The sequence below is a fragment of the Dama dama genome, chromosome 26 (genome assembly GCF_033118175.1).
Source record: "Dama dama isolate Ldn47 chromosome 26, ASM3311817v1, whole genome shotgun sequence".
Lineage (NCBI taxonomy): Eukaryota > Metazoa > Chordata > Mammalia > Artiodactyla > Cervidae > Dama > Dama dama.
In genome coordinates, this window is record NC_083706.1 from 37,281,755 (window position 1) to 37,425,933 (window position 144,179).

At 39.6% G+C, this 144,179-nt stretch overlaps 1 protein-coding gene, 1 non-coding gene and 1 pseudogene across 4 annotated transcripts; 1 reads left to right on the top strand and 2 right to left on the bottom strand.

The window, feature by feature from the left end:
• Positions 1-3,379: 3,379 nt before the first annotated feature.
• Positions 3,380-106,675, bottom strand: EPM2A (EPM2A glucan phosphatase, laforin). Of its 3 annotated transcripts, none has more exons than XM_061130548.1 (4): positions 106,375-106,675; positions 56,821-56,995; positions 14,569-14,810; positions 3,380-5,746 (listed from the first exon to the last, which is right to left on the bottom strand). In XM_061130548.1, exons 1-4 carry the CDS (start codon positions 106,673-106,675, stop codon positions 5,469-5,471), a joined length of 996 nt encoding a protein of 331 aa, XP_060986531.1. In that variant the 3' UTR covers positions 3,380-5,468. The 3 variants fall into 3 exon arrangements, with proteins under 3 accessions (XP_060986531.1, XP_060986532.1, XP_060986533.1); XM_061130549.1 differs by lacking the exon at positions 106,375-106,675 and adding an exon at positions 58,263-58,374; XM_061130550.1 differs by lacking the exon at positions 14,569-14,810.
• On the bottom strand, positions 95,109-95,473 carry LOC133047027 (ATP synthase subunit epsilon, mitochondrial-like; annotated as a pseudogene).
• Positions 106,676-133,588: 26,913 nt separating the features above from the next.
• Positions 133,589-133,661, top strand: TRNAG-CCC (transfer RNA glycine (anticodon CCC)). Its single transcript has one exon. It is a non-coding gene; the product is annotated as a tRNA-Gly (tRNA).
• The last annotated feature ends 10,518 nt before the right edge of the window (positions 133,662-144,179 follow it).

Below are 144,179 nucleotides of genomic sequence, written 5' to 3' on the forward strand. Positions count from 1 at the left end.
GAAGGCTGAGCACCGAAGGATTGATGATTTTTAACAGTGGTGCTGGAAAAGACTTGAGAGTTTTGGACTGCAAGAAGATCAAACCAGTCAATTCTAAAGGAAATCAGTCCTGAATATTCATTGGAAGGACTGCTGCTAAAGCTGAAGCTCCAATACTTTGGCCACCTGATGCAAAGAACTGACTCATTAGAAAAGACCCTGGTGCTGGAAAAGACTGTAGGCAGAAGGAGAAGCGGATGACAGAGGACGAGATGGTTGGATGGCCTCACCGACTCAATGGACATGAGTTTGGACAAACTCCAGGGAATGGTGAAGGACTGGGAAGCCTGGCATGCTGCAGTCCATGCGGTCACAAAGAGTCGGACATGACTGAGCAACAATGCTCAGTCGAAAACTAATGATATGAAGTACACAAACACATTTTTACCAAACTATGAATAATCTTACATAATTAAAAAGAGCTAAGTGTTCAACCAAAGAAAGTTCTGAATGTGTTTTGTGTTAGGGTTTTGAATAAAATACAAAATGTTTTTGGTGTTATATAAAAAAAAAAAACTTGGTCCAAGGGTCTTCCCTGATGGCTCAGAGTAAAGAGTCCTCCTGCCAATGAAGGAGACCCAGGTTCAATTGCTGGGCCAGGAAGATCCCCTGGAGAAGGAAATGGCAATCCACTCCAGTATTCTTGCCTGGGAAATCCCATGGACCAACGAGCCTAGAGGGCTACAGTCCACGGGATTGCAAAGAGTCAGACATGACTTAACAACTGAGCAGGGACACCACCAAACAGGAGTGAAACTGTCCTGCTTGCCTTAGAATAAGTCCACATTTTCTCTGTGACTCTATATTTCTTATCTGTAAAATGGGGCTAGTAATAATATTTACCTCATAGGATTTGCTGGGAAGATGAAACATGCTCATATTTGTAAAGCACTTAGAGACAAGTACACGGACCACATATGCTTTCTTTTTTTTTTTTTTTTTGAATTGTGATGTGCTTTAATTTTTTTTTTTTAATTAGTTGGAGGCTAATTACTTCACAATATTTCAGTGGGTTTTGTCGTACATTGATATGAATCAGCCATAGATAGTTACTAGCTACTCTCGGCCTTAACTCATCAAACCACACCAAGCTCCATTATAGGCACTGCAAGTACATCACCAAACAAAACGAATCCAAATTTTGGGCTTTATGGTTTTTGCATTTGTGGTAAGAGGATGCAGACAATAAAACAGATAAGCAAATGATGTGATATACCAGCCAGTAGTAAGTTCCATGAAGAAAAATGAAGCAGAGAATGAGGAGGGGGAGGGCTGGGATTGGATGTGGTGATTTTAGCAGGGTGGTGCAGAAAGGCAGTGCTGGAGGAGGGATGGGAGTGAGCTCTGTGCATACAAGGAAAAAGACCACTCCAGGCAGAGAGAAGAGTAAGTGCAAGCACCCCGAAGTAGGAGTCTATACAGAATAATCAAGGAGCAAGACGGCCAATGTGGGTAGAGCAGAGTAAGGCAGAAAGCAGTAGGAGGCTAGGTCAGAGACATAACAGGGGACCAGCTTGTGGAGGTCCTTTTATTCTGAGTGACATGGCAAGACACTGGAGGTTGTGAGCACGGGAGTGTTATGATCTGACATACATTTTATAGGATCGCCCTGGCCACGGAGAGGCAAGGTGAGACACGGGGATGGAGATCAGGTAGGAGGCTGTTTCTGAAGTCCAGTCTACAGATCATGATGGCTCTATCTAGGGTTGTTTGAGGGAGAAGGTAAAACATAGTCAGGCTATATAGATATTTCCACAGGAGAGGTGACAGGTTTTCCTGATGGATTAAATGTGAGGTTTGAAAGAAAGAATGGGGTGAAAAATGACTTAATATCACCAAGGTTTCTCAGCAATCAGATCAATAAAAATGGAAACCTGGAATAGAAAAAAAGAAAACAAAAAACAAGAATGACTTAATTCAACTGAGGTCTGAACCTGAGACTCTGCAAGCTTATTTATATTAACCGGATTAGGGAAGACTTGAGTAATGGTTTGGGGAAGGAAGGAAAAAAGTTGTCGCTGTTGTTTTTCCTCTTCCCTTTATTATTATTGCCATTATTTTTGTTGTAATGAGAGGTAGTTTCACCAGCCCTTCTCTTTTTATTCTTAATCCATCTCCTATCAGATTTTCTCTTTTTTCCCAGCAGGTAATAAGCCACTGTGCATCCCACCCCTCTATGTGGTCAACACACTACAGCAAGCTGATCCTTTTTCCTGCTGTCATCTAGTCTCATAGAGAAGTAGATCGATACTTGGCATGACTCTCTATCCAGGGAATATAACCTTGACCCTAGCCACACACACCCCCCATTTCTACATTCACATCTTCCTTCTCAATCTCCCCAGTAGTGTTGTTATAAAAGGAAACACCTGCTTTTTCTTCTTTTGGACATTTTGCTGTTCTTTGCTTTTTCTCATTTTAGCCATTTCTCTTCCACTTACTCCAGGTTCCATTTATCCTCCCACCAATTTTTCCCCACTAATAACAATGTCTGCTTTCACTCCCATGAACTCTCCTACAACCCATCAACACGGCAATAAATCTCCTGACCTATCTCCCTAGCTCATCCCTTTCCACCGGTCCTCAATTAATATTTTTTGCTGCAGGAAGAGTCATTTGAGGTCTCTGAGTTCGATCCTCTGTAAAATAAAGGAATTAAACTAGATTATCTCCAAAGATATTTTCAGTTCTAACTTCTGATCAAACTGACTCTGTTTATTCAGTATTTTTTCATGTGTGGCAATTTCTCATTTCCTAGTGAGCTCATCCTCAATTTTTCCCCCTTCATTACTTCCTATAGTTTCCAAAATCGTAACCACATTTTTCTTAAAATGGTCAAACCAAATGGTTTTCACCCATACCTTAATGTTAATCAAAAGAGTGTGTTTCTTTTTTTTAATTTTTCCTAACATTAGCACACAAAATAATTAAAGGAAAATGTTTTGAAAATAAACTTATTTGGACATTTCTTTACCCTGGGTGAGATGTTATGATTTTCTTTGAAAAATGTGTGACTGAAAAGTGTTGTTAATGCTAGTGACAAGCAGCTAATGGCACAACATCACTTTGATTTTCTGACACACCCCTGAGCTCTCCATCTTCACATCTTTGTGGTGTCCTCATCTTTGACTTTCTTTTGTCCTGTAACTGCCCATTTTGATCAGCTAATGAGAAAGTGAGAATGATAAGAAGAAAACAATTTAGCTCAGCCAACTGCCTCTTTTTCAAATAAGGAAACAGTTTGTTCTTCAAGATTTCAGACTAAGTTAGAAACATTTTAAAAATCCTGTACACAGAGGTCATTTTTAATGCTTTTATTTAGCAAAAGTTCCAGGTGATTTTTAAATACATTGGACATCCCATTCATTGAAGAAGGAAAGTTGTTCCAAAACATTTTTTAATAGTCCTAAGCTGATTTTGTCTATCAAAGCAAAAAAGGGAAAAATCTACCCAAAAAATGTCTTTCTCTAGTGGAAGTTACATAGCTGGACTTCCTAGACATTAAAGAAATTCACTCACACACACACACACACACACATTTATATAATTAGAAATATTCCATTTTTAAGATTAAATTTTACCAAACACATTGTGACTATAAATGGGTTACTTGAACACAGTAGTTATTTCTACTTGTTTTTAGCAAGAGAGCTGGTCTTCACATTATATAATCCTAGCTTATAAATTTTACTCTCAAAATCATAGGATACATTTGTCCTGCCGAGCCTTCTCTGCTCAAATGAAACCATTTCCTCTGAGTCCCAGTTACAGGACACCTCTCCCTCCTCTGAATTCCACTGGAACTCACCTTTCGTCCTTCTTGCCCCCATACTTCCTAAATCAGACTCTCTCACAACTATCAATAAATATTTATAGAAGAAAAGAAGGAGCAGAAAAATAAATAAGCATTGTAGGTTAACAGAAAAAAGTACGGCTCTGAGTCAAACAAACCTTATCATATTTCATCTATTTATTCACCACATGACTGAAGACAGTTGATTTCATCTCTGTGAGTCTTAGTTTCGTCATCTCTATAACAGATAATAAAAACCTTCCACATGGGGTACCATGAAGATCACATTACATAAGACTGTAAAGCATCCCGCACATAAGAGGCACCCAATAAAAGTTATTTCCCCTTTCCCATATCAGCCAATCATTACTAGTTCAACCCTGTAGGGCACCTGATTGAACACAGGGATGCTTCTAGGCTGTGAGCTTTTTGAAGGCAAAATCTTATTAATCTTTGAATTTCTTATAGAGTCCCAGATAGTGAATTGTACTGTTGGGAGGCACAGTAACTGTTTTGCATTAAACTGAGGGTAAACCAGGATCCCCCCTAATCTGTGAAACAATTAACTATGGACTTTGGCACTTGGGGCTCTTCTGGGAACACAGCTCCTCTTGTGAGCAACCTATGGCTCGGGCCACACCCACCTGGACATGGCCCACTGTGGTTTAAACGAGGATAACTAACTTTCCTGAATTCTATGGTGACTGTTAGAACACTGCTCCATTTCCCACTCTAGAAACTGCTGCGGACAAACTGACCTTCCCCTGGGAGAGGCTGAACTCACCAAAGTGTGCCGGCAACACCACAGGTGTTGTGCTTTTCACAACCCTGAGTCAAATAAACCTGGGTGATAAGCTCCAGCTCATCCCTGACCAGCCTTGAGACCCGGGCACCTGCTCACAGAGCCTCAGCGAAAACACATAAAGATAGTAACATTACTGAGGTCATCACACTGGGCTGTGCATACAGGAGGAAGGTGAGGCTTTGGAACATGTTTTAACAACTCCAAAGTAGGATGCAACCACAAAGACTAGAAAGTCATTGCTTTGGATCATATGGGGCTCTCCCTTATGGGAGATGCGAGTCCAGGCTCTCATCCACTCTATTCTCTTCTTTGGCCAACTGACCAATTCTTTTATAATCCAGTTCAGCAGAAAAGCTGTGTGTGTGTGTGTGTGTGTGTGTGTGAGATCACACAGTGACAACATCTAGGTTAACTCCCGAACTCTTCTTCCACCTGCCAAGTCACAAGCCAGAGCAGCGGTGCGTTCACAGGCCAGCAAGCACTGACCGTGCATTAGGGGCCATCTGCCCGCCGGCGCAGACCTGGGCCCGTCCCCTTTCCGTCTGATGCTGGAACCGCACTGCACAGCCCAACGGCTCGTGGATTTTTCTCGGCGTTAGTCACGGCACCCTTTGCAAAATATTTCAAAGAAGATCCAGTTCAACCAAAGCAGAGCCGAAAGTCAGCCCCAGACTAAAGAAGGCGGGTCGGGCTTGGGATGGGTGGGGAGAGTGGGGCGGGCAGGACCCGGGTTTCCAGCCGAGGAAGAATCTTGGCTTCTAGGTCAGTAACTAGCATCAGGCCAGGCTTCCTAAGGAAACCCGGAGGGAGGGAGGCGGATCCATCATCACCCTACACACCGCACACAGAAGACCGAATCTTCCCGAATTTCTGATAAAAGTCTTCCTCTGCGCGGGCCAGGGCTTCTTCGTCAATGTACACCGCCGGCCTCTTGGCCACGAGGAAATACTGCACCTTCCTGCGGCTCCAGCCCAGCACGTACTGAAGCCAGCCGCACACGGCGGCGGTGGAGCGCCCCACGCCGGCGTTGCAGTGAACGTACACCGTGTGTCCCTTCTCGAGCAGCGCGTGCAGCAGACACACCGCCTGCGGCAGCATCTGGACACGGCCTGCGGGAGAGAGAGCATAGCGCAGCCGGGTGAGACCGGAGCCAGCCCGGGCCGCCCCGAACAGGCACTCCTGCGGCGGGAGAGGCGGGCGCGGCGGAGCTAGCCTCCCTCCTTTGTGTAGAAGGAAAAGGTGAGCCGATCGCAGAACCTGCTCATCACCAAGTGGAAAGAGCAGCCGGGAGGCAGTAGGTCAGATCTGAATTGTCCCTGGGTTTTGCTGTTCTTTTGAGTGAGCCTGCATCCCTGCAAACCTCCCTTCAAAGGGAATTTCACTAGCGCCCAGCCTGAGAAGCATGGGTCCTTTCATCTATCAGAGGGGTCTGGGCAGAGGTTTAAAGGATTTCAAAGAGAAGTTCACAGATCCCATCACCTGAATTTCCTTTAATCCAATAGGCTCTTCCAGGTAAATGCAAAACAGAATTAGTCTGTATTGGTTAAAGGAGTCCATCTGCCTCATCTAGGACATAGGCTAATTTTGATTTGTCTAAGGGAATGGCTAACTTGTTAATTGACACAGGTGGGACAGCCAATCATTCATGTATTTCCCTCCTGATAACTGTGTGTATTGGGGCTTCCCTGGTAGCTCAGCAGTCAAGAATCCGCTTGCAACACAGGAGACCTGGCTTGGATCCCTGGGTCAGGAAGATCACTGGGAGAAATGACAACCCACTCCAGTATTCTTGCCTGAGAATTCCCACGGACAGAGGAGCCTGGTGGGCTATGGGCCATGGGGTTGTGAAGAGTCAGACACGACTTCGTGACTAAAGCACCACCACCATCACGGTGGGTATTAAAACTGACTCAGTTTCCCTTTACTGGGCAATTATGATTACAGGTGTTGCTGCCCTGGGGCTCCTGTCCTGATGATTAGATGTCCAGTGTCTTGCCCTCAGCACACTGAGACATATATATATATATAATATATATATATATATATTATATATATATAGATATATAATGCTCTGCTGAGGCCCATTGGACCCACGCCCTCTCTATCATCCCTGGGACAGAGGGCCCCCCTGAAGCCAGCAAACTCTTAGATGCCTGGAGTTTCTTCTGCTCTCAGATTCTCAGAGCAAAATGAATCTGGTGGATTTTTTTTTGGAAGGTAGAGGATGGTCATTGTAAATTACTTCGAGAATGGGTGGAAGAGGGAAACGATACAGAGACCTGGGTGAAAACTATGTGCTCTGACCTCACATCCCCCAGCTGCTCTATGTCCTCAACCACACGGAGACACCACAGCCCTGGGGGGCGGCGGGGGGGGGAGAGGGGCGTCTTTCGAGGGTCACAGAGAAGGCCTGTCCAGCCTTCACACTACCATCCCATTGGATGACTGCAGAGATGGGAAATGCCCCCCTGCAAATAACCTCACACCAGATCTTCACTGAGGCCTGCAATTCTCCCATGAGAGCTGCTCAGGTAAGTTTAAACTTTCCTTAGATGCCCTCTTTTTTTTAAATGCAAGTGCCTTGAAGGGGCCAACACAACAGATTGCAGTCAGGCCTCAGCACCTTAGAAGGAGAGAGTTACCAACCCCCTCCCTCCCCGTGGCCTGAAGACCCTCCCAGTGACCACTCTACTGTGTCAGGAGGGGGCTTAGCTTCAGGCCCACCCTGCTATGATATCTATCAGAGCCAGAGATCTCTATGAAGCCAAAAAGGATTTTAGTAGCTCCCGGTGTTCTGTTACTCCCTCTGACTAAGGAATTTAAAGGCCCCACATGGCAGTTGAGAGGTGGTTTTAACAGGAATGATTTAAGCAGAGCACACTTCACAGTTCTCTCCCCAGTGCCTGTTGCCACACTTTCATGTCCCCTGCCTGGTCCCTGAGGGCATCTGAATTAAAGTCACACCAGCCCCTAGGCCTTGCTAGACTTCTGAGTCCAAACTGTGCCATAAACTTTAACTGATCTATGCCTCTGTGCTTGGTTGCAGGGTGCTCTGAGGACAGAGCTTGGGGGGCCTGCCATACAGTCACTCTCCTAGAGGCAGTGAAGTAACACCCGAGATGTAACAAGGTACAAGACACCATATGTATCAGAGAGCGGTCTCGCTGGATGTCTCAGGGAGAGAACTGTGTCTTTGGTCCACTATTTAAGTTCGGAAATCAGATGAGGCAAAACCTCCAAGGTGTGTACGAGTGACCATGCTGATAACCGTGAGGCCTGTTCGAATGCAGACTTCTCTTGCTTAGAGGGGGGTATTAGAAGTTTAAGGACTGTTGGCCAGAAAAGGAACTCCCAACGACGGATCCAGGAAGCTTGTGCTCGTCCTGCTCCTGGCTCAGCTGGCATCACTTCTCAAGTTCCCCAGTTTCCATGTTCATTGCCAGGGAATTAACAGAAACATTTTTAATGGGAGTTTTCAGCAAATGCCCAATACACAAGTAGACCACAGCAGCCATTGGCAGGAGGAGCTGCTGAAGTCAGAGACCCAGAGTTAATGCTCAGCTTCTGTGGCATCAGGACCAGCCTGCCCTGGCCAGGTCTACATGGACCCATCAGAATCCCCTCCCTTTTCCTTCTCTCTGGCCAAAAGTACCCCCAAGGAAGGATCTGCACCAAACGGCCAAAATGATCTAATATTTCCCTCTTTCCTTTTTATCTGTAAAAGATTCTTCAACAGGTATTTTAGAAGTTGAGAATGGATTTGTGTTAGTTTAAGGTTCTGTGAGCTCAGACACATAATCCTGGAATGTAAATGTCAGCTGCCAGTCGGAAACTCCGGAAGGCTCCCAGTTCAAACACAGGTCTCACCCACCAGAGGTCCTCTCCTAGAATCACTCAGCCATCCCACTTCATAACTGCTGAACACTTCTTTAAATAACATGAAGAAAGAATAAAAAGGGGCACCAGCCTATCTAGGATGCCACCCATCTCAGCCTGGCCTCAGCTGGAGCCCTCCTTTATTTTGACTCTGCTTTGATTGGTGGCTCAGACGATAAACAATCAGCCTGCAATGCGGGAGACTCAAGCCCAATTCCTGGATTGGGAAGATCCCCTGGAGAAGGGAAGGGCTACCCACTCCAGTATTCTTGCCTGGAGAATTTCATGGGCAAAGGAACCTGGTGGGCTACAGTCCATGGGGTCGCAAAGAGTTGGACACGACCGAATGACTCTCATTTCACTTCGCTTTGATGGACGACAGGGAACATGTACTGGGCTGTTTCTGTCTGCTGACGCTGTTCTCAGCTCTGCATGCGACAGCCTTTGCAGCCACCTCTCAACAAATGTGGGGCTGGCACTATTATCACCCTCAGTTGCATCAGAAATTTGTGCAAGGTTATTCCTTAATGGCCACTCCAACCCAGCCGTCCAAATTCTGAAGTCTCTGGCTTTAACCTCTGTACTACCACCTTCCCTAACCTACCTGGTCCATGGTTGGCTTGCTGGCCCCCATGCAGTCAATGCGAAGCCCCAGTGAGTCCCTGCCCCCCACTTCCCGAGTCACGCAGCAGCTGTCACCGCAGTGGGACAGCAGCATCCTCCCTGGAGCTCAGCATCTCTGTCCCTACCCAGATGGCTGTCTGTGTCCTACAAGTGCATGTCTTCTTGCTTGAAAACCCATTCTAGGGAGCCAGAGCAAATGCGTGTCATCTTGAAAAAATCACCACAACCTAAAAGTTGGCTGTTATGTTTTATTTGGTGGGAATTTTTAGGACTTCAAGCCTGGGAGACAGAATCTCAAGTCACCCTGACAGAACTGCTCCAAGGAGGTGAGCGGATGAGCCAGGGAGGGCAGGGAGTCTGAACATCAAAAGATTATTGTTAAGTAAAGGAAACCAGATGTCCCCAGTTAAGGAATGTATCTTTTCTATGTAGGGGAAGATGCAAGAGTCTGAGCTCACTGGAACCATTCCTTTCATATGCATCTGAGCTTTCATCTGAGCTATCCTGGGGCCAGTATCCTGTGGTCATCACATCCTGAGCTCCCGTGGGCTCACCCATAGGGAGTGACTGCAGTCTGAGGGTTGTGGATTATGGGTATTCTTCTTCCTCAGTGTCCTTTGACCTCACCAGCTCAGATCAGAGGGGTGGAATCACTGATGACTTGACATCCTTGTTTACTGATATGGCAGGAAATATTCCACTTCTCATACATAACCCACCAAGGAATCACACAAGGGTCCCCAGGATCAGGGCTCACCCAATAAAGCCAGTGTCAACCAGAGCCCCTAAGGTGAATGTTTCATATGTTTAGCCTCCAGATGGAATTTAATTCAATAAAATGCTAGCATTTTTAAAAACAATAATACCCCCAAGGCAAGAGAGAACCACTGATTTTTTTTTTTTTTTAATGTAAAACATTCCAAATTTTAAATGTTGGCAAGTAAGTTGAAAATTTTAAAGCCAGTGCAGGTCCAACAAAACACTCCACCATCTGTGATTTTTACTTTGAAATCTAAAACAGGGCTTGACTCCCCATAGATGCTCAATAAACATTCACTGAATACATGAATTAAAACAAAGTAATGCCGATTTGATCTGAGACAGTCCAAGACCCTTCTTATCTAATTTCTGGTCCACATCTCCTCCAAGTTAATCCAACTCTGGAATGGCTTTTGGGGGTCCCTGAAGATATCTGAGGTTGACGTAAGGCTGGCCCTGAAAGAAATTGTTCCTGGCACAAGTTTCAGCCTTTCCAACACACACACACAGGTCTTTCCTTTCTTAATCCAGAGGCAGATTAATGCTGAATATATTACAATTTTATTTGAGCACATCTTCTTTTCTTTAATTTAGATAAGGTCCCTGTTATCTATAACACCCTTTAATAGAAACGGAAGAATTTGGCACTGATAATATGGCCCCAACTTTGGAATTTTCAAAGCTCTTCCATATCAATTATCTTATTCTACTGTTATAATCCTGTAAGGCAGATATTATTGCTCCTCATTTTCCAAGTCTGCCCGTAGCACACAGCTGCTCCACGGTGATGAGGCTCACGCCCAGGTGCCGTGGCTCCAAGGTCAGTGTCTCTGCCTCGTGGCAACACTGCCTTTAGTGTGTTGAGTCAGAGAAAAGACTCAGACCGTGACAACAAAAGGGTGGGCAAGGACTCTGAAGAGCATATTAACCCATTTGGGAGGCAAGGTTAGACCGTCTGATATAAATGGCGCTGCGCTGACAGAGGTCAAAACACAGTCTGAGTACTTCCTGTGGGAAGGATAACTTATTTTCTAATGAACATTTTTTATGTGTTCAGGTGAGTGCTACATTTGGGAGCTTTTTGTTTCTCAGGTGAAAGACACAAACAAAACAAAACAAAAATCTTTTTCTTTTTTTTTTAAAGAAAAGAAAAAAAAACCTAAACAATCCCAACCCTTCTGCATGACAAAAAGTACAAGAGTGAGAATCGATGGCACAATTGATTATAACAGGTCTGTGACAACCAGTGGTGACAGTCAGGCCTAACAAACTCTCTTCCTTCTCAGACTTTATCTGACAGCATTATGCTGCGGCTCAAAACACTTCCAGATGGATTTTTCTCTGGAGTTCTAAAAATATTCAGCTGAATTAATCTCTGTGTTCATTGTGCTAATGTTGTGAGCCATGGAGATTGATCTATTGGTCAAAAATTCCTCTGCAATTCAGGGGGGTTGTTAACCCTTTGATTACTCCCCCAGGTTTTGCTGAACCACAGAAACTCTTTACTCTTGGGTTTTGGCTTTTTTCAAGTGGGAGCCTTAATTTTGCTGCCATTTCTCTGGTTTCCAAACTGCCTCAGTGTGAAAGATGGTCCATTGTATGCGCGGGTCCTGGTGATTCCAGGACCCCCACAAGATTTTAATATAATTACAGTGGCTCCTTGGGGATAGCATTTTCCCTCAGGCTTCTGCATATTCCCAAACTATCAAGCAAATTGCCTACCAGTTAGCAGGGTTTTGGGGTAATCAGTGCATGGGGGTAGGGCAGGCCATATTTATCTCAGCTTCTCTGAGCCTAGTCTCACATCCTATTCCGATGGGATAACGAAGCTAGAAGATGACAACCAGAGTAGTGAGAATCAAACCCTCCCTGGAAGCTATGGGCACGCGATCCTCACAACCTCCTCAGTTTTGAAGCCAGAGAAGCAAACTGGACGGGGCAAATATGACCCAGGTTCACTGGGCTTTTCTGTGCAAATCATGTTTTGTTTTGCTTTTTCATTCCTTGAAAAAAGACAGAGCTCTTGAAGCTAAATCAAGCTTCTTTGGATCAGCATTCATTACCAAGAAGAGTAACCAACCAACCAAACCTTCAGAGAAAAATAATGCCTCATCCCCAGCGATAGTTCAGTTCAGATGGACCCACTGAGGGGCCCAGCCTGGCCAGCAGGACCATAAATATTCATCAAGAGTCAAGATGGCCAAGGCCCTAAGACCGTCAGAGTCCCCCATCCCCACCTACATCTTGGAGTATTGACTGGGGAGACAAGCTATCTCCCTAAAAACTCATGAAGTGCAAGTGAAGATCGCTCGGTCATGTCCGACTCTTTGTGACCCCGTGGACTATAGCCTGCCAGGATCCTCAGTCCGTGGAATTCTCCAGGCCAGAATACTGAAGTGGGTAGCTGTTCCCTTCTCCAGGGGATCTTCCCAACCAAAGAATCAAACCCAGGTCTCCCGTGTTGGAGGCGGATTCATTACCCTTTGAGCCACCAGGAAAGACCAAGAAACTCATGTCTTTGTCTAAATCCAGCTGATAATGAACATGGCAGGTTGAAAGTGTGGGTGGTGGTCCGTATAAAGTGCATGAAGAGTCCCTGTGAGCGTGTAGAGAAGCTTCATTGCACGGTGGCAGGCGCAGTGTTCTGGGTCTGACTGCATGTGTTGAAATCCAGGCTGTGTCTCTGCTGTATGACACCAGCCAGGTCACTTAACTTCTGTGTCCCTCATTCTCTTTCTCAGCAAAATGGAGATAACAACCCCTGCCTGGACTCTTGTTGTGAGAATTAAATGAGTTAACGTTCAAAATTGTTCAAAACAGAGTTTGATACATAATGTATTTGGGGGGGAAGACGACTGATGATAGAAACATTTCCTTGCTGGACATCACTGTCTTCCTTCTTTCCTCCAGAATAGCAGTTCACCAAATGCCTTCAGAAGGACTGATGCTGAAGCTGAAACTCCAATACTTTGGTCACCTGATGCGAAGAACTGACTCATTGGAAAAGACCCTGATGCTGGGAAAGGTTGAAGGCAGGAGGAGAAGGGGATAACAGAGGATGAGATAGTTGGATGGTATCACTGACTCGATGGACATGCATTTGAGCAAGCTCCCGGAGTTGGTGATGGACAGGGAAGCCTGGCCTGCTGCAGTCCATGGGGTCGCAGAGTCGGACGGGACTGAGCCACTCAACTGAACTGAAACGCCCTGATTCTGCGCCAGTCCATAGCTCTCTGCTGCCCTCTGCTGGCATCTGATTGATATTATTCGAGTAGCTTGTTCTCGTGGATTCAGAGATCTCCACTCCTTTCCTTCAAGAACCATATTCCCCAACCAGGCTGAAATACAGATTATTCCTCTAAAATCCCACGCCTCTGTGCCTTGGTTGTTTCTCCCACCGCCATGCCCTTTCTCCCTCTATGTTGACCTGCCACGCCCACCTCAAATCCCAGGACACTTACATCGCCTCCCCGTGCTTCTCTGCAGAAATTCTCCTCCCACACTATAACCCTCCTAGCGCGCGTGACTCATCCTTCTCATCACCTTCTTCTTTGCACTTTAATTAGCTTTGAACTTGCCTTACTGCCTCTTACCGTGAGATCAAACTGTTCCTTATTTGTCTCCGATCCTTGGCAGCACCCGTGTCACACCCTAATTCCCTCTTCACGAAGACAGGTTCCGCCAGTGTTTGTGCGGTAAATGGAAGCATCACAATTGCCGCCCTGCCCCGAGCTGCAGTTCTCTCTCCTTACCTCTCACCTTAGCTGCTGCAGTAACTTCCTAACTGGCCTCCCCAGACCCGCTGTGGGCCTATCCCCATGTTCTCCACCCTGCAATCAAAGGATGCTTTTGGGGGGTGGCGGGGAGAAAGGTTATCTTGGCATCTCTCAGCCTCCCTCCCTTTCAACTGCTTCTCACTGCATGAGGATAGAGTCTCAAGTTTTCTTTGTGTCCCAAGTCCTGCAGGACTTCGTTCCCTTCTTCCCAGACCTGCAGCCACACTGACCGTCTTTCAGTTCCTACAATACCTGTGCTCTCCTGCAAGGAGGACTCTTTCCACGCTACTCCCTCTGTCTGGAAGCCTCCTGCCCACCTCACTTTTGCCCAGCTCCCGCTTCGGATCTCAGTTCAAGCACACCCAAGAAAACCTTCCCTGGCCCTTTTTCCTAGGTCTGATTTGCCTGTGCGTGCTCTCATTGCAGGATCCGTGTAACTTTCTAATCAGAAAACTGACCAGAGCTTTACATTTCTATTTGCAGTCATTTGATTAATGCTTATCTTCCCTATTGGACTATAGCTTCATGAGGACGGGAGTTGTGCCTGCTTTTCTTCACCTTTGAATTCCCAGCCACCAGCCTAGGGCCCCACACACATAGCAGATACACAATAAGTATGTTTGATGAATAAATAAATTAAAAGAACTAATGTGAAACAGAATCTTAGCCAAGGTGTCAAAAGATATATATATCTTATATATGCCATATATGTATATATATATATATATATGTATAATATATTAACTCCAAAACCTTATATATATTCCATATCTATCATTCACATACAGGTTTTCAGTTATAGACAGGTAGGTAGGTAGATAGGCAGACAGACAGACAGGCAGAAACCACCAAGGGCTTCTCTGAACCACATTCCACAAGCCCCCTCGGACGCTTACCCTCCGTGCTCATGTCTGGGGTGGGCATCCAGATGTAGGCCAAGCCTTCCTCCTTGTACAGCTTAATCATGGTGTCTGGGGTCATGGGTTCTGGGTAGCGGTTACAGCCTGAGGAATTCTGTACAATATCCCATTCCGTCTGGAAATTCATTACAGCTGTGACCCCGAGTTCATGCTTCAGTTTGATGGTTACGTGTTCCACTTGGCGAGGGCAGCTACCCAGCCAGATATTTGGTAGGATCCTAAGAAGGACACATGGAGTCAACCATAACTATTGGTGTTATAGCAGCTGCATAAAACATGCAGTATTAAAATGCAATTAACCTTCAACACTGGCACAGGAAAAGCTGTATTAAGAACATGAGAACCAATATTATTATTAAAAGACAAAAATACTTGCAGTGGCGTTTTGAGGGAAACAAATAATTCAATTAACTAGAAGGTCAGGGTATAAGCATTAGGAAACCAAATCTAGCAATATATTAAAATAAGTCCACCATGTTACACTTATTCCATGAATGTATATATGGTTCAATATTAGGAAATCCATCAACATATTTCAAAATACTAACAAATTAAGGGCAAAATTCCTATGATTATATCATAAATTCTGGAAAATATGTGCTAGAATTCAGCAATCATTCCTGTTTAAAGCTCTGTATAAAAATTTCAAATAGTATGAGATTAAGAGAAACTAATAACAACCTTCTTTTAAATAAAATCAAAGTAAAGATTATTTACATTAGTATTCAACATTATTCCATATGCTTCATCTGAAGCTATAATGTAGAAGAATAAATCTCTATCAAAAAAAGATTCAACTACAAGAGCTATGAACAATATTAAAAGTATTAAGATTAAATTATCTGGATGAAGGAAAATACACAAAAATCAAATAACCATTTTCTGTACTACTAATAGCCAGGTAGAAATAGATTGGGAGGAGGAGGGGAAGTCTTATTCAAAAATAATGACAAAATTATAAAATATCTAGGAACGTCTTTAACCCAGAAAAAACTATAAAATTTTATTAGAGGACATTATAAAAACAATAACAACAAATAAGTAGACATACTGTGATGCTGTGATTTATTATAAGAAACACATATTTGTTCTTCATCCCCATATCTGACACAGAGTTCCTAAATCCATTGAAATTTCCTAAGTGATGACAGCCATAAAGGTGTCTTTTCTTAATGAGGTAATTTTTAAAATGCAGCTAAGGGTGGGGCTGGTTGCCAGGGTTTCCAACCCTGTGATTAGAGGGTTGGAATTTTCATCCCACCCCGTGATCTCCTGGGAGGGGAGAGGGACTAGAGGTGGAATCAGTCACCTTTGACCAGTGATTCCATTGACCAGGCCTATGAAATGAAGCCTCCATAAAAAGTCAAACAACAAACTTTGGGGAGCCTCCAAGTTAGTGAATACAGAATAATGGGACAGCAGAGGGTGTGGAAGTTCTGCTCCCTTCCCATGCCTTCCCCTAGGCATCTCTGATATCTGACTGTCCCTGAGTTACATCCTTTTATAATAAACTGCTGATCTAGTAAGTAAAGTGTTTCTTTGAGTTCTGTGACCTCCTCTAGAAAATTAATCAAATGCAAGTCTAAGCAGGGGCATGGGGAACCCCCAGTGTGTAGCCAGTCAGTCAGAAACACAGGTAACAACCTGGGCTTTCAACTGACCTCTGAGGGCAGGTTGGGGGGATGGGGGTGTCTTATAGGACTGAACCATTAGCCTGTGGAATCTGATGCCATCTGGGGGAAGGAATTTCCTGGTGGATATTGAAGATTATTATGGAAAAAATAAAAGGATAAAATTTTAAACAAACAGAAACGTTGGAACCCAGAAAAGACTTACGGTGCCCTGAACAGGGGAAAAGTGAAAGTGTTAGTTACTCAGTCATGTCAAACTCTTTGCAACCCAATGGACTATAGCCCACTAGCCTCCTCTGTCCATGGAATTCTCCAGGCATTCCTGGAGTGGGTAGCCATTCCCTTCTCCAGTTCAGTTCAGTTCAGTTCAGTTCAGTTGCTCAGTCGTGTCCGACTCTTTGCAACCCCATGAACTGCAGCACGCCAGGCCTCCCTGTCCATCACCAACTCCCAGAGTTTACCCAAATTCATGTTCATTGAGTCGGTGATGCCATCTAACCATCTCATCCTCTGTTGTCCCTGTCTCCTCCTGCCTTCAATCTTTCCCAACATCAGGTTCTTTTCCAGTGAGTCAGTTCTTGGCATCAGGTGACCAAAGTATTGGCGTTTCAGCTTCAGCATCAGTCCTTCCAATGAATATTCAGGAATGATTTTCTTTAGGATTGATTGGTTTGATCTCCTTGCTGTCCCAGGGACTCTCAAGAGTCTTCTCCAACACCACAGTTCAAAAGCATCAATTCTTCGGGGATCAGCTTTCTTTATGGTCCAACTCTCACATCCATACATGACCACTGGAAAAACCATACCATTGACTCGACACACCTTTGTTGGCAAAGTAATGTCTCTGCTTTTTAATATGCTGTCTAGGTTGGTCATAACTTTCCTTCCAAGGAGTAAGCGTCTTTTAATTTTATGGCTGCAATCACCATCTGCAATGATTTTGGAGCCCAAGAAAATAAAGTCAGCCACTGTTTCCACTGTTTCCCCATCTATTTGCCATGAAGTGATGGGATCAGATGCCATGATCTTAGTTTTCTGAATGTTGAGCTTTAAGCCAACTTTTTCACTCTCCTCTTTCACTTTCATCAAGAGGCTCTTTAGTTCTTCACTTTCTGCCATAAGGTGGTGTCATCTGCATATCTGAGGTTATTGATATTTCTCCCGGCAATCTTGATTCCAGTTTGTGCTTCCTCCAGCCCAGCCTTTCTCATGATGTACTCTGCATATAAGTTAAATAAGCAGGGTGACAGTATACAGCCTTGACATACTCCTTTTCCCATTTGGGACCAGTCTGTTGTTCCACGTCCAGTTCTAACTGTTGCTTCCTGACCTGCATATAGGTTTCTCAGGAGGCAGGTCAGGTAGTCTGACATTCCCATCTCTTTCAGAATTTTCCACAGTTTATTGTGATCCACACACTCAAAGTCTTTGGCATAGTCAATAAAGCAGAAATAGATGTTTTTCTAGAACTCTCTTGCTTTTTCGATGATCCAGCGGATGTTGGCAATTTGATCTCTTGTTCCTCTGCCTTTTCTAAAACCAGTTTGATCTGGAAGTTCATGGTTCATGTATTGCTGAAGCCTGGCTTGGAGAATTTTAAGCATTATTTTACTAGCATGTGAGATGACTACAATTGTGCAATAGTTTGAGCATTCCTTGGCATTGCCTTTCTTAGGGACTGGAATAAAAACTGACCTTTTCCAGTCCTGTGACCACTGCTGAGTTTTCCAAATTTGCTGACATATTGAGTGCAGCACTTTCACAGCATCATCTTTCAGGATTTGAAATAGCTCATCTGGAATTCCATCACCTCCACTAGCTTTGTTCGTAGTGATGCTTCCTAAGGCCCACTTGACTTCCCATTCCAGGATGTCTGGCTCTAGATGAGTGATCACACCATCATGATTATCTGGGTCATGAAGAGCTTTTTTGTACAGTTCTTCTGTGTATTCTTGCCACCTCTTCTTAATATCTTCTGCTTCTGTTAGGTCCATACCATTTCTGTCCTTTATCGAACCCATCTTTGCCTGAAATGTTCCCTTGATATCTCTAATTTTCTTGAAGAGATCTCTAGTATTTCCCATTCTGTTGTTTTCCTCTATTTCTTTGCATTGATCACTGAGGAAGGCTTTCTTATCTCTCCTTGCTATTCTTTGGAACTCTGCATTCAAATGGGCATATCTTTCCTTTTCTCCTTTGCTTTTCGCTTCTCTTCTTTTCACAGCTATTTGAAAGGCCTCCTCAGACAGCCATTTTGGTTTTTTGAATTTCTTTTTCTTGGGGATGGTCTTGACTCCTGTCTCCTGTATAATGTCACGAACCTCCATCCATAGTTCATCAGGCACTCTGGCTATCAGATCTAGTCCCTTAAACCTATTGCTCACTTCCATTGTATAATCATAAGGGATTTGATTTAGGTCATACCTGAGTGGTCTAGTGGTTTTCCCTACTTTCTTCAATTTCAGTCTCAATCAATAAGGAGTTCATGATCTGAGCCACAATCAGCTCCAGGTCTTGTTTTTGCTGACTGTATACAGCTTCTCCATCTTTGGCTACAAAGAATATAATCAATCTGATTTCAGTGTTGACCATCTGGTGATGTCCATGTGTAGAGTCTTTTCTTGTGTTGTTAGAAGAAGGTGTTTGCTCTGACCAGTGCATTCTCTTGGCAAAATTATATTAGCCTTTGCCCTGCTTCATTCTGTACTCCAAGGCCAAATTTGCTTGTTACTCCAGGTATTTCTTGACTTCCTACTTTTGTATTCAAGTTCCCTATAATGAAAAGGACATCTTTTTTGGGTGTTAGTTCTAAAAGGTCTTGTAGGTCTTCATAGAACCATTCAACTTCAGTTTCTTCAGCATTACTGGTCGGCGCATAGACTTGGATTACCGTGATATTGAATGGTTTGCCTTGGAAACGAACAGAGATCATTCTGTCGTTTTTGAGATTGCACCCAACTACTGCATTTCAGACTCTTTTGTCGACCATGATGGCTACTCCATTTCTTCTAAGGGATTCATGCCCACAGCAGTAGATATAATACTCATCTGAATAAAATTCACCCATTCCAGTCCATCTTAGTTCGCTGATTCCTAGAATGTTGACGTTCACTCTTGCCATCACCTGTTTGACAACTGCCAATTTGCCTTGATTCATGAACCTAACATTCCAGGTTCCTATGCAATATTTCTCTTTACAGCATTGGACCTTGTTTCTATCACCCTTCTCCAGAGGAACTTCCAATCCCAGGGATCGAACCCAGGACTCCTGCATTGCAGGCAGATTCCTTACAGTCTGAGCCACCAGAGAACCCCATGTGAAGAGGGGCACAGGATCCTGAGGTTTTTTTACTTTATTACTGACTCCAAAGAATTCTCAGACACTCCACTGGGCCTAATGGGCTGAGAGAAAGGCCACCAGCAGGGACACATTTAAAGCACCGTAGAGCTATGCTTGACCGGGACTCTGTGAGTTGAGTACTCAGTCTTTGCCGGAGTAGAAACGTCACACCCATGGGTAAGTGCCTCTTCTCTCTGGCTGTTATAATGAGAACAGAAACCTTCCTCTATCTGGACATTCCCTCCCTTCTTTCAAGCTACCCCATAAAGACTCCTCCTGCAGCAACCTGCTGGGTGCCAAGCAGGTAATAGTGTTGGGTCACCATACCTCTACTTTGGAGTTTAACGGAGCATACTTAAGTACACTCAACCGGAAAAGAGGCAAGAGGACAGCTCAGTTATACAGCCTTCTGAACAATCATGTACTTTTACTGGCAAAATCTTGAAGTGAACTGGTTACATATTAAAATGAATATTCAGGACAGCCAAGCTAAATTCCAAATGTTACCTGGAGGTCTCTTAAATACTGTACTCTTTGAGTAGGAGTGTTTAGTATTCGCTAGTAAATAAATGCCAAAATAAAGTGACTAGCATGTGACAATTGCATAAATACCAAAGAGTTCATAAGTGAAAAAGTGAAGTCGCTCAGTCGTGTCCGACTCTTAGCGACCCCATGGACTGCAGCCTACCAGGCTCCTCCATCCATGGGATTTTCCAGACGAGAGTACTGGAGTGGGGTGCCATTGCCTTCTCCATATACAAAGGGTAAATCAGGACATTTGAACCTATGAAATAAGAAATCAGAATCCCAAACCAGACTCAATATATAGATCATACTGAGTTGCTTAAAAAGAGAATTATTTTATCATTTCATTCAGTCCTGGTCTTCCAATGTATTTAAACTAACCAGTAACCTTAAGAAACTCAGAATAAATCAAAGATAAAGAGGCCCAAAGTTGGTACCTTCATGTACATATTTCCCACATCAAGTTTCTAATGGAAATTAGCCCTTGAAATACACACTGACAGATACACATGAATCACACCAGCTTCTATATCAGATATTTACAGCTTTCACATAGCATAATTAATTTGTCCTCTAAAAACGCTAGGAGTCAGAGTACAGATTTAAGAAATTAATATAAAATAATTCCTGATTTTTTAAAGTAAGATGTCCTGAACTAGGAGGTGCGTAACTAAAGATAAATTCTGAAAACAAGTAGCGTATTGAAGGAGAGAAAATTGAAGTTGTAAAGTAAATTATATGGAACCATTCTGTGGGATATGGAGACAAAATACTGGGCTTGTTGGAAACACATGGATCCACAGATTATGCTTAATCAGACAGCTAATATGCCCTTGATAGTCATCTTATTTCAGCTTGTTGTCTCTAATTGTAGGTGATACATCTCTAGTCACATGTGTCCTTTCTAAATAGTAATTAAACTTTTACTTCTCCACTCAAAAGAGAATGATTTGACACCATTAAAAATCAATTTTTACTCATCTCAGTTTTAATCTCCTTTTGGTGTCAATGATACTTTAGATAATAAAATCAGGATTTCTTTTTAAAGGTGAGAAACAATTTGTTGAAATATGGGATTTAGGGAATAAAAAATCTTCTGTAAGGTAGTTTTAATGGCAAGACATACCAGACTTCAAAGACTCAATAACAGAATAAAAATCATAGCTTGCAATTATATTGTAAATCACATCATAAAACTTCCAGAGAACTATTTTATGAATAACTCACTATCAATCATGAATTACATCAGAGATTTCTGGCATCTTCACTGTAGATTATTTGGAAAGGTCAAAGAGAAAGCACTGTGCCAAATGGATATTGACAGTCAACCCAGATTAGAAGTTCCCAGATGTGGCTTTGCATTCAAGTCACATGTGGTACTTTTATAAAAACTGTTAACAGGGTCTATCCCAGAGATACTCACAAAGTGGCTCTAAAGTGAGGTCTCAGATTCTGTGAATTGATTTTTATTTTATTTTTTTAGAAATTAACCATATTACGTGTATAATATATGCAGCTAGATTCCAGAACCATTAGCTAGAAGATCCCAATAAATGTGCAGGAGGAGCTGAGTATATATATCTCAACACCTTTTGGTAGCAATGAAGATTATGGAGAACCAGAGGACATGGACTTGCTTAGCTCTACACATGGACCAGGAAAGTGAAGTTCTTACTTTCTCCAACACTAGTTTCAAGACCACAAATGATTCCTAGACAGACAGTGAGGAATTGGGAACTCTCAGTTGTGAGAGAGTATGTGGAACGCAAAATCTTTAGTTGCAGCATGTGGAATCTATTTTTTTGTTGTTGGGGCATGCAGGATCTTTAGCTGTGACATGCAAACCCTTAGTTGAGCATGTGGGATCTAGTACCCTGACCAGGGATTGGACCCAGGCCCCTGGCATTGGGAGGACAGTCTTAGCACCTAGACCACCAGGGGAGTTCCAAGAATGTACCATTATTGAAAAAAAACTACTCACTTCAGTTTTGACTATTGCCACCATGATTCAACAAAGTTGAATTTAAATAAAATCCACCCTAGTAATATCACAACTAGGTTAAAGACCAAGGGAAAGACATGGATGGCTGACATTCTGGAACCTTACTTTCTTGGATTGCAAATCAAAAGCAATTGCATTCATTTGAGTGAATCTGGATTTGTGGTTCCAGGTAATTACATCACAATACTACACGATGTGCTTCACTTGTCAGGCTGGGACCTGTGGTACAACAGCTACTGAAGCATATGAATCAGAATTCACTTGCCATCTCAGCTGTCAATCAAAGGAGCCCTCACTGGCAATAATGAGTACAACAGGCAGAATGAGCGCCCAAGCACTTTGCACAAAACATCACAGGGTATTGACAGAAGGGGAGGGGGAGTGTGGAAAAGACAAGAGAGATATCAAGAAAGGAGACAGTTGTATAGGCTCCACGTCGCAAATTCCACCCTTAATGGCCATAAGAAATGGCAGAATAACCTTTTCCTGAAGGTGAAAATTAGCATTATTTTTTGTCCACAGGAAAGAAAAACTTAGGAAAACTACAGGGATGATGGCACCAATGTAGGAACATAAGCTTTTGTTTATTTCTTATCATACTAAGAGATAGAGCTCTTGAATTGTGGCACCCTATTCTTAGCCATACAGACACAGAACCATTTCAAAGACAGAGAAAACAGACTTTGCTGAGGTTCTTCACAAAATCCAGCTTAAGAATTTAGGAGCAAAAAGAAAAATGAACACATTTCCTAAGATGGATAATTGTGATACATTTACCTTATTTAATATTTTGTGGGCAATCTGATGTGAAATTAAAATGTGATCTGGCTTTTAAATAATGGGTGAAGAAAAAAGTCTATCAGTCCTATAATTTAGATCTCATTAGTGAGAAAGCAAGAGAAACATTAAAATCAACCTCCGGTAAGCTCCAAGCTTCATTAGCATGTATAGCTCCTTCCACTGAAAATTTGTTCTCTGGTGTCAGGTGTTAAGTTATTAATGCCAAATTTCTGCCCCAAAAGGGTGCTTGTAACAGATTTCAGTCAAGGCTGAATAACTGCTCAAAGACAAATTCTAATTTAGTGAGTGATGCTAATTAACTTCTTCAATAAAAAATAATTTTATTATTGCTTATGGGTCATAGACTACAGAGTATAGAGAGCATATGTGAATTTCGTGCAGTTAGTCTCTTAGACTTTTTGGATGTGCAATGTAGTTTTTAGTCACATGAAGCAAATATTTTGACATATGTTCTTTTATTTTCTACATTATAAAAATGCCATATAAGTTAATTAATTGTGAAGGTCTGTTATGGGTTGAATCGCATTTCTTCCACATTCCTGTTTTGAAGTCCTTAACCCCCGTGCACCTTAAAGTGTAATGATATTTGTAGATATGTTCTCTACAAGAGGTAATCAAGTGAAAGTGAAGCCATGAGGGAAGGCTAATTCAATAGGAATGTTGACATAAGAAGGGAAAATTTGGTCACAGACATGTATGGAGAGAAGATGATGTAAAGATAAAGAGAATGAGATTTCGATCTTACAGCCCTCCAGAACAAATCAATCTTATAGACACATTGATCCCATACTTTTAGTCTCCAGAACTGTGAGACAATATATGTTTGCTATTTAAGTCCTTTAGTTGGTGGCACTTTGTCCTTGGCAGCCGCAGGAAATGAATACAAGATCTAAAATTCAAAGGTAAAATATATACAATTAACCAGACTCTTCAAATATCCATATATCAGGTGCACATAAAGTTAAGCATTTTAATAGATATTCTTCAACTTTCATCCTGATGTTCAGAATTCTACAAATACAACTAATGTTTTACTATGGTGCCAAATTATTCTCTTACACACAACACTGCCCACCCTCCCTCCTTTATTCGGGCCCTTCAGTCCATCACTTGAGCACCTACAACATGGCAGAAGAGCTCATCAGGCCCCTGACTGTGCTTTTGTCTTTTTTCTTGATATAATGACTCAGTTCTAAAGTCCTGAGGTATTTAGTTTTGATAAATACAGAAGAATCTTGGGACCCTCTGCCTGGCTTTCAGAGAATGAATGACAGTGGGGAATTACCTGAAATGTATCAGAGCACAGTCTTTCAGATTCATAACTTCTTCAGACTCTTAGATCCCAGGGAGTTTGGCCTTCTTATTTTTGCATAGGTGTTGCCCTGGAATGTGGGTTTATATGCCATATTGACAGATCATAGCGGTAAAGAAGGCAACTAGAACACTTCACTTTCTTAAAGTCAATCACAAGGTACCACAAACTGAGACAAATAACTAGGCTAGCAGCCTCAGTTGGTTACCTTGATACAAATTTCAACCAATGTTCTATTAAACTATCCTCCTGGAATGTTAATTTTGTTTCCAGTGCTGAGCATTCCTTGAAAGAGTAAAACGTCATGTTTAATATTTCTTCACATAATAAACTTGAGAGGATTTGTTAAAAATTAATCACTTGCATAATGAATTAGGTAACACAGAAGATCAAGGAAGTAATAAAAAATTAAGCATGTGGATTTTGTATTTATTTTAAAATAATCTTGTCTATTCAACAAAAATGTAATGATGTCTGCTTTTTGCCAGGTACTCAACCATCAGTGGTGAGCAGTCAAGGTATGCCCTTATTTGAGCCTACATTCTTTGAGGAAAACAGGCAATAACCAAATAAATATTCAAAATGTATAAAAATTATAAATTATAAATTTTATAAATTAATTTGGATTGTGCTATTGATGATTTTTATATTTCTCCCAGCAATCTTGATTCCAGCCTGTGCTTCATCCAGCCTGGTATTTTTCATGATGTACTCTGCATATAGGTTAAATAAGCAGGCTGACAAAATATAACATTGACATACTCATTTCCCAATTTGTAACCAGTCATTGTTCCATGTCTAGTTCTAACTATTGCTTCTTGACCTGCATACAGATTTCTCAGGAGGCAGGTCAGGTGGTCTGGCATTCCCATCTCTTGAAGAATTTTCCACAGTTTATTGTGATCCACACACTAAAAAGCTTTGGCATAGTCAACAAAGCAGAAGTAGATGTTTTTCTGGAACTCTCTTGCTTTTTCAATGATCCAACAGATGTTGGCAATTTGATCTCTGGTTCCTCTGCCTTTTCTAAATCCAGCTTGAACATCTGCAAATTTATGGTTCACGTACTGTTGAAGCCTGCCTTGGAGAATTTTGAGCATTACTTTGCTAGTGTGTGAAATGAGTGCAATTGTGTGAAAGTGTGAACATTCTTTGGCACTGCTTTTCTTTGGGATTGGAATGAAAACTGACCCTTTCTATTACTATGGCCAATGCTGAGTTTTCCAAATTTGCTAGCATATTGAGTGCAACACTTTAAGAGTATCATAGACTTGAAATAGCTCAGCTGGTATTCCATCACCTCCACTAGCTTGTTCATAGTGATGCTTCCTAAGGCTCACTTGACTTCAGACTCCAGGATGTCTGGCTTTAGGTGAGTGATCACACTCACACCACACAACCTCACATCACACACCATCACACCACACAACCTCAGATATGCAGATGACATCACCCTTATGGAAGAAAGCAAAAAGGAACTAAAGAGCCTCTTGTTGAAAGCGAAACAGGAGAGTGAAAAAGTTGGCTCAAAACTCAACATTCAAAAAACTAAGATCATGGCATCCAGTCCCATCACTTCATGGCAAATAGATGGGGAAACAAAGCAAACAGTGTCAGACTTTATTTTTCTGGGCTCCAAAATCACTGCAGATGGTGACTGCAGCCATGAAATTAAGACACTTGCTCCTTGGAAGAAAAGCGATGACAAACCTAGACAGCATATTAAAAAGCAGAGACATTACTTTGCCAACAAAGGTCCATGTAGTCAAAGCTGTGGGTTTACCAGTAGTCATGTATGGATGTAAGAGTTGGACCATAAAGAAAGCTGAACAATGAAGAACTGATGCTTTTGAACTGTGGTGTTGGAGAAGACTCTTGGATCAAACCATTCAATTCTAAAAGAAATCAGTCCTGAATATTCACTGGAAGGACTGATGCTGAAGCTGAAGCTCCAATACTTTGGCCACCTGATGTGAAGAACTGACTCAGTGGAAAACACCTTGATGTTGGGAAAGACTAAAGGCAGGAGGAGAAGGGGACAACTGAGGATGAGATGGTTGGATGGCATCACTGACTTGACGGACATGAGTTTCAGCAAGCTCCAGGAGTTGGTGATGGACAGGGAAGCCTGGTGATGGACAGGGAAGCCTGTGTGACCATGGGGTCACTAAGAGTCAGACATGACTGAGTGACTGAACAGAACTGTGCTATAGAGGACATAAAAAGTGAGCTAAAATAGAGAACCACAGAGGAACTAGAATTTACATAAGACAATCAGGAAGGTTATTCCTGAAAAGGTGACATTATTTATTTTTTTAAATTGAAGTATAGTTGATTCACAATATTGTGTAAATTTTTGCTGCACAGTTTGTAACTGTGATTCAGTTATAACATATACATACATTCTTTTTCATATCCTTTTCTGTTATGGTTTATCACAGAATGTCAAGTATAGTTTCCTGTGCTGTACAGTAGGACCTTGTTATTTATCCATTCTAGATAAACTAGTTTGCATCTGCTAACTCCAAACTCACTCTCCATCCCTCTGCTACTCTCCTGCCCTCTTGGCAACCACAAGTCTATTCTCTATACCTGTGTCTGTTTCTGTTTCATAGATAGGTTCATTTGTGTCATATTTTAGATTCCACATATAAGTAATATCACATGGTATTTGTCTTTCTCCTTCCTACTTACTTCACTTAATACGATAACTCTACACGCCCATGATCATGCTCAGTCATTTCAGTCCAATCCTATGGACTATAGCCCTCCAGGCTCTGTCCATGGGATTTCTCAGGCAAGAATAAAGGAGTGAGTTGCCGCTTCCTTCTCCAGGGGATCTTCTCGAAGCAGGGATCAAACCCACAGCTCCTACACTGCAGGTGAATTCTTTACCCGTGAGCCACGGGGAGAAGCCCATTAACTGGTCCATCCATACTGCTGCAAATGGCATTATTTCATTCCTTGTTATAGCTGAGTATATTCCAGTGTGTATATGTGCCACATCTGCTTTGTCCATTCATTTGTCAGTGGACATTTACACTGTTTCCATGTCTTGGCTATTGTGAATATGCGGCTATGAACATAGAGGTTCATATATCTTTTTGACTCATGCTTTCGTCTGGATGCATATGGCTCAGTGAGTAAAGAATCCAGCTGCAGTGTAGGAGATACAGGAGACGTGAGTTCAATCTCTGGGTCAGGAAGATCCTCTGAAGGAAAAAATGGCAACCCACTCCAGCCAGTATTCTTGCCTGAAAAATCCCATGGACAGAGGAGCCTGGAGGGCTAAGTCCAGAGGGTTGCGAAGAGTCAGACACAACTGAGTGACTAAGTGCACACAAACACATGCCTAGGAGTAGGTTCCTGGATCGTCTGGCAACTATATTTTTAGATTTTTAGGAACCTACATACAGTTTTCCATAGAGGCTATACCAATTTACATTCCTATCAACAATGTACAAGGGTTCCCTTGAGAGGATGACATTAAAACTGAGACATGAAGTAGAAAAACGAGCGAGAGAAACATGCTGTATGGTGAGAAAGAAGGTTTATACTTTCAGTTCAGTTCAGTCACTCAGTCGTGTCCGACTCTTTGCGACCCCATGAACCACAGCACACCAGGCCTCCCTGTCTATCACCAACTCCCGGAGTTTACTCAAACTAATGTCCATCAAGTCGGTGATGCCATCCAGCCATCTCATCCTCTGTTGTCCCCCTTCTCCTCCTGCCCCCAATCCCTCCCAGCATCAGGGTCTTTTCCAATGAGTCAACTCTTCCCATGAAGAGTTGTGGCTATTTCTTGTGGCTAAAGTATTAGAGTTTCAGCTTCAACATCAGTCCTTCCAATGAACACCCAGGACTGATCTCCTTTAGGATGGACTGGTTGGATGTCCTTCCAGTCCAAGGGACTCTCAAAAGTCTTCTCCAACACCACAGTTCAAAAGCATCAATTCTTCAGTGCTCAGCTTTCTTCACAGTCCAACTCTCACATCCATACATGACCACTGGAAAAATCATAGCCTTGACTAGATGGACCTTTGTTGGCAAAGTAATGTCTCTGCTTTTTAATATGCTGTCTAGGTTGGTCATAACTTTCCTTCTAAGGAGTAAGCATCTTTTAATTTTATGGTTGCAATCACCATCTGCAGTGATTTTGGAGCCCAAAAAAATAAAGTTAGCCACTGTTTCCACTGTTTCCCCATTTATTTGCCATGACATGATGGGACCAGATGCCATGATCTTAGTTTTCTGAATGTTGAGCTTTAAGCCAACTTTTTCACTCTCCTCTTTCACTTTCATCAGGAGGCTTTTTAGTTCCTATTCACTTTCCACCATAAGGGTGGTGTCATCTGCATATCTGAGGTTATTGATATTTCTCCCAGCAATCTTGATTCCAGCTTGTGCTTCTTCCAGCCCAGCGTTTCTCATGATGTACTCTGCATATAAGTTAAATAAGCAGGGTGACAATATACAGCCTTGATGTACTCCTTTTCCTATTTGGAACCAGTCTGTTGTTCCATGTCCAGTTCTAACTGTTGCTCCCTGACCTGCATATAGGTTTCTCAAGAGGCAGGTCAGATGGTCTGGTATTCCCATCTCTTTCAGAATTTCCACAGTTTATTGTGAGGCACACAGTCAAAGTCTTTGGCATAGTCAATAAAGTAGAAATAGATGTTTTTCTGGAACTCTCTTGCTTTTTCTATGACCCAGCGGATGTTGGCAATTTGATCTCTTGTTCCTCTGCCTTTTCTAAAACCAGCTTGAACATCTGGAAGTTCATGGTTCATGTATTGCTGAAGCCTGGCTTGGAGAATTTTGAGCATTACTTTAGTAGCGTGTGAGATGACTGCAATTGTGTGGTAGTTTGAGCATTCCTTGGCATTGCCTTTCTTTGGACTGGAATGAAAACTGTATATACATATAAAGTATGAAAGTATATATTTTAGGAACCAATAATGGAGTGAAAGAAATAAGGAAGAAGTGTGGCATGAGATAGATGGAAAAGACCATGCCTGGCCTCACTGATCCATTAAAGAATTTGTACAAGAATATAAAAGCAGTGAAACTTCAATGAATGATTTTTAAGTCTAGGAGTTACATGGACTTGTTTTCTAGTTTTTAAAAGGTGACTGTGGCTGCTATGAGAAAGAGGGAAGACCTTTTGAATAATGATGGCTTGGAATAGTTAGCCACGCAGATAGAGAAGTGGATTAATTCAAGATGTACTTTAGCAGTGGAACCAACAGAACTTGCACATTAATTGGATGAAAGGACTGAGGAAAGGGAGAGATTCTAAAATGGCTCTAAGCTTCCGTGTGTGCATACGTGCTAAGTCACTTCAGTCATGTCCAGCTCTTTGTGACCCTATGGACTGCAGCCCACCAGGCTCCTCAGTTCAGGGGATTTTCCAGGCAAGAATACTGGAGTGGGTTGCCATTCCCTTCTCCAGGGGATCTTCCAGACCTAAAGATTGAACTCAAGTCTCCTGCATTGCAGGCAGATTCTTTACCATCTGAGCCACCAAGGAAGCCACTGCAGACAAAGTGGTACACAATGAAACTGATTTGATTTATTTAATCAGTTCTCTAAGGAGTTACTTTTCAAAAATTTATTCTTTGCACCTGTAGGTCTTTATTTCGGCTAGAATACAAAATGGCTGGAAAATGAAAAAAAAAAAATCACGATTGTTTTTCTTTCTGATGTTAATTCCTCATGAGTGACATTAGTCATTTGATTGAAATACAAGGAAGTTCTATTGTGAAAAGGATTCTATTAGGTACTTTGAGCCATAGCAGGTGGTTTCTTTATAATTTTCTTCATTCAGGGTATTTGTATGGTTATTATTCATCTAGACCAGCGTTTCTTAAATATTAATGTACAGAGGAATCATCTGGGATCGTGAGATGATGCAGATAGTGATTCGGTAAATCTAGGTTAGAGCCTGAGATTCTGCATTTTCACGAGCTCCCTTCTAATAGCATCAATGCTGCTGACCCTTGCAACACACTTGGGTAGCGAGAAGACCTGAGTCTCCCGCTTTGGCAGGTGGATTCTTTACCACTGAGACACTGAGACATCACAATTGATCAATACAATTCATAATGTGCAGAAGAAGGGAACAAAATAAGGTCCTCTTGCAAGTAGAAAGGGCTTCCCTGGTGGCTCAGAGGCTAAAGCATCTGCCAGTAGAAACAGAAAGACAAGCCTTTTATCTCTGTTGTTGATATTAATACTACAGACCTAATCCGTGAGCAGAGAGGCTTGCTATGTTAAAAAATTCTATTAATTACAGAAAAAAAAATTAAATCTCTTTAGCCCTTTCTTGATTTCTCACTGAAGAATCTGTAGAAAGCCAAATGGTTATATTTACATAATAACCTCCCCTGGTTCTAAAACATTCCTATTTTCTTCTTATTTACAATGCTTATTGGCCTCTAGATAGAATGAAAAATTCCCCTTTGTGTTATCTTTTTAAAATGAAACTTCAGTTTTTTTACATGTGGATGCTGAAAACTGGGAATGATACACACAAGACTTGAAATTCGTGGAACACCAGGGAATTTAAATGGTTGAGAGTTCTGATACAATTACCAGTGTTACTGTCAGGGGTGGGCTTCCCTAATAGCTCAGTTAGTAAAGAATCCGCCTGCAATGCAGGAGACCCCAGTTCAATCCCTGGGTCGGGAAGATCCACTGGACAAGGAATAGGCTAGTCACTCCAGTATTCTTGGGCTTCCCACTGGCTCAGCTGGTAAAGAATCCAGCTACAATACGGGAGACGTGGGTTTGATTCCTGGGTTGGGAAGATCCCCTGGAGAAGGAAAGGCTACCCACTCCAGAATTCTGGCCTAGAGAATTCCATGGACTGTATGGTCCATGGGGTTGAAAAGAGTCTGACTTTCACTTTTACAGTCAGGGGTATCAGAAGTTAGATAAGGTTGCAGAAATATAAACATTAAATACCTCCTCTCCCACTTGAGATGTAAGTAGTTTGGATGGCAAGTACAGAAGAGAGAAATTTGTAGCTATCAGTTCAGTTCAGTTCATTTCAGTTGCTCAGTCATGTCTAATTCTTTGCGACCCCATGGACTGCAGCACAAGGGACTCTCAAGAGTCTTCTCCAACACCAAATCAACCTTTGAGTTGATTCAAAAGCATCAATTCTTCCACGCTCAGCTTTCTTTATAGTCCAGCTCTCACATCCATACATGACTACTGGAAAAACCATAGCTTTGACTAGACGGACCTTTGTTAGCAAAGTAATGTCTCTGCTTTATAGCTATAAATATTGTAATACTGGGACCTAGAAAATCCCTATGAATTTTGCTTCTTTCATTCTGTCTGCATTCGGGGCAAGTATATTTCATGATGTCCAAAACACAGTCATGACAGTCAATTAACCTGCTTAAGGAGGTTGAATCAAAAAGCCTTCTGTTTTCTTTAAAGTTACCCACACATTCTGAGAATCCATAAATATGGGGGGAAAATCCACAGATATGCCATGTGGTCCTAAATAAACAGTCAGACATGTATCCTAATACAATTCACAAAGAGAATTAAATACAAATAATACCCAAACTAAAACTGTCACATTTAAATTGGTGAAATTTCAAACAACCCTAGTCATCACGAGATTGCATTCAGTTATGTGGTGCTCTTATATGCAGTTAATTCATTCTGGCAAGACCATCTCAATACAGTTTTATTTCAGGTCATCCATTTCACTGAGCATATTTAACTTCCATTCATTTAAGTGCTTCATTGGGAAAAACTGGCCTTACATTGTTTAAGCTAAAATTGCCTCTTCCATGTTTCATGGCCAAGGACATCAACACCCCCAGCTTATTCTGTATTTGCAACTGGGCTTAAGTGTGTGGAGGAATGTTCAGATTTCAAACTTTTGAAACATAACTGGTATCTAAATCTCTGCCTCTTAAATAATACAAATCATCCACAGGCTCCTACTAACAGAAATCAGTCCAGCAGCCAGAGACCCAACGCCTGTCAAGTCCCATCTGGCACAGTTGACATTTCACGGTTTAATGAACACTTTCTATCTCTGTCCCAAATTACCTCCCTATTACACCTAGCAAATTACCAAATTACATCCTGATTACATTATCCCAAGTTACACATATCCTATTGATCACTTCCATTTTACCACAAATGCCTATAATTCTTGCTTACGCTCCTGCTTCCTTCATAAACTGTGTCCTCTAGAAGCCTTTTAAGTGTATTTCTCAGCATTTCAGACTCTGGTCTCTCTTTGATTTATATACTCTTATCTCACTAACATATGTTTCCATCTATAACTGCCATCTACATGCTGCTAAATTTCAAATATATTGCCTGCAGCTCAGACCTCAATGCTCTATTGGAATTCTCAACTCATAGTCCCATAAGTATCACCTGAAGTCATCTCCACCATCTTCTACTCTTTGCTCCTGATCCACAAACCTGATCGCCCCAGTTGCTTTAGAGACCCATGAATTGTGCCATAAGTCACCCAGCCCCCTAAGCCAGGGAACTTTTCTTCCTTCTTTCCACGTCCCCTCCCGACAGCCACTATCTCAGTCATATAAGTCAAGCTCCTGAAGTTGTAGAATCGGTCCTCTGTTCTCCATTCCCATTGCTTTCCTTCAGATCCTCAACACTCTAGAAGTGAATTACACTAAGAGACTCTAAAATAACCTCCCAGTCTGTCTCCTTTCCACACTGTAGCTAAAGTGATCTTTCTAAAACACAAATCTGATCACGTGACTCTACTGCCTAAAATACTAAGGTGACTACCCATCACTTTCATATGAAGTCTCAAGTCTTCAGCCTGACCCTTGGGAATCTGACCCCTGCACATGTCTCTCACCCTGATTGCCCATATGAATGAACCCCACCCTCCAGTTAGGGGAGATACAAGTAATCCTCCTGAGGCACAACACACGCTCCCTTCTCTGCCACTTATCCTGCTGCTCTTCCTCTTGGGGTTCATTTCCACTGCTCATCCATCTGATTAAACCTAGTCAATCTTCCCTGGTCCCTCACAGTCTCACCTAGGTCCTCCTTCTTTGTGTTCCCATAACACACACACAGGCTTTCCCTGGTAGCTCAGCTGGTAACAAATCCACCTGAAACACAGGAGATCCCAGTTCAATTCCTGGGTCAGGAAGATCCCCTGGAGAAGGGATAGGCTACCCACGCCAGTAACCTTGGGCTTCCCTGGTGGCTCAGACAGAAAAGGATCTGCATGCACTGCGGGATACCTGGGTGGGGAAGACACCCTGGAGGAGGGCGTGGCAACCCACACCTGTATGCGGACAGAGGGGCCCGGCAGGCTACAGTCCTTGGGGTCGCAAAGAGTCGGACACAACCGAGATAAGCACAGCACAGCACGACATACACACGCCTTTATTCCAGGCTCTGACCTCTCCCACTCAAAATTTTGGTTTCTCTGAGCACTTTCCCCAGTGTACTGTGAGCCGCTTGAGAACAAGAATGACATCTTATTGATCACTGTATTTCCAGAACTTCACATTGTATCCATCATAATGTTAGCAATTAAAAGCAAACAGGCGATTGAATAAATGAATGAGTGAATGAATGACTGAACGAGTGTCTTTACTTGGCTAATTTGACTGCATGATGGTTCTTACAGCTATCAACAATTGAACAGCGTTTCTATGACTTGGGAGACTGTAGTGAAGATATTTTTTACTTGCGTTATCCCAAGGATAGAGGTGTTAAATTACTGCTTGAAATTAGTTTAAAAATAACATTTTTCTCTGCAGACAAATGCGGAAGTTGTTTTTAGCCATAATATAAAGCTATTTCACCCAACACATTTCCTTTTTTTTGCATTAACTATCAGAAAAGTTAAAGACAAACTTAGTGTTCAATAGTAGTAATTAGACCATCTCAATTTGCTAATAATTTCTATCCCATTTCCGCTCATACATTGTCAATTTCTACCTAAATTATTTTGCTACACATAATTTATTCTCTAAATTCTTCTATTATAAATTATTTTAATATCTGTAAGTAGATAGAGAATGGTGGCAAAACCTAATCCTTTAAAATATGTTTCTTCCACCTAAGTCCCAGGTATTAAAGAGTCACATCAAATTAAAGAGAGGAGGGATAAATTAGGAGGATGGGATTAACAGAAAGCAGATAGGCAATAAGAATTTACTGTATAGCACAGGGTATTATATTCAGAAACATGTAATAACCTAAAATGGAAAATAATCAGAAAAAAATAACTGAATCACTTTGTTGTACACCTGAAACTACCACAGTATTGTAAATCAACTACACTTCATTTTTTTTAAAAAGGTCAAGATCAGCCTCTGTTTGAGCCACACAGACTCCTGGCAACCTACCAGAATCCCTGAGTTTCTTGGCTAGTCTGGTTCTGCAGCTATGCATGTCAATCCAAAAGTCCTACTCACATAAAACTGATTGAATATTATAGCCACCAGTACAATTTATCTGCAATAATAAAGTTCCACTCATGCTTGGAATGTGGTCACATTTTTATTAATTATAACCCATGGACCATAGCCATAAGTTTCACTTCATGCCATGTAGTATTTTAAATGTAAGCTGTTAATGCAACTGGATAAATTTAGCAGACAATAACAAATGTGATTCACAACCCGGCTCCACATGAAAATCTCCTGGGGATAGCTTTTGAAATACACCATATCCTCAGTTAAAACGTAGTTTCTGAAGCTGTAAGGTGGGACCCAGCATCGTTTTGTCCAAGTACCCCAAGTAATTCTACCATATATTGAGGCTTGAAAATCAAGGACTCAGAACCAGGAAAGTGGTCCGAGTTAGAGATAAATATTCATCATCTTTCTCTTGAGTGGAGATTGCCTATCAGAATTTTTAAAGTGAAAATAATTCTATTTTGTAAAAACCAAACTCTTCATTTACCCCCATTGAAATGAAGCTCATTATAAAAATCTGAGTTAAAAAGGGGAAATTAGAGATGATTATTCATTCTTAAAAGGATTCCTGTCTTTATAAAGGATTAATTTAAGCATTTCTTCAAGTACCAGTTACTGACTGAATTGACTTGTAGACTGGTCTCAATCATTAATTATACTTGTGACCTTTGCCAAGTCACCTGAATCTCTCTAGATGTTGCTTTTCCAATATGTTAACAGAGAGAACTGGAAGAAAGACGTGCTTTCTCAGCTCACACTATTTCCCAGAGATGTCAAGGCATTACACAGAGGTGGAAGGGTGGCTGAGGGCACAGACCATGGAGCCAGGCCGCCTAAATTTGAGTCGGGACACCATTGATTATGCTACCTTGGGCAGATTAAGCAAACTTTCAATGCCTCAGCTTCATCAAATATAAACAGGCGTCAACAATACTATGTTGTTAGTATTCCCTGGTGGTCCAGTGGCTAAAACTCTAATCTCCCAATGCAGGGGACCTGGGTTTGATCCCCAGTCAGGGAACTATATACCACATGCTGCAACTGAGAGTTCCTGTGCCACAACTAAAACAAAATAAGAAGATCCAGTGCAGTCAAATAAGTAAGTAATTAAAAAAAAATACTACATAACTTCATAGGGTTTTGAGATTAAATGAAATAATATATGTAAAAGCATTTACAATAGTTCTGGCCAGGTAGTAACCACTGTTAAAGCATTAGTTACCATTTCTGCTACTAATATTACACCCCCCAAAAAAGTCAGGGTCCTGAGTATTGCTAGTGCATTGATGAACCTTTAAGAAGGGGCTTCATCATGTAGCATTTCAAAATATATTTGACCAGTTAACCTTTGGTTGCAGGGGGACAGCTTTCTACAGATCACACTTTGGAGAAAGCGGGCCTACCTGACTGTCATGTCCCTTTAAACACGAGTATCCTGTGATTCATCTCCATGTCTTAGAGACCCAGAAAACTATGGCCCATGGGCTAAATCCAGCCGACCATCTGTTTTTGTAAATAAAGTTTTCAGGGAACACTGCCATTCTCATTTGTTTACATACTCCTGTATCTACTTTCACACTACAACAAAAGACTTGAATAGCTGCAACAGAAACCATATGGCCCACATAGCCTAAAATATATACTGTCCGACCCTTTGCCAATGCCTATCTTAGATGTGTAATGTACCGCAAAGCCTACAGCTCTTCTCTATAGTAACTTAACCAAGACAAATTTTATTCTATGAATAGGCATGTCTATTCCATTGACTCAGTTGGCTGGAGAGAGAGAAAAAAAGTCATCAATGTGGGAGGCAAAGAGAGACTGGATATGGAGGTTCTCAACTACATGGTCTGGAAAAGATAAACAGCAAAGATCACAGAAGAACTGCTGATGAGGAAAAAATGCAAAGCAATTGGAAAAACAGAAGGTGACCCGAAGTCCTTGACCCTCTTTAAAGATGCTACGTAGGATGAACCGGTTTTCCCATCACTTTCCCAAAAGTCTACTCATCCTCCCCAAAATATTAGATTCCCTTTGTAATTACTAGGATTAATCAAGAACAATCCTAGAAAAATGCTTTCCTAGAAAAATGCTTTTGTTATGCTATTTGTTTCTTTACATATATATGTGTGATTATCCTAATGTTATAGAGGAATAAACAGCAAAGTTTATGCAACTTTCCCATAGCTGATCAAAGGTTGAGCTCTTAGTCAAAACTTGTTTTATTGGTCTCAGATTTCCTACTGTGCCTCCACTGAAGTTATCTGGCTTTAGAAATTCTCTTAAATGCAAGTAAGTGCTAGGTAAAATTCTGATGACCAGAATTTCTTATGTACTGTGCTAAATAATTGTTTGTCACTGGGCAAAGCTTTACTATTTCTACCCATATGAATAATCTATTGCTCTCCATTAGTTGACCTTTTGAGTGGGGGGTAAGGGAGGAGGGGAATGGCAAGCCAGGTGATATAAGGAATTTGACTGCATCCTGCACAGATATCAACCCTGTTGAAATGTATCTCACCAAGAAAGATAAAGAAAGGAATTCATTCAGTATGAATAGAAACACAGGAAGCTATTGAAGAATAGACAAAAATGCACTGTTTGAAATTGCAGCTGCAAACCTTATCACTTATATTCCCTTGCTACAAAGACTAGTCAGCTTTTCTCAGCCAAATGTGAATTAGAAGAAATATAATTTAGTGTTTAGAAAATATGCCTAATTTACCACCCAAGCCATACAATTTTGTCTTGAAGTAAGGAATTCTACATCAGCTTTTTAAAATGATGGTGATTAAGTAGACTACAATATACTTCCAGTGCTCTGTTCTTTTCATTATTCGTGGCACCCTGATGAAAAGTAATTATGCTTTGGTGAATTTTCCTCTTAGATGTAATTTGGACCACTTATCTGAGATTCTCAGAAGGGAGCTGACTTGACAACTAAACAAGAACACCTGTTTCTATCAATGTAAAGGAAGCTTTCCTGAGAGGCTTTTCCTCTGCTTAGCAATGCATAGCATTTCTGCAACCAGAAATATCGAGTGATGTATTAATGAATTGCCTTCTCTATTCAGCAAACAGAATCAGGAATTGAATGGTATATTTTTATATTTACATAAGGGAAGAAGGACTAATGGTCATGAATATAAAATAACCAAAAGAGGAGAGGGAGTGTGGCAGTGATTGGAAGGACTGAGCTAGGCTATCGGCCCTAGTGACTTGCCTACCTGCATTGAGACCTCTCAGTTACTCAAGTGCATAAAAAAATTCATAACCTGGGATTCTGTCACTTTATTAAATAGGCCAACGGAGATCTGCAGAAAAGGTTGGGGTATGTTTTATTGTTTCCAACACACATTACGTGTGTGAAAATTCCATCCATCCTCTTTTCATTGATACTAAAAGCAGGGAGCTGGCATGATACTAACCATTCATAAAAAGAGTATGGTCCCTCCATTTTATTGAAACACTAAATAATTCCATTTTCTGACTAGGACCAGTGGTGCTTCAAATATAAGAGGCTTTATTTGTTCCTTTTATGATCAATAAAAAGGCTATACTCCTATTACTTTAGCTTTTCCATCCTGTTTTAATGAACATCAAAAAGCACTTTTACAAATATAATCTTTTGGCCTCACTGCATTTTTGAGATGAACATCAACAAGTAAAATAAGGACAGTACCAAAGATATAAAACACAATTTAGGTGGATCTACTGAATATCAGTTAATGGTATTTAAGGAAATTTGTCTTTCTTTGCCTGTACTTTACCATTCCTTTGTGTTTGCTTCTAAGGGGAATTTCATTTCCTTCCCTTCCCTTACTGAAAGGAAATGTTGTAACAAGTTGTTTTGGTTGTTTATATTTGTAACACATTAGGAGTTTGCACCCTATCAAGTTTTTTCTAAGTGTCTGCAATACTCAGTACATGAACTTTAAAAAACTTTCCACCAAAATGTAATATACACTAAAAATACACATAAGTGTACTGCTCAATGATTTTTTTTAATAAATAATATATTCATATAGCCAGGACCCAAAATCAGAAACAGAATTTCTACCAGGCCCTAGAAGACTCTCCTCACACTCCTTTCTAGTCATTATAAAGATAACCACCATTTGGACTTCTTCTGACCCTAAAGATGTCAGTTCAATAGGGTATAAGGTAGGTACATTAAATCTTACAAATAGGAATTTCCTGGAGGTCTAGTGGTTAGGACTCCACACGCTCATTGCCACAGGCTCAGGTTCAATCCCCAGCCAGAGAACTATGATCTTACAAGCTGTGCGGCATGACCATAAATAAATAAATAAAATTAATCTTACCAATCCTCATTGATCCCCCAAACATAAGCCTGGCCTCAAAATTCTCCATAGTGATAATCAAGTCAGAAGACTAAAAACAACATCTAAATATATTTGAAAGTAATTAAAAACTCTATATCTAACCAAGTTGCCATCTATGTATAAAGATAATATGAAGGCATATTTAAATATGTAAAAGATTTAAGAAATAAACTCCCATGAATCCTTCTTGAAAAACTACCCTGTAATTTAATTTAACTAGCCCGGGGATGACTTTAAAAAGACTCAGAGCAGATAATGCCCATATATGAAAGACCTGATCATCAAGCAATTAATTTAAATATGTAATTAAATCTAAAGCATTGATTATAAGGACAAAACAATGTGCTATCACTTAAAAAATAAAGCCATACAATATTAAAAATAAAAATAAATAATTATAAAGGACAGGGGGAAAATATCAATAATACTAAGAACTGAGATTGTAGCCGAGAGAGTGGGTTCTTTATCTATCTATGTAATGACATCTACAGTCATTCAAGAGGAGGTCTCGTGGGTGCTTTCAATTGATTAAATTGAATTTGAAGTAACAGTATGTTCACATTCAAAACATAACCTAAAGGAAGACAAGAAACATTCTGTATATCTTCTAATTATCAGAAAGAAGATCATATAGAAAAGAAAGAATAGCGGGGAATATTTAGAAAGCATTAAAAACAGGAAACTTAAAATAAGATGGTATAATTAAAACTGAGCATCTTATAACACTAAATATTAACACGCTATATTTACCTATTAATGGAAAACTACTTTTCCACTGACACAAAATATATATCTAACTACATGTTAAATATAAAAGGCAAAGTAAAAACATTGTAATTTGGAAATGAGTAAAATAAGTGGATAGACAAAAATGTATCTTTTCACTATTAATTTATCATTAGATTCTAATTTGCAAAAATTAATCAAGGAACAAGATTTTAATAGCAGGCAAGATTGAATTCAAGGCAAGAATATTAAAAGATTTCATTTTATATTAAACTGAAAGATTTGACTTTTTCAAAGGAGACAACCTTTTGAGTAGAAAATTAAGATTGTATTTTATGATTCAAATAAATATAGAGTTTTTATTGTCTATAAGTGACCAAGGAAATTATTGATCTGCCCAAACTTTTATCCAGGGAGAATTTTCCTACTAAATTCTGGAAGACAAAATAAAGTTGTTGCTTGTTCACAGTGCCAGTTGCGATAATAACTAAGCATGTATTAAGCACTTTCTAAGTGTGTTAATGTTTTAACTCTTTAATCCTGGTAACAGCCTATTAAGGTTTGAGCTTATTCTTATCTTACAGATGATGCACAGCCATTAAGTAACAAAGCTCTACTGCTTAGGAAGTGGTAAAACTGAAATTTAATACCGGCAGTTCAACTCAGAGCGCATGCTTTTCATGAACATATTAAATATGATGGGAAAAAGGCCACTCACACAGATTAAGCATGCATGTCCCTTGGATTCACACCAGGGTGACCAGATACCAGTCCAAGACTAAAAGGCTACCTGCACCTCTGCTGACTGGTGGTGATGGACCTTCTGAGACCCTGCAACCCTGGCCAGGACTGGCTAAACACATTACCTAGGCTGAATACCAAAAAGTGAGTATGTCAGGGCTCCTCAAGATCACTCCAGGTTTGGTGATTTACTGGGTGGTCTCACAGGACTCAGCATATAGTTGTACTTGTGCTGAGATTTTATTACAGTAAAAAGATACAAAGAAAAATCAGCCAAAGGTACTTAGAAATCTGGATGAAACCAGGTGCAAGTTTCCAAGAGTCCCCAGAAAAACACACAGCATAATTGCATGGGCATGCTCAATTCCTCCAGCAACAAGTTGTTAAAATAAATAGGAAGAAATTTCTGCCAGGGCAGCTCATTAGAGATATCATCAGTGGTTTTTACTGGAGGCTGAGATGTTGGTATCCTCTGCCTGTGTGCAAGCTAAGTCACTTCAGTTGTGTCCAACTCTTAGCAACCCTATGAATTGTAGCCCGCCAGGCTCCTCTGTCCATGGAATTTTCCAAGCAAGAATACTGGAGTGGGTTGCCATGTCCTTCTCCAGGGGATCTTCCCCAGCCAGGAATCAAACCCACATCTCTTATGTTTCCTGCATTGGCAGGCAGGTTCTTTACCACTAGCGCCACCTAGGAAGCCCTGCCTAATATGTACCAAAATTCTAGATTCCCAAAAGGAAGGCTGGTGTTAAATATAAACACATCTTTTTGCAGTTTGGGCATAGTGAGCCACCATTATTTTTTAGGAAAAGTTTTTTGTTTTTTTTTTTTAATCAGTCTGGTGGAGGGCGAGGAGAGGGGGGTTGTTTATTAGTTAGATTCCCAGGGACCAGCAACTTGTAAGCAGGTTTTTCAAAGAATAAGCTATTTCAGACCTGCTCTGTTCCTTTTCTGCACAGTGAACATGAAGCATTCAACTACCTTGATCTAAAAATTCCCCTTTATGCTTTGTGATCAATTGACCCTCTAATATATGATTGATCCTCTACACCTACAACCATCAGTTATGTGCAAGGCATTGTTTTAAAAGCAGTGAACAGTGATGCTGAATTCAGGCATATATCCTTCACTGAAGGAGTATATAGTCTTCTTGTAGGAGTCATCGTTAATTAGCTTTTACATGGGTTACCACATGGAGACACCACAACTGGGAATGCAAGTGAATGAAATAGACAGAGTCTTTACGCTCATTGCCAGAAATGGGGTAGGTGGCCTCAGAGAAGGGGCCTGATCTATATCCACATACGTCAACGTGACGACACAGCGTCATCATCATGGAAAACAGCTGACACAGGTACAGTCCTGCTGCCAAAGGAGCCACATGAAGCTGGATGGGATAATTTCCTGATCCAGTGTGGCTATGTTCTATCTGCAGGGTGCCATGCACAGTATTTAAAGCCTCAAAATATCCTTGTTCTCCAAGGCTCTAGAACACTCCTTTGATAGGGTGGCAACATGAAATTTGCCCAACCTTATAGATAAAAATGGGAGCAACTGAATGTTGTACTTCTATGGGTAAAATAATCTGAATCTTACATTGATGAGTCAGTTTTTTTAGGAAATGCTAGAAATTTTATTTTCAGTGTTCTATGCTTTTTTTCGTTTACACTCTTTATTTCTTTTCTTCCATTAGCTCCTTCTCCTTCTGTGCTAGCTTCTCTTAACTACCTGATCCATAATCAGAAGCCTAACTTCCAATTTAAGCAGTATTTTTGTAACAGTCTGTATGGTCAGTTGGGATCTGAAGCTGCTACAGGCAAGGTTTTAATTAGAATTTTAGAAACACGAAGCAGCCTTTTGTGAAGATTTTCAAGTTCATTTTAAGGACCAATTTCATGCTCTCATCAAATGCCGGACATTTCGCTCTTAAAACAGCAAAAGATTTACAATCTTGTTCCCAGAGTCTGCTGAACTCAGACATAAGATCACTTAGGTGATGCATCTCTGAGGACTGCTTTTTAACTTTGTCCTAAACTGTTACTATAAAATTCCCTTCATCTTAGTATATCATAAGTCTATGTTTGGTCTTTCAACTTCTGGGATAAAACTTTGTTTCCTTAATTTGTCTTAGCATGCTAGCTACCTTTATGTGCATGCTACAAATGCTATTAATATTTTGATTGTCCCAGAATATCTATTTGCATTAGCAAGAGAGCAGCCTGAGACAAACATCTTTAAATACGCTGAAGAAATTGGTCAAGTCAACAAGAAAAAAATATTTTAAGCCAAAATTGGATAGCAAATACTGCCTGCATCTGTCCAAACATGCAGTCATGCTTCATCTTCTCTTTATTTTGTGTTTTATTTATAGATGTGCTCCACTAAATGACCTGTGCTGAACTACTCTATAGCATTTTTTTAAATGCATGGGCTTCTTATTTGTAATGAAGATCTGTAGTTTGGATTCACCATTTATAACACAATAGATGGGTTTTGCTCCTAGACTCATTACTTCTGTTTTTAATAATTAGACATCTGAGCCAGCTTCAGTCAGAGTTCATTGTTCCTTACTTTTGTTTCTAAAGGCTTCCCTGATAGTTCAGTTGGTAAAGAATCTGCGTGCAATGCAGGAGACTCGGGTACAATTCCTGGGTCAGGAAGATCCGGTGGAGGAGGGATAGGCTACCCACTCCAGTATTCTTGGGTTTCCCTTGTGGCTTAGCTGGTAAAGAATCCGCCTGCAATGCAGGAGACCTGGGTTCGATCCCTGGGTTGGGAAGATCCCTTTAAGAAGGGAAAGGTTACACACTCCAGTATTCTGGCCTGGAGAATCCATGGACTGTATAGGAGATCTGGGTTCAATCCCTGGGTTGGGAAGACCCCTGGAGAAGGGAAAGGATACTCACTCCAGTATTCTGGCCTGGAGGATTCCATGGACTACAGTCCATGGGGTCACAAAGAGTTGGACACGACTGAGCGACTTTCACTTTCATTTTCACTTTATGTCTAATCCTAGAAGATGCCTTTCCTATTCTTTTCATTTAAAATTCAACTTATTCTGTAACGGCATAGTTCACTGAATTCCAGATGGAAGTTACGTTGTTTTCATTAAAATTCATTTCATAATTAAGCAATAAAAGATCAACTATGGGATGACATGGCTTATAAGGCTATTTCTATTTTGAAAAGCCAGATACTAGGAAAATCTACTTTGCCTTTTCTAAGTTAAAGTAATAAAAAGCCATAACAGTCTTCTAAGTTCAAAATCCAAAAGTGGTTTGATTTTCAATTAAATTAATGTCAAGTGTTAATCTTGCCAGTGTATTAGGGGCTTTCATACAATTTTTGAATCTCCATTTTCCTAGTGTTTAGAAATATTTGTTTCTAGGTTTAGAGACTTTTCCCTATGCAAATTCCTGGAAGATTTTTCAAACTCTTGTAGAGGAGGAATAAATTTCTTTCCTACTGTCATTCTATGAGTTTCCCAGGTGGTGCAGTGGTAAAGAACCCGCCTGCCAATTCAGGAGACGAAAGAGAAGTGTGTTCGATGTGTGTTCGATCCCAGGGAAAGATACCCTGGAGGAGGAAATGGCACCCCACTCCATTATTCTGGTCTGGAAAATTCCATGGGTAGAGGAGCCTGGCAGGCTACAATCCATGGGCTGCAAAGAGTCGGGCACAACTGAGCAATAAAGCATTAGTACGGTTTTACTTGCCCAGCAGAATCCTCTGTACATTCTCTAAAATCTACTCCCCGCTTTCATTAGCCTAAATCTGAGAGTAAGGCCCCAGCAGTCCTGTTAAACACTTCCTGTAGCCTGTGGGCAGAAAACAATCCTTTCATTATAAAATGAGAGCCTGCACAAGTAGGTGTTATTAGGGTCTCTGTGTGTGTGTGTTGCTACATCCAGTGTTTTTTTCAGAGTATTTATCAACTACTTGGTGAAACACTTAGTATTTACATATGCTAATCAACTAAATTAATATTTAATCACTATTGATTTATTTATCAGGAACAATAAGTCTACAGGACCTTCAAAGCAAAAAAATTAAAGAACTTTGAGAAAGAAGGACAAGAAAGGCAATTTACAACTTATCAAAGCATAAAAATAAAGATCTTGCTTTTCAAAAAAAATCTTTGAATGTACAAGTCATAATAGGGCTTTTATGATGTAGAAATATTCAACAGCAAGACTGATTATCTTATTTAGTATGTAACATACGCATTTTCAATATTCTTTCTTCATTGATCCCTTCTCCACGGGTTTCATAATTTTGCATTCTGTTCAGCCAAAGATGAGACTATGATCTAAGAAACTAGTCATTTTCAATCTATTTAAATGATCACAATCAATGACCGGCAAAGTAATATACATATAACAACCCTCTGAAAACAGGAAAGAGCATTCCCCAGTGTGTTCACTGACTCCAATATAAGTAGGACCACTGTTCTTCTGGAAGTGGACATTCCATAATGGTCAGCATAATAATTTAGACTACTTTCTGATCTGGGTAGAGTCACACAGAAAACTTTCAAAAATATTCTGTCTTCTGTATTCATTTAAAACAAGGGAATAACTTCTTTGCTTGTCATAGCCACTATAATATTGGAATTGGGTGAGTCTTGTAAAAATTAAAATTCATGAGTCAGTACATTTACATTCCATTAGTTACCCAGCTCGTGAGTGTATGCCTGCTCAGTCGTGTCCAACTCTTTGCAACCCCATGGACTGTAGCCTGTAGCCAGCCAGGCTTCTCTGTCCATGGAATTTTCCAGGCAAGAATACTGAAGTGGGTTGCCATTTCCTCCTCCTCCAGATCTTCCCAACCTAGTGATCCAACTCACAACTTCTGCATCTCCTGCATTGGCAGGGGCATTCTTTACCAGTGCACCACCTGGGAAGTGCTTATACTGCTCACTCAAACCTAAAAGTCCTGTCTCTTCTCACTCTCATCTGATGACCTTGGTTCCTATCTCATGGAGAAAAGAGAAGCAATCCACACACCCTCACTACTTCACTGACCTGCCTACACACATACCCATTATCTGCTTCCCCCAAGACCACAGATGAACTCTTTGCTCTCATGTATTCAGATCACTCTTGTTTACAAAAAATATTTTGCCCCATGCTTCTTCCATTTCTTCTCTAAATCATTAATTTTTTCCACTTTATGGGGTCATTATCTTTAACACCAAGCATTCTGTAATAGCACCCATTTTATAAATTACCCTCTCCTACCCTATATTTCCTTGATTCTCTGTTGTGTTTTATAGCAAAATTGTCATATTTTCCCCACATAATGACTTAGAAATCCAAATTGCTTAACTTATATTATAGAATAGTCCCTTTTTCTTACTACCATTCCTATAGACACACCCTGGGATCTGAAAATCAGCTTCTCTCTTTTAATCAAGTTTCTCTCTCAGTCTCCTGAACAAGACATTTCAATCATAATTTAAATAACAATGTTGCTGACAATTAAAAAGGCAGCACAGAATCCAGCTGCTTCCTTTTATACTTGTACTTAAGCCACAACAGCACTATCAGCAGAAACTGACTTCTCCATAAACTTTAGCAGACACGTTTTCAATGACTTCTAAGGAAAAAGAATTAAGGGAAAGTTTTACAATTAGTTCATCTTACCATTAGGGTGCAAATATTTATCACTTATGTTTTTATATGATACTGAAAATAAATCATCCCAATATAATAATCTATATAACATGAGATACATAATCTATTTTAATATATTTGAAAATTTTTATAAATAAAAATATGTGTTTTAATCATTAGAAAAACAGGACATCCATCAATTTGACCTTATAAAAATATAAACAGCATTATTTATATAGGGAAAAGGAACTCTTTAAAGAAATATCACACACTCAAGTAAATTGTTGCTGTTATTGTTGTTCAGTTACTAAGTTGTGTCCAACTCTTTGCAACCCCATGGACTGTAGTGTGCTAGGCTTCCCTGTCCTTCCTACCTACCTGACTTTGTTCAAATTCAGGCCTACTGAGCCGGTGATGCTATGTAACCATCTCATCCTCTGCTGCCCTCTTTTCCTCTTGCCTTCAATCTTTCCCAGCATCAGGTTGGAAGTTTGCATCAGATGGACAAAGAACTGGAGCTTCAGCATCAGTTCTTCCAATGAATATTCAGAGTTGATTTCCTTTTAGGATTGACTGGTTTGATCTCCTTGCAGTACAAGGGACTCTCAAGATCTCTAGCACCACAGTTCGAAGGCAACAATTCTTTGATGCTCAGCCTTCTTTATGATCCAACTCTCACATCTGTATATGATTACTGGAAAAACCATAGCTTTGACTACACAGACCTTTGTAGGCAAATTAATGGATTCATTGCCCAATCAGAAGAATTCAATAAGAAGGAAGCTTATGTTGCTTTTCTATCCTAGTATGATGAACAATTACAATTTTGGCTTTTATGTTTAGAAAAATTTCAAATCATTCAATCGGATACAAATATCTATTAAATTACATTCTTCCTTTGACCAGAAATGTGTTGATTGTGAACTACAGAAGCAGCACAATGTAATTAAATTCTGTAGCACATAGAATTTGGTGAGCTATTCTCCATTTACTCCAAGAGAGATTTCTTGTCAAAATTTGATTATAAATATGAGCAATGTAAAAATATCATTATGACTGGATGAAGCACAAGCTGGAATCAAGATTGCCAGGAAACATATCAACAATCTCAGATATGCAGATGACACCACCTTTATGGCAGAAAATGAAGAACTAAAGGGCCTATTAATGAAAGTGAAAGAAGAGAGTGGAAAAGCTGGCTTAAAACTCAACATTCAAAAAACAAAGATCATGGTATATGGTCCCATCACTTGATGGCTAATAGATGGGGAAACAATGGAAACAGTGAGAGACTTTATTTTCTTGGGCTCCAAAATCACTACAGATGATGACTGCAGCAATGAAATTAAAAGACGCTTCCTCCTTGAAAGAAAAGCTATGACCAACCTAGACAGCACATTAAAAAGCAGAGACATTACTTTGCCAACAAAGGTCCATCTAGTCAAAGCTATGGTTTTTCTAGTGAGAAAAACCATATGTGAGATGTGAGAGTTAGACCATAAAGAAACTGAGTGCCGAAGAATTGATGCTTTTGAACTATGATGTTGGAGAAGACTCTTGAGAGTCCCTTGGACTGCAAGGAGATCCAACCAGTCCATCCTAAAGAAAATCAAAGAGTTGGACACGACTGAGCGACTAAAGGAAATCAGTCCTGAATATTCATTGGAAGGACTGATGCTGAAGCTAAAAATCCAATACTTTGGCCACCTGATGCAAAGGACTGACTCATTAGAAAAGACCCTGATGCTGGGAAAGATTGAAGGCAGGAGAAGGGGATGACAGAGGATGAGATGGTTGGATGGCATCACCAACTCGATGGACATGAGTTTGAGCAAGCTCAGGGCACTGGTGATGGACAGGGAAGCCTGGGGTGCTACAGTCCATGGGTTTGCAAAGAGTCACATGCAACTGAGCAACTGAACTGAACTGAATAAGAATTTACAAACTTATTAAGAATTAATTGTACACTGACTATAAAGTTGTATATTTCCAAATGTCTCTGTAGAGTGGGAATGAACGTGGGTCCTGGGCTTATAAAACTGAGGGAAAGTGCCCCTTGAAGCAGCATAAAATTACAGGCATTTGGTGGCTCCATCTGAAACCAATGTATCAGCAAAATGCTGCATAATGCTATTGTCTTTAACTGTAATCCTTGATTATTTCCAGAACTGCCTTTAGCATTCATCAAGTTCAACTAGCTCACATTGCAAATCAGGAGACTGAAATTCAGAACTGTTACAGGATTGTCCCAAGGTTGCCCTGCAGTAAATAAGAGAGCTAGGCTGGCACCAAATTCCTCACTCTTTCTCCAAAGTAATTAATGCCATTCATTTGGAAAATGTGCTAGATAGAACAGTATCCAAAATGTGTGAAATTATTATTCTACAGTGTATAAAATAATTTTGAGTTTTGAAAATTACCCAATATCTTTTCTTTATAAACCAAAGAGGCTACAAAATATAAGTGTGCTTTTATAAGACATTTTCTAAACTATAACATTTTTATAAGAGTTTAAAGTATGACTCATAAAGTCTAATTTGTGGCTTTTGAAATGTGTTTAATTGGCAATAAGCCTTTTCAAGATATAGACAGCACAGTCCCTTCCCACTAAAGTCTCATTAGGTTAGTTATCTGTGTCTTTAATGCAAACATTCATTCTTTTGCATAAAAAAATCTATTGACAAGAGAGATGTAGTTTGGTACCAAATATATGAATATGGAAGTGCATACCGATTTCTAAAATCTCATTCTGGCATGGTAGAATCTTACTTAGGTCGGAGGACAAAATACAAACTAAATGTTAGAAATGAAGAATGTACTTAATATTTATTGAGCTACTCTTTACCAAGTTTATGTCACACATTTTCAATACTTTATTTAACTTTAATTTTGTTGCAGAAAAATTGATTTCACACATCTAACTTGACTTTCACCAAATCCCTTTACAACAAGAATAAAGAGATTCTGTGGGAAATTAAACACATAAAGCCCCAAGAAAGAGATAACATGAGGAAAGACAGCAACAGGATTGTGGAAACTGGAAAGCAATTGATTGATTACTGAATAATTTAACAGACTGAGGAAAAATAAATTCTAAGGCCAACAGTGATGAAAGCTGAGAACCGACTGGAATTGAACTACAGAATCCCCAACAGGCTCAGAAACCGGATTTCCAGGTACTTCCGGGTGTTACGTGAAAAGCACAGAACTGGCAAGTCAGTTTAGGACACAGCCAGACCCTCTGCTGGAACACTTTCCCTCCATGCTCCTGATAAAGAGTGGAAATGTGTTCTCTGTGGAAGGTTAGACAAGTCTCTGAACTGGGCAACACAGATAATTAAATGAAGAGCTTCTGGAAAACAAAAAGATGATAGCAGAAATAAAAAACTAAATAGTAGTGATGGATGATTAAGTAAGTTAAGAAAATCTGTTAGAACAGAAAAAAAAATACCCAAAGATAAGCAAAATATAAAAGACTCAGACTAGGATTCCAGCATCTGAATAATAGAAGTTCAGAAAGGGAAATAAATCATCAAAGAAATAATTCAAGTAGTTTACCTAAAAAAGAATTTGGAATTTCAGAACTTACAGAATTAGGAAATCTATTCACTGAGAGCTTAGCAAAACGCATAAAACAGTGGCCACATCAAGACATTCCATCATTAAATTTCACAATACTGAAAAATGAAGATTCTGACAACATCTCCAGAGGGAGAAAAACACAGTTCAAACCAAAAGCCATGATGGTTTCAATACTAAAGAGCAAACCTAGAAGGAATACATTCTTCATAGAAAACTTAGATATGTGTGAACAGTTAGCGGTATTAAATTGCATTTACACAGGCATACGAATAAACGTGGATACTGATCTCATTAGGATGATGGTATAACTATACTGGGAGGATTAAACAAGAGAAGGATGTCACTGAGGTTTGTGGGGGAACAGGAAGAAAAAAGAGTGACAGTTTCATTTTTCGTGGTGTGAAAGCAATAGATAATACCAAAAACTAAAATCAAGAAGTAGTAATATAGTCATATTTTTTATCATTTGTTTGTGTGTGTGCTCACTCAGTCATGTCCGACTCTTTGCAATCCCATGGACTGTAGCCCACCAGGCTCCTCTGTCCATGGAATTTTCCAGGCAAGAATACTGCATTGGGGTGCCATGTCCTCCTCCAGGAAATCTTCCCAACCCAGGGTTCAAATCCACATTTCTTGTGTCTCCTGCATTGGCAGGGGGATTCTTTACCACTGCACCACCTGGGAAGCACTATTTATCATTTCTCTGAAGGTAATTAGCAAATAATCAGCTTAAAGATGTGAAGGCAGTTGCCTACAGACACACCAAATGAGTGGTGATGTGGAGTTTGGGGAGTGGCAGACTTCTCTTCATAATAAAGCCTATTGATCTACTAGATTTGTGAAACATGTGCATGTACACCTTGGTTAACATTTAAAACTACATGGTACACCCAAACCTCCTAACCATTGTCACACCATAGAGTGTGAATTTCTATAAAGGACATCCACAGTTCCTCTATTGGAGGTTATCTCTCTGGATCTGATTATGGGGACACACCAGAATCCTCTCTTCTACATGACCTGTTCTCTAGGTTGCCCTATGTTCTGGTGTCCTCAGAACAGTCCTAGTTTATACCTGTATGCAGGCTAATTATCAAAAGTACCTATTTTTGCTCTCAAAATTATCCTGATTGGGTCAACTTAATATTGCTCTCACAGTTCCATACCTTTGCACTTGCTGTTGTCTTTACCTTGACTTCCCTCCCCCAAATGTCCTCTTGGAAAAGAAAAATCCTCCCCATTTCTGTTCAAGTTCTATTCATTAAGATTTCCTTGCACTAAAGATTTCTATTCCAGTCCCTCATTCCACTGCAAATACAATTTCACTTCAGCAATTATCTTACAATATTAGAGCTGTTTATGTGTTTGTCATCCACAAGAAGATGAGTTCCTGAGGGCAGGGATCATTGTTGCTGCATCTTTGATGGTCCAGCACTGAGCCCAGAGGCTCCGCAGAGTAATCCATACAATTCTTATCAGTAGGTGAAATTGTCACACTATACAACATTCCTCTTGATGAAAGTGCAAGAGGAGAATGAAAAGGCTGGCTTAAAATTCAACATTCAAAAAACGAAGATCATGGCATCCGGTCCCATCACTTCATGGCAAATAGATGGGGAAACAATGGAAACACTGACAGACTTTATTTTCTTGGGCTCCAAAATCACTGCAGATGGTGACTGCAGTCATGAAATTAAAAGACGCTTGCTCCTTGGAAGAAAAGCTATGACAAACCTAGATAGCATATTAAAAAGCAGAGAAATTATTTTGCCAGCAAAGGTCCATCTAGTCAAAGCTATGGTTTTTCCAGTAGTTATATATGGATGTTGGACTATATATGGACCATATATGGGAGTTGGACTATAAAGAAAGCTGAGCACCGAAGAACGGATGCTTTTGAACTATGGTGTTAGAGAAGACTTTTGAGAGTCCCTTGGACTGCAAGGAGATCAACCATTCAATTCTAAAGGAAATCAGTCCTGAATATTCATTGGAAGAACTGACGCTGAAGCTGAAGCTCCAGTACTTTGGCCACATGATGCGGAGAACTGACTTATTGGAAAAGACTCTGCTCTGATGCTGGGAAAGATTGAAGACAAGAGGAGAGGGGACGACAGAGGATGCAATGGTTGGATAGTATCACCGATTCGATGGACATTCATTTGAGCAAGCTCTGGGAGTTGGTGATGGACAGGGAAGCCTGGTGTGCTGCAGTCCATGGGGTCACAAAGAGTCATACATTACTGAGCAACTGAACTGAACTAAACTGAATGTAACATTTAATTGTTAGATATTTTTAAAAATATTCAGGTCTTGACAATCTTATCATTATGAAGGGTACTGACCTCACAATTTTTTTTTACCCCAACCATAAAAATAAAACTAGGCAAAATTCCATTCCCATATCCAAACTAAAAGCTGATAATTTGTGATTATAAATTATTAGGTGAGTTTGACTATCTCTATTATTACATATACTCAACTATATAACCTATGATGGCTGCATCTCTTTCAGCAACAAAAACAAATCCACAAATTATTTTAGCACTGTGCGTCAAATGAGTACAGTAAGTAGACAGCTATTGCTGCTGCTGCTGCTAAGTCGCTTCAGTCATGTCCGATTAGATGTTTTCAATTTAACAATGAAATATATTATTGTCTTTTCAACTCATAAACTGAATTCACATTTTTATCTTGTCCAGTTTCAAGTGAGGATGAATTGTAGCTAAAATTTATATGGGGAATTAGACTGAAATAACTGATGGCACATAAGAGTCTCCCTTTTAAATTCTAAATTAGTCTTTATTCAACTAATCACAGAAGTTCTCAAATTTTTATGCCTCAAAGAATCATATGAAGAGGTTGGAAAAGAGATTCCAGGAATTGATGGGGCTCATCAATCTACATTTTTAAAAAAACAAAACACCCAATTGATTTTTATTTTTAAAAATCATACCACCAAATTGGTTTTCAAGTAGGTAATTTTGAGACTGAACTGTGAGAAACACTGGAGGTTAATGGAACTTCTTAAAAATCAGAGAGATGCCAACAGATCCACTATGAAAAATTGTTATTTATTTAAAAGTTCCCAGTTATCTCTATTATAGAAATAAATAAATAGAAGAAATACTGTTAGGCCCAAAATTCTGAGTATGAGATTTTTTCTCATTTATGTATGTATATAGGTACTGTATCTGTGTATTATATACTACATATATATATATATTATACCCCATGTGTAAATATATATATTCTATATACTATACATATTATGCATCTATCAGCTATTTTATGTACATACATTATTATATAATTTTATATAGTATGTATTTTTTCTTTTTATACCTGAGGAGGATAACAGGCTGAATTACCTGAAAATTCAGTAGGACAGAGACTTAGTGAAACTAAACTGCTTTGAAGAAAATTTTTAATGCAACCTTTCTTGCATAAACAATGAATACATGAACTATGTTTCATATTCAATCCATATACAGCCATGATACCATATGTGAAAGTGAAGAAATACCTTCTTTAAAAACTGAAACGTTTACTTGGAGAGGGAAAGTTCTCAGAGTAGGAGGTGTGCCCCACACAGATATTCCCACCTCTTCATTCTAGGAGGGGAGGTAGGAGGGCCCAGGCTGACTGTCTGCTTCTCTTCCACTCACTGAGATGTGATCTGCCCAAATGCACAACAGCCTGGGTGAACACACTCACAGGTATAAAAGCTAGTAATGGTAGATGAAACTCAATAAACAACCTACTCTTTCAAACAATAACTATGAAAAATTAAGGGTTAGCAGTTACTTTTTAAATAAACAATGAAAGAGAAGGATCAAAAGTGAACAGAGAACAACTGATTCAGGAGGAAACAAGATCACTCCAGGAACAGAAGATAACTTTAAAATAATTCTCCATAGTACTTTAAGCAAGTGCTCATTCATAAACAAGAACAAACAAATATGCAAAAAGAGAATAAAAGACTAAGGAAGAGCCCATGAAAATTAAGAAGCAAAATTAAGAGAGAAAAAAAAAAAGAGGTAAGCTGGAAAAACAATGAAGTCTTCCAAAATGTAAAGCAATAAAACCAGAAGCTGAAAAATATTTTTAAAGAGTCAAAAATAGAGTATAAATCCAAGAGGTCTAACATCCATCTAAAGAGTGTCTTCAATGACAGAACAAAGACAATGAAGGAGGAGAAATAATCCAATAGCAGAAGAAAATCCTTAGAGCCCAAGACATGACTCAACACATGAAAGGGTTCAGAAAATGCGGCTCAGCAAAAATGAAAAATAATCCATTAACACATCTTCATTAAGTGTCAGAACATCTCAATGGATGTTCCTTCTCATTCTTTTCTTTTGATCTTCTTTTTCTCCTGCATTCCTAAATTGTGTGAACCTGAGGACTCTTTCCTTTGTAACTTCTTTATTTATATTACGTCATCTATTCACTCAATGGTGTCCGACTCTTTGTGACTCTATGGGCCACCAGGCTCCTATGTCCATGGGATTCTCCAGGCAAGAGTACTGGAGTCGATTGCCAGTTCCTTCTCTTTATTTTACTTATTTGCTGCTGCTGCCAAGTCGCTTCAGTCATGCCTGACTCTGTGCGACCCCATAGATGGCAGCCACTTAGGCTCCACCTGATTCTCCATCTGCCTAGGATTCTGCAGGCAAGAACACTGGAGTGGGTCGCCATTTCCTTCTCCAATGCATGAAGGTGAAAAGTGAAAGTGAAGTCTCTCAGTCGTGTCCGACTCTTCGAGACCCCATGGACTGCAGCCGACCAGGCTCCTCCGTCCATAGAATTTTCCAGGCAAGAGTGGGTTATTTGCTACATGGTCTCAACTAGACTGATCACTTTGAATGTCACCTGTATATTGATAACCCCAAGTTTATATCTCCATTTCCAACCTATCCCTGAAACTCCAAAACTAATAAACAACCTAGTCTTTCAAATAATAACTATGAAAAATTAAGGGTTAGCAGTTACTTTTTAAACAAACAACGAAAGAGAGAAAGATCAAATGCCATACAACACATGGATTTCTTTTCTGCAATCTAGCCTACAGTTCAAAGGCAATATGTCTAAAATAAGATTTTCATCTCAGTCCCTACTCCAAATTGTTCTTCTCCTAAATCTTCCCCATCTTATTTATCCAGTTGCTCAGACCATAAAAACACAAGTCACACAGAACTCCTCTTTCCCCTGCTGTGCATCCAATCCATCAGAAAAGCCAACGTCTAACATGAATTTATAAGAAAAGTGTGTCCAAGAAGAATATTCATTTCTTAACACTATGATGAAGTTATTTTCTCCCTCTCTCCTACCCCTTATAACCCTGTTTACATTAGTTATAGCTCTCATCCAAAGCAATACAATTTTTAAGAACATGAGACTGCATCTTTGTCTATGGTACAAACACTGTGTGTCCCACAGTAAATAACATATACAGAGAATTTTAAATGTTGAATATTGGTTTTAAATTTTAAATCATCAAACTACGAAAGATTCATTTATATTTGCTAAATTAAATCCAACTTCTATAACCCTTGAAAATGTAAAAATAATGAAAAACAGAAGTGAATGGGTGGAAGTAGATGTGGCAGAGAAGGCACTGGCAACCCACTCCAATACTCTTGCCTGGAAAATCCCATGGACAGCCTGGTAGGCTGTGGTCCAAGTGGTCATGAAGAGCCGGATACGACTGAGCGACTTCACTTTCGCTTTTCACTTTCATGCATTGGAGAAGGAAATGGCAACCCACTCCAGTGTTCTTGTCTGGAGAATCCCAGGGACGGGGGAGCCTGGTGGGCTGCCGTCTATGGGATGGCACAGAGTCAGACATGACTGAAGCGACTCAGCAGCAGCAGCAGCAGTAGATGTGGAGGAAAATATAGGGACAATAAATCTCTGATCTCATACATTAAAAAATCAAGGGGCACTGTCAAAAATTTATGGGTTAAGAAATATAATTTTTATGATGTTAAATAACAAAAGAATTTTTTTAATGAGCCTGGTAGGGGTTGCAAGAGGGGAGAAAAAATAAGTGAGCTAAACTTGCTTCATGTCATAGAGGGGAGTCAAAAGCTTTTTTTTTTTTTTTTTCTGAAATATTTTAATTTTTTTAACTTTTTATTTTGCATTGGAGTATAGTCAAATAACAAACAATGTTGAGATAGTTTCAGGTGAAGAGCAAAGGGACTAAGGCATACATATACATGTATCCATTCTCCCCCAAACTCCCCTCCCATCCAGCCTGCCACATAACATTAAGCAGAGTTCCGTGTGCTATACAAAGGTCCCTGTTGGTTATCCATTTTTAAATATGGCAGTGTGTACATGTCCATGTCAAATTCCCCATATCCTTCCCCCTGGCAACCATAAGTTTGTTCTCTAAGTCAGCGAGTCTCTTTCTATTTTGTAAGTAAGTTCATCAGTTGTCATGTCTTTCAAAAGCTATTTTTAAATTGACATATTAATAAATAAAATATATGCATATTATTTAAGACTTGGATTTAAGTTTCAGAAAAACTAACAATAAAATAGTTTAAAATAATTATTTCTGGTGAGTGGGAATGAAAGGAAAGTGTATGGAACCTTACTTTCCATTTAGCATCCTCTTCAGTGTTGAATTTGTATTATGACACATACTGTTAGTATAATAATTAAATAGACAAATAAATACAAATAAATCTGTTAAAAAATAGCAAAGCAAATGACCACATCCAATCTAGTCTTATGTCTAGATCTTCACACATATTTATTTGAATCACATTTGATAAAGAGACATCAATTTTTCTTTCACTGCTGATCAGTAGCATAAAAGATACAAAAGCTGATCTAGGATATTTTTAGTCTAGTTTTTATTTTTAACCCACTCCATAAGTACAAAAATTGGTTAACTGGTGTCTGGTCAAAATATGTTGATGCCAGAATTTGTATTTAGTAAAAAAAATTCTGTAAAAAGGATCCTTCATGTCTAGAACCAGAAAAGCTCATACAGTAATTCACTGTAATTTACCTCCTCAAAGTACCACAGGCCTATATAACCCTCCAGAGGAAGACGCTGCAGTTTTGAACACAGTGACCACTTCCTTGTCCTAATGCTACCCTTGTCCTACTTCTACGCTTATAAACATGGCACTATTTTTACCTTGAATAATGCATGGCTTGGTGGCCCGCAATATTAAAATAGAAGTCCGTTGTGTGCTTCATCTCATTGGTGTGCCCACTGGCCTCAATCCAGTGTCCTATTGGGAGACAATAAACACCATCCACCAAGTTGTTTTCATTGTAAGTACAGCAACGGTCGTGGTGAGGCCCGTTGCCTGGAACAAGAAGAGATGACAAACAAAGTAATTACATCAGTGCTTTGCTTCAATGGTCATGGAGGTGCTGATGCAAAATTAATAGCAAGACAAAAATAAATACAAAGCTGCATAATCTACACATCTCACTATAAACAAAAATAGACTAAGTTGGTGAGGGACAGGGAAGTCTGGTGTGCTGCAGTCCATGGGGTAGCAAAGAGTCAGACACCACTGAGTGACGGGACTCAAGAGGGAACACAGTAAAAATATCTAAAGAATTACTTGTTAACTTCAGAGTACTATGCTCCCAATGAATACATGGATAATTACAAAAGCATATTAACTCAGAATTTCATGGGACCACTCAGGGCCTTAAGAGCCCATTGTGATTCACTCTGCAGCCTGATAAGCCGCTGAAAGGGGCTTCCCAGATGGCTCAGACGGTAAAGAATCTGCCTGCAATGCAGGAGAACTGTTTTCAATCCCTGGATCAGAAAAACCTCCTGGAGAAGGAAATGGAAAACCACTCCAGTATTCTTGCCTGGAGAATTCCATGGACAGAGGAGCCTGGTGGGCTACATCCATGAGGTCACAAAGAGTTGGACACGACTGAGCAACTAACACTTTTACTTTTCACTTTTCAAGCTGATGATAAGGGCTCTTAAGGCCATTAATGACCCTGTGCTGCATACTTTTACCTCCCTGGAATGCACATTTATGACTAAAGTCACTAATAAATTGTTTCAGTATCAGCTCAAACAACAGATAGATTTTTTTTTTAATAAATACGTTTATAAATAATAAAATAACAGGACCATATCCAATCCAGGTTGCATGTAAATCAGTGGTTAGTATTATGTTCAGATGGGAAAACTAAGCACCACAGAGATTAACCAGCTTGCCCAGGATCACAGAACAAAGAACAAAGTGATCAGTAACCTGGTATCCCTCGTTCCCCACCTTTTTCAGGCACTTGATACCTTCATGCTGTTTTCTACTGCTTACTTTACAAAAGACAGACCCTCTGCCCTCCAGGGAGTGGAGCAAAAGAGGCAGAGACAGGACAACATGCCTCTGATAACATTATTTGCTTACATCACTATTCTGCCCAGCATCAACTACATGAGTAAACAGACCCTCAATCCCTATGAAAATTATTTCTACATTATTTTTATAATCTATTCTTATGTGACCACCCCCACTTCAAATCAACCCTTTCCTTAAACTACCTAATTTTCATATAGTGTCAGTAATAAGAAAAACATATAAAGTGTTAGTTACTCACTCATGTCCACTTCTGTGCAACCCAATGGATTATAGCCCACCAGCCTCCTCTGTCCATGGAATTCTCCAGGCAAGAATACTGGAGTGGTTTGCCATTCCCTTCTCCAGGGGATCTCCCGACCCACAGATTGAACGCAGGTCTCCTGCATTGCAGGTGGATTCTTTACCATCTGAGCCACCAGGGAAGCCCAAGAAAAACATAGAATCAAAATAAAATAGGAATAAGTCACAATTATTATGAATATGAAAATTCGATTCATTCATCCCTTGCTCTGTCTTCCGAACTATTTTATCTAAGGTTATTTAGCATACAATCTATTTTTTTAAATGCTTAAGTCACTGGGCAGTTCTTTAGAACATAATTCCCCTCATCAGACAGAGGGTACAGGATGGCCCCTTTAATAAATCATCATTGATCTTCCTAGCTTAGATTCTTCTTCTTCTCTTGATGGCTACAAGGTACTACACCAATTGCCTTATTAACCTTGATATTTAATAGAGAAAACCAAACTATACTAGCAGTCTCACTTCTAGAAACATATCCAACAGAAATATAACAAAGGTAAAGAAAGATACATGGATACATGCATGTGTGTAACAATACTATTTTAATAGCAAATACTACAAACTATGTCAATTCATCTATTCATTCTCCCAAAAATACTTATTGAATGTTGACTATATGACAGGCATTGTACTAAATCTTGTTAAGGATTTAGGTCTTTCCCATAAAAGCAATTTTTAAAAATGAATTATTTTAAGCAGGCAGTTGACATGACCAAATTTTTGTTGTGAAAATATCTCTCTGGTTACAGAGTAAAAAATTAACTCAAACACAATGAGATTAGAAGCAGAAAGTCCACTTAGGAAACTTCTGCGTTAGCCCAGGTAAGAGGTGATAAAAGCCTGAAGATAGAAATTGAAAGGGATGGGACAATTCAGGAGGGAAAAGCCACAGGACTTAATGATTAACTGGATATGGGAGGTGAAGATGAAAAGAGAATCAGAAATGATTCTTAGGCTTCTGGCAAATACAACTCAATATATGGTGATACCATTTACTGAGATGTGAAAACAGACAGAGTTGGAAGAAGATGGTCAGTCTGGTTTAGGCATTTGGGACTTGGAATGCTATTTAGATACAAAAGGAGCTGTTAGGTAGAGAGCTGAAGTTATTGATTTGACACTCAGACCAGAGATCTGAACTAGAAAAATAAGTTCATGAGTCATCTAAGTATAAATGGTAACTGAGACAAGGATATAGATGACTTACAAAGAAAAACAATGTTGATTGAGGAGAAAAGGCTTCTAGAACCAAGTTTGAAAGCATCTCAACATTTTACAGCTGGACAGAGAAGGATAAGATTAGAAAGAAGGAATAGAGAGAGAATCTGTAGAGGAAAACTGGGAGTGAGTAAGTGAGGTGGGGGAGTATAATTGAAACCATAGACTAAAAACAGGGTGGATGCCTGTTTAACTAGCAACAGTAGTTATATCTGGAGAATGTAACTGGGAAGGAAGGACTATTTTACTCTAAATTATTTTGAATCTATTGGATTTGCTATAAAAAGAAGACATTACTTTTTAGCAAAGAAGAATAATATCTATGGCTCCTGCTGATCAGTATGAGACTTAACAACAATCTACATGTTATAACTTAAACATAATTATTGAGGAACTCAAATATACATAAATTGTACTGTTCAATAAAAATTATGTATGTAACATAAACTTCCTAAGAATTCTTCATTCCTAGAATTGAGGTTTTAAATTACTCATTTTTACAAAGACATCTTTTAGAAGTAACAAGACACATCTATCTCTCTCAGTCAGAAAGGTACCGTATCAGTGAAGGTGTAGTGGAGAGTGGGAGCTCCCACCACATTCAGTAGCAACAAGGAGTCTGATCCTTCAGTTGTCAATGCAAACTGGATGGGGAACATGGGTGATGAGGTGGTACCTCTCCCCTCTCACTGGAGCAGTCAGAGAACCAGAAGGTGAATCCAGATGCAGAGTCTTATCATAAAATACTCAAAATGCTGCAATTTCAATAGAAAGTCACCCATTATATGAAGAATCACAAAGATCTCAAACTGAATGAGGAAAAAATGTTCAAAAGATGCTCAACTCAAGATGACAGACACGTTAGAACTATCTGACAAAGACTTTAAGCTTCAACAATCCATTGAACACACTTGAAATGAAAAATCACAAAGTCTTAGCAAGGAAATAGAAGATGTAAATAAGAACTAAATGGCAGTTTTAGAACTGAAAAATACAACAGTTGAAATAATAACCTCAGGGGATGGGCACAAGAGCAGAATGGAGGTCAGAAAGAAAAGAAATAGCAAGCTATAAGATAGAACAGAAATTATTCAACAGAGAAAACACAGATGGAAAAAAAAATAGAGCCTTAGGGACTTGTGGGACTATAACGAAAGATGTAACATTCCTGTAAATGGAGTCTGAAGAAGAAATGAGAAAGGGGATGTAGCGGGAAAATATTTGAGAAAAAATGATATCTAAATATGTCTAAATATTTTCTAAATTTGCCAATAAACATACAGGTTCAAGAACTTGCACAAACTCCAAAAAGGATAAACAAAAAGAAATCCATGCCACAACATATCATAATTAAATTTTTGAAAACTAAACACAAAGAAAAAGTCTTGAAAGTAGCCAAAGAAAAATAACAATTTAGGAAAATAATCACTCTTATGTCAGTAGTTTTTTCAAAAAAAAAAAGGTGGGGGGGTGCTAAACAGAAGATCTCCATAAATAGAAAGGAAGTTGTTTAACATCAGAAAGGAAGAACATGATAAGAAAATGAGTAAATACAGTAGATTTTCTTTCTTCTCTTGAGTTTCTAACAAATATTACAGTGCTCTCTGATGTCCTACATGTATGTAGTGGAAATATGTAAGGCAATTATATGGAGAAGGGCAAAGAAATAAGATTCCTCCAATTCATTTAATATGGCAAAATGATGAAACCAGTCATCTATGATCAGTTATGTTTGTATAATGTAGGTAAATCAAAATGGAATTTTAAAAAAATGTTTAAGTATGAACCATATTTCCATAAGAAGGCAGAGAAAGGAAACAGAAAAAAACAAAACAGAGAAAATGACCATAAACAAATGAAAACGAAATAGCAAACTTAAGTCCTAATATACCAATAACCTCATTAAACATAAACTGTCTAAAAACACATTAAAATACAGAGATTTTCAGAGTAGTTTTGTTTTTTTTTGTTTTTTTGTTTTTTTGTTTTTTTTAGTGAACCAGCTATTTGCTGTCTAGGAAAAACTCACTTCAGATTAAACAGGCAAGTGGAAAGTAAAAGTATAGAAAAAGATACACCATGTAAGCATTAATGTTCATCACAGCACTGTTTATAATAGCCAGGACATGGAAGCAACCTAGATGCCCATCAGCAAATGAATGGATAAGGAAGCTGTGGGACATATACACCATGGAATATTACTCCGCCATTAAAAAGAATTCATTTGAATCAGTTCTAATGAGATGGATGAAACTGGAGCCCATTATACAGAGTGAAGTAAGCCAGAAAGATAAAGAACATTACAGCATACTAACACATATATATGGAATTTAGAAAGATGGTAATGATAACCCTATATGCAAAACAGAAAAAGAGACACAGATGTACAGAACAGACTTTTGGACTCTGTGGGAGAAGGCGAGGGTGGGATGTTTCGAGAGAACAGCATGTATATTATCTATAGTGAAACAGATCACCAGCCCAGGTGGGATGCATGAGACAAGTGCTCAGGCCTGGTGCACTGGGAAGACCCAGAGGAATTGGGTGGAGAGGGAGGTGGGAGGGGGGATCGGGATGGGGAATACATGTAACTCCATGGCTGATTCATGTCAATGTATGACAAAACCCACTGCAATGTTGTGAAGTAATTAGCCTTCAACTAATAAAAATAAATGGAAAAAAAAAAGAAAGTAGAAGTGGTTACATTATTATCATATAAACTAGAACCTGAAAACAAAGAAAATCACTAGAGATAAGTGAGAGAAATTATATGGTGGTCAAAGTATCAATCCAATCTGGATTGACCAGAAAGGATTATGGAAAGAGACAGACAGATACTAAATGATCTCACTTACATGTGCAATCTACAAAACAAAAATCAAAACACACAAAAAAGCAATAAAAATGTGTTTCAATGAGTGAATAACAAATGGTATGTCCACACCATGATTTGGTCAAAAAAAAAAAAAAGGAATGACCTGTTGATAATATAATAATCTGGGTGAATCTCAAAAACATTATGCTGAGTGAAAAAAATGCCAGTCCCACATATTGTATCAGTTCAGTTCAGTCACTCAGTCGTCTCCAACTCTTTGCGATCCCATGAACTGCAGCACGCCAAGCCTCCCTGTCCATCACCAACCCCAGGAGTCCACCCAAACCCATCGAGTCGGTGATACCATCCAACCGTCTCATCCTCTGTCGTCCCCTTCTCCTCCTGCCCTTAATTTTTCCCAGCATCAGGGTCTTTTCAAATGAATCAGCTCTTTGCATCAGGTGGCCAAAGGATTGGAGTTTCAGCTTCAGTATCAGTCCTTCCAATGAACACCCAGAACTGATCTCCTTTACGATGGGCTGGTTGGAACTCCTTGCAGTCCAAGGGACTCTCAAGAGTCTTCTCCAACACCACAGTTCAAAAGAATAAATTCTTCGGGGATCAGCTTTCTTTATAGTCCAACTCTCACATCCAAACATGACCACTGGAAAAACCATAGCCTTGACTAGACAGACCTTTGTTGGCAAAGTAATGTCTCTGCTTTTTAATATGCAGTCTAGGTTGGCCATAACTTTCCTTCCAAGGAGTAAGCATCTTTTAATTTCATGGCTGCAATCACCATCTGCAGTGATTTTGAAGCCCAGAAAAATAAAGTCAGCCACTGTTTCCAGTTTCCCCATCTATTCGCCATGAAGTGATGGGACCAGATGCCATCATCTTAGTTTTCCGAATGTTGAGCTCTAAGCCAACTTTTTCACTCTCCTCTTTCACTTTCATCAAGAGACTCTTTAGTTCTTCTTCACTTTCTGCCATAAGGGTGGTGTCATCTGCATATCTGAGGTTATTGATATTTCTCCCAGCAATCTTCATTCCAGCTTGTGCTTCCTCCAGCCCAGTGTTTCTCATGATGTACTCTGCATAGAAGTTAAATAAGCAGGGTGACAGTATACAGCCTTGACATACTCCTTTTCCTATTTGGAACCAGTCTGTTGTTTCCTGTCCAGTTCTAACTGTTGCTTCCTGACCTGCATACAGGTTTCTCAAGAGGCATACTATATAATACCATTTTTATAACATTCTTGAAAAAAAATTATAGAGATGGAAAACAGTTTAGTGGTTGCCAGGGGTTGGAGGGTAGAGGAGGCAGAAATCAGGTGAGGCTATAAAGAGGACAAGAGAGATCCTGGTGGTGAATATGTTACCAATGATAGAAATGGCAAAAGTTACGCAGAATCCTTCTGTATTATTTCTTACAACTGTGTGCAAATAAGCAATTACTTCAAAATAAAAAGTTTCATTTAAAAATAAATAAATCTTGGTTTGCCTGTTTTTTCCAAATAGGCTAGAGAATTTTTAGGTTTCCAATTCACTTTTTGTTCCATAGGACTGGCTTAAGAGTACAATTTTAGTTGTTCAGTCGCCCAGTTGTGTCAGACTCTCTGCGACCCCATGTACTGCAGCACACCAGGCCTCCCTGTCTTTCAACACCTGGACTTGGCCGAATTTCATGTCCATTGCACTGGCGATGCCATCCAACCATGTCATGCTATTGTTTACTAGCACTGTGATCATTGATGCCTAGAGATTTAGCTAACTTTTCCAGGTCTCTTCTACCTCATGAAGGTGTCAGTTGGCTATGCTGTATCAAGGTTAAAAGGTAGCTTTGTGGCTTCTTTGAAGTTTGGGGTAGGATGGGAAGGAAGCCTGCAGGAGTGAATTATCTGTTCCATTGGAGCCGCCCACTGTCATTCACTTATTAGCATTAATTTTGAATAAATAAATATACAAACAATGCACTAAGGCAGGATAAACTAACCTGTGTTATTGGCAGAAAAGTAGAAAAGGATTCATTTAATAAACAATAAATGCCTATTCCCTTAGAGCAGACTTAGCCATAATGTTATTTGTTCATTGAGGCAAATCACGTAAATTAAAATAAAGTGAATGAATGTAAAGGAGTAACAGGACTGCTTTCTGGCATTCCAATTAAAGCCAGAGAAGTAAGAAATCTCAAAAAATCTAAAACTCTGGACTAACACATTCTTTTAAATAGTTCTGTAAGTTTGAAAGTTCAAGTTAAAATGACTTTATTTTTTATAAAGTCAGAACGTTTGAAATATGGGACAAGAAAAATGTATTGGATAGCACTCTACTTAAAATTCTAATTATTTTGCATATGTTGTTTTATTTGAATCTATCCTCTTTGGAGTTTAATTACCTTGTAGTTTTTATTTCTAGCACATGAACATCAATTTGAACCTAACACATTAATCTCTAATTTCAGCTAGTAATTCACCCAAATCAGATCGTTCTCATGCCCATCTGTTACTTACTACTCCAGAAGTTATTGGTGCATAAAGTTGTATAAACATGGTATAATCATTACCAGCTCTGGCATTTTGATATTCTATTCCAATGGCAAAAGCAAAACAAAATAAAATGCAAAAAAAAAAAAATTTTGTTCAACCAACTGCCTCTTTGAGAGAGTGGATCTTGTTCCAATTGAGCACTTTGATAAATTGCCCAGGCAATGGTTGAAAATAGCTGAGTTTAGGAGTAGTGGTGGGAAACAGCTAAACTGCATCACAGAAGAGAGGACATGGATGCAATCAAAGAAGGAAAGGATGGGAAAAGAAATGTGAAGATTGAGAAAGAGAAGGAAAGGCGAGCTGGAGAAAGAGAAGAGAGATGGGGAGATGCAGCTAGCAGACTACGTAACGTGAAGTCGATAATCAAAACACACTGGTCATGAGACCACCAGACAGCAGGTAAAGGCAAGTGTTTTAATACCTAATTTGAAGCTGTTTGTCCTTCTATAATATTCCTCTTTACCCACCAACCCCCCACCCCAACCTTCAATATAACCTACTACATTCACACACAAATTTCTTGCATGGAGAGAGAGAGAGGATAGTTCATTAATGAAAATTCATTTTAAAACTTAATTTCTTGCCAATGTTGACTTGATGTATAACAGGGCAATATAAGCAGGGCAACAAGAAGCTATATCTGCTAAGCAGGGCAGAAGCACGGAAGCAGATGTAAGGAAGACCCAGAGGATTTAAATCTTCCCTTCTCCACAGTTATCTTAGAGAGTGTTCCATACTCCCCGATCTACAAGAACAGGGATACACACACGTATCATAAGGAGGAAGATCACAGTTAATATCTAACCTATGCAGTTATATAGTCGCTTTCAGAATCTGCGTACACACCACAAAATAAAATTTTAAGAGAGAAAACAAGAAAAGTTAATAGGAAAATAATAAATAATACAAAATTATGAAAGAATATTATTATTTACAGGATTGTTACCTCATTTGATTATAGAACGCAAAAATCTTAAATGCAAAGTGTTAAGTAGAGAACACTTCATGCTAATGGCAAAAAAAAAAAAAGAAATCTGGCTAATGAAAATTAGGAAATCAAAGACTATCTATGGGCAGGAAGAAAGTTCTATACCAATTCAGGTAGGTATGTAGATGAAAGTTCACTTCCTGTATAACAATATTGCATTAAAATAATAGGAGGTTTATATACTCAACAGTGAGTGATATGCCACAAGTTAAAGCTAAAATAACTCCAAGGAAAAATCCAATACAAAACAATTCCACAAATTCAGGAAAGAGCTCCAAGAGTTTTGGTTTAAAATTATAGTAATGACTACAAAGACACTTCACAATGTTGAAAATAGGAACTAGATTTAGAGATAATAAGGCTTTTCTACATTAGACATGAGAATATAATAATTGTTAAGGAGGCTAGAATTTGGAGGAGCAGAAAGGAAAACACTAAATGTGACAGGATTATGATAATGAATCAAACATCTGACTCCTCTGTATGTGTGTATGTGTGTGTGTGTGTGCATGCAAATGCATGCAAATGTGTATATGTGTGTGTGACTGTTTTTCAAGTTAAAAACAACTGATTATTATTGGTGATTGATATTTTTATGGCAAATGGTAAGCTGAAATGCAATATCTAAGCATCGTCCTTTCTGTAAATATGTACAGATAAATTTGTCTAACCCTTCAAAATAAGCTACTCAGCTTAAGATGGTTACTTGACAGAACCACAAGTTAGGGGGCTCCTACCTTTGTATGTAATAGGTCTGGCTTCACTTGTTCTTGTTAATAATCAGACTTAAGACCATTCACTTATGTTTCAAATTCTATGAGACAATCAACAAAAGTCTTTAGACAGTTGTTTATTAGGCAGGTGTAACGTGTTGGTCCTCTTAAGGTGTGCAGAAAACGGGAACAGCAGGAGTGATTAATAAAGCTTAGCCTTGGATTCACTCTCTGCCAGGCCTCCAGAGGGGATCTTTTAGGTAAAACTCCCCAAAGAGCCTTGATCAGTTCCAGCTAAGAATTTTAAAGAAAAACTTAATTAACACCTGCCAAACCATGCAGAGCAGAATATTAGGAGGGAAATTTTCCATGATTAAATCGAGGTTTAGATCAAGCTAGGTTGAAGAAATATAATTAAAAAATGGTTATGGGCAAAGCAAAATTCAATAGTTCTTTTCCTAAAAGATTTGCTAATAATTTAATATCTCTTCATTGAGAACAAAATTAGGTATCCCCGAAATTTAAATGTTGAAACTCTAACCCCCAAAGTGACTTTCTCTGGATACAGGGCTGTTAGGGAATTGAGGTTAAATGAGAACATAAGGGTGGAGTCCTAAACCAACAGGACTGGTGCCCTTCTAAGAAGGGAAAGAGAAACCAGAATCTCTCTCCACACAGGCACTGAGGAAAGTCTGTGTGAGGACACCCCAAGAAGCCAGCCATCTGCAAAACAGGAAGAGAGTTCTCTCCAGAAACCAAATCTGCTGGCCCTCCGATTTGGGACTTCTTTCAGAACTGTGAGAAAATAAATTTCTGTCATTTAATCCACCCAGTCGATGGTATATTGTTATAGCAGCTCGAGCAGATGAATGCACTCACATATATGAAATATTCTAGAGTTTAATTCAGTTAATGGACTATACAAGTATTATTGAGAGATAGTTGTATATCTAGTCCTGGGGTAAACTGAAGTAGACAAATGAAATTTACAACATGATTCTCACAATGAATAGATTATTATTGATTAGACAACACTTACACAAAGCAATTTGTGAATGAAACAAAACTAACCTAAATGATGAAAATAATTTTAAAACTACCTAAGACACTGATACATAAGCAGACTATTCAAGGACTGCAAATAAGCTTAATCCTCAGGAACATTTTCCATTCATTATGACTGGAATGCGATGTTGGGATGTATTCTAAAGAGCAATTGGCTCACTAGGAAAGGAAACTATGATAGCTTTGTGGTGTGTACATGGGTTTCCCTGGTGGCTCAGATGGTAAAGAACCCACCTGCAATGTGGGAGACCTGGGTTCAATCCCTGGGTTGGGAAGATCCCCTGGAGAAGGGAAAGGTTACCCACTCAGTATTCTGGCCTGGAGAATTCCAAGGACTCTATAGTCCATGGGGTCACAAAGAGTTAGACATGACTGAGAGACTTTCACTGTCACTTTTCACATGGATAGAGAAGCCTGAAAATGGAGTATCCGTGTGAGCTACATCTAGTGAGAAAGGTTTTGTGATAAAGAGGATGGATCACAAACTGTAATGACAATATCAGATGCTTTAGATACATAACATAGATGACAATACTGGATGCTTTAGATACTTAACTAGCCACAACAATGTATCAATGAGTATGATTTAAAGCAGGAAATAGATAACAAGAACAAATGTCTATTTTAGTGGGTAGAGTGAGAACAAAATATGGACTTGTAGGGGGTTCATAATACTTTCCAAATTCTAAACCAAGCAGTATAAAACAACCAGATTTCATGACTTGGAAAAGCAGAAAAGAGAATTACCAGTTTTCTAACCATTATTTAGGAAGCCAGACTTCCTTTTTTATTACAGATGATTTCTATGAATTAGTGATTCATAAGGATGCACACATCTTAAAATGAAAAGCATCACAAAGATTGAAGATTCTCTTTAAAAACATCCCCAAAATGGCATTACTAGGCAATTATGCTTCCATTTAAAATTAAATACAACAACAAAGCTCTTCATTTTATATAATTTTTGGAGAAAATCTGAAACTTAGATTGTTCTTAATAGGCTTGACTCAAGCACCAAGACTGAATATTAATAATTCATTTAATGTGATGGTAATCTAGAGAGAAGCCAAAAGATTTGACCACCTGATTTGAAGTGATCAGATCTTGTGGTAGCTAATTATGCCATGACTCAAGGGATTAAACAAGAAGATCCAAATATTAAAATGCTCCATCTCTGCATAATTGGACATATTTCTACATACTGCATTTACTTTCTATGTCACATGCAGTGATGTTTATTCATGTATTTAATATATTTTTATTTGATTGCTCTAATAATTTTTAATGTTGATTTTCCCACTGCCATTGAAACAATTTTTATAGAAGTGTCTAGACATTTGTTGTTGTTAAATTGTCAGGTCAATTTTTCTCTCCATAGCACTCAGACTTGACTAGAAATTTCATTGCCTTTCATTGTCTGAACACAAATCCAAGTTACACTATAAAAATAAAGCATTTACATTAATATTAGACTCAAAATATGAAGCAAATGCTTTCAACCGAATTTCACTACTTCCTTTGACATACCTTGAAGCCCACGACAAAAGCTCTCATGTCACCTATTTTTTGTGCGTGCGTGCTAAGTCACTTCAGTCGTGTCCGACTCTTTGAGACGCTGTGGACTGTAGCCCACCAGGCTCCTCTGTCCACGGGATTCTCCAGGCAAGAATACTGGAGCGGGTTGCCATGCCCTCCTCCAGGGGATCTTCCCAACCCAGGGAAGGAACCTGCATCTCTCACGTCTCCTGCATTGGCAAGTGGGTTCTTTACCACGGGCGCCACCTGGGAAGCCCCTATCTTTGTGAACTTTAAGTCAAACAATGCTGAGGCAGAAGGCAATACCTTCCCTAGGAACCATATCTCAAATGTCCCATGTTTAGATACAGAGAACTCAAAATAGTCATCTTCATCCCAGGAACTCTGAAAAACACTGAGGATTGTTTTACGTTTAACTCTGTCCTGACCCAGCTCACGCAGTGCACAGGCATTTCAGTAGTTTCAAAGTAAGTCAATGCTTTGGCATGAAATCTCTCTGCAATTAAGATTTTCTAGAAAGTGGACTAAATGGTTTAATGAGACAGTCCCTTGAACTGATCTAGGTCCGATGTGAAAACCACCTCTGTGGCTTCATGCTTTAGTTTCTTTCATGACAAAAATATTTTTTTTTACGTGATAGAGATACAGCTAATGTAAACATCACATAAGCACTGCTCTAGTTACTAAGAAGAAATAAGAAATAAACAGCTACTTGAAATAAAGGGTAGAGTGGCCTAATGTTTTTAAACACTAAATTGTTTCTGAAATTGATAAGCCAGATTAAAACCTTTTTTAATGAGACATTATAAGTTGTAAAAATAAGAGAATAAATTAGATTTTCTTAAAATTTACCAAAGCTATAAACTACACATGTATGAAAAATAGTCGATGAAAATTTTTGCTTCTCTGAGTCTTATGTCTGACTGTAAGCAACAGAAAAACTAACAGACTTCAATAAATACACATAGATCTCTCATGTAATAAAAGATACAAAGCCTGGCAGTGCAGAACTGGTGAAATACCAAGTACCTTCTAAATGCTTTGCCATCCCTGACACATTGACTTTGCTGTCATGCCTGTCAACTCATGTTCAAAGGGTGACGCTCTACTAGTCATGAAAAAGAGTGAAGAGCCCCTGGTTCCTTTTCATGAGAAAACTGAAAGCTTCCTGGGAGCCTCACCCAAAAGACCTCTTACATCTCATTACCTAGAACTAGGCAACATGGACATCCTTAGACCGATTGTTAACCAAGATGAATAAGAGTACCCTACTGATTAGAGCAATAATGATTGATTCCATTGCTACCAAAACAAATAAGGATTTCTGGTATCCTGAGAAAATGGGGAAAAACAAATGCTAATTAGGCCGCTGAGGGTGATGGTAATGGGTTGGAACACATCACCTTTCTCCAGCAAATCATCTCAGAAGATAGACCAAATTTCTTGTGGTATCTCATGTCTCTCCTTGATTCAATTCAAAAGTACCTAATGCATTAAATTTTTCTTTGTAAATTATTTTTAAATAAGTTGACAATAAAACTAAAAGCATTTTAATATATTTTAAAAACTTGAAAATTGCCCACAACCCACCCTTAAAAAAAATAGAAAGAATATAGGCTCTCTAATTCTTGATTGTGTTTGTCTTGTGCTAATAGAACCTCTTTGCTACAACACAGACTCTCCTCCTTCTATGCCTAGCCTTGTAAGCATGTGCTCTCAGTCGTGTCTGACTCTTTGTGACCCCACGGACTGTGGCCCACCAGACTCCTCTAACCATGGAATTTTCCAGGCAATACTGGAGCAGGTTGCCATTTCCTTCTCCAGGTTATCTTCCCGACCCAGGGTTCCACCCTGCATCTCTCGCATCTCCTGCGTTGGTAGGCAGGTTCTTTACCCCTGAGCTACCAGGGAATCTCCTAGCCTTAAACCTCCCCAAATCCCTCCTCTTCCAGTTTCCCCTTAGTCTCCACCCCACCATCATCTCTGACAACCTCATTTTCCTTCTAATTGTCCCAGTTCTCAATAAATACCCTCATTTCCCTATTCATTCTTCAGGGGCTACAGTTTGGTATCTGCCTTCAGTGGCCCACTGGGCGGGGCGGAAAAAAACAACTTTAAATGAAGTCATCATATCAGATTCATTTTTTGCTTTTCTTTACCAGCCTCCACCTTGTAACAATAGTGTGCACTCTGTTGAAACTCTCCTCTGTCGGCTCCATATTACTATTCCCCTGGACAGGAGGATATCATAGCAGTAAGATGGTGTATGGACTTTACGTTCAAACTCAGACTGCATTCCAAGTTATACTATCCACTACTTGTAAACAGTAATAAGAAGTCATTTAAGCAATCTGTGCCTCTGTGTTCTCATTTGTGGAAAAGGGAGAGTGGTACTACCTACCTCATAGGATTGTTCTGAGAGAATTCAATTAAGTGATCCATCTAAAGGATTCAGCGCAGTACCTACCATGGCGGCTGTTCAATAACAACTCGGTAGGAACACTTCATTATCACTCTTCTATCTCTTCCACCCTTAGTCTGTTTGCAAAACTGGTCACTGAGATGCAAAACAGGTATACCTCAAAAATAAGCTCAAAATTTTTTAACAACAGCTTTGTTCAGATCTACATGTTCCAAAGATAAGATGAATGATTTTTTTCCAGCACCTCAGCTGGTTTACAAACTCTGACCAATCTCTTATCAAACGATACTAACTTCTTCCTAAAGTCAGAACTAATTGGAACTCCCAAATCTTTTCACTTTGAATGGTTCTCAAGACAAATTCTCTAGGCCTCTATTATTTTTACCAAATAATTTATTAATGCACACATAAGGCTTGACTTTTATTAATTTCTTGTTGGTTTATTCCTATTTTGGGGACTTAATATTTTGAATAATGCTTCTCTCAAATGAAATAGCAACACTTTCCCCGTTTTCTCTCTTCAGCAAGTGTGACAAGCATGCTTCCTAAATTACTAATAAAGAGATTTACCAGGAAAGGACCTAGAATAAAGTGACTTGTGAAATGCCAGTTGCACTTACTCTCATGTTCCTACTGGTTTATCAATCAGAGTACTTTAGGTCAGTCGTACAACTTGCAATGAATCCATTTAACTAATCTGTTAGCCATTCAGTCACTTTCTAATCTGTGAAAATGTTAATATCTCAGTCATGTCTGACTCTTTGTGACTCCATGGACTGTAGCCCACCAGGTTCCTCTGACAATGGAATTCTCCAGGCAAGAATACCAGAGTGGGTTGCCATTTCCTTCTCTAGGGGATTTTCCTGACCCAGGAATTGAACCCAGGTCTCCCACATTTCAGGCAGATTCTTTATCATCTGAGCTACAAAATCCTTAACTAAGATACACCGTTCCTCCATTTTTTCCATTTGTATAAATGAGAATTGATATTTTATGAAGCAAAAATTCTAAAAAAATTTTAAACCTACTTTAAAATATGTAGTGATGATGAAATGCCAGAGTTTTTTTTTTAACTTTTTGGAGTCATAAATTCTTTTGAGAATCAATAAAAAAGCTATGGATTATCTTCCACAAAAAAAAGAAAAAATTGTGTGTGTTCATGCACACAGTGCAAATAGCTTATCACTATTCTTTATATAAGAGAGGAAATATGATTCATAATTATGACCATAAGATAAGGAAATGAAATTCCTTTTAGCAAATTAATTCATGTTTAAACATCTATCTTTCTATCATTGCTTTTTTCCTCATTGAAAAGAGCAAAAATTTATTTGACATAAAACAATTAAAATTTAAATTTTCTATCAAATGTCAGCCATTTAAAAATAGATTTCCCTATTTACACCATTTTACAAGCAACTTTTAAACAGCTTTTACTTTCTCTTATATAGAATGCAGTGATTAAGGCAGTTTAGAAATTGCATTGATGGTCTCCTTCCAAGTGGAAACTAGCAATCCATTATGTTGCTAAAGAATCTTGATTTTTTTTTTCATGCTACATGGATAGACAACTCAAGAAGACCTCGACCATCACTTTGTTGTTGTTGTTTAGGTGCTAAGTCGTATCTGACTCCTTTGTGACTCCATGGACTGTAACCCGCAGGGCTCGTCTGTCCATGGAATTTCCCAGGCAATAATACTGGAGTGGGTAGCCATTCCCTTCCCCAGGGGACCTCCCGGCCCAGGGATGGAACCTGTGACTCCTGCATTGCAGGCAGATTCTTTATCACTGAGCCCCCTGGGGAGCCAACCATCCCTTATATGGAAGCCTTAACATCAAAAGAAGTCAGCAAGGAATAACTTATCAAGCATTACAAGTGCACTTTTCCTATTGAACTGATCTTGTAAAATTAATTTTCTAAGAAATTCTGACACAAGGTAAACTGATTCAGAACCCTGACAGTGTGTTTCACAAACATGTCATAGACATCAAAGGATTCAGCATAACAACTTTATTACCTTAGGGTACATAGGATAAAACTAGCATCAGTGGTATTATCAGTCAAAAATGTCTACATGAATTTATTAAAAAGAAATAATTGTTAAGGCACTCACAAAAGAAGCTAACAGCAAGATATTTGTAGGTGATTTTTAACTGATTTTAATTACCTACGTCAAAGTAATTTAACTACATCTGAGCTAAGTTAAGCTATCTAAGGCTTCTTCCCAAAAGAAGCAAAGTGTTAGTCCTTCAGACATGTCCAACTCTTTTCAACCCCAGGGACTGTAGCTCGCCAGGCTCCTCTGTCCATGAGATTCTCCAGGAGAGAATCCTGGAGTGGGTAGCCATTCCCTTCAGGGGATCTTCTCAACCCAGGGATCAAACCAGGGTTCCAAAAGCTCTGGATAAATTGCTATGTTTTAGTGATTGTCCTCACATTTATGTCATTCAACCACTTTTAAACAAATGGTAACAGATTCTCAGAATTATTTTGGAAGGGAGTGCATGGGATGAGAAAGGGTAGAAATAAGGTTGAGAGAAAATGAAATGGTGATTATATTCTTTTCTATGAGATTACATACAAACTGTAAAATTATAGTAGCGTGCAAGTGAAATACTGCCACCCAGTGGAATTAAAATAGAAATAAAATCTTCGAATTTGAAAAGAATGCAAGAATTTCCTACCACTTTTTAACTGGAACAATAGAGCTTAATAATTTTAAAAGTACTTTCAAATATATTATTTCTCAAAAAAAAAAAAAAAAAACCTAGTGGGATAGACAACAAACATACGAGTGCCTCTTCTCCTGAGTCTGAGGTTCCAGCAGATTACGTGACTTGACAGAGTCCGATATTTATCCGGCAGCCAAGCAAACACCAGAGCTCAGGGCTGCTGGTCCTCAGTCCTCTGGTGCTGATACCACGCAGTTCCTTCTGAAAAAAGCCTCTGTCTCCACCCTTGACCAACACCTGCACTTCACAGAGGAGAAAAGTGAGGCTCAGAGATTATCTGGTCTTCTCAAACATTTCCAAGGGATTTCAGGAATATAGATTAAAGTAGAACCCTACTGGGGTTTCCCTGGTGGCTCAGGGCTAAAGAATCCGCCTGCAATGCAGGAGCCGCAGGAGATGCAGGTTTGATCCCTGGGTCGGGAAGATCCCCAGGAGGAGGGTATGGCAACCCACCCCAGTATAATTGCCTGGAGAATCCCATGGACAGAGGAGCCTGGTGGGCTACAGCCCATGGGGTCGCAACAGTCACACATGACTGAAGGGACAGCACGCACACACACGCGCGCGCGCGCGCACACACACACACACACACACACACACACGTTCACACACTGTGATAACGGGCAACTCCAAGTTTTCAGTGGCATAGAAAAGCAAAGGTCTGCCTCTCTCCTGTGCTAGAGCTCATTATAGATTGGCTAAGCAAGGACTCCGCTTCATGTTGTCGTCATCTCTGCGCTGGGACCTTCAGAAAGAGGAACCATTTTTTGGAATATCGATAGTAATCTCTTGTCAGACAGAAAAAAAGTAAGGCAAAGCAACAGGAAGTGACACACATCATTTCTTCTTACACTTCATTGCCCAAAGCAAGCCACATAACAAAGGTATACATCTTCAACAGGGCAAAGAAGAACAATCTCCCACATGGAAAGGATGTAGATATTGGTAAACAATAATCATCTACCATACCCCCAACTGTTTCAAATAAGCTGAGAAAAAGTGGTTCTCGGTTACACAGAGGAAAGAGGTCAGATCCCTCAGTATGTGGGATGGGGATTCAAGCAACTTTACTTAAATATCAAAAAGAAAGGTTAGGCACTTCCCAGGTAGTCCTGTGGCTAAGATGCTCCCAGTGCAGGGGACCTGGGTTTGATCCCTGGTCAGAGAACTAAATCCCATGTGCCACAACGAAGAGTTTGCATGACCCAACTAAGACCCAGCACAGCTAAATAAATAAAAGGAAAATCTATCAGAGAAGGCTAGAGGGCTTGAAATATGTATGTTTCATAAATGGGAAATAAAAATGAGTATGTATTAAACAAGTAGACCAAGAAAAGATACTTAGAATGTTTGTAAGTATGAGTGATGACTCTAAGTCCTACTTCTGGATATAGCACTTCATCAGTAGAAACTCACAGAAGCTGCCTGTGTTCAGGGAAGGGTACCACATCTCATTAGATATGGCAGCGTTACTCTCATCACACGGCAGGGTTACTTAATCTACATATACACAAAACTATAACTATGTGGGTGGGGCTACCAGAGCTAGATAAATGCAAATTATATCCATTATCAATCATCATTGCTGCCTTACTTACACATACGTCAAACCTACAACAAGTTGAGTGGGGGTAACAGAACCAGCATATGCACTAATTGCATATATGATGAACATGTTGTTGTTCAGCTGCTAAGTCACATCAACTCTTTGCGACCCCAAGGACTACAGCATGCCAGGCTTCCCTGTCCTTCACAAGCTCATGGAGTTTGCTCAAACTCATGTCCATTGAGTAAGTGATGCCATCCAGCCATCTCGTCCTCTGTCGTCCTCTTCTCTTTTTGCCCTCAATCTTTCCCAGCACCAGGGACTTTTCCAATGAGTCAACTTTTCGCATCAGGTGGCCAAAGTGTTGGAGTTTCAATTTCAGCATCAGACCTTCCAATGAATATTCAGGATTGATTTCCTTTAGAATTGACCTGTTTGATCTCCTTGCAATCCAAGGGACTCTCAAGAGTCTTCTCCAGCATCTCAGTTAAAAAGCATTGACTCTTCAGTGCTCAGCCTTCTTTATGGTCCAACTCTCATATCCTTATACGACTACTGAAAAAATTACAGCTTTGACTATACAGACCATTGTCAACAAAGTGATATCTCTGTTTTTTTTTTTAATATGCTCTCTAGTTTTGCCATAGCTTTCTTTCAAGGAACAAGCACCTTTTAATTTCATGGCTTCAGTCACCATCTGCAGTGATTCTGGAGCCCAAGAAAATAAAATCTGCCACTGTTTCCATTTTTCCCCCATCTATTTGCCATGAAGTGATGGGATTAGATGCCATGATCTTTGTTTTTTGAATGTTGAGTTTTAAGGCAGGTTTTTCACTCTCCTTTTCACCCTCATCAAGAGGCTCTTCACTTTCTGCCATTAAAGTAGTATCATCTGCATATTTGAGGTTGTTATTTTTCCTGAAAATCTTGATTCAAGCTTGTGATTTATCCAGCCTGGCATTTTACATGATGTACTCTGCATAGAGGTTAAATAAGTAGGGTGATCAAGATATATGAGTTCACTAAACCATGCTATTTTCATAGCTCAGTAACACTTGCTCTAGCAGGAGAGATGTGTATGGTTTGTTCCCTCTGCCTATGCTAATGTTAAGTCTCTGATCAGAAGCTCTAAAATGAAAACCTTTCTACTGAATCTAATCAACACTGATGACCTAGCCAGTTGCCAGAGAAAAAGAAAGCAAGCTCACCTAGAAATGTCATCAATGGACCACGACAGACACCCCTTAGCGAGTAAGATAATAATCCCCTATGTTCCTAACCCAAAGAAGTATGTATATGTAGGTGTGTGTGTTCTGCATGAATCAGAAGGTTTTTTTAGATAGATTCAACAATTTTATATTATATAGTCATTTGTTGCACTAATAATTTTATAATAAATATAAATTATTGAAAGAAGTTAAGTCTAAATTTATATCTCTTGCCATCTCCTGTTTGACCACTTCCAATTTACCTTGATTCATGGACCTAAAATTCCCAGTTCCTATACAATATTGTTCTTTACAGCATCAGACTTTACTTTCACCACCAGACACATCCACAACTGGGTGTTGTTTCTGCTTTGTCTCAGCCTCTTCATTCCTTCTGGAGCTATTTTTCTGCTCTTCAGCAGCATATTGGGCACCTACTGGCCTGAGGAGTTCATCTTTCAGTGTCACATCGTTTTGCCTTTTTATACTGTTCCTGGGATTCTCAAGGCAAGAATACTGAAGTGGTTTGCCATTCCCTTTTCCTTAAAGAAGTTACCTCTAACTGGTTTTCATATTATTTCCCCAAAGCCAATGGAATATTGCAGCATGGTTTGTTACAGATCTGAGACTGCTATGGTTTAAACAGAAATCCAAAAAAAAAAGGATACAGCACTAACAAAGAGGTGCATAAAATATTGGGAGAAAATGAGCATCTAGGTGGACTGAAACTTAGATTGTTCTTAGGAAATAGCAGGAAAGTACAGGCAGAGTAAATTTTTTAAAGTAAATAATTGCCAGATTTTGAGGAAACTGAAAGGCCATACTAGAAGTTTAGACTCATTTTATAGGAAATAAGAAATTGTCAAAGAATATTCAATCACATATGGGACATTATCGAATCTGTGCTTTAGGAAGACAGCAGCATGGAGGAAAGAATGAATTGAGAAGGGATGCAGTGGAGTTAGACCTGTGGAAGCCACCGAAATGCCAAGGAACCAAACTGACTGCAGAGGCAGGAAGATGAACATAAAACGGGATGCACGTACAGTTTGAAATTATGTCACCTGCAGAATCTCTTACAGTGGTCTTCCAAGTCAGCTGCTTATCAAAAGCACTTGTGGGGGGAAGGAGCCAAGATGGCGGAGGAGTAGGACGGGGAGACCACTTTCTCTCCTACAAATTCATCAAAAGAATAATTGAACGCAGAGCAAACTTCACAAGATAACTTCTGATCGCTAGCTGAGGTCATCAGGCGCCCAGAAAAGCAGCCCATTGTCTTCGAAAGGAGGTAGGACAAAATATAACAGATAAAAAGAGAGACAAAAGAGCCAAGGACGGAGATCCATCCGGGGAAGGGAGTCTTAATAGAGGAAGTTTCCAAACACCAGGAAACCCTCGCACTGGCGGGTCTGGGGGAAGTTTTTGAATCTCGGAGGGCAACCTGACTGGGAGGGGAAGAATAAATAAAGCCCACAGATTACGAGCCTAAAAGCAACTCCCAGCAGAAAAGTGCCCCAGACACCCGCATCCGCCACCAGCAAGTGGGGGCGGAACGGAGAGGAGCGGACGGCATTGCTGAGGGTAAGGACCGGGCCTGAGTGCCCTGAGGACAATCGGAGGAAGCTTTTGTGAGTTACCATCTTAAACTGTGGGAGAGCAAGAGAGAGAGAGATAATTAACCGGCCCGAACACACTGCCTGCCGTTCGCAGAACAAAGGGACCGAGCAAGTCCAGAGAAGAGCTCGCAGGCTACAGACCGGCCCAGCCCCGCCGGAGGCAGGAGGCCGGGGGGAGGGGAAAGGGGCAGGCTCGGCCCCAAGGATCACATCCCCTGCCGCACTGCAAACAGGTTCCAGTTTCTAATCAAAGACCTCCTGAGATTCCGCCGGGAGGGTCGCGGCGAGACAGGGCGCAGGCACCCGACCGGCGCGGGCGGGGATAGGGGCTGGGGACGCGGAGGGCAGGAGGCGCACGCACCTGACTGGCGCGGGCGGAAACTGAGGCTGGGACCGCGGAGGGGAAAAGGCGCGCCGCACCCGGGGACAGTGCGCCCGTCAAGCTCCTGGCTGCCTGAGCCGCTCAGACGGAGAAGGCACAAAAAGCAGGCGCAGCTTTTTGCTCCCCGCGCTTTTGTGGAACACCGGAGGGCTGGAACCGCGCACAGCGCCGGGCGCGCTCCATATAGAGCAGCCGGGAGCCTGAGCAGCGCAGATGGAGAAAGCAGCGCCAGCCCCTCCCCGCAGCGCAACGGAACTAGCAACCTGAGTAAGAGGCCACCTCCACCCGCCTGGGTCAGGGCGGAAATTAGGCATTGAAGAGACCGGCAAACAGAAGCCAAATAAACAAAGGGAACCGCTTCAGAAGGGACCGGTGCAACAGATTAAAATCTCTGTAGAAAACACCGACTACACCGGAAGGGGCCTGTAGATATCAAGAAGTGTAAGCTGGAACGAGGAGCTATGTGAAACTGAACCGAACCCACACTGACCGCAACAGCTCCAGAGAATTTCCTAGATATATTTTTACTTTTTTATTCTTTATTCTTTTTTCTCTTTTATTTTCTTTTAAAATTCCCTATTACTCCCCCATTACTCCTTAACTTTCATTTTCATAGATTTTTATGATTTTTTTAATTAGGAAAAATTTTTTTTCTTGTTTTTTCTTTCTTTTTCTCATCTATTTTCTATTTTTCTTTTTCTCTTATTTCCTTTTAAAGTCCTCTATTACTCCTCTACTACTCCTTAATTTTCATTTTCATTACACTATAACCTTACAAAAAAAAAAAGAGAAGCCCTATTTTTAAACCGAACTTCATATATATTTCTAAAATTTTTTTGTGTGTTTCGGTTTTTGTTTTTAATATTGTATTTTTAAGAGCCTAACCTCTACTCTAGATTTTTAATCTTTGGTTTTCAGTAAATGATATAAATTGTGCACATTTAAAAATACAATATTCAGTTCCCATTTTTATTCAGGAGTGTGTTGATTACTCTCTCCCAATCTTGACTCTCTGTATTCTACCTCAGAACACCTCTATTTCCTCCTTTCCCCTTCTCTTCCCAATCCAATTCTGTGAATCTCTGTGGGTGTCTGGGCTACGGAGAACACTCTGGGAACAGACAGCTGCATAGATCTGTCTCTCTCCTCTTGAGTCCCCCTTTTTCTCCTCCTGCTCATCTCTATCTCCCTCCTCCTTCTCCTCCTCTTCATATAACTCTGTGAACCTCTCTGGGTGTCCCTCACGGGGGAGAATCTTTTTGCCATTAACCTAGTTTTATTATCAGTGCTGTATAGTTGGAGAAGTCTTGAGACTACTAGAAGAATAAAACTGAAATCCAGAGGCAGGAGACTTAAGCCCAAAACCTGAGAACACCAGAAAACTCCCAACTACATGGAACTTTAAGTAATAAGAGACCGTCCAAAAGCCTCCATACCTACACTCGAAACCAACCACCACCCAAGAGCCAGTAAGTTTTAGAGCAAGACATACCACGCAAATTCTCCAGCAACACAGGAACATAGCCCTGAACATCAACATACAGGCTGCCCAAGGTCACACCTAACACATAGACCCATCTCAAAACTCATTACTGGGCACTCCATTGCACTCCAGAGAGAAGAAATCTAGTTCCGTGCACCAGAACACCAACGCAAGCTTCCCTAACCAGGAAACCTTGACAAGCCAATCATCCAATGCCACCCACTGGGTAAAACCTCCACAATAAAAAGGAACCACAGACCTCCAGAATACAGAAAGCCCACTCCAGACACAGCAATCTAAACAAGATGAAAAGGCAGAGAAATACCCAACAGGTAAAGGAACATGAAAAATGCCCACCAAGTCAAACAAAAGAGGAGGAGATAGGGAATCTACCTGAAAAAGAATTTAGAATAATGATAATAAAAATGATCCAAAATCTTGAAAACAAAATGGAGTTACAGATAATTAGCCTGGAGACAAAGATTGAGAAGATGCAAGAAATGTTTAATAAAGACCTAGAAGAAATAAAAAAGAGTCAATTAAAAATGAATAATGCAATAAATGAGATCAAAAACACTCTGGAGGGAAGAAAGAGTAGAATAACAGAGACAGAAGATAGGATAACTGAGGTAGAAGATAAAATGGTGGAAATAAATGAAGCAGAGAGGAAAAAAGAAAAAAGAATCAAAAGAAATGAGGACAACCTCAGGGACCTCTGGGACACTGTGAAACGCCTCAACATTCGAATCATAGGAGTCCCAGAAGAAGAAGACAAAAAGAAAGGCCATGAGAAAATACTCGAGGAGATAATAGCTGAAAACGTCCCTAAAATGGGGAAGGAAATAGCCACCCAAATCCAAGAAACCCAGAGAGTCCCAAACAGGATAAACCCAAGGTGAAACACCCCAAGACACATATTAATCAAATTAACAAAGATCAAACACAAAGAACAAATACTAAAAGCAGCAAGGGAGAAACAACAAATAACACACAAAGGGATTCCCATAAGGATAACAGCTGATCTATCAATAGAAACCCTCCAGGCCAGAAGGGAATGGCAGGACATACTGAAAGTAATGAAAGAGAATAACCTACAACCTAGATTACTGTACCCAGCAAGGATCTCATTCAGATATGAAGGAGAATTCAAAAGCTTTACAGACAAGCAAAAGCTGAGAGAATTCAGCACCACCAAACCAGCTCTTCAACAAATGCTCAAGGATCTTCTCTAGACAGGAAATGCAGAAAGGTTGTATAAACGTGAACCCAAAACAACAAAGTAAATGGCAACGGGACCACACCTATCAATAATTACCTTACATGTAAATGGGTTGAATGCCCCAACCAAAAGACAAAGATTGGCTGAATGGATACAAAAACAAGACCCCTATATATGCTGTCTACAAGAGACCCACCTCAAAACAAGAGACACATACAGACTAAAAGTGAAGGGCTGGAAAAAAATATTTCACGCAAACGGAGACCAAAAGAAAGCAGGAGTCGCAATACTCATATCAGATAAAATAGACTTTCAAATAAAGGATGTGAAAAGAGACAAAGAAGGACACTACATAATGATCAAAGGATCAATCCAAGAAGAAGATATAACAATTATAAATATATATGCACCCAACATAGAAGCACCGCAATATGAACGGCAAACACTAACGAGTATGAAAGAGGAAATTAATAGTAACAAAATAATAGTGGGAGACTTTAATACCCCACTCACAACTATGGATAGATCAACTAAACAGAAAATTAACAAGGAAACACAAACCTTAAATGACACAATGGACCAGCTAGACCTAATTGATATCTATAGGACATTTCACCCCAAAATAATCAACTTCACCTTTTTCTCAAGTGCACACGGAACCTTCTCCAGAACAGATCACATCCTGGGCCATAAATCGGGTCTTGGAAAATTCAAAAAAATTGAAATCATTCCAGTCATCTTTTCTGACCACAGTGCAGTAAGATTAGATCTCAATTACAGGAAAAAAAATCGTTAAAAATTCAAACATATGGAGGCTAAATAACACGCTTCTGAATAACCAACAAATCATAGAAGAAATCAAAAAAGAAATCAAAATATGCATAGAAATGAATGAAAATGAAAACACAACAACCCAAAACCTATGGGACACTGTAAAAGCAGTGCTAAGGGGAAGGTTCATAGCATTACAGGCTTACATCAAGAAACAAGAAAAAAGCCAAATAAATAACCTAACTCTACACCTAAAGCAATTAGAGAAGGAAGAAATGAAGAACCCCAGGGTTAGCAGAAGGAAAGAAATCTTAAAAATTAGGGCAGAAATAAATGCAAAAGAAACTAAAGAGACCATAGCAAAAATCAACAAAGCTAAAAGCTGGTTTTTTGAAAAAATAAACAAAATTGACAAACCATTAGCAAGACTCATTAAGAAGCAAAGAGAGAAGAACCAAATTAACAAAATTAGAAATGAAAATGGAGAGATCACAACAGACAACACTGAAATACAAAGGATCATAAGAGACTACTACCAGCAGCTCTATGCCAATAAAATGGACAACTTGGAAGAAATGGAAAAATTCTTAGAAAAGTATAACTTTCCAAAACTGAACCAGGAAGAAATAGATCTTAACAGAGCCATCACATGCAAGGAAATCGAAACTGTAATCAGAAATCTTCCAGCAAACAAAAGCCCAGGACCAGATGGCTTCACAGCTGAATTCTACCAAAAATTTAGAGAAGAGTTAACACCTATCTTACTCAAACTCTTCCAGAAAATTGCAGAAGAAGGTAACTTCCAAACTCATTCTATGAGGCCACCATCACCCTAATTCCAAAACCAGACAAAGATGCCACAAAAAAAGAAAACTACAGGCCAATATCACTGATGAACATAGATGCAAAAATCCTTAACAAAATTCTAGCAAACAGAATCCAACAACATATTACAAAAATCATACACCATGACCAACTGGGCTTTTTCCCAGGAATGCAAGGATTCTTTAATATCTGCAAATCAATCAATGTAATACACCACATTAACAAATTGAAAGATAAAAACCATATGATTATCTCAATAGATGCAGAGAAAGCCTTTGACAAAATTCAACACTCATTTATGATTAAAACTCTCCAGAAAGCAGGAATAGAAGGAACATACCTCAACATAATAAAAGCTATATATGACAAACCCACAGCAAGCATTACCGTCAATGGTGAAAAATTGAAAGCATTTCCCCTGAAATCAGGAACAAGACAAGGGTGCCCACTCTCACCACTACTATTCAACATAGTTTTGGAAGTTTTGGCCACAGCAATCAGAGCAGAAAAAGAAGTAAAAGGAATCCACATAGGAAAAGAAGAAGTGAAACTCTCACTGTTTGCAGATGACATGATCCTCTATATAGAAAACCCTAAAGACTCTACCAGAAAATTACTAGAGCTAATCAATGAATATAGTAAAGTTGCAGGATATAAAATTAACACACAGAAATCCCTTGCATTCCTATATACTAACAATGAGAAAACAGAAAGAGAAATTAAGGAAACAATACCATTCACCATTGCAACAAAAAGAATAAAATACTTAGGAGTATATTTACCTAAAGAAACAAAAGACATATACATAGAAAACTATAAAACACTGATGAAAGAAATCAAAGAGGACACAAACAGATGGAGAAACATACCATGTTCATGGATTGGAAGAATCAATATTGTCAAAATGGCTATTCTACCTAAAGCAATCTATAGATTCAATGCAATCCCTATCAAGCTACCAATGGTATTTTTCACAGAACTAGAACACATAATTTCACAATTTGTATGGAAATACAAAAAACCTCGAATAGCCAAAGTAATCTTGAGAAAGAAGAATGGAACTGGAGGAATCAACCTGCCTGACTTCAGACTCTACTACAAAGCCACAGTCATCAAGACAGTATGGTACTGGCGCAAAGACAGAAATATAGATCAATGGAACAGAATAGAAAGCCCAGAGATAAATCCACGAACCTATGGACACCTTATCTTTGACAAAGGAGGCAAGGATATACAATGGAAAAAAGACAACCTCTTTAACAAGTGGTGCTGGGAAAGCTGATCAACCACTTGTAAAAGAATGAAACTAGAACACTTTCTAACACCATACACAAAAATAAACTCAAAATGGATTAAAGATCTAAATGTAAGACCAGAAACTATAAAACTCCTAGAGGAGAACATAGCCAAAACACTCTCCAACATAAATCACAGCAAGATCCTCTATGACCCACCTTCCAGAATATTGGAAATAAAAGCAAAACTAAACAAATGGGACCTAATGAAACTTAAATGCTTTTGCACAACAAAGGAAACTGTAAGCAAGGTGAAAAGACAGCCCTCAGATTGGGAGAAAATAATAGCAAACGAAGCAACAAAGGATTAATCTCAAAAATATACAAGCAACTCCTGAAGCTCAATTCCAGAAAAATAAATGACCCAATCAAAAAATGGGCCAAAGAACTAAACAGACATTTCTCCAAAGAAGACATACAGATGGCTAACAAACACATGAAAAGATGCTCAACATCACTCATTATCAGAGAAATGCAAATCAAAACCACAATGAGGTACCATTACACGCCAGTCAGGATGGCTGCTATCCAAAAGTCTACAAGCAATAAATGCTGGAGAGGGTGTGGAGAAAAGGGAACCCTCTTACACTGTTGGTGGGAATGCAAACTAGTACAGCCACTACGGAGAACAGTATTGAGATTTCTTAAAAAAACTGGAAATAGAACTGCCATATGACCCAGCAACCCCACTTCTGGGCATACACACCGAGGAAACCAGATCTGAAAGAGACACGTGCACCCCAGTGTTCATCACAGCACTGTTTATAATAGCCAGGACATGGAAGCAACCTAAATGCCCATCAGCAGACGAATGGATAAGGAAGCTGTGGGACATATACACCATGGAATATTACTCCGCCATTAAAAAGAATTTATTTGAATCAGTTCTAATGAGATGGATGAAACTGGAGCCCATTATACAGAGTGAAGTAAGCCAGAAAGATAAAGAACATTACAGCATACTAACACATATATATGGAATTTAGAAAGATGGTAATGATAACCCTATATGCAAAACAGAAAAAGAGACACAGATGTACAGAACAGACTTTTGGACTCTGTGGGAGAAGGCGAGGGTGGGATGTTTCGAGAGAACAGCATGTATATTATCTATAGTGAAACAGATCACCAGCCCAGGCTGGATGCATGAGACAAGTGTTCGGGCCTGGTGCACTGGGAAGTCCCAGAGGAATCGGGTGGAGAGGGAGGTGGAAGGGGGGATGGGGATGGGGAATACATGTAACTCCATGGCTGATTCATGTCAATGTATGACAAAACCCACTGCAATGTTGTGAAGTAATTAGCCTCCAACTAATAAAAATAAATGAAAAAAAAAAAAAAAAAAGATGGAAAAAAAAAAAGCACTTGTAAAATTCTTACTCTCTGGACAATCTCAGAATTATTAAATCAAAATCTTGGCCTAGGAAATGCCCTAGAGACTCATGATGCAGGCATTCCAGTCTAAGAAGTATGAACGTTCTATACACTTGAGTGACCAAGCTATCGTGTCTTCAAACCAGGACAACAGAAAGAGAAGCTTTGCAAAGGCTGATTATAAGTCGAGGTTTGAATATCCTGAGTTTAAAGTACTTGCAGGACATCCAGATGAAAAAGTCTCATATCAATGGAATAAATAAGCCTGAAACCCAGGAGAGGGATTAGAGCTAGAGCTATCACTTCGGTTCAGTCGCTCAGTTGTGTCCGACTCTTTGCGACCCCATGAACTGCAGCACGCCAGGCCTCCCTGTCCATCATCAACTCCCAGAGTCCACCCAAACCCATGTCCATTGAGTTGGTGATGCCATCCAACCATCTCATCTTCTGTCGTCCCCTTTTCCTCCTGCCCTCAATCTTTCCCAGCATCAGGGTCTTTTCAAATGAGTCAGCTCTTCGCATCAGGTGGCCAAAGTATTGGAGTTTCAGCTTCAACATCAGTCCTTCCAATGAACACCCAGGACTGATCTGCTTTAAGATGGACTAGTTGGATCTCCTTGCAGTCCAAGGGACTCTCAAGAGTCTTCTCCAACACCACAGTTCAAAAGCATCTTAATAGTCCTGATGCTTAAAGAAAGCATCAGCTTTCTTTATAGTCCAACTCTCACATCCATACATGACCACTGGAAAAACCATAGCCTTGACTAGATGGACCTTCATCACGGAATTGGAGGAGGTCCTCCTAAGAAAGAAGGTAACTTAATACAAGAGGTGATCTGAGGGAGGAAGCTCAAAGAGCACTTACACCTAACAGTAGTGAACAGAAAGATGAACATGGTAATGTTAGGGTTAGCCAAGAAAGGATAAATGTATTTAACAGATAATTCCAATAAATCAGCATTAAACCAAATTGCTCCACTTCTTTACAACAAAGTGAAACACTATACAAAACCAATTCATGCAGTTCATGCTTTAATATGCCCACTGCCTACTCTATAGTTTTTATTATCCAAGTATCTGCATCAAGGTCACCCAAGATGGTTTTTTTTTTTTTTTAAAGAACGCTCAATGATTGAACATCTGAAAGACAAATAGCTCAATGAAAAATGAGTGAAAAGATGTGAATAGACATTTCTCCAAGAATATACAACACACGTGTATCTTCTGATTGACACGTGGCCCAATAAGCATATGAAAATATGCTCAACGTCATCAGCCATTAGGGAAATGCCAATCAAAACCACAATGAAACATCACTTCACACCCCCGGGATGACTAAAATAAAAAAATACAGAAAATAACAAGCATTGTCAACCCAGTGAGAAACGGAAGCTCTGAAACATTGTTGGTGGGAATTTAAAATGCTGCAGTCACTTTGGAAAACAGTTTGGCAGTTCCTCAAAAGTTAAACAATGGAGTTACCATATGATTCAGCAGCTAACTTCTGGGTATATACCCAGAAGAAGTAAAAACATCAGTCCACCCAAAATTGTACACGAATGTTTATAGCAGCATTATTCAAAAACTTAGAATAACCCATATGTCCATCTGGGTTGAGCAATGAATAAACAAATTGTGGTGCATTCATATAATGCAATAAGATTGTCATAAAAGCAAGATGAACTGAGACATGCTACAGGATTCATGAACATTTGAAAACATCATGCTTAGTGAAAGTCTGTTACACAGGGCTACATACTGTACAGTCCCATTTACGAGAAATACCCAGAACAGGCAAATCCACAGAGACAGAAAGTACATTAGTGTTTGCCAGAGGAGGTGGGTATGGGGAGGAAGGGAGACTGATCAGTAATGAGTACAGGGTTTCTTTTTGGAGTGGTGAAAACACTGGAGAATGGGTGTTGGTGGTTACACAATATTGTGAATATGCTGAAAACCCCTGAATTATACAACTTAATAGGGTGAATTTTATGATATGTGAATTATATCTCAAAACTGTTAAAAAATGTGGATTTACAAGCATCATTTCTGGAGATTCTGTTAAGTCTGTGATCGACCCCAAATCTGTATTTTAAACAGCTCCCCTGGTGATCCCAATGCTCCAAAAGGTTGTGGAGGGCAGAAGGAGGGGGGTCACTGATGTATCTAGAAACTTCACCAGAGAGTCACTTGAGTTACATTTGAAGAAAAAGATGCCAACAGAGAAGGTTGAAAATGAGCAGTGCGGCAAGAAAGGCTACCTCTGTACAAGTCCCAAGAAAGAAGACCATCCTCACCAGCCCACAGCAGATGCCCCCAGGTCCCCTGCAGACACCATTCCCACCCTCCTCACCAGCTGCCCCTACAGCACCTCCTTTACCAAAACCCTACATTCCTACAGCTCACCCCTCCTGACCCCAGGACATGCAGGGAGCCCCTCCACAAAAGGCTGAATGGCTTACGTGCCTCTGAGCCCTCAGATTTGGGCTTTGTCCTCCTCACTTCAGTAAAACCAGGACTCTCACTTGTGGAGGATAAAGCAGGACACCAATTTCCTGTTGAATACACATCAGGCAGATTTTTTTTTTTAATAATCTAGTTTTTATTTCCATAGTTACAGAAAAAAAGGGGGCAGGGAAGAACTTATTATTCTTTAAATACCAAGTTCAAAATACTACCCCTTCTTATGTAAAGGCTTTCCCAACTCCTTCTTGAATTCCCACCTGGATGAACTTCCTCCATAACACCATAACACCAGTAACACTTAGATTTCTGTCACAGTCCTTACTTGATTAAAAGTCTTTTTCTCTCAGCTAGACTATGTCTCTCAAATGCAAGGGCTGTGAATTTTTCATCTATGTTTCCCAGCACCTATTGCAATTCCAGGTGGATAACTGAGCCTCAAAATTGTTTGTTAAATGAATTGAATAAACGAATCAATGCGGATTTTGATTTCTTAGTTTTTGCCTAATTGAGGGAGGGAAAGTAATAAAGATTTTTTTCTCAAAGGCTAAAACCAAAGTAAGGTTTTAAATAATGATAAAATTGGTGGTTTAATGATACTGATACATTTTTATTTTCACGACACTTTCCCCTTTGTAACAGCAGACCACCTGGAAGAGTTTCTTTTTGAAGTTTGATTTGGATTATGGATATCTACATTCACACCTAATTAGATTGATCCACTAATGAATTCTAAGTACATCTCTCTGAGAAATAATAAAACCTCTTCAGCCACCATCAAAAACAGCATTATCAAGTGAAAATTTCAGATTCAGATTTCCAAACAGATTAAGTAAAGACAAAAGTCTGTGTAGAAAAAGCATACACAGCTCAGGGGTAAAGTACTTTTAATAAATTTTTATGGGATACTCTTTCATTGCAAATAATATTGGAAATGTAACCAAAAAATAATAAAGATAAATAGGCCAATAACAAAATCTTAATATTTTTAATACAAAATATTTATCATTTTAATTTACAAAGAATGCTCCTCTATATTAACTCAATTCTTCCTCATAATTATTCTGAATTAGTAAGTGTTAAAGCAACACTTTAAACCAATGTGTTCTGCACAACACTCAGAATCTGCACAAACTCAGAATTCAGTAGGTGATATATTGTATAGTTCTGAGGGCTTCCCTGATGGCTTGTTGGTAAAGAGCCCGCCTGCAATGCAGGAGACCTGGGTTCCATCCCTGGGTGGGGAAGATCCCCTGGAGGAGGGCATGGCAACCCACTCCAGTGTTCTTTTCTGGAGAACCCCATGGACGGAGGAGCCTGGGGGCTGCAGTCCACGGGGTCGCACAGAGTCGGCACGACTGAAGTGACTAAGCAGCAGCAGCAGTGTAGTTCTGACTCTAGGCCATGGAAACAGCAGTATAACTCCCAAATATAATTTCCTGTGTATGGGACTCTGAATTATTCTTTTTCTGGATAGTGACTCTCATGCTTATCAAATAGATTTTTAGCGAATATATATGGCATAAATGTAGTAAAGACATACATGTAAATGCTATATTAACTTTTTCCAAAGGTACAAATTTACAAACATAACATCTAGAACAAGCTACAATATGCATGAAACTTTGAAAACATTATGCTAATTGAAAGTCGATTGCACTACAACAGAAATTTTGTCAATAACAGGTCAGATGGTGATCTATTATTTTCTCATAGAATAGAGCCTTTTACGAGTAAACTGGGAAAAGGAAATGATTTCAAAGTAACCATTCCTCTGATTCTCTTTAATTAGCTAAAATTTGGGATAAAGCTCTTTGTTAATGTGACATTATGATTTGACATTTAAAAAAATGAAGGTCATGAAACTGCAAATGTTAAGTATCTCACTCCACTGTATACTAGCTGTACTACAGATCTCAGCCAGCTACACATGGCCCATGATCCCACCATCAGACCAGAAAACAGAAAATAAAGAAACTCAAACTGATGGTCGTCTTGGAATAATGGAACATTTTCATCAGCTTACTGGTATGGAAACATTGGCACCAATATTGGTAACCAAGGCAGAGCTATCTCTCGTGCCTAGTGGAGACCCACCCAGCTGGTCAGACCTGACCTGTCAGCCAGGTCAGTTTCTTTCACAGGAAGTTGAAAGCTCCTTGGGCTTCTTTCATCTCATTAAGCTATCCATGCTCTGACTTTCTACAAATCACAATTTATAAACCTTTTTCTCATTCACTCTCATGTCCCAGACACTCCTGAGCTTTATCTTTACACAAAGAAACATGCTGACTGAAGTATAAAATCTCCACCATCTACATTTCATTTCCCTAAATTCCCCACCATGAAATATGTTATATTGGTTTAAACTAATACTGTGTCCAGCTTATTTTGTCTCTACAGGAGCACCAAGGGACACTTTTCAGATTTTAATTGTTCTGCCACCTTTCAGGGGAGAAAAACCCACAACTTTTCAGAGCATTTCTCCCTCCTCACTGGGTGAGGAGGCAAGGATATTTTCTTTAATTTTCACTAAAACTAGAACCTCATTCTGCTTCTAGAGGACATGAATAAGTCATCTAAAAGCAGCAAGCATTTTCATTTCAGTTCTCTGGCAAATTATGGAGGGTCAGGTACTGGGGGAGATGGAATGAGAAACAGTATGTCCAACTCTTTGCAACCCCAGAGACCATGGAATTCTCCAGCCAGGATACTGGAGTGGGTGGCCTTTCCCTTCTCCAGGGGGTCTTCCCAACCCAGGGACTGAACCGGAGTCTCCTGCATTGCAGGCAGATTTTTTACCAACCGAGCTATCAGGGAAGCAATAATAACATCTATTCCTGGATTATTTTAGTCTGGCACGATTTATTTTGGATATGTGGATATGTGGTAGACCATGGTTTGGTCCAAGAGCAGGAAAAAAAAAAAAAGCTGTTTATTCTGATTTCCATATCATTCCTGTTGTTCTCAAAACTTTGGGTCATTTTAGCTGAAACAACACATTAAAAAAAATATTTTGAAGGAAAAGAAGGTGGGAAGAAGATTAAGAGAGTATCGAAAGAAAGAACCATTTGGAATAAATCGAGTCTCAACTCACTTCTCCATTATTTCTCCATCAAATCCCTTCTCAGTGACCGTGCAGAGATAGCCTAGGTATTACACAGCCACCGTGACCTCCTGTTCACCTATGAAGTCCAAGAGCTCAGAGTTTATGTACAAGATATTAAAATTCACTCACCAAACCTATCTGCAGGGCAGGAATAGAGACGGAGATGTAGAGAACAGACTTGTGGACATAGTGAGGGAGGGAGAGAGTGGGACGAATTGAGAGAGTAGCATTGACATATATACACTACCACGTGTAAAACACAGGTTAGCTCAGGGCTCTGTGATGATCTAGAGGGGTGGGGCCGGGCGCTGGGAGGGAGGCTCAAGAGAGAGGGCATATACGTATACTTAAATACCTGATTCACCTTGTACAGCAGAAACTAACACAAAATTGTAAAGCAACTATGCTCCAATTTTAAAAATGTAAACATAATAAAATAAAATTCACTCATCAAATCTCCATGCCCTGCCTAGCAGAGGTGATATTGTCTGGAAGGAAAAGTGCTAAACCATGACACTTGTGTTCTAGCCTAGTGTTTCTCACAGGCTAGCAGGGTGTGAGCTTAGGTCAGCCACTTAAACTTTATGGGTCCCACTTTATCCATCAAAAAATGAGGAGAGTTAATTTGGTGATGCTACGGTTCAACATAAATTCAGGTTTCCTAGGATGGTTTCTGGAGAAGGCAACGGCACCCCACTCCAGTACTCTTGCCTGGAAAATCCCATGGACGGAGGAGCTTGGTAGGCTGCAGTTCATGGGGTCGCGAAGAGTCGGACATGACTGAGCAACTTCACTTTCACCTTTCACTTTTATGCGTTGGAGAAGGAAATGGCAACCCACTCCAGTGTTCTTGCCTGGAGAATCCCAGGGATGGGGTCGCACAGAGTCGGACACGACTGAAGTGACTTAGCAGTAGCAGGATGGTTTCAGATGATTAAGAAAGAGTAAAATTAAGTTTATTGTAATTTTTAGTGAGTAGAATTTTTCATTCAACAGTAATAAACTATTGTTGAAATGAATATTTCTTTCTTAGCATTTCATGAGTCACTCTTCAAAGTTCTATTTATACTTGTTTTTCATAAGTATCTCATTAAGCTATCTCATGTAATGCTCTGCCAGGTACCTCAATTTATGTTCCCTTTTTAATGATTTATTTGATAGTTTGAGTGCAGTAAGCATAGTTACGCTCTTTAAAGACCCTCACCTCCTAATGGGTGAAACAAAGGACCAAAGTTATATTTAGGAGAACTTTCTTCTACTCAAAGTTTATCCAATTAAGACTGAGTGCACTGTATTCACAAAATTGGACTAGAATGTGGATAATATCTCTTATGCAGTATGTATCCATCTGTCCTCCACTCAAACCCAGTCCTCACCAAGGCATAGTACAGTAAGAGTGAAAGCATGGTAGAAATGGGTGGTGCAAGTAATTTTTATTTATTTATTTTTTCAGTTATTTTTATTGGTTGGAGGCTAATTACTTTACAGTATTGTAGTGGTTTTTGCCATACATTGACATGAATCAGCCATGGATTTACATGTGTTCCCCATCCCGATCCCCCCTCCCGCCTCCCTCTCCACCCGATCCCTCTGGGTCTTCCCAGGGCACCAGCCCTGAGCACTTGTCTCATGCATCCAACCTGGGCTGGTGGTCTGTTTCACCCTTGATAATATACATGTTTCGATGCTGATCTCTCAAAACATCCCATCCTCGCCTTCTCCCACAGAGTCCAAAAGTAATTTTTAAGAGGCTGCAGCATGGTCTAGAATACACTGGCAACACAGGTATAGTTTGGGATCAGTGTATGGAGTAGTCCAATATTACTTAAAACTGGTGCCTCAATAAACACAAAACTGTCTTTAAGATCATCAAGAAATTTCATCTTAGTAAAAATGGAAAGGCACAGGTAATTCAGTTGCTAGAAACTGCTGACTATCTTAAAGCTACTATGTTTTTCTAGTTACTTTATAGGGGTGTGTTAATTACCCCTTTGTAGAAGGGAAGAAATGAACTCCTGGCCTTAGGTAATTCATGTAAGGTAATACAATAATTCTGGCAGAATCTGCAGTCTAACCTGGGTTTATCTTATCGCTAATATTTGTTCTTCCTACTATACTATTATTTCCCTTCCTATTGCCTTCCAAATAGGTGCTTTCACCTAGAATATCGATAACAGTGAAGTAACTATAGAGAAGGATTTTTTTCTACCCAAAGATAAATGATAACCTGCTTTAATAATACAGAATATAGAGAAGAGTTTGATAAACGAAATAAATGTTGGAAAAGATTTACTACTGGTTATAGGCTGAATTGTGCCTCCCAAAATTTGTATTGCTGAAGCCTTACTCAATACCCATTTCTTCAGAGTAAACTTATTTGGGGAGTCTTTGCAGTGGTAATGAAGTTAGAATGAGGGCATTGGGGTGGACTTTATTCCAGTATGACTGGTATCTGCATAAAAAGAGTAAATTTGGACAGAGAGACACATAGGAGGTGATGTGAAGACACGGGGAGGAGACAACCATCTGTAAGTCAACAGGTGAGGCCTAGAACACAGCCCTTCCTCATGGGTCTCAGAAGAAACAAACCTGCCCACACTTGAATTTTGGACTTCCAGTCTCCAGAACTGTGAGACAATAAATTTCTGTTGTTTATGCCATCCAATCAAAAGGAGTTTATTATGACAGCCTTAGCAAAAAAAATGCATTATCTTAAAAACACAAAGTTGCATGTTTATTTGCATAATCTTCCAAAATTATAATAATCAATTATTTAAGGATTAAAACTTTTAACATGTCAATACTACTCTAAACAAATCACCATTGTGGTAAAAAAGGTAATATGAAATGAAGACAAATTAGCTTTTGCAGAAGAATAAAAGTGGAGTAAGAAATAGAGATAATTTGAATGTTGAATTTATGATCATTAAAATCTAAGATTAGGATGCCTAATCCAGAGCATAATTGAGTAGAAACAAAATTTAATGCCAGTTTATAATTAAAGAGTTAGCAATTTTCAGCATGAAAGAAAATACTACCAAATAAAATAGCCTAATTTTAACAAGAAAGACATAGGTTAGATTCTAATGTGTGTGTGTCTGTGTGTGTGTGTACACACACACACAGACACACACATATATATATACATGCATACACAAATATATTAGAAATAAATTAAAAAACAAAAGGAATTGTCATTTAAAAAATTTTAATAATATGCTGTAAAAATATTTAACAGCAAACTTTTAAAAATGGAATGAGACTTGTGAGAGGGTAACAGGCAAAAAGGCCAGGGGGTCTCCAATCGGAGGAAGTAGGCTGCAAGTGTCAGATATTTTTCTCTCCCTCAAGCAGCAGGAGGAAACAAACTACAAGTGTCAGATTTTTTTTCCTTCTCTGTACAAAATTAAAAGGAAGTTTCTCTCTCTCTCTCTCTCTCTCTCTTTTTTTTTTTTAGAGTGAACTGTACTTTAATTTACTGGCATTGTCAATCTTTGAACAAGACATGTATTATTTTGTTTTTTTCCCATGAAGGGAGGTGGTTTCCAACCTGCTATAATAGGTGCCCACAGCTTCACCTTGAACATGCAGCATTAAGGCTGTACTCAGGGTAGATTATTCCTTTTTCACTTTCACAATTTTTATGCTGCTGCCAGAAGTTTTCATGGCGTTTGCGTTGAATTCAGTCTTCAGTGCATCTCTTTTGCACAGATCTGGGAGTATCGGACCTAACTGAGTCCAGCCTGTCGCCAAGACGCCACCCTGATGTCACAAGAGGCGGCACGTCTGGCCAAATCGCGAAGACCTATCAACATTGGCTCCGAGGTTTCTCTTAAAATTCTGTGTTGCCATGATGATACCTGATTCCACCTCAACTTAACTTTTCTGAAACCTTGAGCTAACCAATGCGTTTTTCTTATGGAAATTTTTTTTTTAAAGCAGTGTTAATGAAACTATGTATTTGCTTTGGAATTTGTCTTTCTTCAAAATGGTTACACCTAAGGCTAACTTGTTTCTTTTCTCAAACCTTGGGCTGATAATAATAGCTCAACAAACCAGTATTCATATCAATTGTTTCATGGCTGGGGGATGACACACCTGTGCCATCCTATCTCAAAAATGCGTATTGTGGGAGAGATGCCTGGTGAAACTCCATCAGCCTTGAGGTGTCTCTTATCTGATTAACAGCTTTCTAACAGACATAAAACATCTGGCTAAAGACTAGTGGGGGTGGGGTGGTTGGCACTCTTTCTGCTCCCTTCTGATATCTGTGTCAGAAGCTTTGTCTATCTCTTTTATACTTTAATAAAACTTTATTACACAAAAGCTCTGAGCGATCAAGCCTCATCACTGGCCCTGGATTGAATTCCTCTCCTCTGGAGGCCAAGAATCCCAGCATCTTTCATAGCTCAGCAACAAACTTCGACTTGTTACAGGCAAGTTACAGAGACTTCTGCCTGTAAAAGCAACAACTTAAAAAAATGGCAAAATACATGAACAACGTTTTTTGGATGTTGAACAAAAGGCAGTACAGAACAGATATCTCTGAGAAAAGAAAAAAAGACAAAGGGAACAATATGAATGCCATGGATTTCCGCCTGTAGAGAATTTCTGAACCGTGACACAGGGATGGAATTCCAAATAGCATCCAACGGTGTCTCTGATTGAGAAACTAGAAATAAAAATATAGGGGGAATAAACTGACTAGAATTTGTAGGGCCTAATTCTAGAGAGGAGAAAGCTATATGGAGAGGTCCATAAATCTTCAGAAAGGTCTCTTAGATGCTTTGGTTTCATGCCTATCTGTGGATGTATAAATTGGAATTTGACAGAGCCATATCACAAACAAATGACAAGAAAAGAGAAATTTCTAAAAATTGTAAGCCAAAGAATTAGCACAGCTCACAGAGAGCTGGGAAACATTTGAGTTTCCACAAAATAGAATGAGAAGATCTTATTTAAGACATGAAGCAACCAGGAGAAAATGTAGAGGGATCATTGCTCAGTCATGGGGCTAACCTAGCTCTACAGTAAAAGCTACTGTGGCATGCTCTTATAAACCTTCAAGATAAACCTCAAAAGGGACAAGCTAACCAATAAAGAGCTGCTACAAAGAAAAATCCCAAACTTTCTTGAAAACAATGTAAATACAATGTCTACCATCCAAACAAAAATCAATAGATACAAAAGTCAATTTTTTCTATATACTATCAATGAACAATTGAAACTTACAATTGAAAAGTTTTTAAATACACCATCCAAAATATCACCCCCCCCATTAAAAAAAAAAACTTATGTATAAATCTAATGAAATGTGTAAGATCTGTATTTGGAAACTACAAAACATTGGTAAAAGAAATTAAAGACCTAATTACATTTTAAAAATCTATTTGGCTACACTGGGCCTTAGTTGTAGCACTTGGGATCTTTGTTGCCACGTGCAGGATCTAGTTCCCTGACCAGGGATCAAAACCATGCCCCCTGCATTGGGACCATGGAGTTTTAACCACTGAACCACCAGGAAAGTCTGCACAAAGACCTAATTAAATGGAAATGTATTCCATGTTCACAGATGGAAAGACTTAATAGTGTTGATATGTCAATTCTCCTGAACTTGATCTACAGATTCCATGCAATCCTAATCAAAATTACAGCAAGCCATTCTGTAGATTCAATAAATTGATTCTAAAATACATACAAAAGGGCAAAAGACCAAGAAAAGCCAACACAATACTGAAGAAGAACAAACTCGGGGGACTCACGCTACACTATCTCAAGATTAGTATAAAGCTATAGTGATCAACACAGTGTGATACGGTACAACAACAGACACAGATTAGTGGACCTAAATAAAGAGCCCAGAAGTAGATCTGTGCAAATACAGTCAACCTATTTTTGATTAAGGCAATTCAAAGAAGACAGGATCGTATTTTCAACAAATGGTGCTGGGAAAACTGGACACTCATATGCAGTCCATGGGGTTGCAAAGAGTGGGACATGACTGAGCACCTTCACTGTCACTTTCAAATGCAGAAGGAAAAACAAAAACCTAGATACAGACCTTATACCAGACAAAAATTAACACAAAATGGATTATAGACCTGAAAATAAAGTGCAAAATTATAAAACTTCTAGAAGATAACATATGAGAAAATCTAGATGATCTTGGATTTGGGGAAGAGTTTTTAAATTAAAAAACCATAAGCACAACCCAGGAAAGGAAAAAGTGGTAAACTGGATTGAATTAAAATTAAAAGTTTTTCATGGTAAAAGACACTACTAAGAGAATAAAAAGACAGATCATAGACGGGGAGGAAATGTTTGCAGATAATATATCTCTTAAGAATTTGTATATGAAATACACAAAGAATTCTTAAAAATCAGTAACAAGGAAATAACCAACTAAAAATAGAGAAAAGAACTGAGCAGACATGCAATTAAAGATGTTATACAGATGGCAAATAAGTATTTACAGAAATACTCAACATAATTTATTTTTAGAGCATTGCAAGTTAAAACAGTGAAATACCATGGCACACCTATTAGAATGATTAAAATCCAAAAAAATGGACAAAACCAGAACTGTTGTACTGGGCTACATATATTGCAGAAGAGATGGAGCTCTTTATTGCAAAATTTAGTCTTAAATCGAAGAAAGTGGGGAACACCAATAGGCCACTCAAGTATGACTTAAATCAAATCCCTTATGATTATACAGTGAAGGTGACAAATAGATTCAAGGGATTACATCTGGTAGACAGAGTGCCACAGTCAGTTTCAGATCTTGTTTTTGTTGACTGCATAGAGCTTTTCTATCTATGGCTGCAAAGAACGTAATCAATCTGATTTCAGTATTGACCATCTGGTGATGTCCATGTGTATAGTCAACTCTTATGTTGTTGAAAAATGGTGTTTGCTATGACCACGTGTTCTCTTGACAAAACTCTGTTAGCCTTTGCCCTGCTTCATTTTGTATTCCAAGGCCAAATTCGCCTGTTATTCTGGATATCCCTTGACTTTCTTCTTTTGCATTCCAATTCCCTATGATGAAAATGACATTTTTTTCTGGTGTTAGTTCTAGAAGGTGCTGTCGGTCTTCACAGAACAGGTCAACTTCAGCTTCTTAAGCATCAGTGCTTGGAGTATAGACTTGGATTACTGTGATGTTGAATGGTTTTCCTTGGAAAAAAACCTGAGATCATTCTGTCACTTTTGGAGAGTGCACCCAAGTACTGCATTTATTGAGCTTCTCAGGTGGCGTTATTGGTAAAGAACCCACCTGCCAAGGCAGGAGACGCAAGAGACACAGGTTCTGATCCTTGGTCAGGAAGGTTCCCTGGAGGAGGAAATGGCAACCAATACCAGGATTCTTGCCTGGAGAATCCCACGGACAGAAAAACCTGGCAAACCACAGACTATAGGATTGCAGAGTTGGACACGACTGAAATGACTTAACACGTAGCACACACTGCATTTCTTCCTCTTTTTTTGACTATGAGGACTACTCCATTTCTTCTGAGGGATTCTTGCCCACAGTAGTAGATGTAATGGTCATCTGAATTAAAATCACCCATTCCCACCCATTTTAGTTCACTGATTCCTAAAATGTTGGTGTTCACTCTTGCCATCTCCTGCTTGACCATATCCAATTTTCCTTGATTTGTGGACCTAACATTCCAGGTTCCTATACAATATTGTTCTTCACAGCATCAGACTTTAGTTTTACCACAAGACACATCTACAGCTGAGCATCATTTTTGCTTTGGCCCAGTCACTTCCATTCTTACTAGAGCTATTAGTAATTGTCCTCTGTTCTTCCCCAATAGCATATTGAACACCTTCTGACCTGAGGGGGCTCTGGTGTCATATCTTTTTGCCTTTTCAGACTCTACATGGGGTTCTTCAGGCAAGAATACTGGAGTGAGTTGCCGTTTCATTCTCCTATGGCCCCTGTTTTGTTAGAACTCTTTGCTATGACCCATTCATCTTGGGGGGCCCTGCATGGCATGGCTCATAGCCCCTACATGATGAGAAAGCTGTGATCCATGAAGGGGTGGTTTTTAATACCATTCTACAATAAAACAAACCAGAGCTCTTTGGAGAAATGACTGATTTTTTCATTAGGGCTTTTTCAGTCTCTTCTGCAGTAGATGTAGCCCAGTACAACAATTCTGTCCAATTATAAATATGAAAAAGAACTATAGGAATACCTTAATGACATTGCCAATTCAGTTCCAGGCTATCAAAATAAAACAAATATCAAAATAAGGCAAATTTAAAAAACAATTTAAATACCTTAAACATACTCTATTGCTAAAAACGCTGACCATCATCTGTACCTTCACCAAGTCATAACTTTTTTGCTGGTGGAGAGTCTTGCCTTGATGCTGATGACTACTGACCTATTAGGATGGTGGCTGGTAAAGGCTGGAGTGGCTGTAGCAATTTCTTAAAAAAAAAAGACAACAGTGAAATTTTCCACGTCAACTGACTCTTTCATGAACAACATTTCTGAAGCATGCAATGCTATTTGATAGCCTTTGACCCACAACAGGGCTTCTTTCAAAACTGGAGCCAATCTTCTCAAGCCCTGTTGCTGCTTTATCAATTAAGTTTATGTAATATTCTAAATATCCTCTTGTCATTTCAGCAATCTTCATGACATCTTGCCAGGAGTAGATTCTATTTCAAGAAACCACCTTCTTTGTTTATCCATAAGAAACAGCTCCTCATCGGGAAAGTCTTACCAAGAGATTGAAGCAACTGAGTCACATCTTCAGGCTCCACTTCTCATTTGAGTTCTCTTGCTATTTCCACCATATCTGCTGATACTTCTTCCACTGAAGACTTGAACCCCTCAAAGTCATCCATGAAGGCTGGAATCAGCTTCTCCCAAACTTTTGTTAATACTGATATTTTGACCTATTTCCATGAATCACAAATGTTCTTAATGGCATCCAGGATAGTGACTCTTTCCCAGAAGGATAAAAAATATAATAATAATGAAAAAGTTTGAAGTATTGCAAGAAGTATCAAAATGTGACACAGAGACATGAAGTGAGCAAACACTTTATAAATGGCACCAACAGATGTGTTTAACACAAAGTTGCCACAAATCCTCAACGTAAGAAAAAAAAAAAAAAGTAACATCTGCAAAGCTCAACAAAGTGAAGTGCAATAAAGCAAGGTATACCTGTATGTGTGTTGAAGGTTAGGGAGAATGCCAGCAAAGTTAATGCTTTCTAGATTAAAGGGAATGCCTACGGCTGACATTTCCACTCTTCCCTCTCCTCCCTTATTCTACTGAATGCAGATGTGATGATTAGAACAGCAGCTGTAGCCTTGAGGGAAAAGCTAAGAAAATACAATGGCACCTTAACTGATATACACAAGCTTTGAACCATTACCCCTATCACCTACCTTTGAACTTTTTGTAGTACAAAAACTAACCCTTATTTGTTTAAGCAATTGCTTGCTATGTTTTCTGTTAACTTGCAGCTTGTTGCCATGTCCTCCTCCAGGGGATCTGCCCAACCCAGGGATCGAACCCAGGTCTCCTGCATTGCAGGAGGATTCTTTACCAGCTGAGCTACCAGGGAAGCCCAACCTGCAGTCTAGGCATTCCAAACTGCTTCTCAAACAGTCCACATTTTTTGGAGTGGGGAGATCCTCCTTCCTACTGTTCATACTGTTTCTATTACTTAACGATCAGAGTCCAAGTCACTATAACTAATGCAATTTCAAACTATTAAAGAGATATAAGGAAAGGAACAGGTGCCAAGAGAAAGAATTAAAAAGTAGTTAAGAAAGACATGTGGGACTTCCCTGGTGGTTCAGTGGTTAAGACTCCTCAATCCCCACTGCAGGGGCATGGGTTTGATCCTTGGTCGGGGACCTAAGATCTACATGCCATGGGGAATGGCATCAATAAATAAATCAATATTTTTTAAAAAGAAGAAGAAAGACTTGTAAGAAGAGACTTAACAAATAGATGCCAACCTGAAAAAGGGTTGAAGGAATGGCCTCCCACCTGCCTCCTGCCACCCTACCTCATCCCTAACATGAAATAACTATGCTCTAAATATAGGAGGGAATGGTTTTCCTGCAAAGGACCTGAGAAGAGGTATAGGGTCTAGAGATCTGGACAGAACAGATCTTGCGAGAACTATGTACCCACCAACTGACTTGGAGGTAAAAGATAAAGGGAGCCCCATTCGGGAATAAAATAGACTGAAATATTTTTTCCTATAGTCACGTTTTTGTTTGTTTTGCTTTGTTAATGATAAGGACCAGGAGTCCTCTGGATCTTCACCCTTTAACCCTAAGTGGAGAAACTTTCCCCTCCACAAAATCTGCCAAATTACACAATATCCCATGAGTGTCCTTCCATTTAGAGGAGATTTTGGATAAACATAAGCAACTTCAGCAGGGATCCAGCACAATTGCCTCTACAAATCAACTTAGGAGCTTTATTCATAAAAATAAATGGTCACCTAACGATTACCAGACACTTGAGGAAAACTTTTAGCATTAAAAAATATACTGCTATGGGAGAAGGGACAAAAAGTTAATGCAAGACAAAAACAATTTTTAATCAATTCTATTTAATGTCCTCAGAAAGATTTAAATATAAATTATCCATACAGGAAGAAAAACCAGCTCTAGAAAAAAAGAAATCAGAGAATAACAGAAAAATGTGGGAGATTAAAACTGTCAAAAAAAATTTTTTTTAGTATATGAAGTAAATAATGGAATGGGTAGTATTAAAAACAAAACAGTGATCTGGAAACATAGTCGGGGAAAACTATCCAAACAAAAGATGGAAAACACAGGTGAAATGCTAAGAGATACTCACATAAAAGCAGAAGGTACATATGAGTAAGACACGTCAGAGGAAAGACCAGAGAAAATAGAGAGGAGGAAATAAAGAAACAATAGAAAGTTTCCATTAGTTAAAAAAAAAAAAATAAGTCCTGGAATCCAAAAAGCCAACCAATTGTCAAATCAGGAGAACAGCAACAACAAAAGACTCAGATACAAGCTGGTAAAATAACATAAGGAAAAGTTTTTAAGCTTCAAGGAGGAAAAAAAAAAAAAAAGTGCCTACAAAGAAATGGGCTTACTTTGACATGAGAATTATCAACTGCAACTGGTGCTAGAAGGTACTGAGGCAGTACCTTCAAAGTGAACATTATTTTCAGACTAGAATATTCTACCAGATGACTAATCAAATGTGAAAGCAAGATGAAGACCTTTTCAGGCATTTAAGAACTCAGGTAGCTTATCTCTCACTTGCTGATCAAATGAAAGGGCTAAGATATTCAAGAAAGTGGAAAATGTGGAATCCTAAACAATGCAACTAACACAGGAGTCCAATTAAAAACAAGAATAATATAAATCCCAGATGGCTGTGTTCAGAAAGATATATACCAATATTAGTCAAAATTAGAACAAAACCCCCAAATCTTCAAGGAACAGAATGTTTTCAAAAAGTGAGGAATTTACGTTCATCAAATAGTTCATTTGAGCTAAGAAATTTTGAGGATCAATGTGCTGTTCCTGTTTTTAAAAAGTAACTAGAAAGTTTAAAACAAGGTGTAAAAGAACATTGCCACTCAAATATAAAGCAAAATGAACTCTGATATCATTTTAAACAAACTCTGAGCATGATTTATAGTGTAAAAGAACTTTTCCTCCTGGTACACAGGTTTCATGTCACAGAATTATATTTCTAAACTTTTTAATTAGTGTAATTGCACTACTTGGTTCTGCAATAATTATTTCCCAATCATAATAGTAAAAATAACAAGTAACACTTATTTAACACTTAATATATGTCCTATCCTAAGCTCTTTAGATTTCAACAGTAGCACAGTAAAGTTAAGTGACTTGCCCAAGGTCACGCACTGGTTGGTGAAGTTAGACATTCTGGCTCTAGAATCCCTGCTCTTAAACATTGGCTATGGGGCTTCTCATTATTCTGTCTGTTAACTTACAATTCTTCGAATCAATCTATCAGCCTAAAACAAAATGGCATAGTAACAATTATAAAACAAAATACAAATTATATAGACCTTAACATAGAAACAATGATTAACCAAAGTAAGGAAAAGGAAAGGAATGTGCAGGTGTTACTTTTTCTTAACCTTTTATACATACATGGGCTCCCCAGGTGGCGCTGGTGGTAAAAACCTGCCTGACAATCCAGGAGACATAAGAGACACAAGTTCTATCCCTGGGTTGGGAAGATCCCCTGGAGGAAGGCATGGCAACCTACTCCAGTATTCTTGCCTGCAGTATTCTTATTCTTGCCTGCAGAATCCCATGGACAGAGGAGCCTGGGGAGGGGGCCAGAGTTCATAGGGCCGCAAAGCATCAGTCTGAAGTGACTTAGCATGCACACATGCACACATGCAACTTTCTATATAAAAGAAGAATAATACAGAAATTTCTATATAATAGAAAGTCAACAGTAAACTACATGAGTATAATGGAAAATAATAATATAAAAATCAGCAGGGAGGAGAGAGATAATGAACCTGAGCTAAATTTCTCATATTTCACAGTAAGCAAGATAGTTAATTTTATAGGTATACAGCAGTTGTCAGTAGACATTGTCTAATTTTAAAGCGTAATATGTAATTCATGTGGCAACTCTCAGAAAACTTAAAAACAGAAAAAGTCAAGTTGATACATTATTCAGAAGACTATCTGAATTTGGGAGACTTCAGAAAAACTAAAAATAGAAAAGGAGGGGTATTCTGGAAAGGGAAGAACTTTGTTTTTAACCATCTTAATTTTTATTAAAATTATCAGATAGTACTTTATTATGAAAATAACTATGTAATAGTACTAAGAATATCCTATAAAGAAGGGCATAATCGATGAGCGTACCTTTCAATTCTGGCATGGTAACACAAAAAGACAATAAATGGTACCAGACTATAAAACTCAGTGGGTACAAAAAGAGGAACAAGGACGCCATATAAACATATTACAGAACACTCACGCTCTTTGCTGATTCTTTGTTTCCACATCACTATGGGCTAAATGGCCCACTTTGTCATATAAACTTCCCCGGGGACCTTTCATCCACTTTAGACAACCACTGAGCCACACACACTCCCGTCCCCTACTCTGCACATTTCATTAAAGAAAGGGCTGCCTACATTCACACATGGGCCGGAGTCTACACTTGGCATCACTTTTTCAGGGCATAATTTGGCAGCCCTTATTCTCTGGTGGCTCAGATGGTAAAGAATCTGCCTGCAATGCAGGAGACCTGGGTTGGGTTCCTGGGTGGGGAAGATGCCCTGGAGAAGGGAACAGCTGCCCACTCCAGTATCCTTGCCTGAAAAATTCCATGGACAGAGAAGTCTGGCGGGCAACAGTCTATGGAGTTGCAAAGAGTCATACACAACTGAGCAACTAACACTACTAATTACTACTACTGAAATGTAAAACACGGCTCCTCTTTGACCTAAGGATTTCACTTCTCAGAATCTACCCTGCAAGGACATTCCCAAATGCTCAAAGAGAACGCTATACAAGGACTTTCAATTAAGCTATTACTGTTTACAACAGAAGAAGACGGAAAGCAATCTAAATGCACACTGGTGGACACAGAACATTTCCTTACCATTTAGAAAATGAAATACATCTACATGGAGTAACACTAAAAAGTTTTTGCAACACGTTGCAGAGCAAGAAGAGGCAAGAAGTAGAATAATATATTATACAAATTGTGTGTGAGATAAGCAGACACGTCATATATAGGTATAGGTGGGCTTAGGGTGAAAGGAGGAAACACGTTTTTACTTTTGAACATGTTTTTCCCTTTTTTTTTTTTTTCCGGCCAGCATGTATTGATTTTGTATTTTAAGAAATCGGATCATATCTCAACTGCCAAATTATGCTGTGCTTAGTCGCTCAGTCGTGTCCGACTCTTTGTGATCCCATGGGCTACAGCCCGCCAGGCTCCTCTGTCCATGGGGAGTCTCCAGGCAAGAATACTGGAGTGGGTTGCCATGCCCTCCTCCAGGGGATCTTCCCAACCCAGGGATCGAACCCAATTCTCCCGCACGGCAGGCGGATTCTTTACCTTCTGGGACACCAGGGAAGCCACATATTCGGGACTTTGGGGAAACAAATTTGAAAACAGAAAACGCTCACCGTCTTGCCATTAGTTCAGTCTCAAATGGAAAAGAAGAAAAACAAAATACACCAAGCAGCATGCTGCCGTTTAGGATTAGCGACAAGGCTAGCTTTACCTGTTGGGTCATTTTTTAGTGAATCGGGGCAGGAAAAGGAGGGCAAAAAAACAGTCACGGCGAAGATGAGGAGCAAAACCCAGGAGCGGCGGGGCCCAGCGAACCCGGGGACGCCCTCGGAGAAGACGCAGGGGGCCAGGCGGGCGGAGGCAAGACACCAGGTCCCGGGTTGTGTGGGAAAGACCGCGGAGGGGCAGAGACCGAACGGACGGGGGGCCGGGGACGCCGCCCCCACCAGGGGAACCTGTCGGGAGCCGCACGCCGGGCTGGTGGCGACAGCTGGGCGGCCAGACCAGGGTCAGCCCGGGGCGCCCGGGCAGTCCGTGCGGCGGGCGAAGCCCGAGATCCGGGCCGAGCGCCCGGGCAGCCGCGGCGGCGACAGCTGGAGCCCGCCCCAGGCCGAGGCCGGGGCCGCGGGGAGCAGGGCGGCGCAGCAGCCCGCGTACCTTCCCAGGAGAGCTCTCCTCCCGGCTCGCGCTTCAGAAACTTGTACCAGAACGTGTCCACGCGGCCCGGCTCCGCCCCGTCCTGCGCCGCCTCCTCGGCCGCCAGCTCCACCTCCCCGAGCCACAGGCCCGGCTCCTGCAGCGCCAGCGCGCCCGCGCCCGCCGCCGTGCCCGCCGGCCTCAGACGCACGGCCCCGCGCGGCTCCCAGCGCCCCAGCTCGGGCCGGGACCCCACGACCAGCAGCTCCGGCCCGGCCCCGGCCACGGCGGGCGACACCACCACCCCGAAGCGGAACCGCATGGCGGCGGCGGGCGGCGCGACTCCGGGTCCCCCGTGTCCCTGCGACCGGCGGACGCGGCCCGAGCGCTAGGCGGGCGCGGCGATTGGGTCCCGGGCGCCGGCGGGGACACGTGCGAGGCTGCACCTTTTTTGGGCTGCATCACGCGGCCCAGGAGCCCCGAGCCTGATCCAGGCCGGGGCCTCTGGCCGCGCGCGCCCGGAGAAGGAGGCTGCGCCCGGCCTGCGGCCTCTTCTAGCGGCTCCGCGGGTGACTGGGCACCGGGAGAAAGCAAAAACACGGGTTAGGAAAGCAAAGCAAACTCCCCATAAACTCCGAGATTTTCCAGTGACCTTTCCAAAAGACTCGAAATTATTTTTGTGAGTACAGGAATAATGTGGTCTTTTCTATCAGAGAATATAATCAACGTCCTTCCTAGGAAACCCACGCCATTATGTAGTCTTAAATTCCTGTCCTGCATGGCAAATGGAAGGGAAAAGGGTGGAAATAATGACAGGTTTCCTCTCCTTGGGCTCCAAACTCACTGCGGACCGTGACTGAGGCCATGAAATCAGAAGAGGATTGTTTCTTGGCAGGAAAGCGATGACAAACCTAGACAGTGTGTGGGAAAGCGGAGACATTACTCTGCCCACAAAGGCCGGTTTAGCCAAGGCTGTGGTATTCCAGTGGTCACTTCGGTTGTGAGAACTGGACCTGGACCATAAGGAAGGCAGAACCCAAAGCCAGAATGCCTTCAAATTGTGGTGCTGGACCAGACTCCTGAAAGTCCCTTGGACAGCAAGAAGATCAAACCAGTCAATCTTAAGGGAGATCAACCCTGAATATTCACTGGAAGGACTGATGCTGAAGCTGGTATTTTGGTCATCTGAAGCAAACAGATGACTCATTGGAAAAGTCCCTGGTGCTGGGAAAGATTGAGGGCAGAAGGAGAAGAGGGCATCAGAGGATGAGATGGCTGGATGGCATGACCGATGCAATGGACATGACCTTGGACAAATGTCCGGAGATAGTGAGGGACCGAAATGCCTGGCATGCTGCAGTCCATGGGGTCGGAGAGAGTCTGACAGGACTGGGCGACTGCGCAACAACAGCAAAAGTTCCTGTAACCAAGCTGCACGTGTTTGTAAGTCTCGGATTCTTTACCTACTGAGCCACCAGGGAAGCCCCTCCCCCAGCTAGCTGCTTCATTTGTTCCCGGCCACCTCACTTGGCAGCTGCTTCACTTGAATTAGCCGATCGCGCTGGATTGTGTCACCACGCTCCCGTCAATCCGAGTTGTTGTTCACTCCCCCAGTCCTGTGTGAGTCTTCAGGATCCCATGGGCTGCAGCCCGACAGGACTCCCGGTCCCTCACCACCTCCCAGAGTGAGGTGCAGCATGTCAGGTAGAAACACCCAGGGGAGCGGACTTCCCACTCAGTGTGATTGCCCATCAGACTGTTGTCACGTGTTTTTCTCATTCTCCCCGGCACCAGCCGGATTATACTTCCAACAATTTGGGGGCTCGTCGGGGATCCACATCACCTGGAGAGGTCAAATGAACTATCCACACCTCCCCCACCCCCCATCCCAGGGCCCCACCCCCTCCCCAGGAGATGCTCCCACTGTTTCCTTCAGGTGGCTTCAGGGGAGGGGAAATCTGCGCTCCCTTGGGCTGATAGTGGGCTCCAGGCCTGAAGTTGATCTGCAACACAGGGGAAGGGCCCAGACAAGCACCCCAGAAACCAGGTAACTTTGTGCAAGGAGCAAGGCAAGAAATGCCGCAAGAGGTGACAAAGTATTTCCTTGGATCAGGTCATCCCAGAAGCTGTCTCTGTGTGCGTGAGATGTGTCCTGAACACGAGGCAAGTGTGGAGTCCTGATCTAAGCTTCCACTAATATCCTTTGGTGACTTCATATGGCACAAGGCAGTCCTTTTGGACCTATCAGGGGCTTATACTGACCTACCAGTAGCTAAGAAGCACCTCTTCTGGGGATATTTCTCCCAGGAGGGAAACAGCAGGGGACAGAATTGAAGTGACTAACTCAGTGCTAACTTCAGTCGTGTCCGATTTTGCAACTTATGGACTGTAGCCTGTCAGGCTCCTCTGATTCTCCAGGTAAGAATACTGGAGTGGGTTGCCATGCCCTCCTCCAAGAATCAGATGATAGGGATGGGTAGTAAGAATTCTTCTTTAGGCAAGAAGGATTCCGAGGGGAGAAAGATTCCCCTAGACAGTTCTCTAGGACACATGCTCCAACATTGGGGAGATAATCCTAGAACAAAAGGGAAAAAGAAACAACAGATGATAAAGTATTGCTGTTTCATCTGGACTCAAGAACCTATATTGAAACCATCAGTATTTTGGCCTAAGTTTCAGTTGGATGAAGATTGGATCTGCCAATTGCGTAAAGAATATGTTAATGACACGAGCCCAGTTGCCCAGGAAGAAATAGATTATGTTCTTTGTTGGAGAAAGGGGCCAGTGGTTCTATTCCCCTTAAAGGCAAAACTAGGTAAAGAAAGGAGAAGGAAAATAATAAGTGGGATCCTATAACTGTTTGCCTCATCCTTATAACCCAGGAGACCTACAGCCTGAACTGCCCAGGAACAGCCTGAACTGCCTCCGCTAGAAGAGGAAATAAGAACAGAAGAGAGCGAACGCGAGCTGGCCGCCATGCCTCAGCACCCTCTCCAGCACTGTTTCCCTCCCTTCCTCCATTGAGGAAGGATATAGAACAATGTAAAACGGACATTCAGATTTTACCCTTCCCCCCCAAAAGAGAGAAACCTCAGGCCCTCTACCTCCTCTGAGAAGTTCCCCTAGGAGGAGGGGGAACTGGATTCGTGGACATCCCCCCTACCAGCCCCAAGGTTCAAGAATTCAAGAAAGAACTGAAGCCCCTATTAGAGGATCCACCTGGGGTTGCAGACCAGCTAGATCAACTTTTAGGCCCCGAAATTTTCACATGGGCTGAGCTTATGTCTATCTCAGGTGTTGTGTTTTCTGGCTAGGAAAGATCAGTGATTTGGAGAGCAGCAATGGCTGGCCGATTGGAAAAGGAAATACCCAGCTGGCTCAAATGTCTTAGTAGCTGAAGTGAAATTCCCTAAAAATGGGATAACAGTCCTGAACATAGGGGTCATATGAGAGATCTCAGGAACCTAATTATAAAAGGGATCAGAGAGTCAGTTCCCTGATCCCAAAATATTACTAAGGCCTTTGACATCCACCAAGGAAAAGATGAAGGGCTGGTTGAATTTCTGAGTAGGTTAAAAGACCAAATAAGAAAATACTCTGGATTGAATTTAGATGATCCTCTTGGCCAAGATATGTTAAAGTTGCATTTTGTAACTAATAGTTGGCCAGATATTTCTAACAAGTTACAGAAATTAGACAATTGGAAATGTAGAAGTTTAGAAAAATTGAGAGAAGCCAGAAGGTATATATGTAGGTAGAGATGAAGACAAGCAAATAAATAATTAAACTTCCTTGGGACCAAACTTCCTTGGGACCAAACTTCCTTGGACAAAGTGCCTCACAATTGCTCTTCTCAGAATCAGAACTGCCCTTCGTAAGGATACTGGATTATCCCCATATGAGATGCTGTACAGGTTACCGTATTTGAGTCAATTTGCTGACCTGCCAAGCATGGAAACTAAAGACCAATTTCTGAGAAACATATATTTGGCCTCTCCTCTACTCTGCCTTCTCTTAAGTAGCAGGGCCTTTTGGCTCAGGCTCCATCCTCAGATCTCCCATACATCCTCATCAGTCTGGTGATCATGTCCCGAGAAAAACCTGGAAGGAAGACAAACTCAGATTGGCCTGGGAAGGACCTGATAAGGTGCTACTCATGAAGAAAACAGCTGCCCGCACCACAAAGTAAGGTTGGACTCATTACAGGAGAATCAAAGGGACTCCATCCCCTAACAAAAAAGAACAATGAACTGTGGTCCAACACTCCAATCCTACAAAGCTGTCTTTGAAAAGACTCTAATATCCCTCTTGGTGATTCTGTATACCAAGATGCCTTTTGTTGGGGGCAGCCCTTATCAGGTCAACTTAATTATTAATGTGACCATGAGCATGTGACCCTAACTGTGAGATTTGATGCTTTCCAGGTCTTGCCTTATCGTGACCTACACAGCCTAAAACAGCTATCTGAAGACCATAAGTACCTTTGTCCTGAACCATATCAGGCATGAAAGGAAATGATCCATGCCAACTCCCCTGCTATAGTTGGGCTGAAGTATGGTAGACTACCCAGGGTGGGTTACATGGCTAAACCATATAAAGCAGCTCCCACCCTCAGTTCAGTTCAGTTCAGTTCAGTAGTTCAGTCGTGTCTGACTCTACGACCCCATGAATCGCAGCACGCCAGGCCTCCCTGTCCATCACCAACTCCTGGAGTTACTCAAACTCATGTCCATTGAGTCAGTGATGCCATCCAGCCATCTCATCTTCTGTCGTCCCCTTCTCCTCCTGCCCCCAATCCCTCCCAGCATCCGGGTCTTTTTCAATGAGTCAACTCTTCGCATGAGGTGGCCAAAGTACTGGAGTTTCAGCTTCAGCATCAATCCTTCCAGTGAACATCCAGGACTGATCTCCTTTAGGATGGACTGGTTGGATCTCCTTGCAGTCCAAGGGACTCTCAAGAGTCTTCTCCAACACCACAGTTCAAAAGCATCAATTCTGCAGCGCCCAAGTAATATGGTAGGTGTTGCAAGAGGGCATCAGAGGGCAGACAGACTGAAACCATAATCACAGAAAACTAGCCAATCTGATCACATGGACCACAGTCATGTCTAACTCAATGAAACTAAGCCATGCCATGTGGGGCCCCCCCCAAGATGGTCAGGTCATGGTGGAGAGGTCTGACAGAATGTGGTCCACTGGAGAAGGGAATGGCAAACCACTTCAGGATTCTTGCCTTCAGAACCCCATGAACAGGGGGTACTCTTTTGCCCCCTTCTGATGCCTATGTCAGAAGCTTTCTCTATCTCCTTTATACTTTAATAAAACTTTATTACACAAAAGCTCTGAGCGATCCAGTCTGGTCTCTGGCCCTGGATTGAATTCATCTCCTCCAGAGGCCAAGAATCCCGCATCTCATCGTTCAGCAACAACCTTTCATCTTGGGGCCTTGTCCGGGATCCTTCAGGACAAGATGGGACCTAACCATTCCAGCCTCACTCTGTTGAACTGTATCCTGGAAAACTGGGATAGAATTGATCCCCAGGGCTTAAAGAAGACACACCTGGTCTTCCTATGTGATACTGCATGGCCGCGGTACCCACTGGAGGACGGCAAACGGTTGGAGGGTCTCTTAAATGGGCCTGATAATCTATGTGAGCCTACTTCTGCTGACTCCAGAAATCCTGAGTCTGCCGTTTGATCCTCAAGACAATGCCTTCCTGTCCTGGGCTCACTCCTGTGCTGCATTCCACAATCGGTCTAAATGCTGGGTCTGCGGAGCACTCCCCTTTTCATCAGTGGAAGGCTTCCCATGGTGGACATCTCCACTTCAAGGAAAAGACTTTCTCCAGGTCTGCGAATACCTTCGACAACAATCAGATATGATGCCTTTTCTTCGTCTGATGACATCTAACAACCCTAAAATGGACTGGTGCAATACTTTGTACCTTAACTTTGGACATAACGTAACTTTTAATTTTGATTATACACGGTCTCAGTTTAATGACTATTTTGCTGCACATAAGACAAATAGGTCTAGATCTGATGGTTTTTTACCTGACGTTTATCAAATATGGGATAAGGTTATATGGCTAACTCCTGAAAAAGGACGTCTAATGTCTACTGCCCCTATATGCTGGGAACAAACAGAGCCATCCCCCAAAGTTAGCCAACAACTTAATTACAATGATTGGAAACAATTGGGATTTTTGCCTCAGGAAATATGTAACGTAATCATTCCAGTGTTTTCCAACTCCAGTTCAGGATCTACCTTTGTCTGGCCAGGCACTAATTGGGACTGGATATCTCAGTCACGCTGGCTTGCTCCAAAGGGAATTATTGGATATGTGGCTCTTACCTATGAGCTTGGCTTCCCCCTGGCTGGATAGGGAGATGCACCCTGGGTCTAGCCTTTACCCACGGCTTTATATTTTCAGAGCTTCCAGAAAAGCCTGCTAATTTACCCCACCTTAAATGTTGGTGGACAAGTTCTGTATTTCACCGGTATGATTATTTGGCTGCAGTGTTTGTCCCCTCTTTGGGAACTACAGATGTTATGCTACGAGTAGATGCTTTGACTAATTTTACTCAACAGGCATTACAAGATTCTCAAAAAGCTATTCAGCTCTTAATGCTGAACAAGCACCAATTAGAAAGGTGGTTTTACAAAACAGATTGGCTTTAGATATTCTGACAGCTGCACAAGGAGGAACTTGTGCCATCCTTCATACTCAGTGCTGCACATATATACCTGATATGAGCACTAATGTTACTCATTTTACTAAACACATGAACAAGATGATTGGGGCCATGGATACTCCTGAAGCCTCTATTGTCTCACTTTGGGAGACGTTAACTAGTTCCCCATGGTGGAAATCTATCTTAATTACAATAATTCTGATTGTTTTGTTTTTGCTGTTTGCTCCCTGCATTTGTAACTGTGTAACTGGATTTGTTTCTAGTCGCATGAAAGCTTTTAAGTTACAAATGGTTGCTCAAACTCCTGCTACTGCTGCAGCTTCTTCTGACTACTATTTGGGGCCCCTGGATCAGACATCCTCACTATGAGGATTAGGAGAATATGTTGCCTCACCAATTTAGGGACAACGCCCCTTGTCAGCTCGGAAGCAGTTATGGAATGAGAACAAGGTCCCTTTTCCCTAGGCAACATAATTCTCCTAAAAGAAAAGGGGGGAATGAGAGGGTAACAGGCAGGAAGACCAGGGGTCTCCAAACGGAGGAAAGAGGCTGCAAGTGCCAGACATTTTCATCTCTCTTAAGCAGCAGGAGGAAACAAACCAGCGATATTTTTTCTTCTCTATACAAATTTAAAAGGAGGTTTCTCTTAAAGTGCTGTGTTGCCATGACACCTGGTTTCACCTGAAGCTAACCACTCTCAAACCTTGAGTTAACCAATACATTTCTTTTTCTTATGGAAAAAAAAAAAAAAAAGAACCCCATGAACAGTATGAAAAGGCATAATGATAGGATACTGAAAGAGGAACCCCCCAGGTTGGTAGGTGCCCAATATGCTCCTGGAGATCAGTGGAGAAATAACTCCAGAAAGAATGAAGGGATGGAGCCAAAGCAAAAACAATATCCAATTGTGGATGTGACTGGGGATAGAAGCAAGGTCCAATGCTGTAAAGAGCAATATTGCATAGGAACCTGGAATGTTAGGTTCATGAATCAAGGCAAATTGGAAGTGGTCAAACAGGAGATGGCAAGAGTGAATGTCACCATTCTAGGAATCAGTGAACTAAAATGGACTGGAATGGGTGAATTTAACTCAGATGACCATTATATCTACTACTGTGGGCAGGAATCCCTTAGAAGAAATGGAGTAGCCATCATGGTCAACAAAAGAGTCCAAAATACAGTACTTGGATGCAATCTCAAAAACGACAGAATGATCTCTGTTCGTTTCCAAGGCAAACCATTTAATATCATGGAAATCCAAGCTCCCACCCTAGTGGAACTAAAAGATTATCCCTGGCAAGGGGGGTACCCTGAGATGATTATGGGAATCTACAATGTAACCCACTGTTGTTAACAGTCAAACCAGAGATAAGCATCCATCTCTTGAGCACTGGTATGGACTAGGGACAGACATATCTGGGAGATATCCACTGGGAAGTTTAGCTATTAAGCTTGTTAAAAATTTTACCTCCTCATTAGTGACATAGACCCAGAATTCTGAACCAACTTGACCCTCAGTTCCTAATGACCCTACTAAAGTCACCATGGTAGAGGTGAAGGATTTACACCAAACCGTAGAGCAAAGCTAGAAACCAGATAGCAGAGGGATTGGAGCCAGTATTATTCTGATGGTTTGCCATCAAGAAAAATGTGGATTGGATAAACTGTATTTATTATAACCAGCAGAGATTTGTCAACTATACTAGAGACACTATCAAGGGAATAGAAAACTATTAGACTCTACCAGTAAGATGACCTGGGAGACTGACTGGCCTTAGACATGATCCTGGCAGAAAAGTAGGGAGTATGTGTTATGCGTGTGTGCATGCTCAATCACTTCCATCATGTCTGACTCTTTGTGACCCTATATAGACTGTAACCTGCCGGGATCCTCTGTCCATGGGATTCTCCAGGCAAGAATACTGGAGTGTGTTGCCATTTTGTTCTCCAGAGGATCTTCCTGACCCAGGGATCAAACCAGCGTCTCATGCCTTGCAGGCAAATTCTTTACCACTGAGCCACCAAGGAAGCCCATATGTGTCATGATAGGAGGTCAATGTTGTACTTTCATACCCAACAGTGCCGCCCCTTATGGCACAACAAGAGCTCTACAAGGTCTTACCACCTTGGCTAATGCGTTGGCTGAGAACTCAGGGATAGATAATCCTTTCTCCATCCTGATAGTGGTTCGGCAAATGGAAAGGTATAATGACCTCTGTCCTGACCTCCCAATTATTGTATTTGGAGGAATGGCCCTAGTAGGATGTTGTATAATTCCTTGTATTAGAGGTCTTGTGTTAAGAGTAATAGAAACTGCCCTTACTGCAGAAGACCATCAGAACAACTCTTACTATTAGACACCATGGAACATGAACTTCAGACCTTCCATAGGTCATTTACTCTCTGGGCCTCAGATTCTGACCTGTGAATTGAGGAAATAAAATAATGACCTGTAAAGGCCCTGCCAGCTTTAAAAGTTCTCCGGTTAATGCAAGAGGCACCACTCAGAGCCATGATCTCAAGCAAAAACATTTCATACTTTTCCCTTGTTTAGACCAATGTGATGCCTGAAATGACACACGATCACTTTCTTTGTTTTGGAAGAATGTTATAATACTTTTAGTATGTATAAAATTGGTTTACAGTAAACATTTTCAAGCTTTCCCAAGGTAAAACCAACCAAAAAAAAAAAAAAAAGGTAATTCTATGACTATAGATTTATGGCTTTGATTATTTTAAAATGGCATAAAATAAAACCTTTTGCTTTAAATTTGCTTTCAGTAAAAGTCAGCAATATTTTTTTCAATTTAAAACATCATTTTGGGCCCAGAAACATAGGCTGTTTGGTCAAAAGAAAACTACTGGGGATGGGGTACAGAAGACAGGGGCTTTAATTTTGGTCACTGCCTTAAGAAAACCAGTTGTCCTGTTTACATATTTGTGACTTTTTGATTCTTTATTAAAATTTTCCTCATGGTTTTAACATGTCTGTATTCACCAGCACTTAAGATAGCAATCTTCTGTGAGCTAAAGACACTAAAGGACACCTTTTTCCAGTATTGAAAAGCTTGTGGGTTACAGTCCATAGAGTTGCAAAGAGTCAGACACTACTGAACACGCACTCACTTGGTTAAAGCTTGCGAATAGTCAGGGAGAAAGTCAACATTTCACGCCTTCAGAATATCGTAAGTAAAACAAAGAAGGACAGATATGTAAGCTACAAACGCAGTCTCTCAGTGGAACAATTAGTAAGCTATTAATACATTTCATTTTAAATATTGATATTCCAGTCAGTGTTTGGTTAGTTGCTAAGCATAAGGATAAACACAAAGAAAATTGTGAAGGCAGAAGAGCTGGCCAAATACGGCTAATTCGGTAGCAAAGTAGACATTAAATCACAGTGGAAGTGAGTCAGTTTATTCAAATTGCTGTTACACAATATTCTCAGGGTAATTTCAGGAAAATGAGAGTCATTTGGGCATGCAAAGACCCTGGAAGCTGACAGTTTAGAACTTTCTTGAGTTCTGCATGCTGCCCATGCTGTGCACGGTCCAAATGGCATTATTCCCACCGGCTCTTCCAAAGGGAATACTACCCATTCTGGAGATGAAAGAGTAGCAAAAAATGAAAACAATATATTTGTTCAATAGACATTATTTCCTTTTCTCCTCTCTCCTCGTAAAGTTGAGTAACAGTTGGAAGCTCCGTTTTTAAGGCCCTAAACAAAATTTGTGACGGTTCATTTTTGGCATGAATTTAAATATAGTATAAATGTGCTAGCTACATTGTACCCTTGGTAAAATGCAATTGGGAAGAGAGACAGATATGGATTAAAGGACATATTTTAAAGTCTCATTCATACTTTGTCAATCATTTGAACTTTTCAACACTGATAATTAGAATAGCTATGGAGCCCTTTTTATGTGCCAGACACAGGGTTTTCATATTCATATTATCTCATTTAATTCTCTCACCACTCCTATGAGATGACTGCGGTTGTTATCTCATTTTTATATGTGAGGAACCAGGCTAGAGAGGACTAGTAAACACAGCAAGGAAGGGGCAGAACCACGTGCTAAAAGACATCCATTGAGCTCATACTTAAAGATAATTTAATATAATATTTGTTTTCTAATAATGAAATCATTTACAGAATTTAAAATCCCAGCATATTTAAATAGGTTATTCGCCATTAGTTCTTTAAAAATGAACTTTATGTAATTATTTCCTGTAATGAAATTCATGCTTAGGAATAATTGGAACAGATGAATCATAAGTGGCAGTCTCAACTGATCAATGAGTCTGTAAAAAACATAAATATCTTGGCATTTAATGTGAATTTGCCCTCAGGTGCTAGAAAAATGGTAACTTTTAATGACTTAATATGCCTATCTTGTTGGCAGTGGAAACACAGATTTAACAGGGCAGTATGAAAAAATTTACCAATCATTAAGCTGTGTTATTTCCAGCTCCTTTTCCTTGTTGTCTATGTGAGATTTCTTTTTACATTTCAATAACTGAGGATACAGAGATTATTTATGAAACCCATTTGGGGTCAGATTCTTGATGCTATAACAACCAGCTGAATTAGAGCAAGAATTAGAACAAGAATTAGCTCAGCAGAATAACATAATTCTGATAATAATTTTTAAAAGACCAAACTAATTTGTTGTCATTTAACTTCATTTCTGTAGTGCTACCTCATTCATGACTTCCCTGGTGGCTCAGATGGTAAAGTGTCTGCCTACAATGCGGGAGACCTGGGTTCAATCCCTGGGTCGGGAAGATCTCCTGGAGAAGGAAATGGCAACCCACTCCAGTAGTTATAACTACAATGTATCTTCGCAGATGGGTGATAAGTTCAAATTTAGAGTTTCAGGATCCAATTCAAATGTAAATTCTTTCAAACCTCCCTCAGGAAAGCTATTACTGGGATCTGGAAATTTCTGTTTTCTAAAGCAATCTTTCACTAGTCAGTGAGTTATCATAAATCTTTCCTTATAATATTGTGTATGTATTCACACACTCACTGATGTAAAACATATTTCAACCAAGTAGTTTAGAAACCATTATAAAGATTAGTTTATTACTTGTCAGAATATACTGAATTAAATGTGTCACATACTACTGCCAATTGTTTAGCTTTAAAAAAAATAACAAAAGGAAAAATAAACAAAAAAACCTTCCAGAGAGAATTTGAATACAGCTTAAAAACATTTGCATATTGCAGCTTCTCTTCTGGCTTGGAAAACTGTAGGTTAAGCTACTTGAAATCTCTTTGAGGATCTGGAGCAGTAGAAGGATTTGAACTCTACCAAGGCTTTGTTCAAAAATCCCACAACATTTCTCAACTATTTAAAAAATCCATGTTCCTTTTTGATATATGTAAAAAATCTTCTATCTCCAGGAGATTCCAATAATTCCATTTCCCACCCCCACACAGTCTTAGGGAAGTACTGCATTTTCAATGCAGCTTCAACAACAGCTAGTTTTGTCATGCTTATTTCTCTGTAATTTATACAATCAAAAAGGTTAATTTTTAAAAAGCTCCAAGTATAAGATGACAGTGAAACGCACACCTCTTCCAAAGGCATTAACTTTGTCCCTTCCCTCACACATTCCTTCCCACTCTCCGAGTTGTAAAATCTACATGTCTTCCTGGAACTTCTCAATTGGGAACTTCTATTCCACAGGTCAGCCAGGATTCTGTTAGACAATGACCTCAGCTGACTTTTCCTATGGAAAGGAGACAGCCAAGCTAAGTGGCTGGGCCTTGAGGTTAGAGACACCAGCTTAGAGTTCCTTCAGTGGTAAAAAGATCCTCCTAAGGCCAGGATAACTTGAATGGCAGGCTAATTAACACTTTTCTCCAGGAGGTTTGAGAGCCTGATAACACAAGCCTTGGGAATAAAACAGCAGTAGGTAGAAGGGATGATTTAAAACTCCCAAGGGAACTTTCAAAGAGTTTGAGAAAAAGGAAAGAGGTTAGCTGAAAGCAGAGCTGACTCATTTATCCTTAAATGAAGAATGGAGATTGAGGTGGGAGAGGAGGACAGATGCTGGGTGTAGGGGGAGGCCAGGAGGCAAACCTGGCAGCACTTTTTAAGAATGTGAATGCAGTGGAATTTACCCTTGGCATATTTGTCCTAACCATTGTATTATATGTGTTTATATTAAGTATGTGTATTAGTTGCTCAGTTATATCTGACTCTTTGCAACCCCATGGACTGTAGCTCACCAGGCTCCTCAATTCATGGAATTCTCCAAGCAGGAAAACTGGAGTGGGTTGTCATTTCCTTCTCCAGAGGATCTTCCCAACCCAGGGATCAAACCCAGGCCTCCTAAATTGCAGGCAGATTCTTTACCATCTGAGCCACCAGGGAAAGTGAAAGTGAAGTTGCTCAGTCCTGTCTGACTCTTTGCCACCCCATGGACTGTAGCCTACCAGGCTCCTCCGTCCATCTATGGGATTTTCCAGGCAAGAGTACTGGAGTGGGTTGGTATATCCTTCTCCAGGGGGATCTTTCCGACCCAGGGATCGAACCCGGGTCTCCCGCATTGTAGGCAGACGCTTTTACCGTCTGATCCACCAGGGAAGTCCTATTAAGGAAGCCCTATGTTAACTATAAATACTTTAAACATGAAAAAGTTTAGGGTGCCTATTTCTGAGGTGGGAAGAGGACGGCAGGCAGAAAGTTGGTGTGACAACATTCGTTTACTTCACCATCAGCTGGACAAAGGCCAGGATCCTAGAGAGAAGGTAGGCATTGGTGGGAACCATAGGGAGAAACCTGAGGGGAACCCCACTAGCCTTCAAGAGGAAAGAAAGGGTAAAGCAGGTTCTGAGTAAATGCTGTGGGCCTTCCCCAAATCTCTAATTCTTTTCAGGGCTCCCTGGAAATGCAGAAATAGGTTAGAAGGAGGGCACCTCTTCATATTTTAATTAATGGAACCAGCCACTTTTTTAAAGAAATATACTTGTCCAAGCAGGCACTATGGACATTGCCAAAGTATAATTTTCCAGAATGAATCTCCTGCAAATTAATAAGGGAACCAGCAGAATGGTAAAGATTGTTCAAAAACAATTCAAGAAGCAATGTCTATAGACACTAAAAGATTGCTAGATCACTAGATTTGATACAAAATTGATTAATTTCCCACTGAGCAGTAAAACTGTGACCTTTGGGTTTCTCTGTTCCACCACACAGAAATCAATTGCATCTTTAACGGCCAAACATTTACAGAATTTAGTATATAACTTTGGGGGTAGGGTCCTAATCAATGATAAATACTAACATAAATCAAGGCAGGAAGAATAATTCTTGAATGCATCTGATGGACACTGTTCCAATCTGCCCAACATGCAGTCAACTTGCATCTTACTTCTAAGTTTTGAATACTTTTTCCTAAGAGTATACAATAATAATAATAATAACTTCTCATTTATTGAGCTCTGTGCTGGGTATCTGACATACTTCATCTTACTTAACTTTCTCCACACTTCCATGACATAGTTATGATCTCCATTATACAGAAGGATGAAAGTTTCTGAAACATTAACTGATTTGCCTCAGGCCATACAGCTGATCAATGACAGAGCCAGGAACTGGACTCGGGAACGTCTTCTCCAGCATATGGCTGTGCAGCTCACATATTGCACAGAAGCACTGAACTGGAGGGCTCAGTGGAGCTGAAACGCAGCCCATGCTGCACTTGCAAACCCTTTTCATCCGTGTCCTTTTTTCTTCCCATAAAACACCTGCTCCTTGCTAAGCCTCGTACCACAGAGTGAATCCACAGAAAGCCATGGGGGCTGGGAGTACCAGGGGTGACACACATCACTATTTCCTTCTCCCAGAGGAGAATATTCCCAGTTCTTACAAAGGTGTGTATGTAAGCTAAAGCCCTGATTCCAAAGTAAGAAAACAAGCCGATTAAAAAATAGGCAGAACTAAATAGGCATTTTCCCAGAGAGGAAACGCAGATCATCAACAGGCACATAAAAAGACGCTCAACATTGCTAATAATCAGGCAACTATAAGCCAAGACCACAACAGGTTGTCACCTCACACCTGTCCAAACAGCTGTCATCAAAAAGAGCACAAATATCAAATGTTGGTGAGGATGTGGAGAAAGGGGAACCCTCATACACAGTTGGTGTGAATGTAAATTTGTGCAGCCACTGTGGAAAATAGTACAGAGGATTCTCAAAAAACTAAAAATAGAGCTACCATATGACCTAGCAATTCCACTCCTGGGTATCTAGTCGAAAAACACAAAAGTACTAATTTGAAAAGAAACATGCCCTCCAGTTTTCATGGCAGCATTATTTATGATAGCTAAGATATGGAAGCAACCTAAGTATCCATCAACTGATGAATGGATAAAGATGTGGCACATATATACAACGTAATACTACTCAGCCATTAAAATTGTAGCAACATGGATGGACATAAAGGACATTAGGCTCAGTGAAATAAGTCAGACAGAAATACAAATACCATATGCTATCACTTACATGTAGAATCTAAAGACTACAACAAACTAATGAATATAACAAAAAAGAAGCAAACTCGCAGAGAGAACAAACTAGCAGTCACTGGTGTGGAGAAAGACGAAGTAATATAGGGATAGAGGTTTAAGATGGACAAACTATTAGCTATAAAAGAGGCTACCAAAAAGGATATATTGTAAAACACGGGGAATATAGCCAATCTTTTATAATAACTATAGATGGAGTATAACCTTTAAAAATTGTGAATCACTGTATTATACATCTGTAACACAATATTGTACATCAATCTTTTAAATGCAAATGAACAAAAACAAAGGCAGCAGTCTGCCACATAACATGTTCATAGACACAGTCCAACAGTGCAAAACTTGTATAAGAAGGAAGGAGGGGAGAGAGGGAACAAGAAAAAGCATTATTTTTTTAAAAGTGAAAAAAAAAAAAAAGATAACTGTTTAGACACAGTTTGGTAAATATCAATATTTTCACTCATTAGGACAGATCCTTTGCAAAAATTACAGCTCTAAGCAGATTATATATATCAGCCGGAAAAAAAAACAGTTGTATCTAACTAGATATAGAACAATACTCTAGATGTTATATACATTCTTTGTGATGAGATTATCTACCTTTGGGGCTCTACCAAGTGGAGGAGTCTGCACCCTCTGCTGAGACTTAGAGAACTAGAGACTTCACAGCCATTCTGTAGCTCTAGGATCTCCAAGAGATGAGTGAAGCAGGGAACAAAAATTCTACTGCTTCCTTCCTTAAAAGGAGGCCTGAAGAGGCTGTGATGAGGGAAACAGTTTTCTGAACCCGACTTAGCAGTTTCCACTTCAACTTATCAATATAAATATAAACCAGATGGAGTGAAGTGCTATTCTCTCTATTCCACCACAAAAAAAAAAAAAAAGAGTTTGCAGGATGTACAAAAAAAAAAAAAAAAAAAGCAAGTGAACTATTGTATTGCCCCTATAAGTCATGTGAATTGTGAACTCTGCTTTTCAAAGGAAAACACACATCAACTTGGTTTCTAAAAATCTAGAAAAGATTTTGTTCCCTTCACCATACACTAAGGTTCTAATTTGTACTTTACAGTGGTAGATAGGAAAAATAACCGTTTCATTTTTTTTCAAATCCCTCTCCAAAAAGCAACTAATTCACATCAGAAAATCAATATACAAATACTGTTGAAGTCGACAGCACTGGATTAGACAACTTGGACTTCATAAATATGTGATCCTTGCCCTCAAGGGGTTTTTGGTATAGTCACACATGAAAAACAAATTACAGCACAGATATAATTTTTAATATAAGAATACTAAATTACTAAGAAAAAGAAATGCAAAAAAGCAAAATGACTGTCTGAGGAGGCCTTACAAATAGCTGTGAAAAGAAGAGAAGTGAAAAGCAAAGGAGAAAAGGGAAGATATGCCCATTTGAATGCAGAGTTCCAAAGAATAGCAAGGAGAAATAAAAAAGCCTTCCTCAGTGATCAATACAAAGAAATAGAGGAAAACAACAGAATGGGAAAGACTAGAGATCCCTTCAAGAAAATAGGAGATACCAACGGAACATTTCATGCAAAAATGGGCTCAATAAAGGACAGAAATGGTATGGACCTATCAGAAGCAGAAGATATTAAGAAGAGGTGGAAAGAATACACAGAAGATCTGCACAAAAAAAATCTCCACGACCCAGATAATCATGATGGTGTGATCACTCACCTAGAGCCAGACATCCTGGAATGTGAAGTCAAATGGGCCTTAGGAGGAATCACTACGAACAAAGCTAGAGGAGGTGATGGAATTCCAGTTGAGCTATTTAAAATCCTGAAAGATGATGCTGTGAAAGGGCTGCACTCAATATGTCAGCAAATTTGGAAAACTCAGCAGTGGCCACAGGACTGGAAAAGGTCAGTTTTCATTTCAATGCCAAAGAAAGGCAATGTCAAATAATGCTCAAACTACCACACAATTGCACTCATCTCACACACTAGTAAAGTAATGCTTAAAATTCTCCAAGCCAGGCTTTAGCAATACGTGAACTGTGAGCTTCCAGATGATCAAGCTGGTTTTAGAAAAGGCAGAGGAACCAGAGATCAAATTGCCAACATCCGCTGGATCACTGAAAAACCAAGAGAGTTCCAGGAAAGTATCTATTTCTGCTTTATTGACTATGCCAAAGCCTTTGACTGTGTGGATCACAATAAACTGTGGAAAATTCTGAAAGTGATGGAAATACCAGACCACCTGATCTGCCTCTTGAGAAACATGTATGTAGGTCAGGAAGCAACAGTTAGAACTGGACAGGAAACAACAGACTGGTTCCAAATAGGAAAAGGAGTACGTCAAGGCTGTATATTGTCACCCTGCTTATTTAACTTATATGCAGAGTACATCATGAGAAACACTGGGCTGGAGGAAGCACAAGCTGGAATCAAGATTGCCAGGGGAAATATCAATAACCTCAGATATGCAGATGACACCACTCTTATGGCAGAAAGTGAAGAAGAACTGAAGAGCCTCTTGATGAAAGTGAAAGAGGAGAGTGAAAAAGTTGGCTTAAAGCTCAACATTCAGAAAACTAAGATCATGGCATCCGGTCCCATCAGGTCATGGCAAATAGATGGGGAAACTGTGGAAACAGTGGCTGACTTTATTTTTCTGGGCTTCAAAATCACTGCAGATGGTGATTGCAGCCATGAAATTAAAAGACGTTTACTCCCTGGAAGGAAAGTTATGACCAACCTGGACAGCACATTGAAAAGCAGAGACATTACTTTGTCAACAAAGGTCTAGTCAAGGCTATGGTTTTTCCAGTAGTCATGTATGGATGTGAGAGTTGGACTATAAAGAAAGCTGAGCGCCAAAGAATTGATGCTTTTGATTGGTGTTGGAGAAGACTCTTGAGAGTCCCTTGGACTGCAAGGAGATCCAACCAGTCCATCCTAAAGGAAATCAGTCCTGAATATTCATTGGTAGGACTGATGCTGAAGCTGAAACTCCAATACTTGGGCCACCTGATGCAAAGAGCTGACTCATTTGAAAAGACCCTGATGCTGGGAAAGATTGAAGGCAGGAAGTGAAGGGGATGACAGAGGATGAGATGGTTGGATGGCATCACTGACTCAATGGACATGGGTTTGGGTTGACTCTGGCAGTTGGTGATGGACAGGGAGGCCTGGTGCACTGCGGTTCATTGGTTCATGGGGTAGCAAAGAGTTGGACATGACTGAGCAACTCAACTGAGCTGAACTGAGTTACTTGTCACAAAGCAATGACTGACAACTAGAAAGAGAAATCAAAAAGGTCCGAGCAGGACTGAAGCACCAAGGACCTGGACAGCTGGCTCTGACAGTCAGGTCATCAACAACTTGTAAGCGGAACTTCAGAGAGACAGCAAACAAGAGGTGGACATAAGGGGACACAGATATTCCAAGCCAGGGGACTGTATCCACAAAAGTGGATGCAGAAAACCTCAAAGCATGTTTAAACTAAAGTCATTTTAAAGGAGCTAAGGATAAGGATTCTGGAAGTTGGTTTTCTAAAATAATTATATAACAAACATGTATTTTGCCTTACTCAGTTACATTTTAGAGTAGTCATGCACTTTATTTCATATGTTTCACATACCACAATTTGTTTTTTTTTTTTTTTTTCTGTCTTTATCAAATGTGTGACAATATTGCTTCTGTTTTTTATGTTTTGGTTTTTTAGTCACAAGACATGTAGGATCCTAGCTCCCCAACCAAGGATCCAACCTGCACCCCCTGTGCTGAAAGGTGAAGTCTCAACCACTGGACCACCAGGGAAGCCCCCACACATCACAATTTGTAATAAAAAAACAATGGATAAAGAGACAAGCATGTTATGGAAATTCTATTCCAAAGAAGTGGAAAATGAAAAAGAAAAGAAAATGTCCTGGGTGTTTAATGTCTCAAGAGAGAGTAAGAAACTTATTGAAATCAAGAGGTGAAGCATTTCACACACCTTAGTTCAATATAAAGGCATGAGTTCACTTACGCTATTTCGTAACAGCAGAAATGAGCACATGGTAAATTGCGATAGTCTATTTGCTCATTACCTTCTGCAGTGAATATGTGAGTGCATCACCTTCAAGCCTATCAGGCAAACAATATTAATCATGGAAAGGCTAATATACATTTAATAATTTCTTTAGGTATCAAACTTTTTGAAGTATTAGGTTAGCTACTGATAGTGCATTCTTAAGTAAATCTCTTTGGGATGCAGTAACACTCTTTTTAGAAAGTGTGATTTATTATCACTTTGAGGTAAGGATTGATTTTCCAGAGTCTTTTAATTTTCAATAAATGTCCAGCTCTGACATAGTCACTGCAAGGCCACTAAATTCACTAGGAAAAAAAAAAAAAGTATCTGTGGTTTAACTACATCTGTATGTTCCAGGTGGAGTAGCAATTGATCCTATAATTCAATTTAGAAATTCCTCCATAGAATAAAAGAAAACATCATTTGTTTCACCAGATTAATGCCTTTAATATTTAATTAGTTTAATATAGTTAGTTTACCATATTGCCCTGAATTTAAAAACTCAAGCTACTGTATTTGGAGCTGCAGATTTTCAAGATCCTCCTGGTCCTGGGTATTCCAGCTCTTTGTGTGACACATGAGCAAACTGAGGCGCTTATAAAACCATTTTTTAAGTTTCCATTCATTTGTTTCTGCCTATACCTCTAGGTTCCTAAAATATGAAGGATTATTAGAGACACACTTCCTCTTATTTCTATCCTCCTTATTCTCATTCCCTTTCCTGAAGGGCTGACTATTTGGTAACCTTGTGTCACCGATACATTCACCGGAACATTCCCAATCCATGATGAATAATAATGTTTTCACTGTGTTGTGCAATTATCACCAAAATCTTAATTCCAGAACTTTTTGTCAACCCAAAAAAGATCCCATACATATTCATGTGTGTGTACACGTGCATGCTCAGTCATGTCCACCTCTGTGCAACCTCATGGACTGTAGCCCACAAGTCTCCTCTGTCCATGGGATTCCCCGGGCAAGAATACCGGAGTGGGTTGCCATTTCCTTCTCAAGGAGATTTTTCCCGACCCAGGGATTGAACCTGCATGTCTTGCATCTTCTGCATTGGCAGGTGGGTTCTTTACATATTCTTCAACAGTCTCAATTTCCCTCTTCCTCCATTTTCTGGTAATTCCCATTCAACTGTCCATTGCTGTGGATTTGCCTATTCTGGAGATTTCATACAAATGGAATTGCCTTAAAGTCTCTACTATTGTCTCTGAGATGTCTTTATAAGCCACTTTGATAATTGAATGTACAAGCTTTGATACTGGTACTTTCCTTTTTTACTAAACTTATAGTTGCATTGTGTCCTATCAAAAGAATCACATGCCACCTTTTATTTAAAGCAGTAGTTTCTGAAATTTGAAGTTTGATACCTTGGTGACAGTTGTTCACATCAGCCTGTCACAGTTTTAAATACTGGGCAATTATACTCAGGGGTATGGCACCTCTCTTGCCTTTAGTTGCATCACTTGGCATGTGATAAACAAGACTTCGGCGTGTATCTTAGTAACAAAACAACTCTGCTTCATCTACTTGTGGCAATCTCTGTCAGGTCCCATAAAGCACTTTTGGATATTGCTTTGCATGAAAATAGGAAAAAGCTTAACATTACAATCTCCTTATAGACATCTAGAATTTTGACCCAGATCTGAATAAAACAGTTTTAGAAGCTTTTAGTGGGTTTCCCAGGTGACTCAGTCAGTAAAGAATCCACCTAGAGTACAGGAGACATAGAAGAGGGTTCGATCCCTGGGTTGGGAAGATCCCCTGGAGGACGAAATGGTAACCCACTCCAATATTCTTGCCCAGCGAATCCATGGACAGAGGAGCCTGGCGGGCTACAGTCTATGGGGTCTCAAAGAGTCGGACACAATTGAGGCAGCTGAGCACAAAGGGAATTGTGATCTTTTACTAATGATAAATTCTTTCTTCAATAGTATAAAATTTACATTTTGCTGATTCCTTGCCTTTCTTGTATAAAAGAAGTTTTCAGATTCTAGACTGGATCATACTGTAACCTTTTTGAAGACACTTTGGAGGGGAAACCAGTCACAAGTAGTCACAACCAGGCACATGGTTGAAATAAAGTGACAACAATATAAAGAGCTATGATCAACCTGCCACAGTGATTGCCCCAAGGCAGAGGTCAGCAAACTTTTTCTGTAAATGGCCAGATAGTAAATATTTTAGGCTTTGTGGACCACCTGGTTTCTCTCCCAACAACTCAACCTGTAACACAAATACACCATGGGCAATGTGTAAGATAATGAGTGTAGTTGGATTCCAATAAAGCTTTATTACAAAACTAGGTGCAGGATACAGTTTATTGGCCCTTGTCGAAGGAATGGCACGTGATCTAAGCTGGTCCATTAAGACTTCTTCCCCAACTGGAGAAGGAAAACTCTTTGAATATTAGATTCTAAGACTAAAGCTGAGAGCTACCTGCATCAAAGGTTCTAGCCTCAAGGGGACAGTCTGAGAAGGGAGCTGACACAGTAAGAGGAGCAAAGACAAGAGACAGATCATCTCATTATTCAAGGCTATGAATCCCTTTTTTTCAGGTCAGCACTTCTCCTGCCCTTCTGTGCTTAGGTTTTATGTACCTGTTTACTCTTTTTTTGGTGTCAGCTGATTCAACTCGTGTTTCTTGTGGTCATTATCCCTGACTATGTAATCTTGTTTAAGTTCTCAAACTCTGTCTCACTTTCTTCACTTGTAAAATGAGAAGAAAAATGAACCTGCTTCACTAGGTTGATGAAGAAATCAAATGAGATATCGTATATGGGAAAGTGCTTAGAACAACTCTTGGCAGATAACAAACACTATGCAAATATTATTGTCATCATTCTCATCATCACTATTGTTAAGAATTTGGTTGCTTGCAAGAACATAATATATATCTGGAATGTTACATTTTCATTAAAAGAAAGGACAATTAGTTCACACAGGCAAACCTCCTGGGCAAAAATAGCTCATTAATTTTTCCCTTTGTAATAAGGGTTATGAAGGTAATGGAAGGAAAGAACTGTCAACAATATGGATTTTAAGACTGATATTTTCAGAATTCAGGAATATGTGCTAAATTAAACAATCATGACCTTAAGAATAAGCAGTGAAGTCTATGTTTACAATGCAAGGGCTTAAAAGTCATTTTGCTTTATTTCTTAACTAGGTTACATGGATCACCTAGCTGGCACATGTTCATTAGTAAATTGGTTATTCAGTAATGTGTCTCCATTAATCTTTAATAATACTAATGCTTCAGCAGTTTGAGATGTCAAAGTAAAAACTACCTATGCAAATCCAGACCATTCTTCAGTCAGTTCAGTTCAGTCGCTCAGTCGTATCCGACTCTTTGCGACCCCATGAATTGCAGCACGCCAGGCCTCCCTGTCCACTGCCAACTCCCAGAGTCCTCCCAAACTCATGTCCATAGAGTCGGTGATGCCATCCAGCCATCTCATCCTCTGTTGTCCCCTTCTCCTCCTGCCCTCAATCCCTCCCAGCATCAGGGTCTTTTCCAATGAGTCAATTCTTCTCATGAGGTGGCCAAAGTACTGGAGTTTCAGCTTCAGCATCAGTCCTTCCAATGAACACCCAGGACTGATCTCCTTTAGGATGGACTGGTTGGGTCTCCTTGCAGTCCAAGGGACTCTCAAGAGTCTTCTCCAACACCACAGTTTAAAAGCATCAATTTTTCGGCACTCAGCTTTCTTCACAGTCCAACTCTCACATCCATACATGACCACTGGAAAAACCATAGCCTTGACCAGATGGACCTTTGCTGGCAAAGTAATGTCTTTGCTTTTTAATATGCTGTCTAGGTTGGTCATAACTTTCCTTCTAAGGAGTAAGCGTCTTTTAATTTTATGGCTGCAATCACCATCTGCAGTGATTTTGGAGCCCCCAAAAATAAAGTCTGACACTGTTTCCACTGTTTCCCCATCTATTTGCCATGAAGTGATGGGACCAGATGCCATGATCTTAGTTTTCTGAATGTTGAGCTTTACTTTTTCACTCTCCTCCTTCACTTTCATCAAGAAGCTTTTTAGTTCCTCTTCACCCCTAAAATAAGTTAATTCTGGCTCTGCTGGGTTCCCTGATAGGGCTAAGCTCTAATCATCCACAGTAGTAGCTGGTCTGAAAAGTACCATATGTTGTTGGCTTCCACTTCTTGTCTATGTCCTCGCTGCTACTAATATTTTCCTTTCCTTCCCAAAATAAACTATTGGATTGAATCATATTTGTCATTTTTGCAAGTCATAAATTATTAGATATCAGTAGTTTCATAAGTTTCAAATTAACTTTTGAGCTGAATCCTTGATTTAGCATTCTGGAGATACACACGCTAAAAAATTGTTTCATTTATTTTTTGAATTTTGTGTAAATGAAACCACACCACATGTTTTCTTTTATAACTTAAGCTTTTTGTTCAGCATTATGTTTTTGAGATACATTCATACTGGGTCATAGAAATGCAATTTTTGTCTATGTACAGTATATTTTATTGCTTGAATATTTCATATTTCATAAATTCTGTTGTCAATAGATAGACAAATTATATGGTCCTATTATAAACAGTGGAGATGTTAACAGCCTGGTATCTACATCCTAATGTACATACACAAGTTTCTCTTGTAACTTGTAACTAAAGGTAGAATTGCTAAACCATAAAGTATGTTCATATTCTTTTTGTTCTTTAAAGAATATCCAAAATAGGAAAAAGTAACCTTCACTAGGATTCAACTCAGTGTGTGCGGCATCTTCCTAACCTCTGCTTTCTACATGGCGTATCTCCAGTGAGAGAACTTTAATTCTATGCAGCCCTGGGTGGGAAGGAAGACACAGATTTCTGATTCTTCTTAGAGTAACTGCTTCTGTGTTTTCTCCTTGAAGAGTGTAATCTCCCTGCTTTCTCTTTTCTTCAACAAATAAATAAACCCAATTCCTTTAGCTATTTCTTCGTAGAATTTATTTCCTATGCCTCTGATTATTTTCATGACTTTCTTCTGGGCCAACCCCCGATTTTTCAAATCTAGGGTGACTATGAAATTTATTGTCCAAAGCAAGTCAATTGTGAGGATGGAAAGAAGTATTAAAATAATGAACTGTGCTAACTGACTTAGAACAGATCTAAACAAGAACCATCTTAGGCAAACCAGAATGTACTTTATTCGTATCACACTTTATGCGGAGTGTTCTCAAACCAAATAAGGAATGCTTCTGGAGGACTGGCTCGTATTAAGTATTAAAGAGGAGGGATTGGCTCCATGACACGTTCCCATTTACAACCCCAGTCTCAGGGATGTTATTATGAAGTTATTATGCGTAAGTAACAGCACATAATGGTATTCCTAAACAGAAAGAGCAGAACATCAGTCTCTTAGAGGCAACGAGAACATACTAACTAGGTTTCAACTGTGTCCTTTAGGGAAATTGTGACTGCATATTTGATCTTCCTTTTGGCAACAGACACTAATCTCATGGTAATTTAATATTCAAAGGAGATTTTTCAAAAGTATTAGCTGGTTGCTAAGTAATGATAGGAAAGAAGGTGAAATGGGGGGAATTTTGCTAACTTCCCTTGTATTTACTGGCTTCAGAAAACAGTTCTTTCATGGATAGGACCCGTTTGACAGTTTCTACTTGAAAAATTGAAAGTGTGACATTTTTCTGCAAGAAGAAATATGCAAAACAAAACTATTTTAGGCACAAAGAAATTTCACAGGGTTAGTATTTGTTTATATAGAAGAGTCTATAAGGCATCTCATTGTTTAGATAAGTGAAATATCTGAATAAAGAAGTAAAATGTTTGGGAAAAAGTCAAATTGCTTCAGAAATACTTGGATTTTCTCAAATAATTTGGTAATAATAATAGAAGTGGCCATTTAATAAGAGCTGCCTTGTCGTGGTCACTGGGCTGCAAACTGAGTTATATCACAAAATAAAATCTCCTTAATTTTCTTAACTAGAAATTATGATTCCATTTTGTTGACTAAGATAGTGAAGCTCAAGTAGTTAAGTAAATTATTATTCTGTTACAAGTTAGACAGGGTTGACCCAATATTCGAACCCAAAACTGTTTGACTCCAAAGGCCTCTTTAATAAGATATTTATACTGTTTTGCTTTTATTTGCTACTACATAAATGCTGCAGTTCAAATGACACTAAGTTAATAGAGACATCAAACATATTACTGAGACTTAAGGTTACCAAAACAATTCAAAATGATTTAAGTAGAGATTTGGGGGGCCTATTTTAAAAAACAATCTACACTTTCCTTGAAAACATGTTCCTAAACTAAAAAAAAAAAAAAATCAATTATTTAATACTTATACATTAAAGAGGCTGATGTAATCAAGGAAATAGAAAAGAATTCTATTTTAAAATAAATACTGAATTTCATATTCTTGGGAAGTCAAATAATGTCATTTAGGAAAAATAGGTGTTAATTAGCAGAATAATGTAAATAATCAAGTAGGAGGGAATTAATACCCAAATTAACAGAGGTAACATATGTTTTCTGGTTACCTCTCAAGTCTATCCAATTTTTGTTAAGACAAAAATTCACTTTGGTGGATAAATGTTTAGCTCATCTTGTATTTTTGTATTTTAATTTACTTTAAAGCTAAGATAAATAAGAGAAGTTAGGCCAGAGGGTAAGAAGATTAGAAAAAAGTGGTGATTAACTTATGGAAATTAGATGGAAAGGATAAAATGAAAAAGAAAAAAAATTATTATGCATGATGGGCAATAACATCAAAGTTTGATATTATTCTGAAGCAGAAAACTTGAAATCATTGGAATAATGCCCCTGTATAACCTTTTTCAAGATTAATTGAAATAGAAGCTTTGAAAATTATATTTTTTCATTGTTCTTCTCCTCATTGTCTATCATGCATAAAATTTTTTTCTCTCCCCTTTTATTCTTTCCATCTAATTTCCACTTAATTTCCATGAGTTAATCACTGTTTTTCTCTAATCTTATTGCCCTCTGACTCACATTCTTTTATTTTATTGAGATTACTTTGTAACTTATAGCAACTTCTTTTGAAATGTCTGAACTACATTCTCTTTCTTTCTTCACAGTAAAGTGATCCTTTATTAGAAAAAAAGGTCATAAAGAACCATGTTTATTTTAAACTTTGGCCTTATTGAGGATAAATACAAAATAAATTATTACGGTTTAAGGGGAAAAGTTTTCAATAGTAAACTTACATATAAGTTCCCAAATGTAATACATGCCACATCTTCAGTAGAAAATATTAAAAATGTCAAGATACCTTTTCTGTGAGCTCTCTAGATATATTTCTTTTATTGCTAGCTAAGCTAAAGATAACACATGAAGCTAACTCTGGACTATATTACTAACTTAGTGTCTCAAAATCAAGAATGATAGATTTCTGAGAAACTCATATGATTTTTAAAAGTGATGTTAGGTAATATTTTTCTCAATTTCTGCAAACTGTAAAGAAATAAAATAAATTTAATTGATTTTGCAAGAGGAATATCACTTAAATCCCTGACCAGTGAAGATTTGATTTTAAATAAAAGATTTTATTAAATTATAATATCACAAGGTTTGGGATTTACAAATCCCAAAGAGAATTTGTGAGTCTTTTTTAATAAAACGGTGAAAACACAACCCTAAAATCCTAAACACTAATCCTAAGAGATTTAGGATGTAAGTGTGTGTGTGTGTGTTTATGTGTGTGTGCTGGTTAACAAGAGTAGAAGAAAAGGAAACCAATATAAGAGTAGTGAGGTAGAAAAATAATGACCTTTCAGCGTAGTTTGGCTCTGTGTGTGTGGGCGGGGGGTGGTGGGCAGGGTATGTATTTAAGAGCACTAATAGGCCTGGGGATGGAGAAAAATAATCGTCCTAGTTGTGGTAGAGACATGAACAGCTCCAAATCACAAGGGCGTGCATAAGAGCAGTAGCTACAGGACTTCCCTGATGGTCCAGTGGCTAAGACTCTGCACGCCCAATGCAAGGGGCCCAGGTTCAATCCCTGGTCAGGGAATTAGATCCTATATGCGACAACGAAAAGTTCACGAGACACAAAAAGAGATCCACATTCCATAACTAAGACCTGGTGTAGCTAAATAAATAAAATAAAATGAAGTATAATATTAAAGAAGAACAGTGGGCTACTGGGAGGTCACCTCAGGGGAAAAAATAACAAGAGGATATTTAATCTACAAATTATGAACAAATTAGCTTTTTACTTGAACATGTAAGTGGTAAAATCTTTAGAGTTATTAGTATTAAACAGTGGTTATTTATAATCAGTATCTGAGGCAACTGTAGACAAGCAGATGGACTGATGACATGTAGATGAATATACTCAAAAGATGAAATTATGTAGCAAATATCAATTGTCTGGAGCTAGCGATGTGATTGGAATAAGCATTACATTTATACTTGATAAGGTCAAAATTTTTAATGCTCAATATCTATCTGTACCTCTAGATAAATAGAAAAATATTTTGAAAGATACTTACTTTTACATTTTATTATATATGTGGCAAAATGGAATTTTTTCTTGTCTCAATTTTTTTCACTTAATGGTGTACACACACATTCGCACATGTGTACACGTACACACACACTTTCCCCAATGATCTCTTCAGACTCTGATCCATCCCAAAACAGAATAATCCAAAATGAAGTTTTAGACTTTGGCAAAGCATAGGAAAGATTTAGAGACGCATATGAAACTGCAAGTTGTTCAGTTGTGTCCAACTCTTTTCGAGTCCATGAGCTATACAGTCCGTGGAATTCTCCAGGCCAGGATACTGGAGTGGGGAGTCTTTCCCTTCTCCCGTGGATCTTCCCAACCCAGGGATTGAATCCAGGTCTCCCACATTGCTGGCAGATTCTTTACCAGCTGAGCCACAAGGGAAGCCCAAGACCCATACAGGTTATGCTATAAAAGCAGTCTATTGGTAGGTAAGAAAACTGTCTGTCTCACGAATATTTCTTTTTGAAAACTAAAGGAATCAAAGCACTCCCCACTCAGAAATTAGCTAATTGATAATTTAGAAGTAGTCTGCTCCCAGCATCTATGCTGTTAACAACTGATTGATACTCATGTGGATATTTGTTCAGTTGCTTAGGCACGTCCGACTCTTTAAGACCCCATGGGCTGCAGCACACCAGGCTTCCCTGTCCTTCACTATTTCCTGAAGCTTACTCACATAGATATAAAGAAGTGATCTTGAAAGGAAGAGGAAAACTTTGTCCATGTTGAACTATGGCACTTGCAGGCCATTTAGGAGATGTTACCTGAAAGACAAATAGGTCAACACTATAGAGTTTAAAGGAGGTTTAGATTTTGCTGCTGTTCAGTCCCTTTCAGTCATGTCTGTTTGGAAGTATCAAATCTGGAGTGCCAGAAGGTGGAAAGTGAAGGTAATTATCCGGTTAACTGGCTACAATGAGAGGATAAAGGGCCAAGGGTGAAGTTCCAGTGTGCCCCAGTGTTAGAGAAGAGCCGTGACACAGAGAAGGAGCACTGACTCATTCATTTGACAATTACTTGTGTGTCCACTCTACCTGGCAGGAGCTTGGTAATGGAAAGACGAAGAAGACATAGTCCATGCCCTGTGGAAGACCAGTTATGAGCAGCCAAAATAAATTAAAGGAAAAATAGGAGGAAGTAGTTAAGAGAAGACATGGGAAGCAAGAGTTTCAAGTGTCACAGTGTTTAAATAAGGTAAAGACAGAAAAATATTCTCATGGAATTGGCAACTAAAAAGTCTTTACTAAAAATGGTTTCTTTGCCATTGCTGCAGGGGAAAGCAAATTGCTTAAGCTGGCTTATGAATGAGACATGAACTAATAAATACACAGTGAGGGTAAACTACTCTTCCAAGAGGCTTGATATGAAGAACCACGAGATATGATGGGACGGAGGAAAGGGAGGAGGGCAGTGAAACACATATGGAGGTTTCTGTTTAAGATGAAGAATGCAGTCATATTTACAAACTGAGAGAATATTTAATATGGAGCTAGAATTTGAATGTACAGGGCAATCAATGCTAATGGATGGAGCATATTTCCCTGGATGGAGACAAAGATGAAATTCAGAGCACTGATATAAGAGATTAACCTTATAAATCACTTAGGATGAATATTTTAAGGAAAAAAGGTTGGTGGGGGGGAGAGAAAGATAAGTACACATGCAAAAGAAAAAAATTAGAATAAATATGGGGAGGAACATGCTGGGCTGTCTGATTGAGTCTTCTGTTTCCTGTTATGTTACAAGCAAGTTTCCCCACTGAGAGTGAAGGAATGGAGATGTTCCAGACACTGAGGGAATGCAGAGTGGCTGAGTAGCTCTGCATGCCTTTTGGTGTTTTGTTTAGAAAATACTTTCTTGACATTGACCCTCAATGAGAACAGTGAACTAAAAGTTTCCACACACCCTTTGATATCAGGATTTTCTAGGGTTCACAGTATACCTCCTTAAGAAAGTATTGATCAAAGTTGAAAAAGGAGCTGAAGAATGATAGAGAGCAGCAATGTGAATGCAGTAATACGATAAAGAGTTAACTATTTTTAGGAGGTTATTTTAAGAGGTAAGTAGTTCAGTAACCTAGGGTTTGCACTGACCTCAAGTTCTCAACTCCAGCGTCTCATAATACCTTGCTCTTAATATCAAAGATCCAAAGTTTGACAATGGTGCACTGTTTAAAGTTCATCACTATGTAAAACATCATTTCCACTCTTTGGCTTTCCAGAAGTGTTTGGTTGAGTAGCAAAAAAAAGGAGAGGATGTCAGGGTCAACACAAAGAGAATGGTAAATAACCAAAGTCTCTTTCTGAGCTGCACTCAATGGGTGACTATCACTGTTGAACCTTTTACTGTTGCTGGATTATCAAGTATTCAAAGTGCCTATCAGTTGTGATGTTGGAATCAGTTTTCTGTATTTTTAATTTTACACATGGATAAATTTTTAATGCAGAAGGAAGCAAAGATAAATGAGGAAATTATGAGTGTTAGGTCTACTTTGCAGCACACAAATGAGATTAACGCTCTGAACATTTCTGTTTGTAACAACAATTTTGATGATCAAATTAAGAGCAGACAAAACAAAGCACAGATGAAAATGGCAATGCCCTTTGTAGGTTAGTGATAATAAATACTGTGTGTGGATATTTTAAATTGGGATAGAGCTTATGCCACAAAATTACCCTTTTCAGGTGCAAATTCACTGCTCTTTAGTACATGTGCATTCTCAACCATGTCCACCTCTTTGCAACCCCATGGACTGCAGGCCGCCAGGTTCCTCTTGTCCATGGAATTTTTCCAGACAAGGACACTGGAGTGGGCTGCCATTTCCTCCTCCAGAGGATCTTCCTGACCCAGGGATCGAACCTGCATCTCCTGTATCACCTGCCAGGCAGATTCTTTATCACTGAGCCACCTGGGAAGCCTCAAGTATATTTTTACAAAATATTTTCACTACCTGAAGAAGAATCCACATACTTATAAAGAGTCACTCTATATATCGCTTTTCTCTCAGTCCTGGGAAACCGGTAATCAACCACCCTTCTCTATGAGTTGGCCTATTCTGGACATGTCATATAAATGGAATGATACAATGTCTTCTCATTCATCTCTCGTTCTGGTGACTTAAGTCCTCTTTCTTTTTTGCTTGGTCAGTCTGGGGAAAGGTTTGTCAATTTTATTGATCTTTCTGAAAAACTAATGGTTTGGTGGATGCTTGCTATTCTCCATTTCCTTTATTTCTCCTATAGAGTTTATTATTTCCTCTCTCTGTTTTGTTGGAGTTTAGTTTGTTCTTTTTTTCCCTAGGTTCTTAAGGTAAGTGATTAGCTAATTGATTGAGATATTTGAGATGTTTCTTTTTTTGATGTAGATATTTATAAAGGTGTTTGTAGCACTGCTTTAGCTTCATCTTATTTCAGTATTTTGTGTTTTTATTTTCATTCATCTCAAATTATTTTCTAATTTTCCTTGTGATTTCTTATTTGATCCATTGGTTATTCAGGAGTGTGATGCTTAGTTTCCACATATTTGTGATTTTCCCAAATTTCCTTCTATTATTGATGTCCAATTTTATTCCTTGTGGTCAGAGATTATGTGTGATTTTAATTCTTTTAAATATATTGTTTCAATGTCTAAAATATGATCTGCATTGGATTATTCTCCATGTGCACTTGAGAAGAATAGGTATTCTGCCATTGTGAGATGGAATGTTTCATAGGGGTCTGTTAGGTCTAACTGATTAATAGTGTCTACTCAAGTTTTCAATATCCTTGATGATTTTCTGGGATGCTTGTTGTATCCATTATTGAATGTGAATTATTGAAGGTTTAACTATTATTGGTCAACGTCTAGTCTGCCTTATAATTCTGACAGGTTTTGCTTTATGTTTCCCTTATTAGATGCACGTATGTTTATAGTTGTCATATCTTCTTGATGGGTTGCTCATTTTATCATTATAAAATCTTTCTTCGTATCTAGTAACACATTTCTATTAAAGTCTATTTTGTCTGATATGAGTAGAGTCACTCAACTCGCTTCTGGTTATTGCTTGCAGGATATATCTTTTGCATTATTTTTTAATTTTTTATTTAAAAATTTTATTGGAGTATAGTTGATTAATAATGTTGCATTAGATTCAGGTATATAGCAAGAGAATCAGTTATACATATACATATTTACACTCTTTTTCCCATGAAGGCCATTACAAGGTATTGAGTCGAGTTCCCCTTGCTATACAATAGGTCCCTATTAGTTATCTATTTTATATGTAGTAGTGCATATGTTAATCCCAGTCTCCCAATTTATCTCTCCTCATCCCACCTCTTATTCCCTGGTAACCATAAGTTTGTTTTCTATTATCAGTGACTCTCATTCTGTCTTGTAAATAAGCTCTTTTCTAAGATTTCGTGTGATGTCATGTTTGTCTTTCTCTGGTTCACTCAGTATGACCATCTCTAGGCCCATCCATATTGCTGCAAATGGCATTGTCTTGTTCTTTTTCATGACTGAATAGTACCCCATTGCATACATGTACCACATCATCTTTATCCATTCCTCTATTGATCAGCATTTAGATTGCTTCCATGCCCTGCCTACTGTGAACAGTGCTGCAATGAACATTAGGCTGCATGTATCTTTTGAATTGTGGTTTTCTCCAGGTATATGCCTAGGAGTGGGATTGCTGGGTCATATAGACCAATGCAACAGGATAAAAAGTTCAGAGATAAAGCCCTATCAAAAGTGGTTAAGAAAAACAAAGAACTTCCAAGTTACTAATATTAGCAATGAGAGATAAGTGATGACTACAGTTCCTGTAAACATTTAAAGTATAAAAAGGAGTCCCTTTTCCATCACAATGTTCCCCTCCTGCTGCTGCTTCACTGACCTGGGCAGCACCCTCCACCCGCACCCCACCCCCTCACCCCCGCCACCCCTGCCCTTAGAAATTGTGATGCTCTCCTCCATTGTGGAACTGGCTCTTAATTTTTGAAGAGTGTGGGATTTTGCTAGAAAAATCTAGAGAGGAAAGGCAGGACTACCAAATTGGAAATCTCCTGGGCATTTGTGGTAGATTGAAACGGCCAGATTCTCCCCATTCCTATACACACACTCATTTGCAACATACCTTTGCTTCTTCTCCCACCCAGACGCAGAATCCATTTCTCCATCCCTTACATGTGGGCTTAGCCATGTAGCTGCTTTGGGAAATGGGGCATTCACAGAGGTGACAAGCTACAGCTTGCACACTGGGGCTTACTCTCTTGTGTTCTTGCTGCTACCACATAAATAAGCCTGGGCTAGCCTGAAGGATGATGAGAGACATGTGGCCTAATGATCCCCACCACTCCAGCCAACAACCTGGCAACTGCCAGATATGTCTGTAACGCTGTCTTAGATCACCTAACCTCTAGCTGACCCATCAGCTGACCATGGATGCATAAGCCAATCAGACAGAGATCAGCCAACTCAGGCCAGACCAAACCCAGTCAACCAATCATGAGTTAATTAAACTAGTTTCAAGCCATGAAGTTTTGGGGTGGCATGTTATGCAGCAAAAGCTAACTGCGGGTGCTCAGTTGTGTCTGACACTTTTGTGGCCTCATGAACCCTGCCAGGCTCCTCTGTCCATGGGATTTTTCCAGGCAAGAATACTGGAGTAGGGTGCCATTTCCTCCTCCAGGGAATCATCCCAAAGCAGGGATTGAATCTGTGTCTCTTGAGTCTCCTGCATCGGAAGGCAGATCCTTTACCACTAACAGCTAACTGAAATAGCATTAAAAAATATTCAATTGTTTTTCCTGATTATTTCAGGAGACAACTACTGAATGCCTTCTGTGTGTAAGGCCTTCTGCTAGGCACAGCAATTCAAAGCTAATTAAGACATGGTTTCTGCCTAGAGGGTATAGATATCAGCAAATGACAGTGCAGTGTGATGAATATTGAAAAAAAGGTATGATTTTTTAAAAAGTGGATGAGGACATAGATGAGGACGACTCATTGGCTTGGGATGGTCTAGGGAAAAACAGGTGATATCAGAACTGGATCCTCACCAAGCATCTGAAGTTTACCAAGAATTTGGAGGCCATCCTAGGCAAGACTTCCTTAGGCAAGACTTCCTTGGTGTCTCAGACAGTAATCTGCCTGCAGTGCAGGAGACCTGGGTTCAATCCCTAGGTCAGGAAGAGCCCCTGGAGAAGGGAATGGAGAATTCTATGGACAGAGTCCATGGGGTCACAAAGAGTCAAGAGAGCCAGTCACACTGAGCAACTAACAATTTCCCTTTTCATTGTAGGCAAAAGAAGCATATGTAAAGGCTCAGAGATGTGAAAAGATATATGTGTTTGAGAAATGGTGCAGAAATGTAGCCTGCAAGAGGACAGATTATGATGAAGTAATGATTAAGGAAATCTGGGTCAAATAACTGCTTTGAGAAGTCCCAGCTATTGTAGAAATATTGCAAAATTGATAAATCATGAAAGTAAAAAATCACAACAAATTGAGTATGAATTATCACAATTATTTCCCTTCCTCCTATTCTTTGACTGTGGACCTTGCTGCAGGGTGTAAGTGGACTTATCGTGGTGTAAATCTCCTTTTGTCTACCCCATTTATCTTAACAGTTTAGATCACACTGGCAGCCTTAGTCTATTCAGCTCACTTAATTATACTTATTGCTCAATTTGGAGCACACCTGCACCTTAGTTGGCAATATATACCCCCAATCATATGAGACACACAGTTATTCGCGAAGTAATTTAACTTTTTTAGTATCAATTTTAATCAACACTTTTTCAGAGTCAGCTTTTTAGAAAGTAATTGGCTTGTTTTTAGCTTACAATGGAAAGTAATTGGCTTAAAGTAATCTAAAAATACCTCCTTCCTAGTAGACTCTTTGGAATCATGTGTATTTTACTGTACTAAAGAATATGTCTTTCGAATTTGAGGAAGACATATATGAAGAACACTTAAAAGTGCGTAAAGTCTTTCCTTCTCTGGAACTTATCCATCTGTCCGTGTATCTGGCTTAGTTATCAAGATACAGAGTAGTCATAGGAGGAGGAGGAGGAAGCAGGCAGTACTAATTCATGAGGCATGTCGTAACCTTCCAGAATCCAGCCTACACAGTGCCTGGCATCAGCACTCAAGAAATTCTTGTTTAATGAACAAACACAGACGAACATTTCGATTTCTCCAAACACAAAGTGAGAAATTAAATCATCAGTAAAGTCCCTACTAATCCCAAGATTCAGGTATTTTCCCACAAGACAATTCAAAATATAAGATGTATACACGTCAGTTCAATTTATTAATTTAGTCGTATCTAATACATCAGTGTATTTGCTCTTTAAAAGGAACACAAAATATAAAACTATAAAAAATGATCATGAAAATTATACACATTTTTTCAAAGCATGATTTTATATACGGATCTTTAAAAAGTGTGATTGATTTGTACCACAAAGAATCAATAGAAAATGTAAAAGGTGAAAAATGAACATGGACGCCAATACTACCTGTTAACAGTTCTTTAAATATAAGAAGAATCAAGATGAATTACAATCTTATTTCTGCTGCTATCAGCAGTACTTCTGTGATGGAATTCATGAATTTCACCAAGACTTTAAACTGAATAAATGTGTTACATTACTAATGCTGTTATTTAACTCTAAACCATAGCTTGAGCATGCACACTTGAGAACACTTTACTTTTTGGCTTTAGTAATGACTTGCAAACACTCCCTCTTTTTAAAAACATTGCGGTAAAATACACATAAATTTACCATTTTAAAGTGAACAATTTAGTGGCATTTAGTACACTCACAGCATTGTGTAATCCACACTGTTTCGTCCTAGAATATTTTTACTGCTGAAAGGAAACCAGTAACCAATTAGGCAGTCACTTCCTACTAAATCCCTCTGCACAACCCTTAATCTGATTTCTCTCAATGGAATTGCCTACTCTGGATTATTTCATATAAATGGAATTGAATCCTACAACATAGGGCCTTTTGTGTATAGCTTCTTTCACTTAGCATGTTTTTCAAGAAATACCATATCCTTTTGCAATTAAAATAAAGAAAACTATGTAAATCAGGAGGAAAAGAAGATACTTTGGAAACTAAATGACATCTGAGGTAAGTTAATGAGTCAGTGCAATTACCTCTCAGAATGCAATTCAAGTTTTCAGGATTGATTGGTGCTTAAACACTGCTCAGATGAACAATACATCTTCAACATTTTAAATGCAGCATAAAAGTCTTTAGAATTCATATCCACTGATTTATTAATCATTTAAAACAATTTATTTCATATGTCAGAGTTTTAAATCATAAAACTACTGGAATGTTGTAGGCAATCAATACTATTCATTTCAAATCTCTAATGTAGGTTAACAGCTTTTTTAAGTTATCGGTTGATATAAAAGACATCCAGTTGACATAATTAAATATTCACTGGGTAATTTTACTCTTGAACAGATGTTTGTTTCCATTATTGTTTCCATTTCTATGACTTGACTTCTTTTAATCAAATAATGTGATTAAACTTGAATACTGATAATTCTTCAACCCCACAAACTTGTGAGCTTTAAAAGAAGAATTAAAAAAAAACTAAGTTACTTAATCAAATCTGAACTTTCTTGACCAAGCAACACAACATAGGCTAATCGGCAGAAGTTTCTAAAAACTCTATGTGCTTAATCTGGGTTTTTTGATCACCTGATCATAGGATAAAACAAGAAACAATGACAATTAATTTGGAAAGAAGGACTTCAATGGAAAAAAAAAAATCTAGGACAACAAAAGGCAGGATCTTCTTTTTTCAACTTTAATCTTTTGAGCAAGAACAAATTATTGCTCCTATTCTTGTATTAGACCACTAAATAATCTAATAGTGTTACTCTCTGACTGGAAGGGGTATAGAAAGCTATCTAACTCTAGTCAGTTCCTCCACCACAAGGATGAAACAACACATATATCTACTTATTTATCTGTTTGAAGATCTGAGAAAAAAAATTCTAATAATTTATATTAGAAAAAGGTAAAAATTAAATGATGAATTTGCTTTTACTGAGAAAGGACAATTTGACCTGGTTAGTCAGTTAGTCTTAAAAGAGTTCAACAGAGATGCAGTTTTATTTCTTTCAAACAAACAATTAAACACCACTACTACAACTCAGGTATTGGAGGATCATTTCCTATCATATTTACAAGCAAATAGGTTAATAATACGATTTGGGGGATGCTTAAAATTCTACTGGTGTTAGTGAAAAAGAAACAGATTTCCCTTGTTTCTGCTGTCAATTTGCTTCAGAAATGCTTTTCTTCATAGTAAATAATAGATGCTTCAGTACAGCATGTCAAAAATAAAAAATTATAAAATAGGAGATTCATCAATGAGTTTTATTGTATTTCTATAGAGCATGTTCATGAATCACCCTTGTATGTAACTCATTTCTATGTAGTTTATTAAATTAATGAAAAGTGACTCCCCACATAACACACTGGAATGTCAAACATTCTGAATACAAATGTCAGTTTTGAAATGTCCTAAGGTAAGACAGCACTTCAAGATGTATCTCCATTAGTATATCTCAACATGTTGTTTATTAAAATCTACTTGGCCAATTTGTGGAGATTTCATATACAAATAAATATATGTATAAACAATACATTTACAGAATTTTACAAATCACAGATGCAGCAAAATACTCCTGAAAACTCAGCAAGACTCTATTTTTGCAAAGGATTTTCAGAGCAGCATTCTGTACTTAATATCTATTAATACTTTGTTTCCTTTTGGTATTACCCAATAACTCATTCTAAAACGCTTATTAGGAATCAAATATTCTATGCAACAATATTTTCCAAAATAACTTCCCTACATCTCAATGTCCCTTCCCTTTATGCATTTGTAAACAACTGTGTCAGAACACATTGCTCTCAAACACTCTAATACACTCTTCAGTACCTAAACTTTGAGTACCTAGGCTTTTTCATCTATTGGTAACTTAAAAGAAAGGTC

Coding starts and splice junctions, on each gene's coding strand:
- EPM2A (XM_061130548.1), bottom strand. CDS start 106,675: ATGCGGTTCCGCTTCGGGGTGGTGGTGTCGCCCGCCGTGGCCGGGGCC. Junction 56,996..106,374: donor AGGAGAGCTCTCCTGGGAAG/GTACGCGGGCTG, acceptor TTCTTGTTCCAG/GCAACGGGCCTCACCACGAC. Junction 5,747..14,568: donor CCCAGACATGAGCACGGAGG/GTAAGCGTCCGA, acceptor TCTCTCCCGCAG/GCCGTGTCCAGATGCTGCCG.